The following is a 112,500-nucleotide window of genomic DNA, read 5'->3' as shown; positions in this document are numbered from 1 at the left end:
GAAGAAATTATATCGAGAAGAAGATCAGGTAAGACACTGGTTTTACCATGGCTTTATGCCCGCTGTGGCATATGTTGTTGTTGTTGTTGTTGTTGTTGTTGTTGTTGTTGTTGTTTAATAGCATGAAAAAGTGAATTATGCTAACTATTACTGTTGAAGGTGGTGAAGGTCTTTTTAAATATCTGGACAAGAAACCTACCCCCCCCCCCCTATTGAACACAATATATTTTATTTTAAGAAACATCTAAAATATTTTGGTCCAGTGGATTTTGATGTCGAGATTCTTTTTCTAAATTAAAACTAAATGAAACAGTTGTGAAAAACCATGTTTAAAAACCTTACATATACCATAGGAACGGTATAACAGAAAACTTTGGTGGTTTTAAAACCTTGACTTTTCTAAACCGCAGTAAACCTTGAAACTTATCGCCCCATGCCTAGACTCAATCAGTGGTTTAATGCAGAAAAACTGAGAAGAAGATCAGGGAAGACACTGTTAGCATGGCTTTATGCCCGCCGCGGCATATTTTACGTTATGAGGTTGTTCAATTTGTGCATATTTTGCTGCTTTTGTTGTTGTTGCTGGTTAATAACATGAAAAAGTGAATTATACAAGATGAAATTATATCGAGAAGATGATCAGGTAAGACGCTGGCTTTACCATGGCTTTATGCCCGCCGTGGCAAATCTTAGGTTATGAGGTTGTTAAATTTGTGTCGTTGTTGTTGTTGTTGTTGTTGTTGTTATTTGTGGTGGTTAATAACATGAAGAAATAAATTATACCAGAAGAAGAAGAAATTATATCGAGAAGAAGATCAGGTAAGACACTGGTTTTACCATGGCTTTATGCCCGCTGTGGCATATGTTGTTGTTGTTGTTGTTGTTGTTGTTGTTGTTGTTGTTGTTGTTGTTGTTTAATAGCATGAAAAAGTGAATTATGCTAACTATTACTGTTGAAGGTGGTGAAGGTCTTTTTAAATATCTGGATAAGAAAACTACCCTTCCCTCATTGAACACAATATATTTTATTTTAAGAAACATTTAAAATATTTTGGTCCAGTGGATTTTGATGTCGAGGTTCTTTTTCTAAATTAAAACTAAATGAAACAGTTGTGAAAAACCATGTTTAAAAACCTTACATAAACCATAGGAACGGTATAACAGAAAACTTTGGTGGTTTTAAAACCTTGACTTTTCTAAGAAAAACTGAGAAGAAGATCAGGGAAGACACTGTTAGCATGGCTTTATGCCCACCGCGGCACATTTTACGTTATGAGATTGTTCAATTTGTGCATATTTTGCTGCTTGTTGTTGTTGTTGTTGTTGTTGTTGTTGTTGTTGTTGTTGTTGTTGTTGGCTAATAACATTGTAACGGACAAACGTTACATGCTTTTAGAATTATTGTTTTGGTTTCTTGTGGTGTCAGAAGCAGTGGTTGCAATGTTACTATGAGCCACTAGAGTGCGCTAGAGAAATGATAACTGGATATATTCCAGGTCACCATAGAGCAAGTGAGTTGTGTTTGGTAGAGGGAACAGCATGGTGAACTAAGGCTATCAACCCACTCTGGTTGAGACATTTTTGAGAACATCATTATTGTTGCTGCTCATGCTGATAAGTGTTTAAGTTTGAGAGTATTTTCTGTATTTAGTTGTGATTTGCCCTATGTTTATTTCTTTTGTAGACAGGACCTGCTGTCATGGAGGTTTTCAGATGTGGTGATTTGTTGATACATACTTTCAATGCACTACATAGTGATCATTGACTGGGTTTCAGCAAACTTTATGGTCATCAATAGTTTTTCCAGAAAGTGTGGAACATCAATGACACGGACAGTGACTCTTAATTCCTCATTGCTCTATCGTTTTTCCCAGAGAGAGGATGCGGATATCATTGCATTGCACTCAAACCATCTAAATGATATTCACGTCACCATCTGTATCAACAGACTGTGTACTTTCAGTCACTGCTTAGTTGTGTATATTGATGGCTTTTGTTTGTGTGGGCTGTATATTAAGTAGAGAAATTAAACAAGTAGGAAAGGAAAGAAAAAAACAGGCTTGTGAAGTTTTGAAATTTCAGTATGTTGAACTCCCTCAGCGTAACATCTTACATACATGGAGGAGGTGTTACAACATGAAAAAGTAAGTTATACAAAAAGAAATTATATCGATAAGAAGACCAGGCAAGACGCTGGCTTTACCATGCTAATCTTATGTTATGAGGTTGTTAAATTTACATATATTTCGCTACTTATGGTGGTGGTGTTGTTGTTTGTTAATGACATGAAAATGTAAATTATACAACTGTTACTGTAGACTGTGCTTTCAAACTAAATTTACATAAAGTAGCCTAGTCACTGACTTACATGGTTAGAGTACATACTCTATGATTAAAATAAAATCTCAAACATAAGTGACTTTTACATGCTATAAACCTGTCATTTTCTTAAAAAAAATTTAAGCTAAAAGCAAAAGTCTAAAGGTAATTTGTTCATGCCTTGCGAATCTGTTGCTCGAAAGATCATTAATAAATACACAAATAAAATGGTGTCCGTCTCTGAGAATGAAAAGATTCAATATATGAAATAAAAAAAATTCCTTAACTTTTTATTTTATTTAATGTTTACAATGCACATCCAATTAGATCCACTTATTTGGTAAAAAAAAATAGCTCTCTAATGAGACAGAACTAAAAGACAAAATATTACTTTACAAACTGTTTTGTAAATAAATCATATAAAACTTATACAAGTCAATATTACTGAAATTAATTAAAAAACTGAATAAATATAAGTTTACAAAAATAAATAGACTCAAATGTGCAGATTTCTGCCTGTGCATATTCTGTGTGGAGCTAGTTATAAGGAACGTGTGAAGCTGTGGTCACACTGGACTTTTCTCCTTATAGACTTCCATTCATGCGCATGCAAATCCGTCAGACCAGAAACGCAAGCTCGTGCGTCAAGTTTTGCAGTTTAATCCATTGCAAAGTTCAAGCTTGGTGAGCTCTGACCTGTGGAATTGCATCACTTGACTGCGGTGAGACCAATCGGGGATCAAAACATGACCTCTCTGTACAGAAATTTAAAATATGGAGCAATCACTCGCTTTTTAAATGTCTAATCATCTTATATAGTCTTGCCCCTTTTCGCAAGCTCAAACTCTAGTGTGACTGTGGCATAAACTGAGCTGAATTGAAATGACTGCTTTGTTTTTCCTATATGACTGTCCAAAAATTATCCTGTCTACACCGCTGGGACTAAACCTGATTTACAGCTAAGGTTAAGCACGTTAAAAACCTACATATCTTTTTTTGTGCTTAATTTATGATATGATATTCCAACGCAATCTCACGGCAATTCATAACTTTTTGATTGTGGCTAATTTGTATGAATTCGTACAATCTAATTCGTACAATTTAGTATGATTTGCTCTCACCACTCAATGACGGTTAGGGGTGGGGTTGGGTGCCACGCCTGCTTTTCAAAATCATACATTTCGTACAGCTGAACTCGTACGAATTGGCCACTAAATTGACAAAACGTAAAATACTTAAGTTTCCCCGTGAGATCAGGCTGGATATTCTGAAAAAAAAAAAAGAGATTGAACAATTACCCAAGGGGGAAAGGATTTTTGGGACAATAAATGGGGTAAAGAGAGTAGTTGGAAGTTCATAAAAGTAAAACTAATAAACATTTTTTTAATACTGCATGAGCCTCCGTGTGTATGTGTAATCATGTCATGTTGGCTGTCAGTAAATCAGGTAACCATTATCGAGTGTGTAGTGTGTGTGTTTGTCCTCTGTGTGTCAGTAGAGTTCAGTGTTGGAGCTGCTCCAGGATCAGTTCAGTCTCTGTGACTCTGACTGACTGACGGAGGTTTTTGTACCACTCTTTATCACTGTGTCAACACACCACCACTGTGGTAACTCTGACAGTAATAATGTCCAGCATCTTCAGTCTGGACTCCACTGATGCTCCGAGTGAAATCCCTGTTAGATCCACTGCCACTGAATCTAGATGCAGTTCCTGACTGAAGCTTTTTCACATAATAGATCAGGAGTTTAGGAGCTTCTCCAGGTTTCTGTAAATACCAGGCTAAACCTTCATCTCCATCATCCCATCTGTACACATTTGTGCTGGTTCTGCAGGTGATTGTGACGGGTTTGTCTGGTTCTGCTGTCATTGAGGGACTCTGAGTGATGCTGATCTGTCCTCCACACTCTGAAACACAAGAAAAAGAAGAAAATCAGCTCTAAATATATCGACAATCCACTTGAAGAAATGAGTGAATATGAAAGCAGAGCTGGACAAACCTTGAGCAAACGCTGTGAGAGTCCAGATGAAGATGATGATGAAGGTCGTGATGATGAAGATTGTTGTGTGTGTCAGTGATGAAGTGTTCAACTCACAGCACTATAAACACTCACAGCACTCAATATGCAAACACACACACACACACACACACACACACACACACACACACACACACACACACACACACACACACACACACACACACCCACACACCTCATTCAAACGAGATATTGGTTGAGAATATGGAGTAAGGACTGCTGGAAGAGTGTTAATTTAATAGAGTTTATTTATAAGCTAATTTCGAGAGGATCATGTGCTTATGTGCTTATGATCGCTCACAGCAAAATGTGGTGAAACGTCCTACATGACGGAAGTAGTTTGATTAACGTGTACACGTCTGTACTGCATTTCAATAATGCCTCTAATATCTGCATACTCCACATGTCTTAATTCCATTTCTGTTAAGTTCAATTATGACTTTAGTTTGTTTAATGTTATCAGAAATCGCTGTTTATTGTGTTGTCCTAATTGTATTAAATCTGTGTGTGTGTGTGTGTGCGCTTTACTCACATTCACTGCACTTCAGCACACACACTGACTGTCTTTCAGTCTCTCTGTGTGCTCTGCTCTGCTTTCTGTCTTTCACAGCAGACTAAATGTGTGTGTTTTACTGACATTGATTCATTAATAAAGCACAACTGTAAGTTGAAGTGTGTTTGAGTGTCTCTTGTGTCATTTGTGTTTCTGCTCTTTCAGTGGGTTTGATCAATAATCTTCAGTCAGTGGAGCATGAAAACAGCTGCAGATTCAGGAGGAACAGAAACCTGCAGATCACTCATACACTGATAGAGACACATGCTCAACATAAATGCTTTGCTTCAGTTAGTTTCTGCAGTGGAGTAAATGTAACCCTCTCCAGCTGACTGCACTGAAATAAGACTGTAGAGGAGCTCTGGTATCCCAGCAGAAGTAATATGTCAAAACTGAACATTATAGCAGTGTGTACGACAACAGACTTATTTAATACTCCCCAACATGAGAAGCATAAAGAAAATGGACAATAAAGGTTTTAGAGAAACATTCAGGGTTATTCAAGCAGAGAATAAAGAAATAGATTAATAAAATAAACTAATAAAGGGACAGAATTATGTGAATACTGACCCATAAATCAACCCAACAGCAAATGAGATTGTTAAAGATTGACACGACACGTCTCACAGCATCACTGTTCACATATAAACACAAATGAAATGTGAATCTCTCTAAATCTGGACCAATACTGAGTCCCTGAAGATAATGATTCTGAGAGACTCTCACACTTAACAGCAGGAGTAGAGAGTCAAACTCGAAAAGAAAACTCTCAGAACATTCAGTGACTCTTGAACTGATTTGACTCTCTAAACATTACGCAAACTGAATCACCTTTAATCTGTTCACTTGTTACAGATGTTGATTATTAAACTAAAGTTGACTTAAACACATCCTGACATGTTAAACTCTCATTATGTTAATACGGATACTGAAAATCCTAAACTCAGACTCTGATAACAGTAAAGGGGAAAACACTGAGACCACCTATAAATGATTCAGTTTTATCAACAGATCTCGGTGACTCTGAACTCACATATCCTAAATAGAGTTTGATTCATTTGATCATGAACTGAACATGTTTTAGTTTTCCTTTAGTATTTACAGAAATCAGTGTTGAATTTAGCACAGATCATTCACTCATTCATTCATTCATTCATTTTCTTTTCAGTTTAGTCTCTTTATCAATCCGTGGTCACCACAGCGAGGCTCAAACCACCGACCTTCTTGCTGTGAGGCAACAGCATTACCTACTGCGCCACTGCGTTGCCCCAGGACAGATTATGGTTCAGCTTATTTGTCTTGATGTCCTGACAGAATCTGCAGATGTTCTTTTCTTTTCTTGTAATTTCTGCACAGAATTTAGTAAATAATAATAATATTAATAATAATAATAATAATAATAATAGTAATAATAATAATAGTAATAATAATAGTAATAATAATAATAATAATAATAATAATAATAATAACAATAATAATAATAGTAGTAATAATAATAATAATAATAATAATAACAATAATAATAATAATAATAATAATAAAAATACTACTACTACTACTACTACTACTACTACTACTACTACTACTACTACTACTACTACTACTAATAATAATAATAATAATAATAATAACAATAATAATAATAATAATAATAATAATCTGCAGATTTATGCTGAATGGTTTTGACTATATCGGAGCTAAAAGTTTAATAAAATAAAAACAAGTTAACTTTTATTTTAGGTTTATAATGAAAATCCAGTTAGATTCAGTTGTTTGGTGAATAAAGCTACAGCAGATCTCTGGAACAACAAACTCAACAATCTGAAAATCTGTGGGTATTTCAGTGTGTTGATCTGTGTGTGTGTGTGTGTGTGTGTGTGTGTGTGTGTGTGTGTGTGTGCGTGTGCGTGCGTCCTCTGTGTGTCAGTAGAGTGTTCAGTGTTTGAGGATCAGTTCAGTCTCTGTGACTCTGACTGACTGACGGAGGTTTTTGTACCACTCTTTATCACTGTGTCAACACATCTTTACTGTTGATGTAGTGTAAACTCTGACAGTAATAATGTCCAGCATCTTCAGTCTGGACTCCACTGATGCTCAGAGTGAAATCTAGATCATATCCACTGCCACTGAATCTAGATGCAGTTCCTGACTCAAGGATGTCTGTATAATAAATCAGGAGTTTAGGAGCTTCTCCAGGTTTCTGTAAGTACCAGGACACACATGAGTCTAGGCTGCAGGGTGAAGGTTGACTGAGTTTGCATCTCATCTGCACATTTTCTCCAGGTTTAACAGGTTCCACTGGACTTTGAGTCACTGTGATCTGAGCTGCACATCCTGAGAAACAAATCATTCCCACTATTAGTCTACAAAGATCATCATTTATTAGTCGATCTTTAAGCTTGTTCAAATGACACTACAGCTATAATATATTCAGATATAAACTGTTCACCTTGCAGTATGAAGCTGTATGAAAGAGTCCAGATGAAGATGATGATGAAGGTCATGATGATGAAGATTATTGTGTGTGTCAGTGATGAAGTGTTCAACTCACAGCGCTATAAACACTCACAGCACTCAATATGCAAACGCACGCACGCACGCACGCACGCACGCACGCACGCACACCGGTTGTGGTTTTGTGCAGCAGCTTTACTAATAAGCTGCTTCTGAACTGTTGTAGTATCTCTGAGCTTGGCTAAATCTGTGTAATGGAGTGATTCTATTCAGAGAGAGAGAAATACAGAGAGATATTCAGAGAGATATTCAGAGAGATATTCAGAGAGATATTCAGAGAGATATTCAGAGATATTCAGAGAGATATACAGAGATATTCAGAGAGATATACAGAGATATTCAGAGAGATATACAGAGATCTTCAGAGAGACATTCAGAGACATTCAGAGAGACATTCAGAGATATTCAGAGATATTCAGAGAAATACAGAGAGATATTCAGAGATATTCAGAGATATTCAGAGAAATACAGAGAGATATTCAGAGATATTCAGAGATATTCAGAGAAATACAGAGAGATATTCAGAGATATTCAGAGACATTCAGAGATATTCAGAGAAATACAGAGAGATATTCAGAGATATTCAGAGACATTCAGAGAGATATTCAGAGACATTCAGAGAAATACAGAGAGATATTCAGAGATATTCAGAGACATTCAGAGATATTCAGAGAAATACAGAGAGATATTCAGAGATATTCAGAGACATTCAGAGATATTCAGAGAAATACAGAGAGATATTCAGAGATATTCAGAGATATTCAGAGACATTCAGAGAAATACAGAGAGATATTCAGAGATATTCAGAGATATTCAGAGACATTCAGAGAAATACAGAGAGATATTCAGAGAGATATTCAGAGAGATATTCAGAGAGATATTCAGAGAGATATTCAGAGATATTCAGAGAGATATTCAGAGATATATTTAGAGATACAGCTGAAGTCAGAATTTTTCGCCCCCCTTTGAATTTTTGTTTCTTTTTTTAAATATTTCCCAAATGATGTTTAACAGAGGAAGGAAATGTTCACAGTATTTCCTATAATATTTTTTCTTCTGGAGAAAATGTTATTTGTTTTATTTTGGCTAGAATAAAAGCAGTTTTAAAGTTTTTAAAAAACATTTTAAGGTCAAAATTATCAGCCCCTTTAAGCATAATATATATTTCAATCGTCTACAGAACAAACCATCGTTATACAATAACTTGCCTAATTACCCTAACCTGCCTAATTAATCTAGTTAAGCCTTTAAATGTCACTTTAAGCTGTATAGCAGTGTCTTGAAGAATATCTAGTCTAATATTATTTACTGTCATCATGACAAAGAGAAAATAAATCAGTTATCAGAGATGAGTTATTAAAACTATTATGATTAGAAATGTGTTGAAGAAATCTGCTCTCCGTTAAACAGAAATTGGGGGAAAAATAAACAGGGGGGCTAATAATTCTGACTTCAGCTGTATATTCAGAGATCTGTTCAGAGAGAGATGTGTTCAGGGATATATTCAGGGATATATTCAGAGATATTATCAGAAATATATTCAGGGATATATTCAGGGATATATTCAGTGTGTCGATGGTTGTGATGTTTGTAATAGTTGAGAGCATCTGCAATAGTAATAGTGCTCTGATAGTAATAATGCTCTGATCTGCTCTATTCTGAGCTGCAGAAACTCTGAACACTGTTTGATTGGTTTAACGCTCTGAACTGGAACAGATTCACTTTCACTTCTGCTCATCGACTCATCATCAGACCATTATTAAGATTAATAAGACTAAAACAGCTTCTCAAATAATCACTGAATAGAAATAGATGGAGACTCGAGAAAATATGTGATTCATGATTATGATTTATGAATTGCTTTTGTATTTTTAAATGCATTCATGGGAATATTTAAGTGCTTAAATGTTTTTCAAAGTAAAGAAATTATCAGCTTTAGATTGTTTCTTGTGACTCTGAATGAGTAAATTATTACAAATAGTTCAATATTAGCTGAATTCAGTTTGCTCAGTCTCCTAAATGAAGAATAAATCAGTGATATCCTGAGACTCTGTCTGTGTTGATGAGGAACGACCGCAGTAAATCAGCATTATTCTGACACAGAAACAGCTGGAGTTTCCACACAGTGACTGTTTTACTCCAGCAGTAGTGGAGGTGTCATGACATGCAGCTTTCTGAATGTTTTACTCTGGTTTACTGGAGACTGGAGTGTTGTTTGAGGCGTCGTGTGTTTATTTGATCATCAGATCATCAGCAGCTCTTGAGGAAAACAGTCAATCGATTCACCGTCAGACTGAACAGATTCACTGATGCTCAATAATAAACATGGAGAAACACAGTCTGTCATCTTCAGTGGGGTTTTTACTCTTAAATAAAGATTCTGATAGAGACTCTGGTGAACAATGATGGACTTCTGGTTTATTTGTGTCCACTAATGCTTTGACTTTTGCTCTCTATGATGATGAAGAGCGACAGATTGATCTGGATGATTTTATTTCTGATGCTTGAGTGACTGTAGTTTCACATCCTCCTGTGAGCTGCTCCAGGATCAGTTCAGTCTCTGTGACTCTGACTGACTGACGGAGGTTTTTGTACCACTCTTTATCACTGTGTCAACACCAAGTCACTGTTGATGACATGAACACTCTGACAGTAATAATGTCCAGCATCTTCAGTCTGGACTCCACTGATGCTCAGAGTGAAATCACTGTTAGATCCACTGCCACTGAATCTAGATGCAGTTCCTGACTGACGACTGTTTGTTAAATAAATCAGGAGTTTAGGAGCTTCTCCAGGTTTCTGTAAGTACCAGCTAACATAATAAGAACAGCAGACTGGATCTCTGCTGAATCTGCAGTTGACAGTGAGTGATTGTCCAGGTTCAGAGAGCAGCACTGAGGGAGTTTGAGTCACTGTCACCTGACCAATACATTCTGCCAGAGGAGAAACATTAGAAATGATTGTTATAATCATATATAAGATCACAACACAGAAACACAAGTCAATAACACACATAATGTTGAGGGACACACACCTCCACATAATGCTGCCAGTGTCCAGATCAATATGCTGCTGAAGGTCATTGTTGTTCTTGTAGGTTCAGTTGTTGATCAGGTTTTCTGTTTGTCAGAGTTATAAACACATGCAGAGCACTGAAGCGTGTGGCGCTCATGTAAAACACTCCACATGCAAACACTGATGGACTCAACAGTTGTTCATGTTCGGGTTTGTTGAACAGGAAATCCTGGAGATCTGAGATGTGCGTGACGGTATATTCAGAATATCAGTGTGTGTTTGGTTGGATGTGATATAGTTGGTATTTTACACTTGTAGTGTTTTTGAGAGACTCTGGGGGTTTACATTAACCACAGGAGCAGTTTATAATGTGTTTAAGATTGAAGAGGACAACATTAAGAGGGAGAAACAATGACATGTCTGAGGGCCATTTTAGATTAGATTAGATTCAACTTTATTGTCATTACACATGTACAAGTACAAGGCAACGGAATGCAGTTTAGGTCTAACCACACTGAAAAAAATGATTTAGGCCTCTATTAAATGAAACATAATTCAATTTTGTTAATTTTAAACAATTTAATTTAGTTGTTGATTTTAATAAATATTTTTTAATTGGTTTTAAGTGAATTATATGTGTTTTGAACCAATCTAAATTAATTAATTAAAGTCTATTAGAAGAAATTATGTTTGTTTTGTGCGCATGCGCGTTATGTCCCTTTGCCTCGGCGCCAAAGCCCACAGGAGTTTTTGCTCTTCAGAATCCAGTCAGATTGAAGGAAGACGCCAGACCCGGATTTTTGTACATCCATTTGCACAGTAAGTCACATTTTATATTGTAACAGACTTGTTTATTACAGAAAATACTTTGTTGATTACATGTACGCATAAAATGGTCTCGTTCGGACTGTCTATTTTGGTCGTTTTTAAATTTCACAGCGACCGACCAACGGTCGAGCGCGCTCTCAAGTTAGGTTACACACGGTTTGACAAATCTCGCTTTTATGTCGCAGAATATATTTAAGATTCGTTTCAGCAAGAATGTATTTATGTAGACTTGGTATATAATGTTTTTAATGAAGTAAATGGTTATTTTCAAGAGAATAAGCATTTTCTTTGATGTGACGACTGTGTCTGTGATCCGCCATTCCAAACGAGAAAAGTTAACGTTACGTTGCTAACGTTAGCTCAGTCCTTTGTGAATTTGCCGTAGCTTTTACTATGGGTAACATTAAACATGCGTTTTAGATAGTTGTGAACGGACAGTATCATAATGATTTTGTTATAGAACGATTTGGTCTGGCGTTAGGGCAGTGCTACGTTGTCTTAGGAGGTTGTCCAATGTGTGCCCATACTGGCTTAACATTAACTTTTAACGTAACTTAAAGGGCGTCCATGTCTACAGTTTTTGAATTTTTGACGCAAGTGAGATGCAGTAATTATGTCGTCGGGGTTATAATACTCCTAATGGGCTAACTTATATGCACAGCAAGTGTTTATTAGCCACGGATAAACGTCCAGCGAAAGGTTAAGGTAATGTGACTTTTTTTTTTTGATTCATAAAGTGCCTTTTACATCAACAATAATGTAATTTAATTAAAATAGAATCCGTTAAATAGGCTTAACCATTCATTTAGTTGTCCAAACGTAAAAACACATGCAGACGAGTGCTAAAACTCCATGGAAAATATTGTGGTAAAATAAATTTACATATTTTTAAGACATGGCGCTGAAGAATGGAATTTAATGCAGTGCTTTGTCTGGCCTGAGACCCACTTTATATCGTATCAATCAGGCAGTGAAAATCAATGATTAAAAAAAAACAGACTTTAAAGGGGTAGTTCACCCAAAAATTCCCCATTAGTTTACTCTCTCACAGGGAGACTTTCTTTCTTCAGTAGAACATTAAAGAAAATTCAGCTAAAATATTTAATGTTGTACTGAAGAAAAAGTTCTTGCTAACCTTATTAGTGTTGTTGGTATAAAAATATCCCTAACTAATCATATTAATCACATGTTCTGCGATATGTTCAGTAAGTAATTTATCTAAATGTTGCCTAACATAATTAATCAGTAAACAATATGTTTATTAAGAAGTTGGTCATGCTGAATTTTGAACCTAAAATGATAATCATGTATTTCCTTTCATTTGAGGTACTGTACAACAAGTTTCCTTTGCTGAGTTCCTTGGTCAGGGGTTTAAATACATTTGCTGTCCAGTACTGCAGTTGGAATTTTCCATCAATTTTTTATGGTAAGTAACTGCAAAATATTTATCACTACACATTACAGTGAACAGTCTTTTAACTGAATATGTTGCTCTGAAAAATCTCAATAGTCCTTAAAGGGATAATTCACCCACAAAGGGAAATTTACTCACTATTCACTCACTATGAAATGGTTCCAAACATTTGAGTTTCTTTTTATCTGTTGAACACAAGAGAAAATATTTTGAAGAATGTTAGAAACCAGTTATCATTGACATTCATAATAGGAAAAACATATTATGGAAGTCAATGGTTACCGGTTTTTATCATTTTTCAAATTATCTTATGTTGTGTTTATCAGAACAAAGAAACTCAAACAGGTTTGTGACAAGTGAAGTGTAAGTAAATGTTATTTTTGCATCCCTAGTTTTCACAGTACTCAGTCAACTCAGTTCAACTCAGTCAACAGCTCTAATTCAACTCCGTGATTCTCTCAAGAGCGCCGACCAAAATGTCTAACTTGCCATAAAATGATTCGACTATCTGATTACCGATCAAGAGAGGTTATATACCTCTTTGTTCCTCCTGTGCATTGCATTCAAAGAAGAGTCACAAATCAGAATTTGGCTCAAAATTGCACAGTGCACATCCGGCCTTAAGCCTGCTTTTTACTTCTGCGTTGAGTGATTGGCGTGACCTACGGCGCCTGCCTTGCGCGCAGCTGTGGACTTATACTTGTGCGATTAGTCTTTTTAAACAGTATTATAATTTCTAAATTACAAACAAATATTCACAAAAGTACAAGTATAACACTTTTGTCCAAAAAAAGAGAAAATTTATGTTTATGTTAAGATTAAAATTACTGTTTAAAAGCAACTTAACTTGAATAAAATTTTTTGGGGGGGCCGTATCAACAATCAAAAATGTATTGCTGAATAACTTTTCAAAAATGTTTAATCTAATAATGAAACATGACTTTTTTTTAAATGATAAATTAAAGTTTTAAATTTGTATACTTATACATTTAAAATATACTTAATATATTTATATTATTTTGGTTTAATTAAAAATGTTTAAAAACATTTAAAAACACTAATTAAATAAATATACATGTCTTATCAATTTGTCCAATTAAATTTGATTTATTATCATTGTACTTTTTTATTATTTGCAGAGGTCCTGTGGGTCTTTGAAAGTCTTAAGTATTAAGTTAAAATTTTAGGTCATAAAAAGTCTTAAATTTGAGAGGTCTTAAATTTTGCATCAAGGTGTGACATTTGTACTGAATTATATATAATTGTGTGTGTGTATGTATGTATGTGTGTGTGTGTGTATATATATATATATATATATATATATATATATATATATATATATATATATATATATAATGAATATATATATAATGAATATATGACTATTATATTTTGCAATATGAACGCTATATAAATGTATAGACCTGTTTATACTCTGAGCACACCTTCATTCTCTACAGTCCCCAAAACAACCGCGGCCACGCCCACAATGAGCAAACAAGAGAGCATGGGACAGAGATTATGGCGTTACTCGAGTCAGAGAAAGATCATGTAAACTTAGATTTCATTCGCCATTGTTTATTTTACCTGTGCACTATTATTCTTAAGCCTTATGTGCTGTTGGAGATATTAATTTGGCCACAGATTTCTTTCTTTTTGAAATTTTTAAAAACCTCAACAATACACTCTGGGCAAATTTATTACTCTTTTGTTATGTTTGTGGCTGATTTTGCCCCATTGACTTCCGTTATAACAATGTTCTTTAGTTGCAAGGTCATGATAGCATATTAAATATTTTTGATCTTTGATAGTTTTTCTTTTTAGGAAGATGTAAAATTAGTCATTTTTTTATAGTTGATTCATCAGTTGCAGAGCAAAACTTTGCAAAAAGTTTGTGGCTTTTGTATAGTTATACAGAGTATTGTGTGTTTGTGTGAGAGAGAGACTTTGCACACATTGTTTTGAGAGTTGCTTATTTAAATTTTCTCAGACATATAGTAAACATAGTAAGTGTAGTTATGCACACACACTATCATTTACTGTTATACTTCAAAGAACTTCATATAAAAGCCAGAAACTTTTTTTGCACGGGCCTATCTAAAGGGTTAATGCTGCCAACTGATCATCAACAGTAAAAATGACAAAATAAACATCTACTGAACAGGGAAGAAAACCAGCAACAATGCATGATTACATGCTGTCATGGATTTGCATCCAAAAAACGTTGTTATCATGGAAGTCAAAAGGGCAAAAAAAAAAACAGCAACTAACATAAGGAAAGGGTAGTAAATTTGAACAATACAGAAGGGTTAAGGTGAACAATTATGACCAGGTATATTACTATACAATGGGTCTGATCAGAAGTTATTTCCACATTCAAGTGGCCAAATCAGTGGTGTTCAAGCCTTAAACCTTGTGTAATATTATTTGATTAATAATGCAATAATGCTTTCTTGACATTATATGTAGTTTTCAACATATTGCTGTATTGTTTGCCTTTCAATTATTTTTTCCAAAATTCTTTTTAGTTAGTCTTAAAAGATCTTAAATTTACCCTGATAAAACCTGGATAAACCCTGTAAATAATTGTGAAGAAGTCGTACTTGCAGATTACGCACAAATATTTGTTTGCCCAGTGTGATGTTTGCCAATATGCAATCATAAATGATAGTTATAATATTCCAGAGGTATAAATGTGTGTGTGGAGAGGGTCGTTAAGGTTTTGGTTTTATTTACATTTGATTTCTACTGACTTTTCACAAAATTTGTTTCAAAAACAATGTCTAATAATAGTTTCTTTTTATTCAAATATAGGGCAACCAAAAAGAAGAATTTTTGAAGGACCTGACAAACATTGCCATGGCCATATGTGTCATCAAAAAGGAAGGAGGAGATTTTGGAGATTATGACGACATTGGCATCGTTGTTGATGGAACAGTGATTCTTGAACAGATAAAATCTGTTGCACAAGCCTGTGCACTGATGTTGGGGGCAATTTATGTGCTTGATTTGGCTTACCCAAAAGAGCTCAAATACTATTACGAGTTTGCCCAAAAAGTACTCATGCAAATGAACTCTGACAAGCTCTCCTCAAAGGTTCTCATACTGAAAAACAGTGTGATACTGTAATTTGAAGCATTGAAGTGTTGATAAATGCTCAACAACCATATGTATATCACATACAAATTGCGACTTAGTGTAGGATAGGTTTTGTGTAGTGTAGGTTTATTTTGCTGTAGGAACTTGTTTTAAATGTTGACTTAAGACTTGTATTTAGTTAAAACTTTTTACAAATTGTGTGTGTGTGTGTGTGCGTGAGTGCGTGTGTGTGTGTAAGAGCGAGAGCGTGCGCATTCCATAAACTTTGTATTTATTCAAATCCGTAGTTGCTCAATTTGTTAATAAGTTAATTTTTTAAGTTAATCAGTTGATTATTTTGTGTATTGGAGCAAACTGCAATTCTTATGACACACACACCAAGTCATTCTATGACTTCATAGAGTTTTCTTTTATGTGTTGGTTTAAATTAAATGTGCTGTACAAACAGTTTTTGTTTTATGGTGTGCTGCTAAAGCACTTATAGGCAGTGATTTATGTTTTGTTAGAAATTGCATCTTAAAAAGTCATTAAAATGAATTCAAAACAAACTTGGTCACGTGTCATTTCAAAGTGTATTTGCAAGCAGTTCAATGATCATTTTAGACATCAAAAATAAATACATGAAAGTAGGAATAACATATGTAAATTGTATTGAACTAAATTTCATTGGATGAAGGTAACTTAAAAAACTGAGTAAATCCAACTTAATTTGATTGTTTAAACTTAACACACATAAATTGAGTAAATCCAACTTAATTTGATTGTTTAAACTTAACACATATAAATTGTGTAAATCCAACTTAATTTGATTGTTTAAACTTAACACATATAAATTGAGTAAATCCAACTTAATTTGATTGTTTAAACTTAACACATATAAATTGAGTAAATCCAACTTAATTTGATTGTTTAAACTTAACACATATAAATTGAGTAAATCCAACTTAATTTGATTGTTTAAACTTAACACATATAAATTGAGTAAATCCAACTTAATTTGATTGTTTAAACTTAACACATATAAATTGAGTAAATCCAACTTAATTTGATTGTTTAAATCCAGCCCATATAAATTGAGTAAATTAAACTAAAATTGTTTGCTTAAATTTAACCCAATTGAATTATTTGCAACAGCTTGCCTTAAAAAAAATTAAGTAAATCCAATGAATCATTTTTTTCAGTGCAGCAGTGCAATAGCAGCAAGTGGAGGATACAGGTATACGTTATAAAGAAAAACTATGGTGATATTTACAGGTGGATGTACTATGAACATTATATACAGGTTGTATGAGCTATGAACAGAGATTTACAATAAATAGATATATGATATATGTATTCAGTATATCAGGCAGACAGCAGTCATGGTGAAATGCTGGTCTGGTTTTAGTTCAATAAATGGTTGAGTTGAGCTGATTCTGAATGTCAGTGTTGAAGGACGATCCGCTGAAGAGCAGCTCCAGCAAACTCAACCAAAAAACACAATCTGTGATGGAGACGATGAAGCAAAACTGATGGAGATACAGAAGAAAGCTTTGGAGAAAGCCGACTCAGACATGAGCGTTTCTCCTCTGAGCAAACAGATAAAGATGAAGAGCTGCAGTCCACAAACACTGAATCCAGAATCACTGAAGGAAAGAGAAAGAAGAACATCAGCTTCATAAACTACTGCAGACGACAGCTGACATCTACAGGAGTCCAGAGAGAGAAAGAAGAGGACTAGAAGAAGAGGATCTGATCACGCGAGACTATCATCAACATAAGAACAAACACAAAACGCACTAAAACTGAACAAAGTATTAGTGTGTGTGTGTGTGTGTGTGTGTGTGTGTGTGTGTGTGTGTCTGTCTGTCTGATAGAGACTCTGCTAAACAATGATGGACTTCTGGTTTATTTGTGTCCACTAATGCTTTGACTTTTGCTCTCTATGATGATGAAGAGCGACAGATTCATCTGGAGGATTTTATTTCTGATGCTTGAGTGACTGTAGTTTCACATCCTCCTGTGAGCTGCTCCAGGATCAGTTCAGTCTCTGTGACTCTGACTGACTGACGGAGGTTTTTGTACCACTCTTTATCACTGTGTCAACACCCAGTTACTACTGATGATGTGTGCACTCTGACAGTAATAATGTCCAGCATCTTCAGTCTGGACTCCACTGATGCTCAGAGTGAAGTCAACATTAGATCCACTGCCACTGAATCTAGATGCCGTTCCTGACTGACGGGTGCTTGTCCTATAAATCAGGAGTTTAGGAGCTTCTCCAGGTTTCTGTAAGTACCAGGACACACAGGGTGGGCTGCAGCCTGTAGATTGACTGAGTTTGCATCTCATCTGCACATTTTCTCCAGGTTTAACAGGTTCCACTGGACTTTGAGTCACTGTGATCTGAGCTGCACATCCTGAGAAACAAATCATTCCCACTATTAGTCTACAAAGATCATCATTTATTAGTCGATCTTTAAGCTTGTTCAAATGACACTACAGCTATAATATATTCAGATATAAACTGTTCACCTTGCAGTATGAAGCTGTATGAAAGAGTCCAGATGAAGATGATGATGAAGGTCATGATGATGAAGATTGTTGTGTGTGTCAGTGATGAAGTGTTCAACTCACAGCGCTATAAACACTCACAGCACTCAATATGCAAACACAAACACACACACACACACTGTTAATAATCTGTGTGAAGTGTAATATCTCTGCGCTCAGCTAGTAGAGTTGAGCTGTAATGTGTTGTAATAGTGAACACAGCTGCACTGAGCATTAATGTCAAATGAAGCTCTTGTGGTTTGATCTGCTCTATTCTGAGCTGCAGAAACTCTGAACACTGTTTGATTGGTTTAACGCTCTGAACTGGAACAGATTCACTTTCACTTCTGCTCATCGACTCATCATCAGACCATTATTAAGATCAACTGAACGTTTTATAACGTTTACAACAGTTTCTTAAATTAAATGAATCAAAATGGATGGAGAAAACTTAAGACGGTGATCTGATTCAAAGGCTAAAAATATTTGTCTCTTCAGATTTAATTGATGTGAGATTCAGGATGATCATGGAGTATTTAAGAGCTTTTCCAAGGTAAAGAATTGATCAACTTTAGATTGATTCTTGTGACTCTGAATGAGTAACAGAATTCCAGTATTACAATATTAAATTAATTCAGTTTCCTCAAAGTCTCCAACACAAATTAAACACAACAATTTCCTGATACTCTTGAGGAAAGACCGCAGTAAATCAGCATTATTCTGACACAGAAACAGCTGGAGTTTCCACACAGTGACTGTTTTACTCCAGCAGTAGTGGAGGTGTCATGACATGCAGCTTTCTGAATGTTTTACTCTGGTTTACTGGAGACTGGAGTGTTGTTTGAAGCGTCGTGTGTTTATTTGATCATCAGATTATCAGCAGCTCTTGAGGAAAACAGTCAATCGATTCACCGTCAGACTGAACAGATTCACTGATGCTCAATAATAAACATGGAGAAACACAGTCTGTCATCTTCAGTGGGGTTTTTACTCTTAAATAAAGATTCTGATAGAGACTCTGGTGAACAATGATGGACTTCTGGTTTATTTGTGTCCACTGATGCTTTGACTTTTGCTCTCTATGATGATGAAGAGCGACAGATTCATCTGGATGATTTTATTTCTGATGCTTGAGTGACTGTAGTTTCACATCCTCCTGTGAGCTGCTCCAGGATCAGTTCAGTCTCTGTGACTCTGACTGACTGATGGAGGTTTTTGTACCACTCTTTATCACTGTGTCAACACCAAGTCCCTGTTGATGACATGAACACTCTGACAGTAATAATGTCCAGCATCTTCAGTCTGGACTCCACTGATGCTCAGAGTGAAATCTGTTCCTTCATATTCTCCATCCCCACTGAATCGACTGAAACTCTCATCATATAGACTATTTACTCCATAGATGATGAGTTTAGGAGCTTCTCCATGTTTCTGCTGATACCAAGCTAAACCATAGCCAGCTATTTCAGCATCAGTTTTACACTGTATTCTGGCGTTTTGTCCTTCAGGAACAGTCAGAAGTTCAGGCTGAGTCACAGTGATTCCTCTGGACGCTGCAGATCAACAACATTCATGAGTTTCAGCAAATCAAAGCAACATTAAAGCCTCCAGAATGAGCAAATTTCACTTCTGTTACCTGGAATAAAAGCTGTGAGAATCCAGATGAAGCCGCTGAAGAGATTCATTGTGTTTGCTGGGTTTGTACCGCGGTAAACAGCAGTGTGTTATAAAGTGTTTGAGTCTGAACGCTATAAACACTCGGAGCGCTGAAGCATGAGCCGATGCAAAGTGACTCTCTGTGGAGAAAATCCTCCAAACACACACATCCAGAGGAAAAGGCTCCTGCTTTTGAGGCCTTTAAATGGCTTTCAGTGTTCAGACAATGATGTTTGTGTTTCTTCATCTCTAGAAGAGGTTCAACATCATTTCATTTTCTGTCTGTGTGTATCTCTGATGATTCACATTCAATTATCAGTCAACTGAATCACTAATAGACTCAATTCTGGGACTTTAATAACAGGTCAAAGGTCATTAAACGGATCAAAATGAAGGATTTATGAAGCCCAAATGAACATGTGAAGAGTCTTGTTGATGCTGTTCTAGATTTAGATGTTTTCTAGTGTTCTGCTCTGAGAGTCCTTTAGAGAAGATGAATCTACTGTAGTGAAATCCCTTCAGCTCAATAATGATGAGTGCTGTTGATCAGAGCTGATGCTGATCTCAGATCAGTGTTTATCTGCTGTTTTCTCTCTTTCTCTGCTGGAGTTTGTGTTCATCTGAGTGTGACGGAGGTTTTTGTACGACGCTTTCACTACAATCAAACACTGTGGTGGACTTTTGGTGGAGGAACTAAACTGACGGTCAAAAGTAAGTCCCTTTTTAATTGATCTCAAATTAAAATGAGGTTTAATAATATTAAAAACATTTGACAACAATATTCTTCATCACAAAAATCTATAATTGAAGAGTTTTACTTGTGTTTGACATTATTTCTGGTCAATTTTCATTCTGTTTCATTGATTTGGTCTTGTTCTTGTATTTAATTCATTACAATAGTACATTTGTCTACTATATTATAAATATAGATTTCATTATAGTCTATTTGTTAATATTTCAGCCGTATTTCATGCTTCTGTTGGCCTGATGTATGTTTAATTTCCACTGTAGTTTAAGTATTTAGGTTATTTTCAGTAAATAGTTTTTATCATATTTAATTTTGTGCATTAAAGTTTGATAATGAAGAGAAAATTAATAAAATGTCATCTGTGTCACCAGAGAAAACATAAATCCAGTGCTCAGCATATATGAGTACAGCCTTCACAAATCTCTCATTTAAATGAATATCTTCTATAGGAAGCTTTACCAGATTATATTTGTGTTTAAACATTAGATTAGTCAGTACTGAAGCCAAATCTGGAGCTGATCTAACAAAATCACTTACAATAATGGTTCAATAATGAGCAGCTCAAATTTATATGTGAGGGAAAATATTAAATAACATTTTCAAAACCGCAAAAATCAAGAGAAACACAAAATATAGACAATTTTGTTGACATTTTGTAGGTTTGTATTTTTATTTTGCATTATTTAGCAGGAATTTAAATGTTTTATCTTTCCATTTCTAAAGATGTTCTGAGACTAAAATATAATTTTAATACATTTATCTGTTTGTTCAGAATATTTTATTGTTAAAAAAACAAACAAACACTATTTCAGGACAAATTGTAACATCATTATCTTTGTTGTGTTATTTTACAAAAGAGAAGAAAAAAATAAAGGCAAAAGAAAAAAAAACAACAATAATAATAATAATAATAATAATAATAATAATAATAATAATAATAATAATATTAATAATAGTAATAATAATAGTAATAATAATAATAATAATAATAGTAATAATAATAATAATAATAATAATAATAATAATAATATTAATAATAGTAATAATAATAGTAATAATAATAATAATAATACTAATAATAATAATAATAATAAGAGGAAAAGAAAAATGAATAACTGTACAGAAAAATACAACCAACTGAATGCAGACATTCAACAATCACAATCCAAAGTTCAGAGATTTACATTTAACAGTGTAAGATAATAATAGTAAAAAATAAACAAAATTAAATTACTAAGAATAAATTAATTAAAAGGGAAGGCGAGTGCATCTATTAAACGTAAGACAAGATGTTAAGAGAGTTAAAGTAAGGTATAAAACATTGAGACTTTAAGAAATTAGTTTTCCCAGAGCATCTTTAACCTTTTCCAGCTTTAGAAAGCGCATGGTATCCTCAAGTCATTGAGATGTAGTTGGAGGCTTGTTTGGTCTCCAGTGAAGTAGAATACGACGCTAATAATGAGGTAAAGGCCAAAATATCAAGGTGTTTAGAATTAAACTGGGACCAAATCTTTGGAACCCCAAAAATGGCAACGTCAGGGGATGGGTCTATATTTACCTGCAACACCATAGACTTAATTGTAAAATAATGACTTCAGTATTTCTGTAACACATAAATATATCAGTTTAATAAATCTGTTTTGTTCAAATGCACCAATATATATATATATGACCCATATTCACTGAGAAATGCAGAACAATATTCATTTTCATAATGGGGTGTCCTCGTATATGCTGAGCACTGTACATCAGTTTACCATGATTTTAATACTAATCTACAGGCGATTCTGCTGATCATTATCCTAATCGAGAATTATTGAAATAATATTCAGTCATTTATATTTACTGTGCCTTTCATTACTATTCTCTGTTTGCACCTGGACAATATTTAATAATGTGTTGAAGTGTTTTACCTTATTCAGAAGCTTTTACTATAGTATATCAAGTTTTCTGCAGTGATTTGAGTTTTTACTGCATCTTATACTGATACACAAACCTCTAACCTCTACATTAGAGAAGGCGTCTGGGTTGCCAGATCTGTAAATGAAAGTTTTATTTCTGCTTTTCCAGTAAAGCTGCATGAAATGTCCTGCTGGATTAATTCTAGATCTTCACCTCATTTACTGAGAGTTTTACTGCTTTAATTACTCTTGAATTAGGATATTTATGGGTGTATATTTCTTTAAATTAACATTTATAAAGGTAATAGAGGATTTTCAGACAATATTATATATGGAGGAGAAATGAGTGAAAGAAGCAGAGAGGAACTGAAGTGAATATGAAATAATTATATGATTAATCTGTGAACATCAGCTATGTAGATGTGAAAGACTGACTTTTTCAGTGTGTGTGTGTGTGTGTGTGTGTGTGTGTTTCTCCAGCTGCTGCAGTGGTGAAGCCGTCCGTGTCTCTGCTGTCTTCCTCCTCTTCTCCTCCGTCTCTGCTCTGCCTGCTCAGCTCTTACTCTCCACAGGGGGCGCAGGTGAGCTGGATGCTGGACTCGTCAGAGGTCACCCAGGGGGTTGAGACCAGCGCAGAGAGCGAGCGGGACGGACTCTACAGCAGCAGCAGCGTCCTGAAACTCAGTGAAGAACGCTGGGAAGGAGCAAATCGGTTGGTCTGCAGAGTAAGACATGAAGGAGCTGATCAGGAGAGCTCGTTCCTCAAGAGCTCCCAGTGCTGATGTTTCTCCAGGATTCACAGCTGATTGACAGATTCTCAATACTCCAGCAGCTTTCAGTGCAGCGCTTTCTGTCATTGCTGATGCTTCAATAAAGCAGATCAACCAGCTCATTTCTGTCTCTGTCTCTGTGTGTGTGTGTGTGTGTGTGTGTGTGTGTGTGTGTGTGTGTGTGTGTGTGTGTGTGTGTGTGTGTGTGTGTGTGTGGGGGAATACATCTGCAGCTTCAGAAAGACTCCTTCATAGATTTTGACTCAATTCCATCTCATTTCTTCATCAAACTCCAGTTGTGAGTGTGTTGAGGGGTCATGAGTGTATTCTGACCTACAGTGAGCTCTGATTGGCTGTTTCAGCAGATGTGGGATTATTAATAAAAGACTTTTGATCTAAAACAAATGGTGTAGAGTTTGCATTCCTGCACTAATAAATGGATGTCCATGAGAGACTGCACTATTCTACTGTTGAGCTTGATGTGAAGCAGGCGTCTGTTCAAACACACACTAGGAGTCCAGTTTGACTTGACTTTGAGGCTTTATGTCCACACAAACAGCTGTTTTACAGCAAAAGTGTGTTTTGAACAGGTTTTGCTCTCCATCTGCTGCTTTCAGATCACACACTCAATATTCTCCCGCTCTGACTGCTGGACGCCATCATGCATTCACAATGGTATGAGCCGTTATGGGGGTCAAATCTAGATTTAGATCATCTATTATTTCAGTTATTCCTATTATTATTATTATTATTATTATTATTATTATTGGGGGATGAAGCGTTAATGAAGGGGGTCAAACCCCCCTGTAATCTCCCCTGAGTGTGTCCTTCGTTCAGAGTCCTTCTCTAAAGCTTCAGCTGCTTCTGCTGGTTGTAATAGTGGAGAAGAGCTGCATCGAGCAGGAAATGAAGTCAAATGAAGCTCTTGGGGTTTGATCTGCTCACTGGAGACGGAGCTGCTCTGATCTGAGACCAGCAGAATCACTGAAGCTCACAATGCAGAGCAGATTTACACACCAAACTCACACTTTCACTTCTGCTTCTGCCAGATCAGTGATGAGGAATACATTCAGCATCAGCTTGAGATGAAGGAGCTGCTTAAAAAGAGCTCAGATGACTTTCAAATGGAGTTTAGTGTTCAACAACAAACTAATATATGGCCTCATTATTGATTATTCTGAGATCAGTTTCCTCAGAGAGAAGCACTGATCACAGTCTAGTAGAGCTGATCTGAGTCACAACTCAGTGTGTTGATCTGTGTGTGTGTGTGTGTGTGTGTGTGTGTGTGTGTGTGTGTGTGTGTGTGTGTGTGTGTGTCAGTAGATTGTTCAGTGTTTGAGCTGCTCCTGTGACTCTTGACTGACTGACAGAGGTTTTTGTACCACTCTTTATCACTGTGTCAACACTGGACCACTGTGTAAACTCTGACAGTAATAATGTCCAGCATCTTCAGTCTGGACTCCACTGATGCTCAGAGTGAAATCAACATTAGATCCACTGCCACTGAATCTAGATGCAGTTCCTGACTGGAGACGGTTTGTTAAATAAATCAGGAGCTTCTCCAGGTTTCTGTAAGTACCAGGCTAAACGTGGCCCATATGTACTGTCTCTGTACACATTTGTGCTGGTTCTGCAGGTGATTGTGATGGTTTTGTCTGGTTCTGCTGTCATTGAGGGACTCTGAGTGACGCTGATCTGTCCTCCACACTCTGAAACACAACAAGAAGAAAATCAGCAGAAGTCCTGAATGTCTGAGCTGTGAAATGCAGTGAAAGTGAGTCTGACCGTGGAGGATCAGCAGCAGAGAGCAGATGATCAGAGCGAGTGTCTTCATCTTTACTGAAGCTCAGAGAACTGAAGGACAGAGATGCTGATTCACAGTCAGACTGATATTGAGCTTCAGTTTCAGGGGCAGGACACACATTCAAAACCTCCGGCTCACACTGAGCACAGATCAGCAAGATCAGCATTAACTAAACCTTAATATTTCAATATAAAGACTTTATAAAAAGCCTGTTCTCAAAGCAAGAGCGTAGATTTACTCTCCACCTGCACACCCCTCAACAAAGCGATGTGCTGATCATTCTCATGGTCTGTTCTGTTTATGCGCTCCATTTCATGCTTTTGAAAACATTGTAAATAAGTAAATCTAATACGCTTCATACTAAAAACAACATTAAATCAAGCAGGTTTCATGCTGCAATAAGCCAATTTACAGTTTGTGGAGGAATTAATCTTCTGGAAAGGGGGAGGCATGTGACGCAACAACCATTTCATCTCGATTGTTGTTTTTTCCTAGTTGTGGAGACCGAAATCAAAAATAAATGTTGATTATTTGCACAGCCATGGCTACTGTTATGGTGGACTAGTATCAAACTAGACTTCAAGTGACTTACACTTGTCTTTGAAATGTAGCTTGTCTTACATTTATGTCCTGAGAACATCCAAACGAAATGCAGCAGCCGCTCACTTGATAGCAGAGAAAGGCACAGCCAATCACAATGTCCATATGTGTTTGGGGGAGATGGAGAACAGGATTGAACCCTTTCTGTGCATTTACATTAATGAAAGTTGACAGCATTATTTTATATTGGACGTGAATAAATTACTGATGGGTCATTTCAGTTATGGGTGGATATTGGTCTGGACACGTCTCCTCCACCCATGCTAACTCTACAGCCTTGTCCCAAAGAGTTTCCTTTGATTTCAGGAGTGTGTAGATGTTTATCAGGTGGTTTCAGAGTTTGGACTTCAGATACACATCATTTCTACACATGTTCCCCTTGTTGATCAGCCAGTGATGGCTCATTTTAATAATGAGAAATGAAATGAGCATTAAATGAAGAAGATTAATGTGCTGTGTGTGTGTGTGTGTGTGTGTGTGTGTAAAGATGTGTGTGTTGTGAGCCTCAGCTCAGTCAGTGAAGCGTTCAGAGGTTTTTGTTCAGCCGCTCTATTAGTTTGTATCACTGTGGTACACTTTCGGCAGCGGCACCAAACTGGATGTTGGCAGTAAGTAAATAAACATATTATTAATAATAAAACAGAGGATTGTTGAATAATTTCTGGTCATTTATAGACAGAAAGCACTTTTCCAGTTGATCATATTTTGTAATATTATGTTCTGTGCTGTTAGTAAACAGTGAGTGTTTGTCAGTCGACACCGTACAGAGGATTTTCTCTGTTGCAGGATCTTTTGTTTTCAAACTACATTAAATCTTTTCTTGCTTTATAAGTTTTAATAAATGGCAGCAATTACAGTAAATAACTTATTAAAGGCTGCTATTTTAACAGCACTTCAACATATAAGATGAACTTTGAACAACTATTTTACATTTACATTTTGGTGTTGATTTAAAAATGACAAGCAGAAATCTTTGTTTTTCTATCTATTTAGTTTGAAGAACTTGACTGTTTTTAAACTGTATCTAATATTTATTCATGATCATCAAGATATTATGCTTAAATGATAGTGGATAAGTGTGTAGAATCGTATCTGACAGATGCTTTTCAGCAAAGAGAGTTACAGTGAAGATGATCCTGAAACTGACCCAGAATCATGAAGGTCTCTTCAGTGGAACTCTCAGTGCTTTGCTGATCACAGACTCTGCATGAGTTGTGTTTCTGACATTCATTCAGATTCAGCTTTTCAAGTTAAATCAGACCTCAAATCCTCAATGATCTCTGTCTTTACTCAGTCAACAAATGTTCTTTGAGAGTTTTTGGTTTAGTTGAGCTGGATATTGCGGACGCTGAACGTTTTAAAGATGTTAAATGCACACGTGTGTTACTGAACGTTATTCTGGATGGAGGATTTGTGTTTATTTAAAGTTTTATTTGTTCATTAATCAGCATATTTACTCTGAACATGTTCTCTTCTAACAGTAATTATGAATATGATCGTGTAAATGAAGTCAAACTTGAATTAGTGACTGCTGAGTGTTTAGAAGATGCTGAATTTACACACAATTGAGTCTCTAAATGACTGTTTAGACTGAACGTGACACTTTACTGAGTTCTGTTCAGGGTTTTTAACCATAATAACATTTATTTTTAATTTAATATATATTAATATACAGAGTGAACTTTATTCTGAACCTGTTATTATCTTCATGGAGGAATTATTGTTCATTGAGTAATGCTTGTTCTCCAATGAGTGAATGAGTGTGTGTGTCTCCTGGTCACTGCTGTGTTTGTCTGCTCTTCTTCTCTCCTCAGCCGTCTCTCCTCCTCAAGTGAGAGTCCTGACGCCCTCCAGTGCAGAGATCTCCTCCAAGCAGACGGCTACACTGCTGTGTGTGGCCAACAAGGGCTTCCCGTCAGACTGGAGGCTGGTCTGGAAGGTGTCTGGCGGCAGCAGCAGCAGCGGGGGTCAGGAGAGCAGCAGTGCTGGGCTCCTGGAGAAGGACGGTCTGTACAGCTGGAGCAGCAGCCTGACTCTCACTGAGCAGCAGTGGATGGAGAGCGACTCAGTGAGCTGTGAGGCCACACGGAGCGGCCAGCCTGCGCACACTGTAGAATACACTGTGAAGAGACCACAGTGTTCAGAGTAGATCTGCAGCACACACGCCACATCTGTGTGTCTCTGTGTGTGTGTGTGTGCTTTACTCACATTCACTGCACTTCAGCACACACACTGGCTGTCTTTCAGTCTCTCTGTGTGCTCTGCTCTGCTTTCTGTCTTTCACAGCAGACTAAATGTGTGTGTTTTACTGACATTGATTCATTAATAAAGCACAACTGTAAGTTGAAGTGTGTTTGAGTGTCTCTTGTGTCATTTGTGTTTCTGCTCTTTCAGTGGGTTTGATCAATAATCTTCAGTCAGTGGAGCATGAAAACAGCTGCAGATTCAGGAGGAACAGAAACCTGCAGATCACTCATACACTGATAGAGACACATGCTCAACATAAATGCTTTGCTTCAGTTAGTTTCTGCAGTGGAGTAAATGTAACCCTCTCCAGCTGACTGCACTGAAATAAGACTGTAGAGGAGCTCTGGTATCCCAGCAGAAGTAAAATGTAAAAACGGAACATTATAGCAGTGTGTACGACAACAGACTTATTTAATACTCCCCAACATGAGAAGCATAAAGAAAATGGACAATAAAGGTTTTAGAGAAACATTCAGGGTTATTCAAGCAGAGAATAAAGAAATAGATTAATAAAATAAACGAATAAAGGGACAGAATTATGTGAATACTGACCCATAAATCAACCCAACAGCAAAGGAGATTGTTAAAGATTGACACGACACGTCTCACAGCATCACTGTTCACATATAAACACAAATGAAATGTGAGTCTGTCTAAATCTGGACCAATACTGAGTCCCTGAAGATGATTCTGAGAGACTCTCACACTTAACAGCAGGAGTAGAGAGTCAAACTCAAAGAAAACTCTCAGAAGATTCAGTGACTCTTGAACTGATTTGACTCTCTAAACATTACTCAAACTGAATCACCTTTAATCAGTTCACTTGTTACTGATGTTGATTATTAAACTAAAGTTGACTTAAATACATCCTGACATGTTAAACTCTCATTATGTTAATACGGATACTGAAAATCCTAAACTCAGACTCTGATAACAGTAAAGGGGAAAACACTGAGACCACCTATAAATGATTCAGTTTTGTCAACAGATCTCGGTGACTCTGAACTCACATATCCTAAATAGAGTTTGATTCATTTGATCATGAACTGAACATGTTTTAGTTTTCCTTTAGTATTTACAGAAATCAGTGTTGAATTTAGGACAGATCATGATTCAGCTTATTTGTCTTGATGTCCTGACAGAATCTGCAGATTTTCTTTTCTTTTCTTGTAATTTCTGCACAGAATTTAGTAAATAATATTAATAATAATATTGATGATGATGATAATAATAATAATAACAATAATAGTAATATTAATAATAATAATAATAATAATAATAATAATAGTAATAATAATAGTAATAATAATAATAATAATAATAATAATAATAATAATAATAATAATAATAATAATAATACTACTACTACTACTACTACTACTACTACTACTACTACTAATAATAATAATCTGCAGATTTATGCTGAATGGTTTTGACTATATCGGAGCTAAAAGTTTAATGAAATAAAAACAAGTTAACTTTTATTTTAGGTTTATAATGAAAATCCAGTTAGATTCAGTTGTTTGGTGAATAAAGCTACAGCAGATCTCTGGAACAACAAACTCAACAATCTGAAAATCTGTGGGTATTTCAGTGTGTTGATCTGTGTGTAGTGTGTGTGTGTGTGTGTGTGTGTGTCAGCAGAGTGTTCAGTGTTTGAGCTGCTCCAGGATCAGTTCAGTCTCTGTGACTCTGACTGACGGAGGTTTTTGTACCACTCTTTATCACTGTGTCAACACCCAGTTACTACTGATGTAGTGTTCACTCTGACAGTAATAATGTCCAGCATCTTCAGTCTGGACTCCACTGATGCTCAGAGTGAAATCTAGATCATATCCACTGCCACTGAATCTAGATGCAGTTCCTGACTCAAGGATGTCTGTATAATAAATCAGGAGTTTAGGAGCTTCTCCAGGTTTCTGTAAGTACCAGGACACACATGAGTTTGGGCTGCAGTCTGAAGGTTGACTGAGTTTGCATCTCATCTGCACATTTTCTCCAGGTTTAACAGGTTCCACTGGACTTTGAGTCACTGTGATCTGAGCTGCACATCCTGAGAAACAAATCATTCCCACTATTAGTCTACAAAGATCATCATTTATTAGTCGATCTTTAAGCTTGTTCAAATGACACTACAGCTATAATATATTCAGATATAAACTGTTCACCTTGCAGTATGAAGCTGTATGAAAGAGTCCAGATGAAGATGATGATGAAGGTCATGATGAAGATTGTTGTGTGTGTCAGTGATGAAGTGTTCAACTCACAGCGCTATAAACACTCACAGCACTCAATATGCAAACACACACACACACACACACACACACACCGGTTGTGGTTTTGTGCAGCAGCTTTACTAATAAGCTGCTTCTGAACTGTTGTAGTATCTCTGAGCTTGGCTAAATCTGTGTAATGGAGTGATTCTATTCAGAGAGAGAGAAATACAGAGATTATATTCAGAGAGATATTCAGAGAGGTATTCAGAGATATTCAGAGAGATATTCAGAGAGATATTCAGAGAGATATTCAGAGATATTCAGAGATATTCAGAGAGATATTCAGAGAGATATTCAGAGAGATATTCAGAGAGATATTCAGAGAGATATTCAGAGATATTCAGAGATATTCAGAGAGATTTAGAGATATTCAGAGATATTCAGAGAGATATTCAGAGAGATATTCAGAGAGATATTCAGAGAGATATTCAGAGAGATATTCAGAGAGATATTCAGAGAGATATTCAGAGAGATATTCAGAGAGATATTCAGAGAGATATTCAGAGAGATATTCAGAGAGATATTCAGAGAGATATTCAGAGAGATATTCAGAGAGATATTCAGAGAGATATTCAGAGAGATATTCAGAGAGATATTCAGAGAGATATTCAGAGAGATATTCAGAGATATTCAGAGATATTCAGAGATATTCAGAGAGATATTCAGAGAGATATTCAGAGATATTCAGAGATATTCAGAGATATTCAGAGAGATATTCAGAGAGATATTCAGAGATATATTCAGAGAGATATTCAGAGATATATTCAGAGATATATTCAGAGAGATATTCAGAGAGATATTCAGAGAGATATTCAGAGAGATTTAGAGAGATATTCAGAGAGATATTCAGAGAGATATTCAGAGAGATATTCAGAGAGATATTCAGAGAGATATTCAGAGAGACATTCAGAGAGATATTCAGAGATACAGCTGAAGTCAGAATTATTCGCCCCCCCTTTGAATTTTTGTTTCTTTTTTAAATATTTCCCAAATGATGTTTAACAGAGGAAGGAAATGTTCACAGTATTTCCTATAATATTTTTTCTTCTGGAGAAAGTCTTATTTGTTTTATTTTGGCTAGAATAAAAGCAGTTTTAAATTTCTTAAAGCATTTTAAGGTTAAAATTATCAGCCCCTTAAAGCATAATATATATTTCAATAGTCTCCAGAACAAACCATCGTTATACAATAACTTGCCGAATTACCCTAACCTGCCTAATTAACCTAATTAACCTAGTTAAGCCTTTAAATGTCACTTTAAGCTGTATAGAAGTGTCTTGAAGAATATCTAGTCTAATATTATTTACTGTCATCATGGCAAAGAGAAAATAAATCAGTTATTAGAAATGAGTTATTAAAACTATTATGATTAGAAATGTGTTGAAGAAATCTGCTCTGTTAAACAGAAAGTGGGGAGAAAAATAAACGGGGGCTAATAATTCTGACTTCAACTGTATATTCAGAGATCTGTTCAGAGAGAGGGATATATTCAGGGATATATTCAGAGAGATCTATTCAGAGAGGGATATATTCAGGGATATATTCAGGGATATATTCAGAGATATTATCAGAGATATATTCAGAGAGAGATGTTCAGAGATCTATTCAGAGATATTATCAGAGAGATATTCAGTGTGTCGATGGTTGTGATGTTTGTAATAGTTGAGAGCAGTAAATGTGCTCTGATCTGCTCTATTCTGAGCTGCAGAAACTCTGAACACTGTTTGATTGGTTTAACGCTCTGATCTGGAACAGATTCACTTTCACTTCTGCTCAGCAACTCATCATCAGACCCTCATCAAGATCAACTGCTAGTTTTATAACTGTTTACAGCTTATAAATGTAATATTAATGAAATAAAAGTAAAGATGCAGTGGTTTGTGTTTTTTTTATTGGACAGTGGGGGGAGAAGTGGTTGGGGGTTTACCCTCAGTAATTATGGTTTAATTATGATGATCTTAACAGATGATTTGATGAAGAATTAATTAAAGCTGCATCATTTATATTGTAATCTTTACAGTATAATTAGAAAATAAAATAACTGCATGTACTGTAAAAATATGATTGACATCATAAGTGATTTAAAAATATTGAGAGTGGAGATGAGAAAATGAGCTGAATCGGTTACATGAAAACAATGGAAAAACTGAACGCTCAAGCAAACTTCATATAAAAATCATCTTGTGTAGTTTCAGTTGTGTGTGTTCAGTGTCTGAGCTGCTCCAGGATCAGTTTAGTCTCTGTGACTCTGACTGACTGACGGGAGGTTTTTGTACCACTCTTTATCACTGTGTCAACAGATAATCACCTACACAATAACCATCTGAGTCTGTTCGGCAATGAAAACTCTGACAGTAATAATGTCCAGCATCTTCAGTCTGGACTCCACTGATGCTCAGAGTGAAATCACTGTTAGATCCACTGCCACTGAATCTAGATGCAGTTCCTGACTGACGACTGTTTGCATAGATCAGGAGTTTAGGAGCTTCTCCAGGTTTCTGTAAGTACCAGGCAACAGCATAACAACACACTGGATCTCTGCTGAATCTGCAGTTGACAGTGAGTGATCGTCCAGGTTCAGAGAGCAGCACTGAGGGAGTTTGAGTCACTGTCACCTGACCAATACATTCTGCCAGAGGAGAAACATTAGAAATGATTGTTATAATCATATATAAGATCACAACACAGAAACACAAGTCAATAACACACATAATGTTGAGGGACACACACCTCCACATAATGCTGCCAGTGTCCAGATCAATATGCTGCTGAAGGTCATTGTTGTTCTTGTAGGTTCAGTTGTTGATCAGGTTTTCTGTTTGTCAGAGTTATAAACACATGCAGAGCACTGAAGCGTGTGGCGCTCATGTAAAACGCTCCACATGCAAACACTGATGGAGATTCTCCACTAGTGTAAACTGGTTTAATGTGCTGATTCATTCAGACAGGTCAATGAAGAGTGCTGTTCTTCTGGATTCTCAGAGCAACAAAATTAAATAATTTAATTTAATATTTATTTTATAAACTAGTTTAATGAGAAAGATGCCAACTTCTGAGTAAATTGTATTTTTATTAATATTGCTGTTTACTCAATCATTATCATTTCAAATGAACAGCAGAATAAACAATACATTGCAGCACGAGTCTGAACAATACAATGAATCAATGATTCTGAAGAGTCAAATGAGTGTGATTCAGTGAATCGCTCAAACTATTATTGGGAGATTCCTCAAGCTTAGAGTTCTTATGTTTATATTTTGAAGAATACTTTATACAAATGATCTCTGAGCTTATCTGGACATCAGCTGCTTATATAAGCTGCTCTTCTGTTGAGATTGACTGCTTTAGATGGACACGCTCAACTCAACTTCAGCATCAACTCAACTTCAGTTTTTACTTCAAGATGTTTGTGTTCAGTCTCTGTGAGTCTGACTGACTGATGGAGGTTTTTGTACCACTCTATATCACTGTGTGAACACATAGCCACCGTGGTAACTCTGACAGTAATAATGTCCAGCATCTTCAGTCTGGACTCCACTGATGCTCCGAGTGAAATCACTGTTAGATCCACTGCCACTGAATCTAGATGCAGTTCCTGACTGAAGGTATTTCACATAACGAATCAGGAGTTTAGGAGCTTCTCCAGGTTTCTGTAAATACCAGAATAAGTAATCATCTCCAGCACTGTCCCTGTACACATTTGTGCTGGTTCTGCAGGTGATTGTGATGGTTTTGTCTGGTTCTGCTGTCATTGAGGGACTCTGAGTGACGCTGATCTGTCCTCCACACTCTGAAACACAACAAGAAGAAGAAAATCAGCAGAAGTCCTGAATGTCTGAGCTGTGAAATGCAGTGAAAGTGAGTCTGACCGTGGAGGATCAGCAGCAGAGAGCAGATGATCAGAGCGAGTGTCTTCATCTTTACTGAAGCTCAGAGAACTGAAGGACAGAGATGCTGATTCACAGTCAGACTGATATTGAGCTTCAGTTTGAGGGGCAGGACACACATTCAAAACCTCCGGCTCACACTGAGCACAGATCAGCAAGATCAGCATTAACTAAACCTTAATATTTCAATATAAAGATTTTATAAAAAGCCTGTTCTCAAAACAAGAGCGTAGATTTACTCTCCACCTGCACACCCCTCAACAAAGCGATGTGCTGATCATTCTCATGTGCTGTTCTGTTTATGCGCTCCATTTCATGCTTTTGAAAACATTGTAAATAAGTAAATCTAATACGCTTCATACTAAAAACAACATTAAATCAAGCAGGTTTCATGCTGCAATAAGCCAATTTACAGTTTGTGGAGGAATTAATCTTCTGGAAAGGGGGAGGCATGTGACGCAACAACCATCTCATCTCGATTGTTGTTTTTTTCCTAGTTGTGGAGACCGAAATCAAAAATAAATGTTGATTATTTGCACAGCCATGGCTACTGTTATGGTGGACTAGTATCAAACTAGACTTCAAGTGACTTACACTTGTCTTTGAAATGTAGCTTGTCTTACATTTATGTCCTGAGAACATCCAAACGAAATGCAGCAGCCGCTCACTTGATAGCAGAGAAAGGCACAGCCAATCACAATGTCCATATGTGTTTGGGGGAGATGGAGAACAGGATTGAACCCTTTCTGTGCATTTACATTAATGAAAGTTGACAGCATTATTTTATATTGGACGTGAATAAATTACTGATGGGTCATTTCAGTTATGGGTGGATATTGGTCTGGACACGTCTCCTCCACCCATGCTAACTCTACAGCCTTGTCCCAAAGAGTTTCCTTTGATTTCAGGAGTGTGTAGATGTTTATCAGGTGGTTTCAGAGTTTGGACTTCAGATACACATCATTTCTACACATGTTCCCCTTGTTGATCAGCCAGTGATGGCTCATTTTAATAATGAGAAATGAAATGAGCATTAAATGAAGAAGATTAATGTGCTGTGTGAACGTGTGTGTGTGTGTAAAGATGTGTGTGTTGTGAGCCTCAGCTCAGTCAGTGAAGCGTTCAGAGGTTTTTGTTCAGCCGCTCTATTAGTTTGTATCACTGTGGTACACTTTCGGCAGCGGCACCAAACTGGATGTTGGCAGTAAGTAAATAAACATATTATTAATAATAAAACAGAGGATTGTTGAATAATTTCTGGTCATTTATAGACAGAAAGCACTTTTCCAGTTGATCATGTTTTGTAATATTATGTTCTGTGCTGTTAGTAAACAGTGAGTGTTTGTCAGTCGACACCGTACAGAGGATTTTCTCTGTTGCAGGATCTTTTGTTTTCAAACTACATTAAATCTTTTCTTGCTTTATAAGTTTTTCTAAATGGCAGCAATTACAGTAAATAACTTATTAAAGGCTGCTATTTTAACAGCACTTCAACATATAAGATGAACTTTGAACAACTATTTTACATTTACATTTTGGTGTTGATTTAAAAATGACAAGCAGAAATCTTTGTTTTTCTATCTATTTAGTTTGAAGAACTTGACTGTTTTTAAACTGTATCTAATATTTATTCATGATCATCAAGATATTATGCTTAAATGATAGTGGATAAGTGTGTAGAATCGTATCTGACAGATGCTTTTCAGCAAAGAGAGTTACAGTGAAGATGATCCTGAAACTGACCCAGAATCATGAAGGTCTCTTCAGTGGAACTCTCAGTGCTTTGCTGATCACAGACTCTGCATGAGTTGTGTTTCTGACATTCATTCAGATTCAGCTTTTCAAGTTAAATCAGACCTCAAATCCTCAATGATCTCTGTCTTTACTCAGTCAACAAATGTTCTTTGAGAGTTTTTGGTTTAGTTGAGCTGGATATTGCGGACGCTGAACGTTTTAAAGATGTTAAATGCACACGTGTGTTACTGAACGTTATTCTGGATGGAGGATTTGGGTTTATTTAAAGTTTTATTTGTTCATTAATCAGCATATTTACTCTGAACATGTTCTCTTCTAACAGTAATTATGAATATGATCGTGTAAATGAAGTCAAACTTTAATTAGTGACTGCTGAGTGTTTAGAAGATGCTGAATTTACACACAATTGAGTCTCTAAATGACTGTTTAGACTGAACGTGACACTTTACTGAGTTCTGTTCAGGGTTTTTAACCATAATAATATTTATTTTAATTTAATATATATTAATATACAGAGTGAACTTTATTCTGAACCTGTTATTATCTTCATGGAGGAATTATTGTTCATTGAGTAATGCTTGTTCTCCAGTGAGTGAATGAGTGTGTGTGTCTCCTGGTCACTGCTGTGTTTGTCTGCTCTTCTTCTCTCCTCAGCCGTCTCTCCTCCTCAAGTGAGCGTCCTGACGCCCTCCAGTGCAGAGATCTCCTCCAAGCGGACGGCTACACTGCTGTGTGTGGCCAACAAGGGCTTCCCGTCAGACTGGAGGCTGGTCTGGAAGGTGTCTGGCGGCAGCAGCAGCAGCGGGGGTCAGGAGAGCAGAAGTGCTGGGCTCCTGGAGAAGGACGGTCTGTACAGCTGGAGCAGCAGCCTGACTCTCACTGAGCAGCAGTGGATGGAGAGCAACTCAGTGAGCTGTGAGGCCACACGGAGCGGCCAGCCTGCGCACACTGCAGAATACATTGTGATGAGACAGCAGTGTTCAGAGTAGATCTGCAGCACACACACCACATCTGTGTGTCTATCTGTGTGTGTGTGTGTGTGTGTGTGTGTGTGCGCTTTACTCACATTCACTGCACTTCAGCACACACACACTGGCTGTCTTTCAGTCTCTCTGTGTGCTCTGCTCTGCTTTCTGTCTTTCACAGCAGACTAAATGTGTGTGTTTTACTGACATTGATTCATTAATAAAGCACAACTGTAAGTTGAAGTGTGTTTGAGTGTCTCTTGTGTCATTTGTGTTTCTGCTCTTTCAGTGGGTTTGATCAATAATCTTCAGTCAGTGGAGCATGAAAACAGCTGCAGATTCAGGAGGAACAGAAACATGCAGATCACTCCTACACTGATAGAGACACATGCTCAACATAAATGCTTTGCTTCAGTTAGTTTCTGCAGTGGAGTAAATGTAACCCTCTCCAGCTGACTGCACTGAAATAAGACTGTAGAGGAGCTCTGGTATCCCAGCAGAAGTAATATGTCAAAACTGAACATTATAGCAGTGTGTACGACAACAGACTTATTTAATACTCCCCAACATGAGAAGCATAAAGAAAATGGACAATAAAGGCTTTAGAGAAACATTCAGGGTTATTCAAGCAGAGAATAAAGAAATAGATTTATAAAATAAACTAATAAAGGGACAGAATTATGTGAATACTGACCCATAAATCAACCCAACAGCAAAGGAGATTGTTAAAGATTGACACGACACGTCTCACAGCATCACTGTTCACATATAAACACAAATGAAATGTGAATCTCTCTAAATCTGGACCAATACTGAGTCCCTGAAGATAATGATTCTGAGAGACTCTCACACTTAACAGCAGGAGTAGAGAGTCAAACTCAAAGAAAACTCTCAGAAGATTCAGTGACTTTTGAACTGATTTGACTCTCTAAACATTACTCAAACTGAATCACCTTTAATCAGTTCACTTGTTACAGATGTTGATTATTAAACTAAAGTTGACTTAAATACATCCTGACATGTTAAACTCTCATTATGTTAATACGGATACTGAAAATCCTAAACTCAGACTCTGATAACAGTAAAGGGGAAAACACTGAGACCACCTATAAATGATTCAGTTTTATCAACAGATCTCGGTGACTCTGAACTCACATATCCTAAATAGAGTTTGATTCATTTGATCATGAACTGAACATGTTTTAGTTTTCCTTTAGTATTTACAGAAATCAGTGTTGAATTTAGGACAGATCATGATTCAGCTTATTTGTCTTGATGTCCTGACAGAATCTGCAGATTTTCTTTTCTTGTAATTTCTGCACAGAATTTAGTAAATATTAATAATATTAATAATAATAACAACAACAACAACAACAACAACAACAACAACAATAATAATAACAATAGTAATAATAATAACAATAATAATAATAATAATAATAATAATCTGCAAATTTATGCTGAATGGTTTTGACTATATCGGAGCTAAAAGTTTAATGAAATAAAAGCAAGTTAACTTTTATTTTAGGTTTATAATGAAAATCCAGTTAGATTCAGTTGTTTGGTGAATAAAGCTACAGCAGATCTCTGGAACAACAAACTCAACAATCTGAAAATCTGTGGGTATTTCAGTGTGTTGATCTGTGTGTAGTGTGCGTGTGTGTGTGTGTGTGTGTGTGTGTGTTTGTCCTCTGTGTGTCAGTAGTGTTCAGTGTTTGAGCTGCTCCAGGATCAGTTCAGTCTCTGTGACTCTGACTGACTGACGGAGGTTTTTGTACCACTCTTTATCACTGTGTCAACACCCAGTTACTACTGATGTAGTGTAAACTCTGACAGTAATAATGTCCAGCATCTTCAGTCTGGACTCCACTGATGCTCAAAGTGAAATCAACATTAGATCCACTGCCACTGAATCTAGATGCAGTTCCTGACTGGAGACGGTTTACGTAATAAATCAGGAGTTTAGGAGCTTCTCCAGGTTTCTGTAAATACCAGGACACACAGGGTGGGCTGCAGTGTGCTGTACTAGTACTGAGTTTGCAGCTCATCTGCACATTTTCTCCAGGTTTAACAGGTTCCACTGGACTTTGAGTCACTGTGATCTGAGCTGCACATCCTGAGAAACAAATCATTCCCACTATTAGTCTACAAAGATCATCATTTATTAGTCGATCTTTAAGCTTGTTCAAATGACACTACAGCTATAATATATTCAGATATAAACTGTTCACCTTGCAGTATGAAGCTGTATGAAAGAGTCCAGATGAAGATGATGATGAAGGTCATGATGATGAAGATTGTTGTGTGTGTCAGTGATGAAGTGTTCAACTCACAGCGCTATAAACACTCACAGCACTCAATATGCAAACACACACACACACACACACACACACACACACACACACACACCGGTTGTGGTTTTGTGCAGCAGCTTTACTAATAAGCTGCTTCTGAACTGTTGTAGTATCTCTGAGCTTGGCTAAATCTGTGTAATGGAGTGATTCTATTCAGAGAGAGAGAAATACAGAGAGATATTCAGAGAGATATTCAGAGAGATATTCAGAGATATTCAGAGAGATATTCAGAGATATTCAGAGAGATATTCAGAGAGATATTCAGAGAGATATTCAGAGAGATATTCAGAGAGATATTCAGAGAGATATTCAGAGAGATATTCAGAGAGATATTCAGAGATATTCAGAGAGATATTCAGAGAGATATTCAGAGAGATATTCAGAGAGATATTCAGAGATATTCAGAGATATTCAGAGAGATATTCAGAGAGATATTCAGAGAGATATTCAGAGAGATATTCAGAGAGATATTCAGAGAGACATTCAGAGAGACATTCAGAGAGACATTCAGAGAGACATTCAGAGAGACATTCAGAGAGATATTCAGAGATACAGCTGAAGTCAGAATTATTCGCCCCCCTTTGAATTTTTGTTTCTTTTTTTAAATATTTCCCAAATGATGTTTAACAGAGGAAGGAAATGTTCACAGTATTTCCTATAATATTTTTTCTTCTGGAGAAAGTCTTATTTGTTTTATTTTGGCTAGAATAAAAGCAGTTTTAAATTTCTTAAAGCATTTTAAGGTTAAAATTATCAGCCCCTTTAAGCATAATATATATTTCAATATTCTCCAGAACAAACCATCATTATACAATAACTTGCCTAATTACCCTAACCTGCCTAGTTAACCTAATTAACCTAGTTAAGCCTTTAAATGTCACTTTAAGCTGTATAGAAGTGTCTTGAAGAATATCTAGTCTAATATTATTTACTGTCATCATGACAAAGATAAAATAAATCAGTTATTAGAGATGAGTTATTAAAACTATTATGATTAGAAATGTGTTGAAGAAATCTGCTCTGTTAAACAAAGTGGGGAGAAAAATAAACAGGGGGGCTAATAATTCAGACTTCAGCTGTATATTCAGAGATCTATTCGGGGATATATTCAGAGAGATCTATTCAGAGAGGGATATATTCAGAGATCTATTCAGGGATATATTCAGGGATATATTCAGAGATATTATCAGAGATATATTCAGAGAGAGATGTTCAGAGATCTATTCAGAGATATTATCAGAGAGATATTCAGTGTGTCGATGGTTGTGATGTTTGTAATAGTTGAGAGCAGTAAATGTGCTCTGATCTGCTCTATTCTGAGCTGCAGAAACTCTGAACACTGTTTGATTGGTTTAACGATCTGATCTGGAACAGATTCACTTTCACTTCTGCTCAGCAACTCATCATCAGACCCTCATCAAGATCAACTGCTAGTTTTATAACTGTTTACAGCTTATAAATGTAATATTAATGAAATAAAAGTAAAGATGCAGTGGTTTGTGTTTTTTTTTATTGGACAGTGGGGGGAGAAGGGGTTGGGGGTTTACCCTCAGTAATTATGGTTTAATTATGATGATCTTAACAGATGATTTGATGAAGAATTAATTAAAGCTGCATCATTTATATTGTAATCTTCACAGTATAATTAGAAAATAAAATAACTGCATGTACTGTAAAAATATGATTGACATAAGTGATTTAAAAATATTGAGAGTGGAGATGAGAAAATGAGCTGAATCGGTTACATGAAAACAATGGAAAAACTGAACGCTCAAGCAAACTTCATATAAAAATCATCTTGTGTAGTTTCAGTTGTGTGTGTTCAGTGTCTGAGCTGCTCCAGGATCAGTTCAGTCTCTGTGACTCTGACGGAGGTTTTTGTACCACTCTTTATCACTGTGTCAACAGATAATCACCTACACAATAACCATCTGAGTCTGTTCGGCAATGAAAACTCTGACAGTAATAATGTCCAGCATCTTCAGTCTGGACTCCACTGATGCTCAGAGTGAAATCACTGTTAGATCCACTGCCACTGAATCTAGATGCAGTTCCTGACTGACGACTGTTTGCATAGATCAGGAGTTTAGGAGCTTCTCCAGGTTTCTGTAAGTACCAGGCAACAGCATAACAACACACTGGATCTCTGCTGAATCTGCAGTTGACAGTGAGTGATTGTCCAGGTTCAGAGAGCAGCACTGAGGGAGTTTGAGTCACTGTCACCTGACCAATACATTCTGCCAGAGGAGAAACATTAGAAATGATTGTTATAATCATATATAAGATCACAACACAGAAACACAAGTCAATAACACACATAATCTTGAGGGACACACACCTCCACATAATGCTGCCAGTGTCCAGATCAATATGCTGCTGAAGGTCATTGTTGTTCTTGTAGGTTCAGTTGTTGATCAGGTTTTCTGTTTGTCAGAGTTATAAACACATGCAGAGCACTGAAGCGTGTGGCGCTCATGTAAAACACTCCACATGCAAACACTGATGGAGATTCTCCACTAGTGTAAACTGGTTTAATGTGCTGATTCATTCAGACAGGTCAATGAAAAGAGTGCTGTTCTTCTGGATTCTCAGAGCAACAAAATTAAATAAAAATTTAATATTTATTTTATAAACTAGTTTAATGAGAAAGATGCCAACTTCTGAGTAAATTGTATTTTTAATAATATTGCTGTTTACTCAATCATTATCATTTCAAATGAACAGCAGAATAAACAATACAATGCAGCACGAGTCTGAACAATACAATGAATCAATGATTCTGATGAGTCAAATGAGTGTGATTCAGTGAATCGCTCAAACTATTATTGGGAGATTCCTCAAGCTTAGAGTTCTTATGTTTATATTTTGAAGAATACTTTATACAAATGTGCTCTGAGCTTATCTGGACATCAGCTGCTTATATAAGCTGCTCTTGTGTTGAGATTGACTGCTTTAGATGGACACGCTCAACTCAACTTCAGTTTTTACTTCAAGATATTTGTGTTCAGTCTCTGTGAGTCTGACTGACTGATGGAGGTTTTTGTACCACTCTATATCACTGTGTAAACTCTGACAGTAATAATGTCCAGCATCTTCAGTCTGGACTCCACTGATGCTCAGAGTGAAATCACTGTTAGATCCACTGCCACTGAATCTAGATGCAGTTCCTGACTGGAGACGGTTTGTTAAATAAATCAGGAGTTTAGGAGCTTCTCCAGGTTTCTGTAAATACCAGAATAAGTAGTCATCTCCAGCACTGTCACTGTACACATTTGTGCTGGTTCTGCAGGTAATTGTGACGGGTTTGTCTGGTTCTGCTGTCATTGAGGGACTCTGAGTGATGCTGATCTGTCCTCCACACTCTGAAACACAAGAAGAAGAAGAAAATCAGCAGAAGTCCTGAATGTCTGAGCTGTGAAATGCAGTGAAAGTGAGTCTGACCGTGGAGGATCAGCAGCAGAGAGCAGATGATCAGAGCGAGTGTCTTCATCTTTACTGAAGCTCAGAGAACTGAAGGACAGAGATGCTGATTCACAGTCAGACTGATATTGAGCTTCAGTTTCAGGGGCAGGACACACATTCAAAACCTCCGGCTCACACTGAGCACAGATCAGCAAGATCAGCATTAACTAAACCTTAATATTTCAATATAAAGATTTTATAAAAAGCCTGTTCTCAAAACAAGAGCGTAGATTTACTCTCCACCTGCACACCCCTCAACAAAGCGATGTGCTGATCATTCTCATGTGCTGTTCTGTTTATGTTAAAACATTGTAAATAAGTAAATCTAATACGCTTCATACTAAAAACAACATTAAATCAAGCAGGTTTCATGCTGCAATAAGCCAATTTACAGTTTGTGGAGGAATTAATCTTCTGGAAAGGGGGAGGCATGTGACGCAACAACCATTTCATCTCGATTGTTGTTTTTTCCTAGTTGTGGAGACCGAAATCAAAAATAAATGTTGATTATTTGCACAGCCATGGCTACTGTTATGGTGGACTAGTATCAAACTAGACTTCAAGTGACTTACACTTGTCTTTGAAATGTAGCTTGTCTTACATTTATGTCCTGAGAACATCCAAACGAACCGCAGCAGCCGCTCACTTGATAGCAGAGAAAGGCACAGCCAATCACAATGTCCATATGTGTTTGGGGGAGATGGAGAACAGGATTGAACCCTTTCTGTGCATTTACCTTAATGAAAGTTGACCGCATAATTTTATATTGGACGTGAATAAATTACTGATGGGTCATTTCAGTTATGGGTGGATATTGGTCTGGACACGTCTCCTCCACCCATGCTAACTCTACAGCCTTGTCCCAAAGAGTTTCCTTTGATTTCAGGAGTGTGTAGATGTTTATCAGGTGGTTTCAGAGTTTGGACTTCAGATACACATCATTTCTACACATGTTCCCCTTGTTGATCAGCCAGTGATGGCTCATTTTAATAATGAGAAATGAAATGAGCATTAAATGAAGAAGATTAATGTGCTGTGTGTGTGTGTGTGTGTGTGTGTGTGTGTGTGTGTGTGTGTGTGTGTGTGTGTGTGTGTGTGTGTGTGTGTGTGTGTGTGTGTGTGTGTGTGTAAAGATGTGTGTGTTGTGAGCCTCAGCTCAGTCAGTGAAGCGTTCAGAGGTTTTTGTTCAGCCGCTCTATTAGTTTGTATCACTGTGGTACACTTTCGGCAGCGGCACCAAACTGGATGTTGGCAGTAAGTAAATAAACATATTATTAATAATAAAACAGAGGATTGTTGAATAATTTCTGGTCATTTATAGACAGAAAGCACTTTTCCAGTTGATCATATTTTGTAATATTATGTTCTGTGCTGTTAGTAAACAGTGAGTGTTTGTCAGTCGACACCGTACAGAGGATTTTCTCTGTTGCAGGATCTTTTGTTTTCAAACTACATTAAATCTTTTCTTGCTTTATAAGATTTAATAAATGGCAGCAATTACAGTAAATAACTTATTAAAGGCTGCTATTTTAACAGCACTTCAACATATAAGATGAACTTTGAACAACTATTTTACATTTACATTTTGGTGTTGATTTAAAAATGACAAGCAGAAATCTTTGTTTTTCTATCAATTTAGTTTGAAGAACTTGACTGTTTTTAAACTGTATCTAATATTTATTCATGATCATCAAGATATTATGCTTAAATGATAGTGGATAAGTGTGTAGAATCGTATCTGACAGATGCTTTTCAGCAAAGAGAGTTACAGTGAAGATGATCCTGAAACTGACCCAGAATCATGAAGGTCTCTTCAGTGGAAATCTCAGTGCTTTGCTGATCACAGACTCTGCATGAGTTGTGTTTCTGACATTCATTCAGATTCAGCTTTTCAAGTTAAATCAGACCTCAAATCCTCAATGATCTCTGTCTTTACTCAGTCAACAAATGTTCTTTGAGAGTTTTTGGTTTAGTTGAGCTGGATATTGCGGACGCTGAACGTTTTAAAGATGTTAAATGCACACGTGTGTTACTGAACGTTATTCTGGATGGAGGATTGGTGTTTATTTAAAATTTTATTTGTTCATTAATCAGCATATTTACTCTGAACATGTTCTCTTCTAACAGTAATTATGAATATGATCGTGTAAATGAAGTCAAACTTTAATTAGTGACTGCTGAGTGTTTAGAAGATGCTGAATTTACACACAATTGAGTCTCTAAATGACTGTTTAGACTGAACGTGACACTTTACTGAGTTCTGTTCAGGGTTTTTAACCATAATAACATTTATTTTTAATTTAATATATATTAATATACAGAGTGAACTTTATTCTGAACCTGTTATTATCTTCATAGAGGAATCATTGTTCATTGAGTAATGCTTGTTCTCCAGTGAGTGAATGAGTGTGTGTGTCTCTCCTGGTCACTGCTGTGTTTGTCTGCTCTTCTTCTCTCCTCAGCCGTCTCTCCTCCTCAAGTGAGAGTCCTGACGCCCTCCAGTGCAGAGATCTCCTCCAAGCAGACGGCTACACTGCTGTGTGTGGCCAACAAGGGCTTCCCGTCAGACTGGAGGCTGGTCTGGAAAGTGTCCGGCGGCAGCAGCAGCAGCAGGGGTCAGGAGAGCAGAAGTGCTGGGCTCCTGGAGAAGGACGGTCTGTACAGCTGGAGCAGCAGCCTGACTCTCACTGAGCAGCAGTGGATGGAGAGCGACTCAGTGAGCTGTGAGGCCACACGGAGCGGCCAGCCTGCGCACACTGCAGAATACACTGTGAAGAGACCGCAGTGTTCAGAGTAGATCTGCAGCACACACACCACATCTGTGTGTCTCTCTGTGTGTGTGTGTGTGTGTGTGCGCTTTACTCGCATTCACTGCACTTCAGCACACACACTTGCTGTGTTTCAGTCTCTCTGTGTGCTCTGCTCTGCTTTCTGTCTTTCACAGCAGACTAAATGTGTGTGTTTTACTGACATTGATTCATTAATAAAGCACAACTGTAAGTTGAAGTGTGTTTGAGTGTCTCTTGTGTCATTTGTGTTTCTGCTCTTTCAGTGGGTTTGATCAATAATCTTCAGTCAGTGGAGCATGAAAACAGCTGCAGATTCAGGAGGAACAGAAACATGCAGATCACTCCTACACTGATAGAGACACATGCTCAACATAAATGCTTTGCTTCAGTTAGTTTCTGCAGTGGAGTAAATGTAACCCTCTCCAGCTGACTGCACTGAAATAAGACTGTAGAGGAGCTCTGGTATCCCAGCAGAAGTAATATGTCAAAACTGAACATTATAGCAGTGTGTACGACAACAGACTTATTTAATACTCCCCAACATGAGAAGCATAAAGAAAATGGACAATAAAGGTTTTAGAGAAACATTCAGGGTTATTCAAGCAGAGAATAAAGAAATAGATTTATAAAATAAACTAATAAAGGGACAGAATTATGTGAATACTGACCCATAAATCAACCCAACAGCAAAGGAGATTGTTAAAGATTGACACGACACGTCTCACAGCATCACTGTTCACATATAAACACAAATGAAATGTGAATCTCTCTAAATCTGGACCAATACTGAGTCCCTGAAGATGATTCTGAGAGACTCTCACACTTAACAGCAGGAGTAGAGAGTCAAACTCAAAAAGAAAACTCTCAGAAGATTCAGTGACTCTTGAACTGATTTGACTCTCTAAACATTACTCAAACTGAATCACCTTTAATCAGTTCACTTGTTACTGATGTTGATTATTAAACTAAAGTTGACTTAAATACATCCTGACATGTTAAACTCTCATTATGTTAATACGGATACTGAAAATCCTAAACTCAGACTCTGATAACAGTAAAGGGGAAAACACTGAGACCACCTATAAATGATTCAGTTTTGTCAACAGATCTCGGTGACTCTGAACTCACATATCCTAAATAGAGTTTGATTCATTTGATCATGAACTGAACATGTTTTAGTTTTCCTTTAGTATTTACAGAAATCAGTGTTGAATTTAGGACAGATCATGATTCAGCTTATTTGTCTTGATGTCTTGACAGAATCTGCAGATTTTCTTTTCTTTTCTTGTAATTTCTGCACAGAATTTAGTAAATAATATTAATAATAATATTGATGATGATAATAATAACAATAATAGTAATAATAATAATAATAATAACAATAATAATAATAATAATAATAATAATCTGCAGATTTTCGCTGAATGGTTTTGACTATATCGGAGCTAAAAGTTTAATGAAATAAAAACAAGTTAACTTTTATTTTAGGTTTATAATGAAAATCCAGTTAGATTCAGTTGTTTGGTGAATAAAGCTACAGCAGATCTCTGGAACAACAAACTCAACAATCTGAAAATCTGTGGGTATTTCAGTGTGTTGATCTGTGTGTAGTGTGTGTGTGTGTGTGTGTGTGTGTGTGTGTGTGTGTGTGTGTGTGTGTCCTCTGTGTGTCAGTAGAGTGTTCAGTGTTCCAGGATCAGTTCAGTCTCTGTGACTCTGACTGACTGACGGAGGTTTTTGTACCACTCTTTATCACTGTGTCAACACCCAGTTACCGCTGATGATGTGTGCACTCTGACAGTAATAATGTCCAGCATCTTCAGTCTGGACTCCACTGATGCTCAGAGTGAAATCAACATTAGATCCACTGCCACTGAATCTAGATGCCGTTCCTGACTGGAGACGGTTTACGTAATAAATCAGGAGTTTAGGAGCTTCTCCAGGTTTCTGTAAATACCAGGACACACAGGGTGGGCTGCAGTGTGCTGTACTAGTACTGAGTTTGCAGCTCATCTGCACATTTTCTCCAGGTTTAACAGGTTCCACTGGACTTTGAGTCACTGTGATCTGAGCTGCACATCCTGAGAAACAAATCATTCCCACTATTAGTCTACAAAGATCATCATTTATTAGTCGATCTTTAAGCTTGTTCAAATGACACTACAGCTATAATATATTCAGATATAAACTGTTCACCTTGCAGTATGAAGCTGTATGAAAGAGTCCAGATGAAGATGATGATGAAGGTCATGATGATGAAGATTGTTGTGTGTGTCAGTGATGAAGTGTTCAACTCACAGCGCTATAAACACTCACAGCACTCAATATGCAAACACACACACACACTGTTAATAATCTGTGTGAAGTGTATTATCTCTGCGCTCAGCTAGTAGAGTTGAGCTGTAATGTGTTGTAATAGTGAACACAGCTGCACTGAGCATTAATGTCAAATGAAGCTCTTGTGGTTTGATCTGCTCTATTCTGAGCTGCAGAAACTCTGAACACTGTTTGATTGGTTTAACGCTCTGAACTGGAACAGATTCACTTTCACTTCTGCTCATCGACTCATCATCAGACCATTATTAAGATCAACTGAACATCTGATAACGTTTATAAACAGTTTCTTAGTTAAATAAATCAAAATAGATTGAGACTCGAGATTCATCTGGTAGATTATGTGATTCATGATTATGATTTATGAATTGCTTTTGTAATTTTAAATGCATTCATGGCAATATTTAAGTGCTTAAATGTTTTTCAAAGTAAAGAAATTATCAGCTTTAGATTGTTTCTTGTGACTCTGAATGACAAATACTACAATATTAGCTGAATTCAGTTTGCTCAGTCTCCTAAATGAAGAATAAATCAGTGATATCCTGAGACTCTGTCTGTGTTGATGAGGAACGACCGCAGTAAATCAGCATTATTCTGACACAGAAACAGCTGGAGTTTCCACACAGTGACTGTTTTACTCCAGCAGTAGTGGAGGTGTCATGACATGCAGCTTTCTGAATGTTTTACTCTGGTTTACTGGAGACTGGAGTGTTGTTTGAGGCGTCGTGTGTTTATTAGATCATCAGCAGCTCTTGAGGAAAACAGTCAATCGATTCACCGTCAGACTGAACAGATTCACTGATGCTCAATAATAAACATGGAGAAACACAGTCTGTCATCTTCAGTGGGGTTTTTACTCTTAAATAAAGATTCTGATAGAGACTCTGGTGAACAATGATGGACTTCTGGTTTATTTCTGTCCACTAATGCTTTGACTTTTGCTCTCTATGATGATGAAGAGCGACAGATTCATCTGGATGATTTTATTTCTGATGCTTGAGTGACTGTAGTTTCACATCCTCCTGTGAGCTGCTCCAGGATCAGTTCAGTCTCTGTGACTCTGACTGACTGACGGAGGTTTTTGTACCACTCTTTATCACTGTGTCAACACACCACCACTGTGGTAACTCTGACAGTAATAATGTCCAGCATCTTCAGTCTGGACTCCACTGATGCTCAGAGTGAAATCTGTTCCTTCATATTCTCCATCCCCACTGAATCGACTGAAACTCTCATCATAGAGATCATTCACCAGATAAATGATGAGTTTAGGAGCTTCTCCATGTTTCTGCTGATACCAAGCTAAACCATAGCCATATATTCCAGCATCAGTTTTACACTGTATTGTGGCGTTTTGTCCTTCAGGAACAGTCAGAAGTTCAGGCTGAGTCACAGTGATTCCTCTGGACGCTGCAGATCAACAACATTCATGAGTTTCAGCAAATCAAAGCAACATTAAAGCCTCCAGAATGAGCAGATTTCACTTCTGTTACCTGGAATAAAAGCTGTGAGAATCCAGATGAAGCCGCTGAAGAGATTCATTGTGTTTGCTGGGTTTGTACCGCGGTAAACAGCAGTGTGTTCTAAAGTGTTTGAGTCTGAACGCTATAAACACTCGGAGCGCTGAAGCATGAGCCGATGCAAAGTGACTCTCTGTGGAGAAAATCCTCCAAACACACACATCCAGAGGAAAAGGCTCCTGCTTTTGAGGCCTTTAAATGGCTTTCAGTGTTCAGACAATGATGTTTGTGTTTCTTCATCTCTAGAAGAGGTTCAACATCATTTCATTTTCTGTCTGTGTGTATCTCTGATGATTCACATTCAATTATCAGTCAACTGAATCACTAATACAGTGGTTCTCAAACTTTTAAGCCAGCGACCCCTAATGTAAGATCGACAAGAACTCGCGACCCCCCCCCACCCCACTCCCCACACTACAAAAGCATATACAAACAATAAAAATAACTTATTTTAAGCTGTTTGCAGTATTTTAACTATATTTACTAGCCTAAATATACAAATACTAGCCTAAATATACAAATAATTTCAGCTTCCCTTTCAATAGGATGGGTGTACTTGTTTTTGGCAACACAAAAGCTCCATTCGTGGCTTGATGGTGGATACAGCTACTTTCAGATCATCTTCGACATCAAGACATGATCGGTATTTGTTTTTTTTTATATGTAACAGCAGAAAAAGTCTGCTCACACAAATATGTAGACCCAAACGGAAGCAGTAGATCCATTGCCGCACAGGACTACTCTGTGTATTCGTCTGCTACTGCGATCAAGAATTCAGGCAGTGTAGAATTGGAAAATAAAGTTTTTCATGTTTGATCACTGGACAGCACAAGCAAAGCATCTTCCAGATTTGTGGGTCGAAGAGTCCTAGATTCAGAAAATGGTTCCTGTATCCGGTCATAGAGTTCTGGTTGCGTCTCTTTTGGAAAATACTTCTTGAATTGTTCCAAAAGGCTGCGGAAATGACCAGTGATGTGTTTTTCAGGCTTCCGAGACCCAGTCCATTCTCCTCCAGATGCTCTTCAAGCTCAGGAAACATCTTCACATTTCCTTGTTCAACTTGCTCAGCCCATTTTTCCAGTATTTTCATAAATGCATTGACTTTGTCAGTCATTGTCAGGATGTTTGTGTTTGGCCCTTGTAATGACAGATTAAGCATGTTCAGCTTTTCGAAAATACATGCCAAATAAGCAAGTTTTGACAACCAAGCTGGATCTTTCAGGCAGTGGGCGAATTCCAATTTTGAGTCTTTTAAGAACGAGTGCACTTCTCGAAGTTCATAAAAACGCGTGAGTGCCTTCCCTTGTGATAACCACCGGACTTCGGTGTGAAACAGCAATGCTTGGTGCTGTGAGCCCATCTCAATGAAAAGTGTGGCTAGTAGTCTGCTGTTTACTGGACGAGATTTAATGTGATTTATGACTTTCATTGCACATTTCAAAACACTGCTGAGTTCGGAATCAAGTGCTTTGCTAGCGAGAGCCTCGCGGTGTATGATACAGTGTGTAAACTTGACGTGAGGAGCCACTTCTAAAACCTTTGCCTTAAGTCCCTTGTTTTTACCGACTATTGCACCAGCACCATCAGTACATACACCAACCAACACAATTATCCCATGAAAGTCCCATCTCTTTTATTTTGGTGTCCAGTTTGATGAAAATGTCACTACCTGTACAAGTCCCTTCGAGCGCTGAGCAGAAGAGCATATCCTCATGCAGTTTTCTGTCAAATGTGTATTTGATGAACGCCAGCAACTGAGCGGAGTTTGACACATCAGTAGATTCGTCGACTTGCAGTGCATATTTTTTCCATTTATCCAATAGTTCAATTGACTCCTAATGTCATTTGCAATATCATGTACGCGGTGAGCGACTGTCGTTCGACAACAGCACAGTCATAAGCTCATTTGCTATTTTCTCACAATGCATGGCCCGACACATAGCCACAGCAGCGGGCTTTATCAGGATTTCCCCGATTGTGTGTGGTTTTTTGCTCCGCGCAATCAAGTACGACACCTTATAAGATGCTTTTAGGGAATTAGACGTAATTTTGGCTTGTTGACTTTGTATTTTGCCGGGCTTCATACTTTCATGAGCAAGCACTTCTGAACAGATTACACACTGAGGAAAATCTACGTTGTTGAGTAGAGCAGGTGAATCCATATGTTATGAATTCATCCTGAAATTTCCGATATTTCCTACTTTAGTCTGACGAGGTCTTGGTCTTCTGCTTAGTCAAAGTAGATGGTTCCGATGACTCCGGCAAACTGTCCGCAGTTCCCTCGACATTTTTAGATTTACGAATGACAAATTTATCTATCTCGGCAGGATGTGGGTTTTCATGTGCAGATGCGTGCTCGTGCTGTAATAACTAGCGAGCTAGCCGCTGCGCAGTGATGACGTTCGATTCACATGTTTTAAACACTCTTAAGATTAATCGGTACAATATTTGTAGCATTCACTTGTGATATTGAAAAATATATATTATAATCGCAAAAAATGACACAATTTTCAAATCCCTTCCGCGACCCCTTGAAATTACTCCGCGACCCCCACACTACACTAATAGACTCAATTATGTGAATTTAACTAGAGGTCAAAGGTCATTACACTGATCAAAATGAAGGATTTATGAACACCAAATGAACGTGATAGCAGAGAAAGGCACAGCCAATCACAATGTCCATATGTGTTTGGGGGAGATGGAGAACAGGATTGAACCCTTTCTGTGCATTTACCTTAATGAAAGTTGACCGCATTATTTTATATTGGACGTGAATAAATTACTGATGGGTCATTTCAGTTATGGCTGGATATTGGTCTGGACACGTCTCCTCCACCCATGCTAACTCTACAGCCTTGTCCCAAAGAGTTTCCTTTGATTTCAGGAGTGTGTAGATGTTTATCAGGTGGTTTCAGAGTTTGGACTTCAGATACACATCATTTCTACACATGTTCCCCTTGTTGATCAGCCAGTGATGGCTCATTTTAATAATGAGAAATGAAATGAGCATTAAATGAAGAAGATTAATGTGCTGTGTGAACGTGTGTGTGTGTAAAGATGTGTGTGTTGTGAGCCTCAGCTCAGTCAGTGAAGCGTTCAGAGGTTTTTGTTCAGCCGCTCTATTAGTTTGTATCACTGTGGTACACTTTCGGCAGCGGCACCAAACTGGATGTTGGCAGTAAGTAAATAAACATATTATTAATAATAAAACAGAGGATTGTTGAATAATTTCTGGTCATTTATAGACAGAAAGCACTTTTCCAGTTGATCATATTTTGTAATATTATGTTCTGTGCTGTTAGTAAACAGTGAGTGTTTGTCAGTCGACACCGTACAGAGGATTTTCTCTGTTGCAGGATCTTTTGTTTTCAAACTACATTAAATCTTTTCTTGCTTTATAAGTTTTTCTAAATGGCAGCAATTACAGTAAATAACTTATTAAAGGCTGCTATTTTAACAGCACTTCAACATATAAGATGAACTTTGAACAACTTCTTAACATTTACATTTTGGTGTTGATTTAAAAATGACAAGCAGAAATCTTTGTTTTTCTATCTATTTAGTTTGAAGAACTTGACTGTTTTTAAACTGTATCTAATATTTATTCATGATCATCAAGATATTATGCTTAAATGATAGTGGATAAGTGTGTAGAATCGTATCTGACAGATGCTTTTCAGCAAAGAGAGTTACAGTGAAGATGATCCTGAAACTGACCCAGAATCAGGAAGGTCTCTTCAGTGGAACTCTCAGTGCTTTGCTGATCACAGACTCTGCATGAGTTGTGTTTCTGACATTCATTCAGATTCAGCTTTTCAAGTTAAATCAGACCTCAAATCCTCAATGATCTCTGTCTTTACTCAGTCAACAAATGTTCTTTGAGAGTTTTTGGTTTAGTTGAGCTGGATATTGCGGACGCTGAACGTTTTAAAAGATGTTAAATGCACACGTGTGTTACTGAACGTTATTCTGGATGGAGGATTTGGGTTTATTTAAAGTTTTATTTGTTCATTAATCAGCATATTTACTCTGAACATGTTCTCTTCTAACAGTAATTATGAATATGATCGTGTAAATGAAGTCAAACTTTAATTAGTGACTGCTGAGTGTTTAGAAGATGCTGAATTTACACACAATTGAGTCTCTAAATGACTGTTTAGACTGAACGTGACACTTTACTGAGTTCTGTTCAGGGTTTTTAACCATAATAATATTTATTTTAATTTAATATATATTAATATACAGAGTGAACTTTATTCTGAACCTGTTATTATCTTCATGGAGGAATCATTGTTCATTGAGTAATGCTTGTTCTCCAGTGAGTGAATGAGTGTGTGTGTGTCTCCTGGTCACTGCTGTGTTTGTCTGCTCTTCTTCTCTCCTCAGCCGTCTCTCCTCCTCAAGTGAGCGTCCTGACGCCCTCCAGTGCAGAGATCTCCTCCAAGCGGACGGCTACACTGCTGTGTGTGGCCAACAAGGGCTTCCCGTCTGACTGGAGGCTGGTCTGGAAGGTGTCCGGCGGCAGCAGCAGCAGCGGGGGTCAGGAGAGCAGAAGTGCTGGGCTCCTGGAGAAGGACGGTCTGTACAGCTGGAGCAGCAGCCTGACTCTCACTGAGCAGCAGTGGATGGAGAGCGACTCAGTGAGCTGTGAGGCCACACGGAGCGGCCAGCCTGCGCACACTGTAGAATACACTGTGAAGAGACCGCAGTGTTCAGAGTAGATCTGCAGCACACACACCACATCTGTGTGTCTCTCTGTGTGTGTGTGTGTGCTTTACTCACATTCACTGCACTTCAGCACACACACACTTGGCTGTGTTTCAGTCTCTCTGTGTGCTCTGCTCTGCTTTCTGTCTTTCACAGCAGACTAAATGTGTGGAGTTTCTTATTCTGTCATCATTTGATTGTAATTCAGTCAATAAATAAAGCTGTAAGTGTCTGTCTTTGAGTCTTGTGTGTCCTCTTTATTTCAGGACAGTAACAGTGTGTGTTTCTGTGTGTGTTTAGTTTCTGCTTCATGTTTGATCAATAATCTTCAGTCAGTGGAGCATGAAAACACCTGCAGATTCAGGAGGAACAGAAACATGCAGATCACTCCTCAACATCACTCATACACTGACAGAGGAGCTGAACATGATAAAGAGAGATTTGGGTTATTTAGTACATAGGAAACATAATAAATGCTGTTTTCAGTTAGTTTCAATAGAAATGTTTATTTTTCATCTGATTTATTTACAGTAGTTTGTGAAGTCATATTTTCTGTCTTTTAGTAGACTTATTAAATGAGAGACTTGCTTTGTTCACCAAATAAGTGGATCTAATTGGATTTACTTCAAACTTTATTTACAGAGCACAATTTTACACAAACGTAGCTGATCCAAAGTGCTTCACAATAAAATAAAATATTTAATAAAATAAATCTTGCATTAAAATGTAAGAAAAGGAAATATTTGGGTGAATATATATATATATATATATATATATATATATATATATATATATATATATATATATATATATATATGATACTAAAATACAGATAAGATGTATGCGTCACTCAAAGGCAAGGGAGTAAAAATAAGTCTTTAAGTTAGATTTAAAGGCATCTAATGATGAAGAAATGCTGATGTTCAGAGGGAGACCGTTCCAGAGCCTTGGGGCCGCAACACAGAAAGCTCGATCACCTTTTGATTTGCAGAGAGACCGAGCGACAGACAAAAGAAACTGATCATGGGATCTTAACGGTCTACAAGCTGTATGGCCTAATAAGTTCACTGATATAGACCAGGGCAGAATTGTGTAATGCTTTATAAGTGTAAAGAAGGATTTTAAAATCAACTCTGAGTTTTATAGGAAGCCAGTGCAATAAGGCGAGGACAGGGGAGAAATATGATCTCTTTACTTAGTTCCTGTTATTAATCTGGCAGCTGCATTCTGAACCAGCTAGCATTGGCTTCCTGTACAGTTTAGGATACATTTTAAGATTTTAGTTTTGGTGTTTAAATGCCTAAATAGACTAGCACCAAGATACTTGTCCTCATTAATCCAATTGTACACTCCATCAAGGGCACTTAGATGTACTGATCAGCCACTTTTGGCTGTTCCACGTGCAAGGTTAAAAACCAGGGGGGACCGTGCCTTTGCAGTGGTGGCCCCCAAACTTTGGAATAATTTGCCTCCTTACGTTAGGCAGGCCGCAACCCTTTCTGTTTTTAAATCAAGTCTTAAAACCCATTTTTACTCTTTGGCTTTTAATACCATATGAGAGTCATGTGTCTGTTGAATTTGTCCTTTGTTTTAAATGGTGTATGTGTGTACAGCACTTTGGTAAGCACTTGTTGTTCTTAAAGCGCTTTATAAATAAACTTTGACTTGACTTGAGCTATAACCGAGAGAGTGTTGACTGAGGTAGACCAATGTACAAAGAGTTACAGTAGTCTAACCGAAAGGAGATTAAAGCATGGGTTACAATTTCTAGATCTTTTTTTAGAAAGAAATGGTTTAACTTTTGCCACTAATCTAAGTTATAAAAGGCTGCTCTTCACAACTGTGTTTACATGCTTATCAAACTGCAAAAGTGGATCAAAAATAACTCCCAAGATTCTCAGTGTGCAGACTGTCGTTGAGGAATCCTAGCTGAGTTTTAATTAAATAGTTTGTAGCAGCAGGACCTAATAATGGCACTTCAGTTTTATTTTCATTTAGCTGCAGAGAGTTATTGGTCATCCAGGTCTTAATGTCAGGCATAAGTAAAGGTCTTCTAATGATAAATCATTTCCTAGTTTGATAGGAATAATTTTATAAGCTTTTACTTATGATACTACCAAATTATTCTGCAAAAACCCAAGAATCTTTAACAAAATTCTGTGCAGAAACAGCTAGAAGACAGATTCTGTCTGGCCCTAGTCATAACTCAGTGTGTTGATCTGTGTGTAGTGTGTGTGTGTGTGTGTGTGTTTGTCCTCTGTGTGTCAGTAGAGTGTTCAGTGTTTGAGCTGCTCCAGGATCAGTTCAATCTCTGTGACTCTGACTGACTGACGGAGGTTTTTGTACCACTCTTTATCACTGTGTCAACACATCACCACTGTTGATTTCATGAACACTCTGACAGTAATAATGTCCAGCATCTTCAGTCTGGACTCCACTGATGCTCAGAGTGAAATCTGTTCCTTCCAATTCTCCATCCCCACTGAATCGACTGAAACTCTGATTATAAAGGTTATTCACCAGATAAATGATGAGTTTAGGAGCTTCTCCATGTTTCTGCTGATACCAAGCTAAACCAAAGCCCTCTATTTCAACATCAGTTTTACACTGTATTCTGGCGTTTTGTCCTTCAGGAACAGTCAGAAGTTCAGGCTGAGTCACAGTGATTCCTCTGGACGCTGCAGATCAACAACATTCATGAGTTTCAGCAAATCAAAGCAACATTAAAGCCTCCAGAATGAGCAGATTTCACTTCTGTTACCTGGAATAAAAGCTGTGAGAATCCAGATGAAGCCGCTGAAGAGATTCATTGTGTTTGCTGGGTTTGTACCGCGGTAAACAGCAGTGTGTTATAAAGTGTTTGAGTCTGAACGCTATAAACACTCGGAGCGCTGAAGCATGAGCCGATGCAAAGTGACTCTCTGTGGAGAAAATCCTCCAAACACACACATCCAGAGGAAAAGGCTCCTGCTTTTGAGGCCTTTAAATGGCTTTCAGTGTTCAGACAATGATGTTTGTGTTTCTTCATCTCTAGAAGAGGTTCAACATCATTTCATTTTCTGTCTGTGTGTATCTCTGATGATTCACATTCAATTATCAGTCAACTGAATCACTAATAGACTCAATTCTGGGACTTTAATAACAGGTCAAAGGTCATTAAACGGATCAAAATGAAGCATTTATGAAGCCCAAATGAACATGTGAAGAGTCTTGTTGATGCTGTTCTAGATTTAGATGTTTTCTAGTGTTCTGCTCTGAGAGTCCTTTAGAGAAGATGAATCTACTGTAGTGAAATCCCTTCAGCTCAATAATGATGAGTGCTGTTGATCAGAGCTGATGCTGATCTCAGATCAGTGTTTATCTGCTGTTTTCTCTCTTTCTCTGCTGGAGTTTGTGTTCATCTGAGTGTGACGGAGGTGACGGAGCGGCCAGTCTGCGCGCACTGCAGGAGACACTGTGATGAGACAGCAGTGTTCAGAGTAGATCTGCAGCACACACACCACATCTGTGTGTCTCTCTGTGTGTGTGTGCGCTTTACTCACATTCACTGCACTTCAGCACACACACTGGCTGTGTTTCAGTCTCTCTGTGTGCTCTGCTCTGCTTTCTGTCTTTCACAGCAGACTAAATGTGTGGAGTTTCTCATTCTGTCATCATTTGATTGTAATTATTCAATAAATAAAGCTGTAAGTGTCTGTCTTTGAGTCTTGTGTGTCCTCTTTATTTCAGGACAGTAACAGTGTGTGTTTCTGTGTGTGTTTAGTTTCTGCTTCATGTTTGATCAATAATCTTCAGTCAGTGGAGCATGAAAACAGCTGCAGATTCAGGAGGAACAGAAACATGCAGATCACTCATACACTGATAGAGACGCAGAAACACTGTTTTAGCTTATTTAGTTGATGAACAACATGACTAGCTCATACTGAAGTTAACAGATGTCTTTATATAATTCTTTGTAAAGATTTTCATTTTATGATGGTGTGAATATTGTCTTTTGTTTGGCTCTCCTGTTGTGTTTACAGAAGTCAGTGTTGAATTTAGGACAGTTAGATTGAGGACAGTTTAACGTATTTGTCATAAAGACCTGACAGAATCTGCCTATTTGCTTTGTAACATGTTAAATGTTACTATTATTATTTATTTATTTTTTTATTTCATTGTGTATTGTCTGGCATGTTGACATGCAATACTGCTTCCGACCTCCGGGGGCACTAGGTTGATTTGCACCCTTATAAAGTGAGTACCCTTACAAATGAGTACATGTGTCTTTTATTTGATATGTTATGTGTAAACAGTTATGTCATTTTTGTTTGCTTGTTTTAGAAAGGACTGTTTATATGTTGCTATCCTTGTGCCTCTGGTTTGCTGTTCTCACTGGGATACACCAAGTTTATCCAATTTCTTGGGGAGCAACACAAAACTCACTTAAACAAGGCAAATTGTCTGTTTTTCTACAAACAACCACCTTTCTTCTAAGGAGTCACAGGACATCATACGTGATTTATTGCATCGCTCTCAAGTGCTCTAAGTCAGTGTTTCCCAACCCTGTTCCTGGAGGCACACCAACAGTTCATGTTTTGGATGTCTCCCTCATCTGACCCATTAACTTCAGGTTTTGGAGTCTCTTCTAATGTTCTGATGATTTGTTTCAGGTGTGTTTGATTAGGGAGAGGATAAAAATGTGGACCGTTGGCGTGCATTCAGGAACAGGGTTGGGAAATTCTGCATTAGAAGAGACTCCAAAACCTGAAGTTAATGGGTCAGATGAGGGAGACATCCAAAACATGAACTGTTGGTGTGCCTCCAGGAACAGGGTTGGGAAACACTGCTCTAAGTGATAAGTGGTCACTGACCTTTTTTTGTTTTTTTAGAAAGACTATTTAGTTTCTGACTTTAGTATATCTCGTTTATTTTTGTTGTGATGTTTTTTTTGTTTGTTTATTTGGTAATAAATCCATGCATGCGTGTAAAATAAGAGTTTACAATTGATATCATTTTGTTTCAAGAGAGTGTTAATCAGTATAGCCAAATTCTGTAGAACCCCCTCAGAGTGATACCAAATCGAGGAGAGGAGGTGTTGCAATTTATTGAACAAATGAAGTTTTATTTTAGGTTTATGATGGAAATCCAGTTCAATTCAGTTGTTTGGTGAATAAAGCTACAGCAGATCTCTGGAACAACAGTGAAGTTCTGTGGGCAGTTTCTGTGTGTGTCTCAGTGTTGATCTGTGTTACAAGAGTTCACTCTTAGCTGATGATTTATAATGTAAAGGTGTATTTGGCATGCTGTCCCAGCCCAGGAGTGTTTACTGAGAAGAGTCTGAGCTCAGGTAGATCCTGAAAGCACCTTCCTCTATTTTTAGAGAAAAATAAAGGGGGAAACTGGAGTGGATGAGGAGATTCTTGAAATCTAAGATGGCTGGGGTAGGGGGAGTAACCTATTTATTGGCAGTAGTATTCGTCTGATTGGTTGGTCGTGTGATTGTTGATGCGAGACCAGCCATCATCTGCACATGATCCTCTCAATGTTTATAAAACACCATGTAGTGTGTGTGTGTGTCCTCTGTGTGTCAGTAGAGTGTTCAGTTAAAGGGATCAGTTCAGTCTCTGTGGCTGACGGAGGTTTTTGTACCACTCTTTATCACTGTGTCAACACTGGACCACTGTGGAAACTCTGACAGTAATAATGTCCAGCATCTTCAGTCTGGACTCCACTGATGCTCAGAGTGAAATCCCTGTTAGATCCACTGCCACTGAATCTAGATGCAGTTCCTGACTGAAGCTTTTTCACATAATAGATCAGGAGTTTAGGAGCTTCTCCAGGTTTCTGTAAATACCAGGCTAAACCTTCATCTCCATCATCCCATCTGCGCACATTTGTGCTGGTTCTGCAGGTGATTGTGACGGGTTTGTCTGGTTCTGCTGTCATTGAGGGACTCTGAGTGACGCTGATCTGTCCTCCACACTCTGAAACACAAGAAGAAGAAGAAAATCAGCTCTAAATATATCGACAATCCACTTGAAGAAAGGAGTGAATATGAAACAGAGCTGGACAAACCTTGAGCAAACACTGTGAGAGTCCAGATGAAGATGATGATGAAGGTCATGATGAAGATTGTTGTGTGTGTCAGTGATGAAGTGTTCAACTCACAGCACTATAAACACTCACAGCACTCAATATGCAAACACACACACACACACACACACACACACACACACACACAGGCTTTGCTAATAAGCCGCGTCTGAAGTGTAATATCTTTGCACTCAGCTAATACCCAAACAGAAAGAAGCTATATAGACATATATGTTTTAATATAGGTGTTGATATAGGTTTTTAATATAAGTGACGTAATAAAAACCTACATCAAAACCTATTATAAAACATATATAGCTTCTTTCTGTGTGGGCTCTCACTTAATTGCCATAGTTAAACTCCATAACACCATTGCATGTATTACCAATTTTAAGTGTTCGCACATACACACACGTTTTGTAATTTTTTAGTTCCTAGTTATTGCCTTAACAATAGAAAATATGAGCTAGACATCATGTATGACAGCTGCCAAAGTGAGATAAGAGCTATATAGGAGACTTTTCTTGTATGTACATACTGTATAGAGCTTATATGTGGACATAAAGAGGCAATACAGGACACCTATATGGCCTGTTTATGCACAAATGCACCTCAGTTTTGCCTATATGTGGAATATATACACAAATACAGTGTGCAGTGTATATATTATCATAAATGCACATATATACTGTATATAGGTTTCATATATGTGCTTATGTCCTCATATGGGTTCTTTCCATGTGGGTAGAGTTGAACTGTAATAGTGAACACAGCTGCACTGAGCATTAATGTCAAATGAAGCTCTTGTGGTTTGATCTGCTCTATTCTGAGCTGCAGAAACTCTGAACACTGTTTGATTGGTTTAACGCTCTGAACTGGAACAGATTCACTTTCAATACTGAACAGATTCACTGATGCTCAATAATAAACATGGAGAAACACAGTCTGTCATCTTCAGTGGGGTTTTTACTCTTAAATAAAGATTCTGATAGAGACTCTGGTGAACAATGATGGACTTCTGGTTTATTTGTGTCCACTAATGCTTTGACTTTTGCTCTCTATGATGATGAAGAGCGACAGATTCATCTGGATGATTTTATTTCTGATGCTTGAGTGACTGTAGTTTCACATCCTCCTGTGAGCTGCTCCAGGATCAGTTCAGTCTCTGTGACTCTGACTGACTGATGGAGGTTTTTGTACCACTCTTTATCACTGTGTCAACACACCACCACTGTGGTAACTCTGACAGTAATAATGTCCAGCATCTTCAGTCTGGACTCCACTGATGCTCAGAGTGAAATCAACATTAGATCCACTGCCACTGAATCTAGATGCAGTTCCTGATTGACGGCTGCTTGTTCCATAGATCAGGAGTTTTGGAGCTTCTCCTGGTTTCTGTAAGTACCAGCTAACACACTGTTTACTACTGCAACAACACACTGGATCACTGCTGAATCTGCAGTTGACAGTGAGTGATCGTCCAGGTTCAGAGAGCAGCACTGAGGGAGTTTGAGTCACTGTCACCTGACCAATACATTCTGCCAGAGGAGAAACATTAGAAATGATTGTTATAATCATATATAAGATCACAACACAGAAACACAAGTCAATAACACACATAATGTTGAGGGACACACACCTCCACATAATGCTGCCAGTGTCCAGATCAATATGCTGCTGAAGGTCATTGTTGTTCTTGTAGGTTCAGTTGTTGATCAGGTTTTCTGTTTGTCAGAGTTATAAACACATGCAGAGCACTGAAGCGTGTGGCGCTCATGTAAAACACTCCACATGCAAACACTGATGGAGTGAAACTGGTGTAATCTCTTTTACTCAACAGGAAAACCTCACTCACAGATGTGCATGACGGTGTGTTCAGTATATTAGTGTAAATAACTAAACTACACTATTATAATGTTAAACTATCATGTTGCAGGAGTTTGGATGGTTTAAGATAAACTATAAGTACTGAATAAATCATATCACTGTTTGTTTGCAGTCATCAATGTGGTCATTAGTGTTTGCTTTATCCTAAATCCTATGTTTTGTTGGCTATTTTATCTGTCTGTTTGTATGTTTTAATGAGGATAAATATTTAGTTTATGTTTGAAGTCAAAGGTGAGACTATTGAGAGACTAAGTGTTATAAAACAGTCAGTCATTTAAGCGATTTGTTTAACAAATGCTTTACTGATGTGACGCCTGCTGGGTGAAACTGTACATGCAACTGAAAACATTCATTACAAGCTCAAGTGTGTTCATTCATTTTTCTTTAGCTTAGTGTCTTATTTATCAGGGGTCGCCACAGTGGATTTAACCACCACCTATTCCAGCATATGTTTTACACAGCGGATACCCTTCCAGCTGCAACCCAGTACTGGGAAACACCCATATACTACGGCCAATTTAGTTAATTCCCCTATAGCGGATGTGTTTGGACTGTGGAGGAAACCGGAGCACCCGGAGGAAACCCACACCAACATGGGGCGAACAAGCAAACTGCACACAGAAATCCCAACTGACCCAGCCAGGACTTGAACCAGTGACCTTCTTGCTGTGAGGCCACAGTGCTAACTATTGAGCCACCATGTGGCCATATACACTGATGTCTTCCAAATTTAACAAAAATGAATGTATGGATGTATACAGGACATTTATTGTCTATATTTGTAACCAACAAAGCCAGTTAACTGTAAATACTGTTATATAAATATTTTTATTTTTTATTTCTTAGTTGTACAGTTAGAAAAGTCAACAATGCAGATATTGGACATAAATACTTCAGCATTTTGTTTTTGTCATGGAATTTTTATTCCTGCAAATAGCATTTTACATTTTACAACAACCCACAAAACAATCCCCAAATAAAACAATCAACATCTAAAAAAATTAAATGAAAATAAAAAATAGTGAATAATAATTATAAATAAAATATATACAAATACAGAAAAAAATAACAAACCATATACATGCATATATACTTTCACTCAGTCCACATCTAAGTTTTAAAGTGATTAAAGAATACAGTATATGCTGAAGCATGCTAATAGGACTTTTAATTTGCCAGTAACCTGGGTTAAGCGCTTCCGGTGTGTGTCAGATTGTACAAGAAGCACTGCGTTAAATTACATTTCCCCCACCATGTCCTTATAATATGAGCATTTATTTTACCACAGTATATTCAATGGAGCTTCCATGCTAGCCTGCCGATTCTGACGGGCGCGTGCGAGTAAACGGCTTTTGTCTTGTTTTACGCTTGAGCAACTAAATGAATGCTAAAGTCTGTTTAACTGATTGTATTTTAATGACATTACAACATCGATGCTGCAAAAGGAACCGTATAAAATGGGAAAAAACTCACAATAACAGGAAGTTTATCAGTATCGGAAACACACTAGCACGGCATATAACCTAAACGATAAATAGGTGCCATTTTTCAAAAAACTGGTCTCTCCAACCTCTGATATTGTATTTAATTTTCTCAAGTTTTAAAATGAAAAGTCTTTGAGCCACAATGGAATAGAGGGAGGTTGTGGTCCAAGACAACAGTATTCTGCACCTAGCTGGAAGAGATGCAAAAGTCACAGTGTCAGAGTGTCTCCGGTTTAAAGGTCGACACTGAGAGCGAACACCAAAGATTGCAATTAAAGGGGAAACAGCTAACTTGACCCCAGAATATCAGAAACAGTTTTAAAGAAAGTAATCCCTTTGTCATTTTTGTTTATTTTATTTAAATGTCTTTCTGTGCTCTTGTGTAGATATGCATGCATGTATGTATGTATGTATGTATGCATGTATATATGTATGTATGCATGTATATATGTATGTATGCATGTATGTATGTATGTATGTATGCATGTATGTATGTATGTATGTATGCATGCATGCATGTGTGTGTGTGTATGCATGTATGTATGTATGTGTGTGTGTATGTATGTATGTATGCATGCGTGTGTGTGTGTGTGTGTGTATGTATGCATGTATGTATTCTGTGCTTCTTAAAACCACAAACTGTTTGTGTGTTTGTGCACACTTGGTGATAAATGTGAATGCTGAATCTAAATCATATAGCGACATCTGTTGTTAAAAACTAAGCCCAGAATCAATTCATGAGATAATTGCAATGCATTCATTAACCTATAGTCATTTAACAGATGCCTTTGTCCAAAGTGACTTACTGTAGCATGGAGGAGGCATTCAGTGACTCAACAAGAAGAGGCAATACACACAACAAATGCTAATTATACAAAGGAACTGCTAGTGCTGAGAGAATGAAGTGCTAGAGTAAGGAGAGGGAGTGTGTTTTTTTTTATAGAGAGAAGGTGGTTTGTCAAGCCCACTCACCTATCTGAAGCACACTTGATTAATGCACAATGTTTATTATAGAGGGATTTGTAAAGGCTGATTTATACCTCTGCGTCGAGTGATCGACGTGACCCACATCGCCTGCTCTGCATGAAGTCGTGCATTTATACTTTTGCAATAACATTTAGAGGTGGGAACCGGCGAACTTTAATCGCAGAGAGATGCCCAAAGTAGGGCCCGCGGGTCAAAGTAAGCCAATTGTAACCTTTGATTTGGCCCTCCAGCTCATCTGAGAGGAAAGTGAGAATAATGGAGAGGGATTGCTGAGCTACAAAAAAGCAAACTGAAATTAAATGTTTCAATTGAATCTGTTCGATAACTAGGCAAAAACTAGCGTAATTCTGTTATAAATTAGATTGCTTTGTTTTTACTGTATTGAGTTCATTATACAATGTAAACACACCGTATTATTTAATATAAAGCAATGCTTTCTAGTTATTTGTAAACATTATTAAATAAATTTGAAAATTAGCTATGGCACCTATATTTACCTTTGGCCCACTAGCCTCTGTCAAGTTTGGTTTTTGCCCTTTATAAGAAAACGTTTGAGCACCCCTGAAGTGAACAATTTTATCTTTGAGCTCCTTCACGGGACTCAACTTGTAAACACTCACTGCATCAGGCTCGTGGCCCTTAGCACCGCCCACACTCTTCACCACTACCAAACCGACCAATCACAAAGCTTGCGCCAGTGCATCATTGCGAGGTGTAGTTACATTATTTGAGAGGTGCACGTCAGTGAGGGCTATGTGTCAGCGCAAAGGCTGCACCAAAGCATACGTGTGCGCTTGACGCAGAAGTATAAATCAGCCTTTTAGAAAGTATCTGGTGCAAAACTAGTGCAAGTGTCAGACAGATGAAAGAGTGTGTTTCCTACAGGTGGTTTGTCAAGCCCACTCACCTGTGTGAGGCACACTCAAACAATCTCTAAATCATTTCTCGGTTGGCAATGCTTGGATTTATTTTCCCAGCCCTATGAAGTACCATGCAATTTCAGATGCAGTTTTCATTGCTTAAAGACCTCCAAATGTCTCAGCTGAGTCCAGATATTTGCAAATGCACGGTCGATGGAAATGTGGAGGTTTTCTATGCAAAATCCCAGTGTGAATAGCTTGTTGTTTGGGATCAGACTGTTCAGAACGGGAGATCGGTGGACATGAGAGGATCCCACACAGACTGAGTTAAATCAGTAGAGGATTTACTGTTAGCTGATTTATCAATTTGACAATTTCTGGTTCCTTTTGAGTTGATAATCAACAATATTGATTTAATTTGTCAAAGAGATTTAGAGCATTTCATGCGCTGACCTGAGACTGATAACCAGCGGATCAACAAGAAGCAGATTCGAGATGAAAACACCATGGCTTTTACTTCTCCTGAGTAAGTCTGTAATCTGACAAGATTTTTATGTTTAGCCAATGCTTAAAGGGATAGTTCACCCCAAAATTAAAATCTACCCACTTGTATAACTGCTCACTATTCATTTAGGCACCTGCAATTGGTTTATGACTTTCTTTTCTTAATGCTGAATGCAAAAGAAGATATTTTGAAGAAAGCTGGAAACTGTTGACCTCCATAGTAGGAAAAAGAAATACTATGGAAGTCAATGGTGACCGGTTTCCAGCATTTTGCTAAATATCTCTTTTATGTTTAACAGATGAAAGAAACTCAAAAAGGTTTGTGAGAAGTGAAGGGCGAGTAAATGATGTACATTTTCAGTTTTGAGTGAACTATTCTGTAATGCAGTGTTTCCCAACCCTGTTCCTGGAGGCACAGCAACAGTACATATTTTGGATGTCTCCCTTTTCTGACCCATTAACTTCAGGTGTTGGAGTCTCTTCTAATGTTATGATAAGATGATTCAGGTGTGTTTGATTAGGGAGAGGTTGAAAATGTGGACTGTTGGTGTGCCTTCAGGAACAGGGTTGGGAAACACTGCTGTAATGTATTTGGTGAAAGATATATTCACTAGTACTTATTACATTTATTTGACTTTATTTTGAATATAAACTATAAATACTGTTTATTTCTTCATTTATTTATTTATTAATACTTTTTAAAGGGTTGATTTCCAGTCATGTGTTGTTGACAGTTTCAGAAACTGTCCCTCTGTGTTTTCTTTCTCCTATATTTGCATTTACGCCCCTATAAAGATTCCTGGAAAAACTCCCCGGCTCAGCTAAGATTTGCATAACCAAGCCTAAATGGTCAACAATACTCCATACATTTGCATTGACTCTGCAGTCACATACAGTGTTGGTCAACCATTAACAGTTTAGTAAACTTTCAGTGTGCTAAGTTTCATGTCTAAACATCATGCCAAAATATTACTGTGGGAAAGATACAATCTCAGAAGCATGTTGATATACAGTTGAAGTCTGAATTAATAGCCCCCCTGTTTATCTCCCCCCCCCCTGATTTCTTCAATACATTTCTAATCATAATTGTTTTAAGTACTCTTATTTCTAATAACTGGTTTATTTTATCTTTGTCATGATGACAGTAAATAATATTGGACTAGATATTTTTCAAGACACTTCTATACAGCTTAAAGTGACATTTAAAGGCTTAACTAGGTTAATTAGGTTAACTAGGCAGGTTAGGGTAATTAGGCAAGTTATTGTATAATGATGGTTTGTTCTGTAGACTATCAAAAAAAATGCTTTAAGGGGCTAATAATATTGACCTTAAAATGGTGTTTACAAAATTAAAAACTGCTTTTATTCTAGCCTAAATAAAACAAATAAGACTTTTTCTAGAAGAAAAAATATTATCAGACATACTGTGAACATTTCCTTGCTCTGTTAAACATCATTCAGGAAATATTTAAAAAAGAAACAAAAATTCAAAGGGGGGCGAATAATTCTGACTTCAGCTGTATGTTAACCTGGATACTTCATCTGTTTGCATTTCAAAATGCTGTCATTTTAAACTCATGATAAACTATAGAGGTGTGGACCTACACTGGTCTCACGGTTCGGTTACCATTATCATGCCATCGATTCGGTTCAATTCGATATCACGGTGCATTGACAATGCTTTCCATACACAGTGTTGTATTTTGGGGGGTGGCTATAACAAGCTGTCTGTATAAACACACACATGGACACACAGCACCACACTGTCTCTCATTTACACACATACACAAACATAGACAGCACCAAACAAACACACACACGCACATGCCACGTGCGCTTGCTTGGTTGCTCTCTCGCTTGGGAGCAATATTGTGAGACCGCCCACTCCTGTTAAAATTACACTAGAGTAACCGACCGCTCCCGCGCTTTTATTAGGAAATGCATACAGCTGAGAGGTAAAGAGAGGGGAGGAAAAGTCAGGCGAACAGGTGCATTGAAGAAACGATTAATTTTGACACCCCTAATAAACTAGCATTTAAACACACACGTAAGGAAAGCCAGATAGCACAGGTTAGTTAAGTATTAAAGTATTATACACTCAAAAAATATTTGTTTTTGCTTGTTGAAACTACCTAATTTAAATGAGCTGAAACAACACAAATAAATTATGTTCAATTCACATAAATTTGATAAAAGTGTTAAGTTAACTTAATCAATTTGTGTTGGGACAACATGAATGAACTGTGTGGAGCCCTGCATGTTTTACAGTGTAGGTGTCTTATTGCACATAAGCTATCAAACACTCACAATGTTTTATCAAAAGCACACAGAATGCACATAAATCAGTTAACAAGAATAAATACTGTATAAGACAAAAAAAGAAAAGCCAAACACAATAATTATATAAAACCTGGTCACATCGTATCTGTAACCTCCTAGGGCTTAGTGGCCACATATGTGGACAGTACATTTCAGCTCTTATGTGTTATGTTTTTATATTATGTTACAGACATACAGTGTCATCCTGCAACTGTTTTTTTATCATATGAAATGTCCCAAACACTATTTTAACGGTCCAAAATGGGCAAAGAAAATGAGTTTTTACTGATAGTCAAAACATGTTCAAAATATGTCTGTATGTGTTATTAATGCATTTAAAAACAGTCAGGAAAACACTGCTGTGTTCAAGGCAGAAATAAAGAGTTTTCATTCTATTACACAAAGGTGACTTGATTGTGTTATATGGAAATTCCACGAGTCCACATATATAGTTTTTCTCTAAAGGTACATCATATCAAAAGATGATACGTAGGTTTTATTCTAATTAGGTTTCAATAAGCCCAAATAGCAAAGAGAAATAAAAAATACATGTAAAAAACAGCTTGGGCCTTAAAGGTAATGTCAGTAATCTTAACCTTAGAGTGAAAGTTAATTATCCTCATTAGGTGATGTGAAACGTCACCAATGTCACCATTTCAAGCTAATTTAAGCCATTTGGGCACAATAAATTAAATGTGTGTAGCTTAACAATTAATTGTATATTGCTTATTTCATTTGTATATTTGCTCTGTTGTATTTAACTGCTTGTTAGTTGTTTATTATGTTATTCAGCTACACTCCCTAACAAAACCATCTCAGTCAATCTAAGATTATGGCTTATTTCCAAAAAGAGCTATTCATGAACCTGTGTTCATATCTCAGTATATGTTGTAGTAAGAGGAAATATTGCAGTGTCACTTTTTTCTAATATCGTGCAGCCTTAATATATAACATATTTACTTAATAGAATTATTATGCAAAATATCTTAATAAAGGATAACTATTCCGCTTCTGAATTTATAAATAGCCACAAACTAACTTTTATCTTCAGTGTTTTGCATTTGTTGTCTTGATAAATAAAACCTTGAAAATATTAAATCTGATTAAGATTTGATAAATTTGAGAAACAGAATTATTCTGCAAAGTATTTTAATAAACAAAAATACTAAATTGATTTACACAAAAAATATGACCCTGGACCACAAAACCTTATTGCTTGTAGGCATGGGACTGTTTTCAAGGTATGTCAAGGTTTTAAAACCGCCAACATTTTCTGCTATACCGTTCCTAGGTATACGTAAGGTTTTTTTACATGTAAATGTTGTTGTTTTTTTTTGATCAACAGTATCTCCAGCAGAAAAGACATCCAAACAAGCATTTTAAATGGTAAAAAAACCTGTGTTTTTGAAACAAATGAAGACAGCAGAAGTCAATGATTCATTTTCATTATTTAGCCTGACATGTTTACTGCTCCAAAATATAATAAATGTTTCTCTAAATAAAATGTATTGTGTTCAAACAGGGAAAAAAGTTTTAGTTTTTCCCCCAGACATTTAAACATAATATATTTTACAGCAGTAATAATAATATCGTGATATTTTTATCCAAGGATATCATACTGTCAGAATCTTATACCGGCCCATGCCTAAATGCTTGATTATTTTTTATAGCCAAGAAATACTGTGACAGTATGTGTTTCTTTTATGCCAAAAATCACTAGAATATTTGAATAGGATATAAAAAAAGACCAGGTTCCATGTTTCATACTGACAAAATATTAAAACTTATTTTTAGTAGTAATATGCATTGCTAGAAACTTAATCTGGACAACTTTAAAGATGATTTACTCAATATTTACACTTTTTTGAACACCTAAATTACAGATGTTCAGATCTCGGCCAAACATTGTTATATCCTAACAAACCATACACCAATGGAAAACATATTTATTTACCTTTCATATGATGCACAGATCTACATTTCCAAAAATATACACTTATAACTGTTTTTTGTGGATCACAAATGGGAGCATTTACATTATTTCAGACAAGTACATTATAAGTAAATAATTACTTAAAAACAATGTTGTATTTAATTACACCCAACGATGCAAAATATAGCTGAAATCACTACCCAACACAGGCCCATTGGGAAAATGTGCTCAGAGATAAATATATGTGCTTGTGGGTTCATATCGCCACATTATTTGTGTAAAAGCAGCGACCTCTGGTGGATTTACAAGAAATTACACCAATGAGAAAACGTGCCCTAGTAATGTTTTTAAGATTGACAGGGTAGGGCTGCACGATATTGGAAAAATCTGACATTTTTATTTATATATATATATATATATATATATATATATATATATATATATATATATATATATATATATATATATATATATATATATATATATATATATATATATATATATATATATATATTGCGATATGAGTACAATTTCACTAGATGGAATTGAATAGCTCTATTTGGAAAGAAATCATTAATTAGGATTGATTGAGGTGATTTTCTAAGGGTGTAAATCCTGTTTAAAAATAATAAACAAACTGCAAGCAAAAATAATGTCCTGGAAGGCCGGTGTCCTGTAGAGTTTAGCTCCAACTTGATTCAACACACCTGCCCGGAAGTTTCTAGTATATCTAGTAAGAGCTTGATTAGCTGGTTCAGGTGTGTTTGATTAGAGTTGGAGCTAAACTCTACAGGACACCGGCCTTCCAGGACACCCCTGCATTAAACCCTCTTGAAACGCCTTTAAAACACATGCAAATGACAAACTTGCACTGTGTTTGTTGTGGAAAAAAGATTCTGGTCTGCAAAATACTTAAGTTTCTAAGTCAAAGTTTTCAAAAAATAACAAAGTCTGAGATCTCCGAAGTCCTTAGGCAAAGCAGTTTATTGTTACAGCATCAGTACATCAATTAAGTACATCAGCATCAATTTACACATTAACACACCTCCATTAGCTTCTCCACTAATGAGATTGTAAATCTCCCAGATGCTTCCTACCTGTGGCCAGTTGAGTAATTTCTTTACCACCAATAGAATCTCAGGTCTTTTAGGGATCCTCCCCATGACCATTTAAGGTCTTTCCTTACTACTTTAAATGCTCAGCAATATATCTTGGGCTGCGTCCAAAACCGCCTACTTCCATACTATATAGTATGCTAAAATCAGTATGTGAGCAGAGTAGTATGTCCGAATTCCTAGAATTCCAAAATCAGTATGCGAGAAGTACCCGGATGACTTACTATTTCCGACAAGATTCTGGAGTGTGCAACCCATGCATGCTGCACTATCCCATTATGCCCCGCTAGAGAATTCATGAATAGTAGTAAAGCGACGCAACTGATGCAGGTAGGTCACGTGACCATGACAAAATGGCAGTTGTAGTACATCCGAATTCCATTCATACTTTTCACATTCATACTGTATAGAGCAGGGGTGTCAAATCCAAACTTGGTGAGGGCCGCACTGAGTGTTGTGAATGAAGTCAGAGGCCGTACATACACATTTTAAAAAATGTATTTATTGGAGAAAATAAAAGTGTATTAACAACTGTATAACATCTCTACACTTCATTAAACCACATTTATCAAAATAGTAAGGTTTTATATTTATTTAATTTGGACCACATCTGTCACAGCAGCTTTAATCTCCATCAAAATATGAAATAAGGTCTCTAACCAATATGAGCATAAAACAGGACAGTAGGCTAGCATAGAACAGTAGTCTACTTTAAAAACCATTTCATATTCAGAAAAACTGATAATAAAACACAAAGCCAACAGCTGATATACCACATTGTAACAAGCAACAGATGGCTTCTGATATTATATTAATAAACTTATTCTTTTACTTTATAAAGGCAGCCTAATCATGAAATGATCCATGCCAACTGTCGATGCCTACAACTGAACTAAAAAATTAAAGCAATATATTCATTAGTGGGCTATTATAGATAAATGGTAAAAAAATGTATCATTTCGATTATTTTGCTTCAAAGGACACTTTAATATATGAATAAATATTTTCCCATTTTGGTTGAAATTGTCAATATTTTCAGCCCACTGCGTTTTTTTGCCATTGTGCTAGTCTCAGAAATATTTTACCTTGTTTACATTTAGCGTAACGCTATGCTAACGTCTACATTAGAGAGCAGGGTGAAGGGCAACAGCACCACCTGTGTCTCAATATTGTAATGGTCACAGACCTAATATTTAAAGCGAACACGGGCCGCTTGAACTTCATTACCAAAACTTGTTGTCGGGTCTGATTAAATGTTTTGACGGGTCGCATTTGGCCCGCGGGTCTTGTATTCGACACATGTGGTATAAAGTGTACTTTTCTAATGGCTGAGTAGTACATTTAAATTCAAATGAAGTACCTGCTAAGTAGTAGGCGGTTTCGGACACACCCTTGTTCACTGTACCTTGAGCTCTCAACTATAAGCTCAGCTGAAGTTCACAGGCAGTTTTAGGGTCGTCATATTTTTGAAGTCATTGCAACTGAGCATGGGTGCATGTATGTGTGTGCAGGTGTGTATGATCATGAGCCGCTCATAAAACAGAATGCAAGTGCCCTTATTATCTTACTTCCATACATCTACTCTCATTGTGGTATTCAATAGATAGATACGTAATAATAATAATAATAATAATAATACTGAAATTACTCAAATACGCATATAAATGAGGCTGATAAATTCATCAGAAAATTCATCAATACATAATGAATTCCCCATCATGTTATGGTTATTCTCTGCAACGACTCTCATGTATTCTCAGCTGATCAACTATAATCCCAACTCAACAGTGCAGATCCTGTGACGTGACTATTGCGCACACACATATTGCAATATTGATGCTGAAACAATATATTGTGCAGGCCTAGTTCAGGGCACATATTTCTCAGCTCTTTAAAATGTATCTATAAACATGAGCCTGGGTTGTCAACACTGCACCAGAGGGTTGAGAGAAATATGAATTCTGATGCATGCATAAAGATTGCTTTAACCTGTTTATCAAATGACCAGGCTCAGTGGTATGGGCAGAGGAGCAGTATTATCCTCAGAGCGATAACATCACATGGGATGAGGCCAGACTCTACTGCCAGCAATGCTTCAAGGAACTGACCACCATCACCAGCAGAAACATCCATCTGATTGCCAACAACCTCTCAGTGGATTACTGGATCGGACTGCGCAGGAGCTACAACGGCACACTCCCATGGTCCAAATGGTCCAACGAGGATCCTGTTACCTACCAGAACTGGTATCCTGGTCATCCAGTGCCGAACACAGAAATAAAACAGCCAATCTGTCCCACCACACAAACTCCACTAACCTCCACATCCTCAATAACAACCACGTCTACATCCACACCAACAACCACTACGATGGAAACGTCATCGTTAATGGCTAACAATACAGGCGATATGTGTCCCATCCTGGTCGAAATTCTGGATTGCTTAAATTTAACCTATAAGGATCTTGAAAGTACAGTGCACTCGTACATGATTACGACACCCAAAACAACAACACACAGCACTTTGCCGACTGTCACAACAACATACAGCACTCAAACCACACCACAAAGCACCACGGTCAGCAGCTGCATCCTGGAACCCGAACCCGATCCTGATGTGTACATCGAGGATGCCTGTGTGGTCCTGCTCAGCTTCGGCATGTGGAAGGAAAAAGTGTGTAATATAAGTCGACCCTTCATCTGTTATGACGGTGAGTGCTGTGCCTTTGTTTTATTGGGCTTGTTTTGATAATAATAATAGTGAATAGTGAGTTAGGCGACACTTTGGGTAGCATGATCGCCTCACAGAAAGAAGGTCACTGGTTCGAGCCTCGGCTGGTGCAGTTGGCATTTCTGTGTGGAGTTTGCATGTTGGAATGGGTTTCCTCCGGGTGCTCTGTTTCCCCCAGTCCAAACACAAGCGCTGTTGGTTAATTGGGTAAATGAAATTAGCCGTAGCGCATGTGTGTGATTGAGAGTGCATGGGTGTTTCCCAGTACGTGGGTGTTTCCCAGTTTCTCGCGATGTTACGCAAATGGAAAAAGACAGAATGTGAGATATGAATATGAGAACATACCATCTTGTATAACCCCAAGACTTTTCACATGGGTTGAGGAATTGACTGGAGAGTTGTGAATCAATGAACAGGGTAAAAGATTGAACTTTGGATAAAGCAGACTTCGAGCCAACCAGGGGTGTTTCTCCCAAAACCATCTTCAGCCAACTAAGGTCGCAAGTTGCATCGTTACAAAGATAGTTTGTTGATTTGGCGTTTCCCAAATCCATCGCTCCAACGAACATTCGCAAACTGCATTGCAAACTTGAGCACTCGCAACCACACCTCTGGAGCTGTAGTTAGAAACAGTTTCTGGCTGTGTGCTATTCCCACTTATCCTCCCTATACCCTTATCATGTAGAATATTTGGACATTTAATCTTGGAATGAGTAAAAATAAGATCATCACAGGTGTAATTTGCTTTGAAAGTATTGTTACAGTTCAGTTTTAGCGATCTTCATGTTTACACTTGTGCTCCCTTCGTAGTGCACTTTAAATCCATTGATGTCATTTTGAACACTGCCTCATGATGAAACCTGTAGGTGATCTATTATTTAAAAGCAGAACTTATGTTATGTCTCCAAAGCTTGTGAAAACCAAAAACACAGCATACGTCAATGCTTTTACTTTATAGTAGGTTATTAATTAAATATCTGTACTGTATATGACATGAGCCTGTTGGTTAAAGCATTTCTGCAGTGGTTTGGATGTCAAATTGTAAAAATAGACAATAAAAATAAACAATATCCTAATAATAATTATTAATATTATTATTAAAGTAGGATTTTTTTCATTTCCTAATAAATATTAAATTTAATTTCTTAATAAATGGCCTCATTATTTATTTATTTATATGATTTATATATGAAATTAGAATAGTGTTAGCTTTTGTAAGTGATTTTATGTTTTAAAATAGATTATGTAATATTCTCAATAGTATTTGTAAAGGAAACACAGGCCCTATATGAGGCATTTACATATATTTAAATTAATATGGAAAGCGAGTGCATGTTTTAACCAAAACTAATATTGAATTTTATTTTAAATGCGTGTTTGTGTAATAAAATAATTTGCACAAAGAAATGGTGTTCCTCTCTAAAGAAGTAGTTACTCCACCCTGTTTAGAGCGTCATTATGGGCGTTTTACTTTATAACTAATGTGGTTCAAACGATGGATCTGTGACAGAGAAACTACGGGTTTTGGGAAACACTCGTCACTACATCGTTCTTTTTCCAATAATGCGTTGTACTATGATAGTTCAGCTGTGAGTTATGTCGTTGTTTGGGAAACACACCTCAGAAGGGCTTCAGTTTTTTACTGGTATTAAACTTTTATGAAATTATTAGTCATCCATTCAGTGCTCAGTATATATGAGTACACCCCTCACAAATCTCTCTTTTAAATTCATATTTTGAATAGGAAGCTATACAGTATTATATTTGTGCATATACATTAGATTAGACCAGGGATGGGCAAACTCGATCCTGGAGGGCCGGTGTCCCTGCATAGTTTTGCACCAACCCTAATCAAACACACCTGCTTGTAGCTTTCTAGTGATCTTGAAGACACTGATTAGGGTGTTCAGGTGAGTTTGATTAGAGTTGGAGCAAAACTCTGCAGGGACACCGGCCCTCGAGGATCGAGTTTGCCCATGCCTGGATTAGACAGTACTGAAGCCAAATCTGGAGCTTATCTAACAAAATAACATACAATACCAGTCCAAAAACTAATACATCCAAATGTATATGTTGTAGAAAAATATTAAATACAAATTTTAAGAAAAAGGAAAAATCAAGAAAAGCAAACAATGTCAAAACTGGTTGAAATTTTGTAGATTGTAATTTTTTATTTGACTTATAAGAGTAGACATAGTAGCTTTTAAGTAGCCTGCGTTCACACCAGTTGCGGATAAAGCATCAAGTGCGAGTGATTTACATGTTAAGTCAATGCAAAGATGTGAATAGATATCCTGAGGCTCGACACATCAGACATCGTGTGGATCGCTCATTTCACGTGAATCGCTTGAAATGGAAAATCTGAACTTCAGCAGACATTCATGCAGCGTTGAACTAGACATGAGCTTGCTCTTGTAGGGGAGTGATTAAGATGTAGCGCCTGCAGTAGTTCAGAGGGGAAATCCTCCTGCTGACACCGGATAACAGCTCATCAAATTGGGCTAGACTCAGTGGGAAGCACCGCTGAACGCTTCTATCATCTGGGAACAGTTTCTGGAGGAGTGGATGTACTCACAGAGCTGGTGCACCTCTGAAAGGATCTACTGGACTCAAACACGGCGGCGAACAATTCAATGCTGTTTTTTAGCTTTCCTAAAGCACATAAATCACAGCTACTCTCTCAATAAAATCCATGTTAGCAATTTAGCAGCGAATCTAGAGACACCGGGCAGACAGACGTGACGTGAATCTGCATCTATTGTGAAGCGAATGAAGTGAATTTAATGCGCGAATGATGCAAGTAAACTCAATGTTCATGCATCTATTTACGTGCGAATTGTGGGATTTATTCACTCGTGCCACATCCAGTGTGAACAGCATTTAAGTTATTAAGTAAATGAACTGTGCATATAACAAAGACATCTTGTCTCTTTTAAGACGAGTTGACCCACACTCTTAGGTAAAGCCACTAATAGCGTTTTACAGTGTTTTATATTCTTTATTTTGACATTTGTGGTCATTTTGTGAGTTTCCGCTCATATAATATGCATCTGTCTTTCTATAGATCGCTTTTTTGGGCAAATCAACTATTTCAATGTGATGAAAAATAGTGTTAATCTGAGCTGGAGTGCAGGACCCGGTGCTAAGAACATCAGTCACTACAGAGTGGAAATCACTGGAGATTACAACCAGACATTTAATAAAACAGACCTGTCTGCTGAAATCACCAGCCTGACCTCAGGAACTCTGTACCGGGCTCAGGTGTTTCCAGTGAAATGTGGCCGGGATCTCAATCCACAGAATATCTCCTTCTACACCTGTGAGTAGACTTTTAAATGTTTACATCACCTTGAGTTTATGTTAGGCATAAAGTACATCCAGTAGGTTTTTATCACAGAATAAAGCCCCACATGATGTGCAGCGCTGTTGTATAAGACTGACGGGTTTATTCTGTGAAAACAACCCTCCTGGATGTACTTCATCCTACTTATTGCACGGCTACTTGCCACAAACATTAAAATTAGACACAAAACTTTGATCCGAGCCGTAATAGTTTGTTAATTCTTCAATTAAATGTAAAGCTGAGCGACACAAATACAGCTGATGGAGTATACACTAACCTGCGCATTATTCAGACACAAGATGGAGCCAAAAACACGAAGCTGACAAATGAAAACAGCTGATGGAGTATACACTAACCTGCACATTATTCAGACACAAGATGGCGCCAAACAGTCAAAAACACAAAGCTGACAGACACTAAAACAGCTGATGGAGTATACACTAACCTGCACATTATTCAGACACAAGATGGCGCCAGACAGTCAAAAACACAAAGCTGACAGACACTAAAACAGCTGATGGAGTATACGCTAACCTGCACATTATTCAGTCACAAGATGGCGCCAAACAGTCAAAAACACAAAGCTGACAGACACTAAAACAGCTGATGGAGTATACACTAACCTGCACATTATTCAGACACAAGATGGCGCCAGACACACAAAGCTGACAAATGAAAACAGCTGATGAAGTATACACTAGCCTGCGCATTATTCAGACACAAGATGGCGCCAGACACACAAAGCTGACAAATGAAAACAGCTGATGGAGTATACACTAGCCTGCGCATTATTCAGACACAAGATGGCGCCAGACACACAAAGCTGACAAATGAAAACAGCTGATGGAGTATACACTAACCTGCACATTATTCAGACACAAGATGGCGCCAAACAGTCAAAAACACAAAGCTGACAGAAACTAAAACAGCTGATGGAGTATATAAGCATGCATTTTACACTACATTAAAAAACAATACATTGCACAGGTGTACACAATCTAATAATATGTGTTAAAGTTTTTAATCAACCCAACAAGTATTGATTATTGTTCTTCTCTTGTAGTGCCGTCTGCAGTGATAGATCTGACTGTGTTGAATGTCACAACTGATAGCGCCTTCCTCAACTGGAGTAGACCAGACGGAAACCAAGATTTCTACTTGGTAATTGTGGAGGACTTGATATATGGAGACAATAAAACAAAAAATTGTTCAAAAAAGCCATGGAATAGTACAGATCTTACTCCAGGAGTGTTGTATAACTTCACAGTCTTTGCAGTGGTGAATATGACGACTTATGGAGTTCCAAGCAAGGTTTCTGTTTACACCAGTAAGTTTTCAGTGTTACATTATCTATATGTTTCCAACATATGTTGAAATTGTGTGGAAAAAGTGCTTTATTGCATTAACATCGGCACACAAGAGTAACTTGCATCATGTGTTTGAGATGTTAGTTTCGTTACAGTTTAATTAATACTTTCATTGAGCATTAATTTATATATTTTCTGTATTTATATTAGTTTTGCCACATTTTTAGTCTGTTTTATTAGCTGTTTTTGTTCATTGTTTAGACTACAGTTTAATTAATTTGAGTTTTTATTCATTTCCAGATAATAATTTAACATTTTAAACCTTTAATAAAAATTTTTTTGAATTAAATAAATATATTTAGCATAAGCAGCAACATAGTGGCTCAGTGGTTAGCACTGTGGCTTCACAGCAAGAAGGTCTCTGGTTCGAGTCCTGGCTGGGTCAGTTGGCATTTCTGGCATTTCAGTTTGCATGTTCTCCCCGTGTTGGTGTGTGTTTCCTCCGGGTGCTCCGGTTTCCCCCACAGTCCAAACACATGCGCTATAGGGGAATTGATGAACTAAATTGGCTGCAGTGTATGAGTGTGTATGGGTGTTTCTCAGTACTGGGTTGCAGCTTGAAGGGCAGCCGCTGTGTAAAACATATGCTGAATAAGTTGGTTCATTCTGCTGAGGCGACCCATGATGAATAAAGGGACTTAGCTGGATGAAAATGAATGAATGAATGAAAGTAAAATAAATAGATTTAAATACATTTTAATAAACAGAAATATTTTAATAGGTTTAGTTTTTCAAAATACTCCAAAAAAAAAACTTTCTAAACAATTATCCCAATACTTGTATTTAAAATATATCAATCAAATTCATAAGGTGATTTTTAGAGCCCTCCTGTGGTGAAATCAGTGAATTACAGCAAATCAAAATTGTAAATCATTAAACACAAAATAAATAATTACAGGAAAAAATGTATAATATAATATAATATAATATAATATAATATAATATAATATAACATAATATAATACATATTGCCACAGCCATATCACCCTGCAGCCAAAAAGCGGTTACTGACTGAAGTTAAACCGGGCTGAGCCTGGTCAGTACCTGAATGGGGGGAAAGGGTTCTGGCTACAGACTCTGTGTTTAGATGCAATCTGAGCTGCATCCAATGCTTTTTAATGTGCTCACCTAACCCCACCCCTAACCCTACCCCTCACATTGATGTCACTAGTTCCATTGAGTGCGTTGTGTCTGACATTGCATCTCTGAGCGATGCACTCTCAGCTTGCATCATAAAGGCTGCATCCATGATACTATTGGTTGGTAGACCACATGGGAAAACTAGGTTGCTGTTGGAAGTGGTGTTAGTGAGGCCGGCAGGGGGGGCTCAACCTACAGTTTGTGTGAGTCCCAATGCCTCAGAGGACACTATACTGTCAGTGAGCGCCGACTTTAGGATGTTAAACCGAGGTCTTGACTCTCTGTGGTCATTAAAATTCCCATGGCACTTCTCGTAAACGGTAGGGGTGTAACCCCGGTGTCCCCCTCGGCCCTTACCCATCATGGCCTCCCAATAATCCCCATCCACTGAATTGGCTCTATCACTGTCTCTCCACTCCACCTATCGCTGGTGTATAGTGAGTGCACTGGCGCCACTGTCCTGTGCAGCATCCAAGTGGAGCTGCACACTGGTGATGGTGTGGAGAGACCCCCCTCATGATTGTGAAGCGCTTTAGTTGTATGGCCAGACATGATAAATGCACTTTACATAATATAATATAATATAATATAATATAATATAATATAATATAATATAATATAATATAATATAATATAATATAATATAATATACATTGACTCATTTAATAAGTATATTTTATTTTAAGATCAGATTTATTTTTAGTTTACACTGACCAAAGTGCATACAATAATGTAAAATATTAAATAAAACTAAGTATGAATATATAAAAACAACAATAAACTTTAAAAATACAAAGACATAAATTAGGAAAAGCCACAGAAAAAAGATGACTTGATTCTGGATTTAGATACAGAATAAGATGTATACTATAAAAATATGATAAATCAGTCCTGACAGCATGTGTTTTTAGGTCATTGTAACTTATAAAATTCCATTAGAACATGATTAACTTAGTTACGCAAGCTGTTTTAGGGCAGTTTAACATAACATAAGTTCAATGGACTCATACGGTTAATTTGATTCAGCTTAAAGATTTAAGGCAACCAGGATTCTTTACAGTGTAGTTTTGCACAGAGGTGCTGTGCAATTTGGCCTCTGTTATTCCACTTATTCTATTTATCAAACAAACAAACAAACAAACAATTTATTTATTTATTTATTTATTTATTTATTTATTTATTTATTTCCATCATAGTTTATGCATATTTTTAAATTGACAAAAAAACTTGAATGTGCATTTTTAGAATTCATTTGTCATTTCAGTCAGGGTATCTTCTGTCCAATCCATATCCGTTTCCAAACAAAAAAGACAAATGAAGAAAACGGCCATTTTTATGTTTTTCATTTGCTCATTAAAAACGAAACAAGATTTTGGCTGGATTTTTCGTGTTTTTAATTTTAGGGTAGTAAAATAAACGACTTCAAATTCATTATACACATATAAGCGGTGCTGAAACGCCCATTTTCCTCTGATGTCTAATGTCTCGTAAGTCTAGTTGTGTGAGAAAACGCATGTGAAACAGGCATTGCAGCTGACCGTATTGCTGTATATATACTGCTGTATAGGCTTATTGCCCTTAAACTTCTTTTAGTTTGGCTCCTAAATGAGTTGGCAACTTGGAGATGTTGCTCATGCACAGCCACCGATCCTATTGCATTTTATTTAAACCAACTTATTTAAAATATTCAGCTTGGGCTAGGCCTATAAATAATAAATAAATAATAAATAAATAAATAAATAAATAAATAAATTTTATATATATATATATATATATAAAATATATATATATATATATATATATATATATATATATATATATATATAGCTGAATCAATATCAATAGGAGGAAATAAAATATTTTTAAAAATAATACCCTTTGTTATAGCAACTGGGCCCAATGTGTTTTTGTTCTGGTCATGCTAAAAACTATTTAAAAAAACTAAACAATAAAAAAATACTAAGTTAACAATATTAATTATTATTATTATTATTATTACCATTATTATTATTATTATTATTATTACCATTATTATTATTATTATTATTATTATTATTATTATTATTATAATTAATAATAATAATATTATTAATATTACCATTATTATTATTATTATTATTATTATTATTATTATTATTACCATTATTATTATTATTATTATTATTATTATTATTATTATTAGCCTTTTCTTCTTCTTCTTCTTCTTATCATCATCATCATCATTATCATCATTATATAGGCCTTGCTCAGAAATAATCATGCAAACCAGGTGCTGCTCTGAAATGGCTGTCTTTGCTCCGCATCAAGTGACTAGCTGCAGGACGTTTGGTAGCGAACTGTAGGCATATATTATTATAATTATTATTATTATTAATTATTATTATTATTATTATTAATAATTAGGCCTACAGTAGCTCGGAAATAATCATGCAAACCAAGTGCTGCTTGCAAATGGCTGTCTTTGCTTCACATCAAGTGACTAGCTGCAGGACGTTTGGCAGTGAACTATGACCTTATTTTAATGACAAATGTCTAATAATACTGCTAATTTACGTTTTTATTTAATTTTTGCATACGCAAGCCTGCTAACTGATCAAATAACAGAATATGTCAAATTAGTTTATATGTATAATTAAATAATAATTATAATTAAAAGCCCGGTTGCTGGTCCACAGAGGGCTCTTATTTTGAGGGCTGCGTCACGAGCTCAGATTTGGTTGACCAATCAGAGGAAAATGGGCGTTTCAGCACCGCCTACATGTGTATAATGAATTTTGAAGTTGTTTATCCATTTTCCTACCCTAAATTAAATAACGAAAATCGAGCCAAAATTGGGGTTTTTTTGTTTTGTTTTTTTGTTTCTTGTGAGCAAATAAAAACGGCCATTTTCTTCATTTTATTTTTGTTTGGAAACAGATAAGGATTGGACAGAAGATACCCTGATTCATTATAAACTGTGTTTTTAAAATGTAATAACCTAAGAGTCACACAATCATAGAATCAAAGCTATTATAAAAGCAGCCTTTCTGCAAGCACAGCTATTGAAAGATGAGCTCATTTTTGACAAAAGCTGCATGTTTCTAAATGTGCTTGTTGGTATTTATTTTTCAGATCCTTCAAAAGTCAAAAACCTGATCCCAGGCAACAATGAAAGCAATGCCATAGTGGCCAATTGGGACAATCCTAGTGGTTATCGTTCAAGTTTCAACGCTTGTATTGAAGAATTAAGCAGCTCTAATTGTATTGACTGCAACATGGGAGAATGCAGCATAACAAACGACACGTCCATAAATATGACTGCATTATCATCTGGCACCCAGTATTGTCTGTGTGTGACAGCACTGACAAACAGCGACACACAACCTGGAGAGACGGTTGTAAGTCTAGCATTCACACGTAAGTCCTATCTACTGGTACTTTCAGTACTTCAATGATTGAAGGCTTTTATCTGGCTCCCCCCTCAACATTATTAAGCTGTTGTATGATATAACTAATGCAAAATAGCTGCTTTTTTAATCTCACAATTCTGGTTTCCTCACAGTTTCACCTGTTACCTTGAAATTGTGAGTCTTTATCTCACAAGTGACGGCATATTAAAGGTTAAATATTTTCCCCAGTTAAACAACTTTTCTTTCTTCGATTATTTAGTCCTGTTTCTAGTCCAAATATCTAAAAATTCTTAAATCAAGAAGACAAGCAAAGCATAATGTCTTGTTTTAAGCAATATGTCAGAATTGAATGGGGTTTTCCTTAAAGCAAGCAAAATAATGTGCAAATAGGGTAAGCAAAATAAGACCGTTTGACATGAGATTATTTTGCTTGCTTCATTGGCAAGCAAAAATAATTTGAAATGATTATAATAGTGATTTTTCTCACTGTTGATTTTATATCTTTAAATAACGAATGAGACTTTATTATAAAGTGACTCTTTTCACAATGACGTCCACCTTTACACAACGCAGTGTATCTTTAGTTCAGGTGTAATTTTGAAAGAAATGGGAGACTTCTCTGGAAAATTTCCTACTGACATTGCACGTTCAGATTTAAGGCTATTACAGTACTGGGCATGTGTCCATGCTTTCAGTGTTTAAACCAGGGGTCTCAAACTCAATGTACCTGGGGGCCGCTGGAGGCAGAGTCTGGGTGATGCATCAGGTTTTCCACAAGATATTAATTCTAGTATTAATTATTAATTATGGAGTTTGCATGTTCTCCCTGTGTTCACGTGGGTTTCCCCTGGGTGCTCCGCTTTCCCCCACAGTCCAAAGACATGCGGTACAGGTGAATTGGGTAGGCTAAATTGTCCGGAGTGTACGAGTGTGTGTGTGAATGAGTGTGTGTGGATGTTTCCTAGTGATGGGTTGCAGCTGGAAGGGTATCCGCTGCGTAAAACCTATGCTGGATAAGTTGGTGGTTCATTCCGCTGTGGCGTCCCCAGATTAATAAAGGGACTAAGCTGAAAAGAAAATGAATGAATGAATGAATGAATCTAAATTTGGGTGGCACGGTGGCTCAGTGGTTAGTACTGTCACCTCACAGCAAGAAGGTGGCTGATTCGAGTCCCAGCTGGGTCAGCTGTAGTGTATGAGAGAGAGAGAGAGAGAGAGAGAGAGAGAGAGAGAGTGTGTGTGTGTGTGTGTGTGAACATATGCTGTAAAACATATGCTGGAATAGTAGGCGGTTCATTCCGCTGTGGCGACCCCGGATTAATAAAGAGATTAAGCTGAAAAGAAAATGAATGAATGAAAAAACAAATAAAAAATTTATAAGAAAATAAATTAATCAATAATAAATAATAATAATTAGATTTACTGGTATCCGCCATGCTGTTGTTACAGGAAAAAGAAGCAACACTGTGTTGTTGTCATTTGTTTTTACATCATATAGAAAGATATGTAATGTTTATTGTGTGAGGCAATGCAAATACAATGCAGGTAGCGATACAAATAACAGTGCGACTCTATAATTGATCCGGGTTACCGAGGTCTCTTATTGCCGATGGACAGGTGTCTGTATGACTGCAGACGACTACATTATAGACTGCATTGAGTCCCGTACTTTTCTTATATCCCGCCGCGTACGCATCACTTTGATTTCTTCTCTGCTCACTGCTTCAGGACCAATAGTTTACGTGAATTTTGCTTTAACCTAGCGCTTGACTACTGTAATGCATGAGCGCACACTCATTCTCTCTCTCACACACACACATATAAACACACACATGCAGGTATTAAAATTTGATACGGACAAAAACCCACTTTCCATAAACAACTGTTATTGAGTTTAACAAGTGAATAATATAGTGTTGTTCAAATGGCTGCTAAGATTGTTTTCAATACGGCTTGATCCATGATATAGCAAACACAACGCTATCTCAAGGCATCTCATGACTTTCTGATTTAGAGGCTAATTCGGATGTATTTGTACAATTTGGTATGAATTGCTCGTCCCCCAATGACGTTTGGTGTTATGGGTGGGGTTTGGTGCAATGCCGTCTTTTAAAAAAAACCAAAAGGAACGTACCCCTTTCATACCTGTCAACATTGGGATGTGAAAATAAGGGATATGGCCACCATAATAAGGCATATTCCCCTCTCAACCCCCCCCCCCCCCCCTTCTAGATTCAATATGTTTCATTGTAAATAAACAGTTGAATTCTCAGTAATATGCTTTATTTATAATAATTATTATTTTTATTTACAAAAGAAAGACTTAAAAGTATACATTAGCAGCAAATAATTTAACAAATAGTTCAGATAATTAAAATTAATAGCTATTATAAAGAAATAGAATCAAGTTATCAAATCTCATTACCTTTTCTTCACTGTATAACTTATATATTCTAATTAAAGAGCAACGAATGAATCTCTCATTTATTTGCATTTTCTGTTTGATTACATTAAACAACAGAGGTGTCGTGTCTTTTTAAAAACGCACACATCTAGCGTTATAATGAAAGCATTACGTTTTTTTCTAACTTTTTATGCTCATTTAGGACAAAATTAATTGTGTTTGGGAAAACCCCACCAAGATCGACATCATTAGATGTTGTTATTATTATTATTATTATTATTATTATTAATTATGTGTATGTCTGTTTAAACACGCACCCAAAACCCAGACTTTCGCTCTGCTTCAAATCACGTGTACAGAATCCATTTGGAAAACAGCGTCTATATATCACTATGGAGCGCGTCAGCTGACAGTCACGCACCGCTATACTGAAAAAAATGATTTAAAGATGATTCCTTGGATTTACTAAAGTTAAGGGGTTGTAAACAGTTTATTTGTGCTCTATTTAAACAAACGAATTAAGTTGAACATTACTCAATTTAATTAGTTTGTTTAAATTCAACCCAATTAAATTGTGGTAGACATCATTTTTTTCAGTGTGTATGACTGTTTTGAGGATTGCATAGGAGGGTCTACAGCACCTGTAATGAAATAGAAAGGGAATCCTGCCAGTTTTATATTCATTTCAAAGTGTTTTCATGCCTAAACAAAGCGAAAGCACAGAACAGACTCACGTTTAAGAGCAAGGGGCGGCCCCTGGTGGTTCGGCGGTATGGGTTGCATATAGGGAGGATCGGCTCTTTAATGCCACCCTCCAGAAAAAGACTGAAAATACGGAAAAATACCTTTACGGGATGATACCGGGATAGAACTGTAAAATACAAGAGAATCCCGGGAAAAACGTGAGGGTTGACAGGTATGACCTTTTTGTATGACACTGAACTTTTATGAATTTATCCAAATTAGCCGCTAAACTGACAGTGTATAATAGTTATGTGTCCTCGTGAGATCAGGCTGGCCAATAGCATTTCCTCTGTTCTGACTGTTTGAATTCTCTTTTCTCCTACAGAGCCAAACACTGTGAGTGTCACCTCCTTGGTTACCTATAGCACATCCATGTCTGCCTATTGGACAATAGAGGGGAAATATACAAATTTTTTGGTGACAATTCAAACAACAGATTATCACAGTACTGAGAGCAATTATAGTACCACAGAGCGTTATTACAATTTCTCAGGTCTGATGGCAGCAGTGAGGTACTCGATTACAATTATCACTTTTAATGGGAAACTGCAAAGTGATCCTGCTGTAGTATCAGATTACACAAGTGAGTGGTGATTATTATGTTGCAATTACTCATTTTTTCCCCAACACAGGCTCATTGGGAAAATTTTGACAACCGAGAAATATGTACTTGCATAGGACGGTACTTATCTCTGAATAAACGGCTTTTCCTTTGTGACTGGTTTTCTCAGTAGCTCCCAATGAACAGTGTCAGACACGTAGGGGAGCAGACTGGGTCACTGAGTCCGGTGAAAGATGGTTCCAGAAACCAGGTCTAACGAAACCCAAAAAAAGCAGTGTGAGATTACAGTAGAGACATGCAGCCATGATCTCTTTTAGTTGCTCTTGCTTTTAGCTTTTAAAAACACTATGGGTTGGGTTTAGGGAAGGAGGTGTGCGGGCCATGATATATTATGGATGCGTGCAAGAAGGACTTTGAGATTTGAAGAAATGTCCACAGCTCCCTCTGGTGGATTTACAAGAAATGTCACTTATGAGAAATGAGAAAGAGCTTTATTGCTCTTAAGGCTATATTAGGGCTGCACGATTCTGGCAAAAATGTGTTTTTTTTTAAATTATTATTATTATTTTTTTTGCTTAATATCAAGTTCACGATTCTTTTATGTGTATATATATATATATATATATATATATATATATATATATATATATATATATATATATATATATATATATATATATATACGTGTGTGTGTGTGTGTGTGTGTGTGTATATATATATATATATATATATATATATATATATATATATATATATATATATATATATATATATATATATATATATATATAATGTATGTATGTATGTATGTATATATATATAATGTATGTATGTATGTATGTATATATATATTATGTATGTATGTATACATGTATTTATGTATGTATATATGTATGTATGTTTGTATATATGTATGTATATATGTATGTATGTATGTATATATGTATGTATATATGTATGTATGTATGTATGTATGTATATGTGTATGTATGTATATGTGTATGTATGTATATATGTGTATATATATATATATATATATATATATATATATATATATATATACATATATATATATATACATATATATATACATATATATATATATATATATATATATATATATATATATCCCTAATTAAAGTTACAAATGGTAAAATAACTTGTGCCTGAATGCTTTAGACTCTTTCAGGCCTTTAAAACAAATGCAAATGATAAACTTTCATTGTATTTCAGTGAATTCATTCTATTTGTTCCATTGCATATCCTTCAACAGTACAAAACCTGCAAGAAGATGTAGTACAGGGTACATATTTCTCGGGTTCTCAAAAATGTAGTATTGGGCACATAACTGCAATGAGCCTGGGTTGTTTTTCTGACCATTTCACTATTTCTGTTTTGATCAGCAGTATAACAAGTCTAAAAACAACATCTATTCACAGGACCGACTTCAGCACGGTCACCAAAGGCCACTGTTAACAAAAGGAACATAACCGTGAGCTGGGAACCTCCGTCTGACTCAAAGGATGCTAGGATTAATTATACAGTCACATATCATACGTCTTTTTGGGGGGAATATTATACATCAAATACCAGTGACACACAACTTACCTTTGATAATTTAAGAAGTGGAACAACATATGACTTTAATATCGCTGTTGTGGCGGGCATTTTGACGAGTAATCCAGTCAGCACTTCTGCACAAACAGGTAAAGAACCTGCATGTGATGTGTTTGTGAAGCTACATTTGGATTTATTGTGATACATGATTATGCTACTCGACACTCTTAAGATTTTTTTGTTGAGACACTGTGAATATGTCAGCAGATTGTTTGCGATTTATCGATGTTTAAATTGTTTGATTTTCCAGAGCCTGTGAAGAAGGTGCTGAGCTTGGTAATGCTGTGTTCATCTGTACATGCACTTGAGTGTGCAACAGACGAAACTCTGCATGAGCTGTACAACAAGGTGAGGAATATTTCAATAACTACACCCTACAGCCTGTTCTTTGATCAAACAACTTTACATTGGGGATGTAACGATTCACCTGACTCACGATGCGATACGATTCATGATACCAATCTCACGATTCACGATTTAGTCATGATTTTTTAACAGAATTAATTGAGACAAATAATTGCCTTTCATTTGTTCTCAAATGCTGCATCATTTATTTACAAATAAAGTCTTTTCTGCAATAACTAAACTGGAATTTAAAGTAAAATCCAAATAAAAAAGTGAATAATACAAACTAAAGAAGACTCTTTAATAGGGCTGACCGATGTCCACCAATTTGCCATCATATGATGTCTAATGTGAAACATCATGATGGACGATGGCATCGTCGTTGTAGGCGGCGGTGATTCAATTATTTATGAATAATTAATTAACCCATAGCGAATTTATTATTTGTAGCCTACCATTTCAACCACCTGACCCGCATGCTCTTTGTTTAACCTATAACTAGGGCCAAACAGAATCTGCAGACATTTTTTGCTATTTCTGCGGAAGATTTTGTAATAAATCTGCAGACTTGAGGAATGATTTTGGCAGTATCATTACTATAAACTTAATATATGAAATGAAAAATAATATATTTATTTATTGTTTACAATGCATATCCAGTTAGATCCACTTATTTGGTAAACAAAACAAGCCTCTCATATAATATAAGCATTAAAAGACAGAAAATATTACCTTACAAACTGGGTTGTAAATGAATCAAATAAACATTTTCATATTAGTCAATATTATTACTAATATTAATTTAAAAACTGAATAAATAAAGATTTACACACATTTATACACGGAAATAAATAGACTCAATGATGGGCTGAAAATCTGCAGATTTCTGCGTGCGTGGGCCTACCCATAACCAAATCATAAATAAATAAAGAGAAGTTACACACAAGTTACCAGCTGTCAGTCACTTTTTCCCGCGGGACAGAGTGATAATGGCATCCACAAACTTGGTTGGTAATAAAGGTGCACAACCAACAGTATCTGAGGTTTTCACCAAAATGATCAAGTAGAAGCATGAAAGCGAAAGACTGAAGCAGTGTACTGACGCTGTGACAAGTTACCTGATAGATTCAAAAGACTGAAGAGTCATTAGATAGAGACAAGATTAATTAAATATCACGTTTAACAACTATAGTGAGACGCCATCCAGCGTGTACATCCTTGATAAACTGTCTGACGTGCTCTGCTCTACTGGGCTCGTCTGACTGCCTGGAGCTCATGACAGCGTAAGTGTGTGGTCATGTGATGTGTGTTTTCAGCGGTATAGTGTGGACAGAGATCTGTTCAACTAGGTGAAACACCAGTGTGGACGTGGATCGTTTTCGTTCTAAATTGCCATTTTGAAACTAACCTGTATTAGTGTAAACGAGGCCTCAGTGTCTATTTTTCGCGCCGGGTTGATGCTGTGAGGGGGGCAGAGGATCAGAATGCTGGCTCAGCATCATGAGGTCTATCAGCCATCGTCTATCGACCCAACCCTAGTCTTTAATATAAACAATCTACAACTCCAACTCATTCATTTTCTTTTCGGCTTAGTCCCTTTATTAATCTGGGGTCTTCACAGCGGAATGAACCGCCAACTTATCCAGCATATACTTTATGCAGCGGATGCCCTTTCAGCTGCAACCCATCTCTGGGAAACATCCATTCACGCTCATACACTACGGACAATTTAGCTTACTCAATTCCCATGTACCACATGTACCGAGCACTCGAAGGAAACCCACGCCAACACAGGGAGAACATGCAAACTCCACACAGAAACGGCAACTGACCCAGCCGAGGCTCGAACCAGCGACCTTCTTGCTGTGAGGCGACAGCACTACCTACTGCGCCACTGCGTTGCCTAAAACTCTAACTGAACAGCTCAATTACTAATTTAAACCAAATTCCAAATTAAAAATGAACAATACAAATAAGGGAAGCTGTACACTTTAATTGCTTTAATGCTTGAAAACAATGAACATTAGCATTAAAGGGCACATAGTTTACCTCTTTTTTATGATGTAATATTAATATTCTGGTTCTTCTGAGTGTGCCAGTTTAGGTTCAGTTTAAAACACAATTCAGATTGTTTTATTATAATGTGTTAAAAAGTGTCATGTTGGGGGCGTGTCCACAGCTCGCTGATTTAGGGGTGTGTTGTTTCACATGTAGATTAGTTTCGGCTTCCCGCCAACGCAACAAGGGGGCGGGGCCATGAGCTCACCCGCTCTGCGTTTGCAACAGAGTTTGACAGGCAGACGGAGAAGGGAGCTGGAGTGAGAGGATCAGCAATCAGTCGTACATGTACGACTCTGACACAGACCAAGCAGAGAGTACAAAATCATTTGTGTCTTTGTACAGTTTTACAGCCAACTGTGTGCTAGTTTGAAGTGCCGAGCTTGTACACAGAAACTAATGACCACGCACACTGAATTAACTTTGACTAAGGCACCGGATGCGCCGCTCGAAGCCGCGACACGGCACACCAGACACTCTCTGTGGCGCGGCAGAAGCATGAAGTGTCCCGAATCGTCGCGCCACGCATTTTTGAATTGTAAACATAGGTTTCTGCAGCGGTCCGTGGCGCCCAGCCGTCGACTTGAGTGTACCCTGATAGAAACCGATGTTTAGAATTGTAAAACGCATGCTAGTTAAGATCACAGGGAGCTTCTGGGATAGCGAGAAATGCAAACGGCTGAAGTATAAGGTAGACTCAATGAGAAGTACACATGTTTGCAAACCTACCTAAAGATACAACCAATAATTCTGATTAGAGCGATAATGTGGAGAATATTGATCTTGTGTTGAGCCCAATGAGCCTTGCATCTAAAAATAGAGCTAGGGTGTTCCTTTAGTGATATCGCTTCGACTCACGCTGAAAATGGCGGACGTGAATCAACAAACTGAGGATATGATGACGTGCCTGTCAATCAATATTGGTGGGCGGGGGGACCGCTCTCCTACGTAAAGTTGCGGTCGATCTGAAAACAGCTCCAATTGGTCCACCGTTTTTTATGTTGTTAAATTGAAAAAAAAAAAGCACTGGGTGTGTTTATATCAGCCCAATATGACGCTCTATACACCATACATGCACATATGTCTGTCCAAACAGCTTGAAAAGGAGATTTTTTACCATAGGTGCCCTTTAAAGTTATTAGCATCATTATTTTAATGACCAAAACTTCTTTTAAAATGTAGTAATTAATTATCCTTTTTATACCAAATTCTCCATCTAAAAGACAATGATACACACATGAATGAAATCTCTTTTACTGTCTTTCAGTTGTCCTATCAAACTGCAGGAAAACTGGACGGGGTTTACTGGAAGCTGAAATGGGTCGACAGAAAGTAACATTAGCTCAGTCCTCAAAGCAGAAACTAGGTCTGAAAACCATATTCATCCAGTCACATTTGTTTTGATTAACACTTCTTATATGGATAATTCACCTAAAAATCTAAAAATAATGGAATATATGAAGAGTTTAGATGCAAAAACCTCTGTCACGTCTGAAATTTCCATAGAAAATGAACATTTTTCTCAACCTTATGTTGTTATGTTGAGATATTTTACTTTAAAAACCAGGAAAAGGACTTATTATTTGCCATAAAAGTGATATTACTGAACATACACACAGGAGCACGATAAAAACATGCTCATTTTAGAGGAAAATTTCAGACGGCATTGAGGTTTTTGCATCTAAACTCTTCATAAATAGTCCTATAATGCAGCATGCCTTACTTTATTCCAGACCACTAAAGGAGATTTTTATTTATGTCTTGCACATGTTGATCAAGGCTGTATAGATGTAATGTTCATTATCAATTGTTTGTTTTGCTGTATTTACAGTTGTGTTGTGTTTTACAGTAAACACTAGACGGGTTATTAAAGGTGCAGTAGCTGATTTTCTTCAGAAACTTGTGTTGTTGTGTTGGTTGAAAGTCTCTTCATAGTCCAATAGTGATGACTAACGTAAATGATCTAAACGTGTTTATATGTATGATCAAAGGGAATTTGGCCAGGAGTTACACCCCTACTCTTTACCAGAAGTGCCATAGGATTATTAATGAGAACAGAAAGTCAAGACCTTGGATTAATGTCTCATCTGAAAGACTGTGCTCACTGACCCTGCTGGCCTCACTAACACCATTTCCATATATATATATATATATATATATATATATATATATATATATATATATATATATATATATATATATATATATATATATATATATATATATATATATATATATACATACATACACACACACACACACACACACACAGTTGAAGTCAGAATTATTAGCCTGAATTTTTCCTGAATTTCTGTTAACTAACTGTTAACTGTTATTTCTAATAACTGATTTATTTTCTCTTTGTCATGATGACAGTAAATAATATTAGACTAGATATTCTTCAAGACACTTCTATACAGCTTAAAGTGACATTTAAAGGCTTAACTAGGTTAATTAGGTTAACTAGGCAGGTTAGGGTAATTAGGCAAGTTATTGTATAATGATGGTTTGTTCTGTAGACTATCGAAAATAAATATAGCTTAAAGGGGCTAATAATATTGACCTTAAAATGGTGTTTACAAATTAAAAACTGCTTTTATTCTAGCCGAAATAAAACAAATAAGTATATAAGTATAAAAATATGATCAGACTTACTGTGAACATTTCTGACATCAATTTCTGGGCTAATAATTCTGACATCAACTGTATGTAAAAAATGAAGCCATGTACAGAGGACAAATCAAAAGCACACAGATCAAAAGCTAAATAAATACATTTGAATGGTTATCTATTATCTTAATTATTAGCAGGAAGGACAAACAAAAATGTCAAATAAATACATTTATATAAATATGATGATAAAATTCTTATAAAATTCTTATAAAAACTAATAAAAATTAAAACTATTCATTAAAACTATAAACATTTTACACAGTTAACAACAAATAATATAAAACTATGTGGGAATTTATATATATATATATTTATACACGACCCATCTTTTGAAAATGTACAAAAATAAATGTAAATAATTAAACCGAGTCTTTGCTCTTTGCTCTGTTCAACATCATTTGGGAAATATTTAAAAAAGAAAGGAAAAAAAATCAAAGGGGGGCAAATAATTCTGACTCGGCTAATAATTCTGACTTCAGCTGTATGTGCTTCACATCAAGGTTTATAATGTTGCAAGCTCTATTTAAGAAGTCCTATGACAAACATTATTAAAAAACACCAATAGTGTAGCTACTCTTGCAGTGAAAGACATGTTTTTGTGTGATTTCTCTCATCTACACTTATGTATTTATCAATGAAGTGGATCTCTTTTAATAAGGAAAACAGATGTAAAGCATGCTTTTTTATTGCTGAAAATGTGTAAATGTTTTCTGTGAAGGTTGTGTTCAGGGTTATGCATATAGAGTTTGTAGAGTATAAATATCATGTCTATAAAGGTGTGAGGAGATGTTTTTTAGCAGTAGTGGGATCTGATTCTCATTGTTTGTTTGTCTGTATACCTGTATTGCATTTTTATCCGCTTGTTAAGTCGTGACGTATGAAAAACAGTTTCCGGGTTCAAGCCGCTGCTCATTTGAATTGAGAAAATATTAGTTTATGATCACTTTTTCCTATCACACATTAAAGTGAACTGTATATAAAAGCATGGTGTACACGAGAGTCTCTAGACTTGCTGCATCACCCAAACCAATATTACAGCAATTTATACTAAATGAATCCCTTTCTGGCCATCTGAAATCAGGCATGGACATATATAGTGACTGTGATTTTTGAAAGTATTGCATCACTTTGTAAACATTTATTATTACCAGTTGTTGAGTCTCCATATACAGTTTGACAGAGCTCTTGGACCTGGAAGTCGCTTCACGTGACGTCACACTTCACAAGCGGATAAATCATCTTGATATTTTCTTGTTGATGTATATTACGGTGTGATATTTGCAATAGACTGATTTCACACTGCCGCCATTTTTAAAAGTGAAATCGAGGCTGCGATGGGAAGAAACCTGGAAGTATCGTTGGGAGTTACTTAGGAACGTTGTGTAGCTGTCTGTATATCTTATCAGCGAAGATAAAGTGACACCAATTTATCATTTCACCGCCTTCCCAGTGACCCGAAGGTCCGTTCTGAATGAATGGTGAAAATATAAAGGGATATCAGAGTTCATTTTCAGCTAAGTTGGCACTAGTTAGCTAACGTTTTCTTTCCCAAACACACATTTTAGATGCTATTTATCAAACTTGAGTTAATGAACTGAATCTTTCACTATATTAGACTTGTCATGATACTTAATTAAAAGAAAAAACGTCAATTTCCCGGTAACATTTAAGGCACTGTTGATGGCTTTCTTAAAACAGCGCTGATTTGCCGTTGTGTTCACAAGCTCAACAGAAATGCTTGTGATTGGCCGAGAAGGTCATCAGTTCCCTCTCCGCTGTTTACCGAGCACAAACACAGACGAGCGATCTGCTTGATAACTGACCTCATCTTCGCGGCTGCTTCGTGCTCCAGTCTCTATGTATCTGTGTTTGCACTGGGTGAAGAGCGGTGAACTGATGAGCACTGGTGAATACTATGGTAAATCAGCGCTGTTTATGAGTGCGCTCAGCAGCGCTTGAGTGTTAGCGGGAAATAGACGTTGTTAAAACTTCAGTACCGGGACAACACTATTACAGACAACATGAAGGTGTGCAACAGAGGACTGCAGAGTTTTATCACTCACCGGGTTACATAGACTGAAGCAGGGAAGCGTCTCCACAGTGTTTACCTGCTGCCATGAACTGAAGCCTAGGAGGACACTTGAGCATATTACTCTTACAGAGATTGTGATGATGTTTGATGCTAAATTGCTTTTAATTGTTTAAATTAAACTTACTGAATGATATTAAAGTGATGTTTACACCATTTCTGCATTTTGAAATCTCGGCAACAGCTGGAGGTTTAAAGTCCACAGCATGTTACTGCAATGTTTACACTGCTGGTCCTATACTTCCGCGTTTCTTCCAACCACAGCCTCGCTTTGGTTCTTTAAGATGGCGGCTGCGTGAAATAAGCGTATAGTTCTGTCTGTAGAAGTAACTGATTAATTAATTTGCTTGTCTTTAAAGCGTCAGCAGTTATATAGTTGTGGTGTAGTTTAATATAATTTCCTGTCTTGATTTTAATGAGGGATTATTGTGAACTATTTTGAACTGGATTTGGGGATGGGTTTTATTTTAAATAAAGCTAGTACACATGAGCTGTTTGCTTTATTTCACTACAATATAAAACCATAAGCTCTTAGTATAATAATATCTTGTGATAATATCGTATATATCAGGGGTTCCCAAACTTTTCAACTCACGACCCCTAAATTCCTTGAGGTGGTTATAAATATACAAACGTTGCACACACAACAACAGGCCTATATAAACACGAGCATCAGTCATATTTATAGTCATTTATTAATTAGTTTAATTTAATATTAACCTCAGCTAGAGAGACTGCTGGACGCAAGGTTTTCAGCACAAGGCTATTGTTGGGAGTATTTTTGGAGACCACCAATCAGAGATCAGCCTCAATGTTCAGTTGTGGCCTGTATTCATTTTTAATGTATTTGATTGTCATAAACGTGTCAGAAAGTTTAACCTGGAGTTATGAAATCAATCTGCTGCAGCGGACGATATTGCTGTTGTTAATCTAACATTAACATGATGACTTTGCATCTGTGTTAGTAAACGCAAGACTATTGATGAAATCCAGCATAACACTGTATGATAACGCTTCAGATGACTGTTCTAGAGCCTACAGCTAATCAATCTGTCAGATTCTGGAGGGCATTACAGCTCTAAAGAACATTATAAATGATCTTAAATAAAGCTAATACATTTATAGAGATGGTATATAAGTATAGTTTCTCTCACCTGAGAAATGGAGGTTACTTGAATGGTTTGTGAGCACAATTAAGTGCACACAGCATCCCATATCATCTGATAATTGTAGAAAATAATCCCAAAAGGCAGCTGACTGTGTAAAGAAACATTAACCAAAACAAAAATTCGATGAATATGCCGAGTTCAGCAGCTAATCAGCCGGAATCAGCTGAGGTGACGAGATAGGGAACAGCGAGACCTAGCTGTCACTCAAGTGGCCACGCCCTTAATTATGCAAACTTAATATAACTAAATATAAACAAAACTGATGAGTTATAAAAAAATTCACCCCCCTCACAGTTGTCATGAAGGGTAATAATAGCTATGTGCACCAAAACCCTCTTGTACCAGGCTGTAAGCATGTTTTTAACAGCTGTAAAAATGGCCAATTTAGCATTGCAGTCAGAAATCATCTGGATTTCCTGCAGCCAGCCCCCCAAAGGCCAGTCGATGAATTGCAGTTTCAGTTACTTCCGTATTGGCTTCCCGAGGGAGAGCGGGATGTTGCCTCTTGAACGCAACTGTCGTGGGTAAGTCACCTGAAGTTCCATTCATACTCGCATTCATACCCTATAGAACCTACTTTTCTAATGGCTGAGTAGTACGTTTAAGTTCAAGTGCAGTATCTCTCCTACTGAGTAGTAGGCGATTTCGGACACAGCCTATCATTTTATATTAAAAAAACCAATAAAAGTACCCGACTATATTGTTATTTATTTTATTTTATTTTTTATGGTTGTTGTTGTTTTTGTTAGTTTCTTTGTATTTGTATAATTTCAATTTGTGTATCTTTTTTTTGCAAATTCTAATAAAAAAATAAATAATTCAATAAAAATAAATTCAATATTTTTACTAACATTTATTCTTAGTTATGGGGGTTGAAAATCACTATCATTTTGAACTAGAAAGCAATGAAAAACTGTTTTTTCAAGTCAAGTTCAGTTCATGAGAATCAGCACCTACAAGTCCGAGGCCATGGTGCTCCAGTGGAAAAAGGTGGTTTGCCCTCTCCAGGTTGGAGGAAAGTCTTTACTCCAGGTGGAGGAGTTCAAGCATCTCGGGGTTTTGTTCATGAGTGATGGAAGGATGGAGCGTGAGATTGACAGGCGGATTGGTGTAGCGGCAGCAGTAATATGGTTAATGTATCGGCCCGTTGTGGTGAAGAAGGAGCTGAGCTGAAAGGCAAAGCTTTTGATTTACTGGTCAATTTACACTCCTACTTGCCTGTGATCATAGGCTTTGGGTGATGACCGAAAGGACAAGATCTCACATATAAGCGGCCGAAATGAGTTTCCTTTGCAGGGTGGCAGGGCGCACCCTTATAGACAGGGTGAGGAGCTCTGTCCCCCGGGAGGAGCTCGGAGTAGAGCCGCTGCTCCTCCACATCGAGAGAAGTCAGCTGAGGTGGCTCAGGCATATGTTTCGGATGCCTCCTGGACGCCTACCTAGGGAGGTGTTTCAGGCATCGGGGAAGATCCAGGACATGCTGGAGGGACTATGTCCTCTGGATCCCCCCGGAGGAGCTGGAGGAAGTGTCTGGAAAGAGGGAAGTCTGGGTTTGCCTCCTAAGACTGCTGCCCTTCCGATCCGGCCCAGGAAAAGTGGTTGAAAATGGATGGAGTAAAGCTTATAAAAGGTTTTTACATTCAAAACATGCAGAGTTTCATGATTAATGATACAGAGATAATTAATCCAGAGGTTTTTAGCATCTCAGTATAGTTCTGTGTTCTCTCTTTTACTAATACAGAATATATCCAGAAAATAAGAGACACACACCAGCACAAATACTGCTGAATCCCTTCTTTAATGACACTGATCTCTCTCTCACACACACACACTCACACACACACGTCAGCGGGACGAGTATACAGTATTCACATACACAGAAAACAAGCACAGTCTTGCACTGAAACATTTCACGTAGTTTTTTTTTTACCATTTTAAGGTGAGTTTTCAGCATTCAGATGAGTCCCAGCATACAGCAGTCACAAATAAACCCAGTTTGTCCACATTAAATAAACACTTCAGAAGAAGACGAGGATTCCTCTCACATTATAACTGTATTTGCTTGTTTGTATGGATTTCAGTGACAGAACATCAACATCTGAGGAATATCCAGGGTCAAACACAAGTCAATGTCCATCATAAGAGTGTGTGGCATAAATATAGTTTATAGGTAAAATCTAAAGTCATTTCATTCAACCTAGAGGAATGGTTCAATCCCAGATCACTTTAAAACAATAATAATCAGCAAGTGTTTTTATTGCAGTCTTAGAATCTCTTTATTCTTAGAAAATTCATCTCTGAATTCAGAGAATCTGCAGAAGCACATGTCCACCACACAGGAAACAAACATACAATATGACAAGTCAGAATCAACACAGTGGCACAATTATGAGATAAAATTTCTTAGTTATGACTTTGTGTGGGTGGCACGGTGCCTCAGTGGTTAGCTGTGATGGTCAGAAGCTCAAAAGTTTGCTGGTTTGAGTCCCGGGTGGGTCAGTTGGCATTTCTGTGTGGAGTTTGCATGTTCTCCCCGTGTTGGCGTGGGTTTTCCTCCAGGTGCTCCGGTTTCCCCAACAGTCCAAACACATGCGCTATAGGGGAATTGATTAACTAAACTGTGTGTGTGTGAGAGTGTGTATGGGTGTTTCCGGGTACTGGGTTGAAGCTGAAAGGGCATCCACTGCGTAAAACACATGCAAGAATAGTTGGCGGTTTATTCCGCTGTGGTGACTCTTGATGAATAAAGGGACTAAGCCGAAGGAAAATGAATGAATGAATGAATGAATGACTTTGTGTTATAATTATGACAAAAGAAAGTCAAAATATCAAAAAATACTGACATGTTAAATATAAATAATGATGTAAATAAAACTTTTAATGGACTTGCAACAAAATAAATATTGCAAAATATATATAATAATAACAATATTAAAGTTATTGAAGTCTTAATAATGTCTTAATGACAATTATGACCCAATGACCAAATTACATTTCAGACATTCCTCGTCTGTATTGAGGTAAAAAATGATGCATTTGACATGAATCAATATGAGTAATAATCAGAAGCTGAAATGAACATTTATTCAATCATTACGGCATATAAATATTAACAATTTCCTGTAAAAAAATTGTGACTTTTTTATTGTCTTTTCATAAAGTCATACATGAGATATCAAAATATTACAGGTTTATTTGTTGTTATATTGAATAATGTCATAAATTATCAGCAATTTTAACTTTCTTTTTCATTCATTCATTCATTTTCACTTAGTTCCTTTATTTATTAGAGGTCGACACAGCGGAATGAACCACCAACTATTTCAGCATATGTTTTATGCAGCCGATGCCCTTCCAGCCGCAACCCAGTACTGGGAAACACCTACACACACACTCTCTCTTCATACACTACGGCCAATTTAGCTTATTTATTTCCCCTACAGCGCATGTGTTTGGACTGTGAGGGGAAACCGGAGCATCCGGAGGAAACCCACACGAACAAGGGGAGAACATATGAAGTCCACAAAGAAATGCCAACTGACCGAGCAGGGACTCGAACCAACGACCTTCTTTCTGTGCTAATGATTATGAATTTGCATCTTTACCTATTTGCATATTTCCCTCACAATTGTGAATTCATTAATACCTGAAGCCCCTTTTGATCTTATAGTTATTTAGTACAATAACTAAGTGTTTTCCTCTTATGTGGCAGAATTATGCTTCTGTACAGTTGAACATGCTAATGCATTCTGAGTCGAAATTACCATAATTACCAATCCTGCGAGAGGACAACCCTTCAAAGCTTTTAGCCTCCTCCGAATATTAATTATCCGTGACCATGGCGACGCTCGTAATGAAGTCCTTCATTTTAGCCTCTTGACGATCATCAAATAACAAAGAGCATCAACTAAAGCCACCAGTTATGATGTATTTAATGATGTAAAGCTTCAGTTTGTGTTTGGGATTGGATGTAAATGTGATCAGATTTGCATTAAATACACAGCAGCTTTATTCAAATGATGCTTTAGTGTAAAAATATGACATCAGGAGCTGATTTGCACAATCTGATAAGTTATTTTTGTTGATTTCCATCTAAAACAAGCATGATTTATATAAAAAATGAAGGGTTTATTTATTAAGGAGTTATCTTTTAATGCAAATGAACTTAATAAATGTTCTGTAGTCAATCAGAGATGATTTTTCATGAAGAGATGTTTCTTTCCCTAAACTAAGCTGTTGATTTCAGTGGAACAGAAATATTGAGGGGAGAAAAATCTGGATAATCACAAGTAAATAATAATATATAATTCTGCAGAAATGCATAATTAAAACAAACCAATATCTGTCTCACAATAAACACACTCTCTGACCCAACATGAAACACTCAGGATAAATTATAAATACCATTAGTGAACTGTACAGCGCATAAAAACACATCAAACTGAGCCTCACTGTTGGATTTGTTGATCAGGGAAATTAAATAAAGCCGTTGCGACACAGTGAGCCGTTGCACAGTGATCATTGAACACATGCATCAAATTAAACACTGCAGAAGCTGTACATTTCCTAAAATTGATGACAGTTTTTACCAACACAGGCTCATTCTGAGTGCGTATCCCTATATACATTTCTGGAGATCGCGAATTATGTAGCCTGAGCTACGTATGGCTGTGTTTGTCTTTAGAACGAAGGCTACGGGGCGGTATGACGCTGTTCCTTTTCAAAATTACCAGCTGCCCTCTTACCTCCGTATACTTTTCTGCTATAACCAGTTTGTCCAGTGGCTCGATATGTACGTCGGCGGACTTGTGGTGTGAAGTGGAGTTGACCGCAACAATGAGGTTCGAGCCCAGAGAAAAACGGTTCCAAAAAGCAGGTCAAACAAAAACACAAGCCAAAAATTAAATAAACAAGTAAATAACAGGGTGAGAATGTGATCAAATCAGGCGAGGGCTTTGGGTTTTCTGTATTGTTTTTGAAAACATCATCGATTAGATTTAGGGAAGGAGGAGGGTGGGTCAGTCAGTCAGTCGACAGCGGCCTCAGGTGGATGTACTCAAGAACAGCAGCCGCGAATGGCACTCGTGAGGGAAATTTAAGATCTGAAAAAGCGCACACAGCGGCCTCAGGTGGATGTACTCAAGAACAGCAGCCGCGAATGGCACTCGTGAGGGAAATTTATGATCTGAAAAAGCGCACACAGCGGCCTCTAGTGGGTTTACTCAAGAACAGCAGCCGCGAATGGCACTCGTGAGGAAAATTTGAGATCTGAAAAAGCGCACACAGCGGCCTCTAGTGGATTTGCAACAAAAACTGCAAAAGAGCATAGCTCCTGGGACGTTTTTGGCGCTCTCCAGAAATGTACATAGGAGTATGTATTCAAAATGCGCCTGGGTTGGTTTTTACACACACACACACACATTGCAGAGTTGACGATCGTATTTAAATACCATTATTGAACTTCTCCAATACAGGAGTCACATCTTCAAAGATCTCTAGCACCTTTAGCATGTTTGAAATATGTTTTGGTTATTATTTTGGGATTTTTCCATTTGTAAAACTGCACTATATAGCCCTCAGAGAAGTGCTGCAACAGTCTGAAGCAGCGGTTCTCAACTGGACTCTCAGGAATTAAAATGAGATTATAATCACATGGTCGAAAGGCATATTTTGATCAAATTCAGGACAAATATATCTGTGGTCTTGAAGAAAGGAGTCAAATTAGAGCACAAAAATGTTGGGTAATACTGTGAATTTGTTTACATTAATATACATCAACTCAAATTATTTACAACTCAAGTTTGCAAACATAAATAATATTTCCTTCTTATTTCCCTATTTTCATATTAAGCCTGTCATTTATATTTAGGTCTAATATACTCAAATACTTGTATGTTCAAAAAACTTATTTAAAATGAGCTGAATCAACACATTTCTGGAGTTTTTTGGGGGGAGCACCTTAATTGTTTTATGTACTTTTGTAAAAACAATTAAGTTCATTTATTTGATTTGGGTTGGGTTAATTATGTTACACTACCAGTGAAATGTTTGGAATATTATTATTATTATTTTAAAAATTATAATTACAATAAACTGGAAAAAACCCTGAAATATTAAAATATTATTACTAATTTACTATTACTATTATTACTAATCCAGATTTATTCATGTGATTTAAATCTGAATTGACATCATCATTACAGTGTCACATGACCCTTTAAATATTCTGATTTCATTGATCAGTTATTAGCAATCATTTTTTAAAGATAAAAGACTTTTCAAAAACATTTAATAATCCCTATTATTCCAGGCTTTTGACTGGAAGCGTTCAATATATTTTCAGCATTTATTTCTTACTATTACTGGCAATCTTAAATATTATTACAATTTATTTAATCTTAATTTATTGATATGATTTAAATCTGAATTAACATCATCATTACTCTTCAGTGTCAAGTAATCCTTCAGAAATAATCGGAATATTCTAATTTCATCGATCAGTTATTATTAATAATTTTTAAAAGATAAAAGTCTCATTTCAAAAACATTTAATAATCCTAATTATTCAAAACGTTTGAAAGGAAGCGCATAATATTATTATTTCAGCATTTCATTTGATCATTATTAACAATTACAATGGTAAAAATCCTAAATTATTCATGTGATTCAAAGCTGAATTTACATCATCGTTATCCATCAATATCACAAGATCCTTCAGAAATCATTTAAATATTCTAATTTACTTGATCAGTTATTATTGATCAGTTATTATTGATCAGTTATTATTGATGAACTGTTTAATATCTTTTCAGCATTTCATTTAATTATTATTAACAATTTTGAAAAGATAAAAGTCTTATTTTAAAAACATTTAATAATCCTAATTATTACAAACCTTTGAAAGGGAGTGTATGAAACCTTCTAAGCATTTCATTTTAGTATTATTAATATTTTTGAAAAAGATAAAAATACATCTTTCAAAAACTGGAAGGGTTTAATATTTCAGCATTTCATTTAATTATTATTAACAATTTTGAAAAGACAAAAGTCTAATTTTAAAAACATTTAATAATATTAATTATTACAAACGTTTTACAGGTCATGTATAATACTTTTCAGCATTTTATTTTAGTATTATGAACCATTTTTAAGGTGTATAATATTATTTCAGCACTTCATTTTATTATTATAGACAATTTAAAAATATTAAAGACTCATTTCAAAAACATTTAATAATATGAATTATTAGAAACATTGATAAGGAAGTGTTTGATATTATTTCATCACTTAATATTACTATTATTAATGATCTTTAAAAGATTAAAGACTCAGATTTAAAAGCATTTAAAAACATGCATTAATCCAAACCTTGTTTTAACTGGAAGTGTATGTTATTATTTCAGCATTTAATATTACAGGTCAATTCTGAGTCATCACATGATGTCTAAATCAGATCCTAAAAGAATAATCAAGCTTATTTAATCCAGTTGAGAACCACTGATAATTAAATCCACATTCTCCTAAAAACTGGGTTTACAGTTCACAATCTTTCAGGATAAAAACTGACTGTAAAGCCAAGATACAAGCCTGAAACGCACACAAACACTGGGATTATAAATACACACACACACACGTCTGATCATCTGATATTGATGAGTTTTGTCCAGATCTACCTCATAATACACACCTAAACGCTGCAGTTTGTTGAGTGTTGATTTCATGCATTTGCAGTCCATATTAAATGCTCTGACAGCAGCATGCAGACAGTCTGAATTTCACATACATTAATGGACAACGTTTTAAAAAGCCGCACTAACCCGAGTAAATACAAACACGTCGCAGAAACAAAGGCATTTCAGCAAAGCGTGGCATCGTCCTTTGATTCTTCTGACTGTATTGCATGCTTGACTGTAAACGTCCCATAATGAATACAGTCAAGCGCACTCAAGTTCAGCTCAATGCATGAGGCACGTTTGCGTTGGATGAACTCAAATTTGCACATTACTAATGTTCAGTATTTCTCCAAATGAGCGGTTCACAGCAACATGAATGATCGGCACAAGAATTCAGCTCAATTTAATGCACTTTGTCTATGCATAAAAACAAAAGGCTTAATAATAAAAAGTCAATTATTAAGGAGTCTTTGATTATTAAAAATAAAAGTGTAAAAAGGCAGCATTTATTTGCTTTTTCACTGCAACTTTTGATCAATTCATTCATTCTTACATAATTTAGAGATTCATTTCTCTAAATACAATACAATACTCATATACAAGTAATGTATATGTAGATTTCTCATATTATTTCAGTTTATTTCAATGTTGATTTCATTTCAGTTCTTCTCTTCAGAAAATTAACCATGGTTTTATTATAGTAAAAGTGTAGTAACCGTGTTTTGAGTGTGTGTGTGTGTAATGTAGGCATGGGATGATAACCAGTTTCAGAGTTTACCGCAGTTTGGAAAAGTCAAGGTTTTAAAACCACAAAGATTTTCAGCTGTACCATTCCTGCAATATATGCAGGGTGCGAATTACAGGGGGATTTGGGGGGGATTGACCCCCCCTAATTAACGCTTGATCCCCCTGAAGGACATCAAAACAACATGTATAGGGGGGGTCAGCTCTTTAATACTGAGGAAAACATTGCTCTGCTTTGTATTTTAAATAATAATGTTAATAATTAAAATTGTTTAAAAAATCTAATTAATATAAATATACATTTGACCACCCCTATAACGGTTCATACCACTGTGATTGCATTATTGCGTCAATCAGTCTATGAGAAAAACTCTGAAGTCAGCAGACCTAGAGCAGCGATAGACAACGTAACTTGTCTACGTTTTCCTGTAAAATAGCTGTTTGTTTCTACATATAACCTAAAGTAAAGTCAAATCAGATGCATAATTTGACTTCCAGTAACTTCAGAAGTGGCTAATCAGATACTGTATAGGTCAGAACACACACATGAAGACAGCAGAAGTCAATGATTTAGTTTATTTAGCCTGACGTGTTCTACTGTTATAAAGTATTATAAATGTATTATAAAATAAAATGTATTTTGTTAAATGGGGAAAGAGTTTTGTAACTCAGACATTTAAAAAGAAGATATTTTAGAGCAGTGATCACAATACTGTGAATCTGATATTTTTATCCAGGTTATCATACTGTCAGAATCTTATACTGGCCCATGCCTACTGCAATGATCACCATTCACTGTAATGCTGGGTTCCACACAATTCCTCCATGTTGTCTAAACACAAACAGATTAATTTAACTTAATTGATTTACGTTTAATTCATTTAAATTTGTAAAAACAATTAAGTTATCCTAAAAAACGCTCAAGAATTGTGTTGATTCAGCTCATTTTTAATAAGTTGCATGAACAAGCAGTAAAAATTATTTAGAAACAAGAGTTACTATAGCAAAACCATGGTGAATTTGTTGTTTCCTTGGTTTAACATGGTTTATTTGCAGTAAAGTTATTTTCATGATGAGGGTTTAATTGATTTGGTGTGTTGGGATAACACAAAACATGAAGCAAATATAACATGATACTACCTATTAAATAAAGATGACTGAAGTTTATACTATTGCATTTTTTAAACTTCTAAATCTCATGTTTAATTCAACGTTACTTGTCATTTCTTAATCATTTCTGGGTTAAAACTATTTTATATATATATATATATATTTCTTCCAGTGTAAACAAAACTGCCACATTTATTTAATGCACTTTTAAACAGATGCTCATGTTTTCTAATTGCATTTTCCCATGCACATTCACCTACAAGCTTCAAATCTGACATCTAAACCGAAATCTAGAATTGATCTGATATGATTAATAAGCAGTGGGTGAAAAAAATTCTGTTGCATGAGTTGTGGCCTAAATAATTACCAAAATTAATTCAGCAAATTTTTAAAATGCTTGCAATTCACTCTTTTTAACAGCAGATGGCGCTTTAGACTTACCAAAAAACCCACTAGAGTGCCATCTGTGAGAGTTCTCATCTTTCCAGTTTGATGCGTAACCGATGCATTAAAAGCTGTGCATGTTTATTGCACTAAATATTCATGTTGTTGTGAACACGTTTGCCTCCAGCGAATCGATTTCAAGAAAACACGTAACCTCTTTTCCAGTTGTGCCCATGCATTAGCGGTTGCACTGGCATTAGCAGTACAGAGACATCCGACTGCGCCGCATGGCCTCGCTGATCAGATACGCTGGACTAACTTCCGGCTCCTCCGTCATGACCTCGATATTCTGCCATTCCCCACACTGATTGGACTTCTTAATTGTATCGACGACACAAAGCGCATATAGACAGTCCTCAAATGTCGCAGCCATCGTGAGCGGCCGTCCATCCCACGTGCGCCTGTCGTCCTGATCCTGAAACGCCTGTCGGTAGACATATGACAATATTCAATGATTCAATATATGGTGATAACGAACATGATACTGATATCATGATCACTTTAAAATAATTATGTGTTATTTAAACTTTGAGTGCTTTTAAAGGATATTCAGACTGTATTTGCGGTGGTTTTTCATAACAAATACTTTCGCCTGTTCATTCATTATATAGCTATTATACAATAAAACACTGCTGTCTGGAATACTCGCTTCTGATTGGTCAGTTGCTACATTCCCAGGCATGTTATTCTCCGATTAGCTGTTTTAGCTTTGTGTGTTTGACTGTTTGGCGCCATCTTGTGTCTGAATAATGCGCAGGTTAGTTTATACTCCATCAGCTGTTTTTATTTCTGTCAGCTTTGTGTGTTTGACTGTTTAGCGCCCTCTTGTGTCTGAATAATGCGCAGGTTAGTGTATACTTCATCAGCTGTTTTAGTGTCTGTCAGCTTTGTGTTTTTGACTGTTTGGCACCATCTTGTGTCTGAATAATGCGCAGGTTAGTGTATACTCCATCAGCTGTTTTAGTGTCTGTCAGCTTTGTGTTTTTGACTGTTTAGCGCCCTCTTGTGTCTGAATAATGCGCAGGTTAGTGTATACTCCATCAGCTGTTTTAGTGTCTGTCAGCTTTGTGTTTTTGACTGTTTGGCACCATCTTGTGTCTGAATAATGTGCAGGTTAGTGTATACTTCATCAGCTGTTTTAGTGTCTGTCAGCTTTGTGTTTTTGACTGTTTGGCGCCATCTTGTGTCTAAATAATGCGCAGGTTGGTGTATACTCCATCAGCTGTTTTAGTTTCTGTCAGCTTTGTGTTTTTGACTGTTTGGCGCCATCTTGTCTAAATAATGCGCAGGTTGGTGTATACTCCATCAGCTGTTTTAGTTTCTGTCAGCTTTGTGTTTTTGGCGCCCTCTTGTCTCTGAATAATGTGCAGGTTAGTGTATTTCTGTCAGCTTTGTTCAATTAAATAAGTGTAATAAGTGAGATAAAGCACATCCAAGATAGATAGAAATAAAGCCTTTCCGTTTAATAAAGAATAAAAATTATTTAATACAATAACACACTAGGTATTTTGTCCTTATGGACCCTTTCTAGACCAATATCACGTGTTTAACGGTCATCAGCATCTTAAATACGTGAAAGTTTTTAATATTTATATATATTTTTTTAAATGTACAAACATTTAAATGTATTTATCTATGTATTATAACATCTTTCAATCAAATTACAAAAAACAAATGACCGCTTGTGCAAAGTGTTTGTAATGCAGTATGGGTGCAGGACAGTAAATCTGATTATTCTCTCTTCTGGCTGCCATTATCATTCTCAAGCTATTGTTTTCCTTTTGTCTTGATAACACCATTATGGAGTTTTTCTATTATTTTTTACAGCAACTAGGATTGTAAATTTATGATTTGTTGTACTCTGCCATTTACAAGTTTACTCAACTATGACGACTTACACTACTGAGAAACCCGGAAATGTGAAAAGGGTCCATTATACCTGTTAAAATAAACTTGTTTGCAGCTTATGTCAATATCGCGATAAAACCGTATATCGTGATAAACGCTTCCGAACAAGAAAATGTTAATATCGTCATACACCTACCTGTCGAACAGCCTGAACCATGCAGATTGTACCAGTGAGATATGGAGACGGGATATCCCGAAACGCCTTATCAGGCAAAGACGCGTTCCCGATAGCAGTTTTATCTTTCAATAGTAGCTCCTGTCCACAATCTCCGTCGTTTTTTTGCCCGTATAAATCCGTCCCGCAAACTTTTAACCTTCCAGCAGTTCCGACGACCACGACTTCCTGTCGAAATTCACCAGGAACGTTAAAATTGAGTGTCACCGTGCAGCAAGCACCTCCTTCTAACACCATCTGAAATGTGCAAAAGTCGTCACTCGTGATTTGCCGAATTCCTCGGATGTGGTCGGTCTGCTTGACAAATGTTTTAAGGAATCCGTGCACTTTCGCCGCGCGTCTCCCAGTCAGAAAAGTGAGTAAATCGATGATGTAGCTGCCGACCGAATGCAGTCCTCCGCCGCCCATCAGGTCGTCGCAGCTCCAGTTGTATTTTTTTCCTAAAAGGCTCCCGCTGTGAACTTGAGCCTCGCAGACCATGAGTTCGCCAATATAACCCTCCTCCAGCAGCTCTTTCATGCGCACGAATGCTGGCAGGAATCGCAACACGTTTCCCATGATGCTCAGCAGTTTGGGGTAGTACTGCGCCGCTGACATCATACGGAAGGCGTCCAGCGGTGTCGCTGTTCGATCGCAGATTACATTCTTGCCAATTCCTGAAACAAATAAAAATGGGAGAGGGTTAGACGTGTGTAGAGGATGTCAAAATAAAAGTAATCTAAAAATATAGATTTTATTAAAAATTTATAATTTGTACAAAGATATTTGTGCATGTGACAAATTGAAGATTACTGACATACGGTTTACTAGAAAATATAATTTAACCTTCAAATTTGGCTCCATCTTGTGTCTGAATAATGCGCAGGTTAGTGTATCCTCCATCAGCTGTTTTAGTGTCTGTCAGCTTTGTGTTTTTGACTGTTTGTCTCCATCTTGTGTCTGAATAATGTGCAGGTTAGTGTATACTCCATCAGCTGTTTTAGTTTTTGTCAGCTTTATGTTTTTGACTGTTTGTCTCCATCTTGTGTCTGAATAATGTGCAGGTTAGTGTATACTCCATCAGCTGTTTTAGTGTCTGTCAGCTTTATGTTTTTGACTGTTTGTCTCCATCTTGTGTCTGAATAATGTGCAGGTTAGTGTATACTCCATCAGCTGTTTTAGTGTCTGTCAGCTTTGTGTTTTTAACTGTTTGGCGCCATCTTGTGTCTGAATAATGCGCAGGTTAGTGTATACTTCGTGTTTAATTAAAGAATTAATAAACTATTATGACTCAGAACAATGTTTTGTGTCTAATTTATATGTTTTGTGGCTTATTATAATAATGAGAGAGGGTTAGACATGTAGAGGGTGTCAAAATAAAAGTAATCTAAAAATTTGTTAAGCAGTTGGTAATTTGTACAGATATTTGTGGATGTGAAAGATTAATGACATATGGTTTACTAGATTAAATATGATTTAACCTTAACATTTTCATTAATTCAATGTGCTACTTGTAATTTTTGTTGTAAGTCACAATATTAAAGGAATAGTTCATCTAAAAATGTAAATTCTGTCATCATTTACTCACTTATTAGTTTTTTAGATATTTTGAAAAACGTTTGTAACCTGTAATCATTGACTTCCTAGTATTTGTCAATGATTACAGGTTTTCAGCTTTCTTCAGAATATTTTCTTGTGTGTTTAACAGAATAAAAAACTCATATGTTTGGGGCCACTTAAGGGTGAGTAAATAGTGAGTAAATCTTCATTTTTGGGTGAACTATCCATTTAAAGAGCTGCCTTTACAGGTTTCTTTTCATCGCAGTACCTTTAAATGTCACTAGATGACAACTTTTCCCAAAAATAAACTCTAAAAAGAGTTCCAAAACATGTTTTGATGTTCAAATCTTGATTTATTTACTTATTTATTATTTATTTTGTAGAGGATGTCAAAATAAAAGTAAATAATATGTATTTCTGTAGAAAGACATTCAAATGAAAATGCTGTAAAAATAATTATTAGATGTTGAAGACTGAAGACTACTTATGTATGGTTTACTAGAGTACATTATTTAAGCTTTAAATTTCTCTTGTTTAATTTGATGCACTACAAAATAATTTAAGTAAACCTAAATGTTATCTCATTGAGTTTAAAGGAGGAGATTCTTTTATTTGTAGTGATGAGACAATTTTAAAGAGCTGCATTTACAGGTTTCTGTTCACTGCAGTACCTCTAAATTTCAGCAGATGGCAACCTTTCCCAAACATAAATATTAATAAGATTTCCGTACAAATAGAAGCGTTTTTATTACCTAGATAAATGTAAAATCTTGATTTGTTACATTTTTAATGATTATTTCTATAGTAGAGAATGTCAAAATAAGTCACCTGAAGTTAATAAAATTAATTTCTGCACAGACAGAAAAATAAAGCGTGCAGTGAAAATTTCTTTATTTTGATCTGGATGATTGAAGATTACTGATAGTTTATAGTACTACTAGATTATACTACAGTATAAACATAAAATAGCATGCATAACCTGTAATTCCCAGTAGATGGCAGCCTTTCCCACATATAATAATGCTTAATAGTGAATTAATAATGCTTCCTTTCAATAAAATTAAATAATAATAAATTAAACAACTATTCCTCGTAATGAGAGTTTGAGTATTTAGAATTTTATTTGTCTGATTTATTCACACATTTATTTAATTCTTAACGTTTAAACTCATCAACTGTAGTTGGTAAATTATTAGTTTTAAAACAGTGACACATTAATGTTAAGTATTTTGATGATTCTCAAAGGGCTGTTTTCTATGTGAATATATTTTCAAATGTAATGTTTCCTTTCTGAAGAACTGTTGTCTAAAAAAACCCTGTTTTCATTTAGTTTAGTTCTGATGTTATAAATGTATTCTATGTGGACCAAATTTCAAAAGCAAATCAAACTAGGACTTTTACTTTTGAACACATTAATGTTTCTGCACATGCATTATGCATTCAATCCTGGAAATAAAACAATGTTTAAAGCGTCTATTGCAGTCATGCTTTAGCAGAATTTTTATGTTCTGGACTTGATGTAATATTACATTATCATCATCATCATCATCATCATCATCATCTAATAAAAAATGCATAAGATAATGACCGTGTCCACCACAGAAACATTAATAAGTTCAATGAAACAGAACATTTTTTTTTTCCTGAGGCTTTCTGCACGAGCGAGCAGGCTAATCTCCCATCAGCTCTCAGAGTCAGAAAATTAATCCAGCTGACCCATTTCTACAAATACAGAGAGAGAGAGAGCAGAAATTAAGCCTGTGTTGACAGCCGTCATGATTTACTAACGCTCACCAAGTCAACATGAAATAAAAATAAAGTAATAAAACAACACATTGTTCGTAATCCTCCACTGAAATAACTTCAGCTTTCAGGTGATGTCATCAGGAACTCTTACTTAAGCCCCACCCCTCAACCTGACTCTGCTATATACAGTAAGACAGAGTGGAGAAAGTGAGATATGGATGGATGGATGTCGATAGATAGACAGACAGGCAGGCAGACAGACAGGCAGACAGACAGGC

At 36.6% G+C, this 112,500-nt stretch overlaps 2 protein-coding genes, 1 long non-coding RNA gene and 20 gene segments (V, D, J or C); 7 read left to right on the top strand and 16 right to left on the bottom strand.

The window, feature by feature from the left end:
* Window positions 1-3,899: 3,899 nt before the first annotated feature.
* On the bottom strand, window positions 3,900-5,309 carry LOC130218930 (immunoglobulin kappa variable 1-5-like). The segment is given in 3 exon segments: window positions 3,900-4,225; window positions 4,318-4,417; window positions 5,229-5,309. Coding segments are annotated over 3 exon segments (507 nt in total).
* A 1,605-nt stretch (window positions 5,310-6,914) lies between these two features.
* On the bottom strand, window positions 6,915-7,424 carry LOC130218929 (Ig kappa chain V-III region PC 7183-like). The segment is given in 2 exon segments: window positions 6,915-7,243; window positions 7,359-7,424. Coding segments are annotated over 2 exon segments (384 nt in total).
* Window positions 7,425-10,027: 2,603 nt separating this feature from the next.
* Window positions 10,028-10,525, bottom strand: LOC130218226 (immunoglobulin kappa variable 1-39-like). The segment is given in 2 exon segments: window positions 10,028-10,356; window positions 10,458-10,525. Coding segments are annotated over 2 exon segments (378 nt in total).
* A 634-nt stretch (window positions 10,526-11,159) lies between these two features.
* Window positions 11,160-15,983, top strand: LOC130218227 (uncharacterized). The gene is made up of 3 exons (XR_008835930.1): window positions 11,160-11,257; window positions 12,593-12,692; window positions 15,495-15,983. It is a non-coding gene; the product is annotated as an uncharacterized LOC130218227 (long non-coding RNA).
* A 1,869-nt stretch (window positions 15,984-17,852) lies between these two features.
* LOC130218225 (Ig kappa chain V-III region VH-like) lies at window positions 17,853-18,391 on the bottom strand. The segment is given in 2 exon segments: window positions 17,853-18,178; window positions 18,294-18,391. Coding segments are annotated over 2 exon segments (381 nt in total).
* Window positions 18,392-19,541: 1,150 nt separating this feature from the next.
* Window positions 19,542-20,045, bottom strand: LOC130218927 (Ig kappa chain V-III region VH-like). The segment is given in 2 exon segments: window positions 19,542-19,864; window positions 19,948-20,045. Coding segments are annotated over 2 exon segments (372 nt in total).
* A 333-nt stretch (window positions 20,046-20,378) lies between these two features.
* Window positions 20,379-23,508, top strand: LOC130218926 (Ig lambda-3 chain C region-like). The segment is given in 3 exon segments: window positions 20,379-20,386; window positions 20,518-20,678; window positions 23,097-23,508. Coding segments are annotated over 3 exon segments (471 nt in total).
* A 1,745-nt stretch (window positions 23,509-25,253) lies between these two features.
* LOC130218925 (Ig kappa-b4 chain C region-like) lies at window positions 25,254-28,143 on the top strand. The segment is given in 3 exon segments: window positions 25,254-25,343; window positions 26,347-26,398; window positions 27,605-28,143. Coding segments are annotated over 3 exon segments (477 nt in total).
* A 1,618-nt stretch (window positions 28,144-29,761) lies between these two features.
* Window positions 29,762-30,262, bottom strand: LOC130218924 (Ig kappa chain V-III region PC 7183-like). The segment is given in 2 exon segments: window positions 29,762-30,090; window positions 30,206-30,262. Coding segments are annotated over 2 exon segments (384 nt in total).
* A 2,336-nt stretch (window positions 30,263-32,598) lies between these two features.
* LOC130218923 (immunoglobulin kappa variable 1D-13-like) lies at window positions 32,599-33,110 on the bottom strand. The segment is given in 2 exon segments: window positions 32,599-32,942; window positions 33,044-33,110. Coding segments are annotated over 2 exon segments (393 nt in total).
* A 1,154-nt stretch (window positions 33,111-34,264) lies between these two features.
* Window positions 34,265-37,168, top strand: LOC130218922 (Ig kappa-b4 chain C region-like). The segment is given in 3 exon segments: window positions 34,265-34,354; window positions 35,353-35,404; window positions 36,610-37,168. Coding segments are annotated over 3 exon segments (477 nt in total).
* Window positions 37,169-38,707: 1,539 nt separating this feature from the next.
* LOC130218921 (Ig kappa chain V-III region PC 7183-like) lies at window positions 38,708-39,249 on the bottom strand. The segment is given in 2 exon segments: window positions 38,708-39,036; window positions 39,152-39,249. Coding segments are annotated over 2 exon segments (384 nt in total).
* A 1,918-nt stretch (window positions 39,250-41,167) lies between these two features.
* LOC130218920 (immunoglobulin kappa variable 1D-13-like) lies at window positions 41,168-41,679 on the bottom strand. The segment is given in 2 exon segments: window positions 41,168-41,511; window positions 41,613-41,679. Coding segments are annotated over 2 exon segments (393 nt in total).
* Window positions 41,680-42,226: 547 nt separating this feature from the next.
* Window positions 42,227-42,764, bottom strand: LOC130218919 (immunoglobulin kappa variable 1-39-like). The segment is given in 2 exon segments: window positions 42,227-42,636; window positions 42,716-42,764. Coding segments are annotated over 2 exon segments (459 nt in total).
* Window positions 42,765-42,797: 33 nt separating this feature from the next.
* Window positions 42,798-45,747, top strand: LOC130218916 (Ig kappa-b4 chain C region-like). The segment is given in 3 exon segments: window positions 42,798-42,887; window positions 43,939-43,990; window positions 45,199-45,747. Coding segments are annotated over 3 exon segments (477 nt in total).
* A 1,530-nt stretch (window positions 45,748-47,277) lies between these two features.
* LOC130218915 (Ig kappa chain V-III region PC 7183-like) lies at window positions 47,278-47,886 on the bottom strand. The segment is given in 2 exon segments: window positions 47,278-47,606; window positions 47,722-47,886. Coding segments are annotated over 2 exon segments (384 nt in total).
* Window positions 47,887-48,955: 1,069 nt separating this feature from the next.
* Window positions 48,956-49,434, bottom strand: LOC130218914 (immunoglobulin kappa variable 1D-8-like). The segment is given in 2 exon segments: window positions 48,956-49,269; window positions 49,353-49,434. Coding segments are annotated over 2 exon segments (363 nt in total).
* A 1,800-nt stretch (window positions 49,435-51,234) lies between these two features.
* On the top strand, window positions 51,235-54,307 carry LOC130218913 (Ig kappa-b4 chain C region-like). The segment is given in 3 exon segments: window positions 51,235-51,243; window positions 52,509-52,560; window positions 53,769-54,307. Coding segments are annotated over 3 exon segments (396 nt in total).
* A 2,137-nt stretch (window positions 54,308-56,444) lies between these two features.
* LOC130218912 (Ig kappa chain V-III region PC 7940-like) lies at window positions 56,445-56,948 on the bottom strand. The segment is given in 2 exon segments: window positions 56,445-56,767; window positions 56,851-56,948. Coding segments are annotated over 2 exon segments (372 nt in total).
* A 2,781-nt stretch (window positions 56,949-59,729) lies between these two features.
* LOC130218911 (immunoglobulin kappa variable 1-12-like) lies at window positions 59,730-60,204 on the bottom strand. The segment is given in 2 exon segments: window positions 59,730-60,055; window positions 60,147-60,204. Coding segments are annotated over 2 exon segments (375 nt in total).
* Window positions 60,205-61,190: 986 nt separating this feature from the next.
* On the bottom strand, window positions 61,191-61,870 carry LOC130218387 (immunoglobulin kappa variable 4-1-like). The segment is given in 2 exon segments: window positions 61,191-61,702; window positions 61,804-61,870. Coding segments are annotated over 2 exon segments (378 nt in total).
* Window positions 61,871-65,682: 3,812 nt separating this feature from the next.
* LOC130218512 (receptor-type tyrosine-protein phosphatase eta) lies at window positions 65,683-93,075 on the top strand. The gene is made up of 9 exons (XM_056450714.1): window positions 65,683-65,908; window positions 73,262-73,963; window positions 77,048-77,302; window positions 78,390-78,653; window positions 82,945-83,229; window positions 86,696-86,953; window positions 88,372-88,638; window positions 88,800-88,897; window positions 92,220-93,075. Exons 1-9 carry the CDS (start codon window positions 65,878-65,880, stop codon window positions 92,286-92,288), a joined length of 2,229 nt encoding a protein of 742 aa, XP_056306689.1. The 5' UTR covers window positions 65,683-65,877; the 3' UTR covers window positions 92,289-93,075.
* Window positions 93,076-104,256: 11,181 nt separating this feature from the next.
* Window positions 104,257-112,500, bottom strand: part of gfod1 (glucose-fructose oxidoreductase domain containing 1) — a 38,006-nt gene continuing 29,762 nt past the window's right edge. The window contains exons 2-3 of the mRNA XM_056451194.1: window positions 108,899-109,593; window positions 104,257-107,278 (exon numbers count right to left, since the gene is read on the bottom strand). Coding sequence (XP_056307169.1) covers window positions 107,051-107,278; window positions 108,899-109,593 — 923 coding nt within the window. The 3' untranslated portion in view covers window positions 104,257-107,050. The remainder of the gene's footprint in view (window positions 107,279-108,898; window positions 109,594-112,500) is intronic.

The sequence above is a fragment of the Danio aesculapii genome, chromosome 24, assembly GCF_903798145.1.
Source record: "Danio aesculapii chromosome 24, fDanAes4.1, whole genome shotgun sequence".
In the NCBI taxonomy this organism is placed as follows: Eukaryota; Metazoa; Chordata; class Actinopteri; order Cypriniformes; family Danionidae; genus Danio; species Danio aesculapii.
Note: the sequence above shows the minus strand (reverse complement) of the source record. Positions and strands in the feature narration are given on the sequence as shown.

Bases quoted from the DNA above. Each gene is read 5' to 3' on its own strand.
- LOC130218512 (XM_056450714.1), top strand. From the start codon at position 65,878: ATGAAAACACCATGGCTTTTACTTCTCCTGA. The intron at 86,954-88,371 runs GTGAGTGGTGAT...ATCTATTCACAG, and splicing joins TGTAGTATCAGATTACACAA to GACCGACTTCAGCACGGTCA. The intron at 88,639-88,799 runs GTAAAGAACCTG...TTGATTTTCCAG, and splicing joins CAGCACTTCTGCACAAACAG to AGCCTGTGAAGAAGGTGCTG.